This window comes from Bos taurus, chromosome 1 (genome assembly GCF_002263795.3).
Source record: "Bos taurus isolate L1 Dominette 01449 registration number 42190680 breed Hereford chromosome 1, ARS-UCD2.0, whole genome shotgun sequence".
NCBI classification, from domain to species: Eukaryota; Metazoa; Chordata; class Mammalia; order Artiodactyla; family Bovidae; genus Bos; species Bos taurus.
The window spans coordinates 119,266,948-119,411,126 of NC_037328.1; the positions used below are offsets into that span (position 1 = coordinate 119,266,948).

General features: G+C 38.9%; 2 protein-coding genes across 3 annotated transcripts; both read right to left on the reverse strand.

Moving 5' to 3' along the window:
• Positions 1-30,447: 30,447 nt before the first annotated feature.
• Positions 30,448-62,594, reverse strand: CPA3 (carboxypeptidase A3). 2 transcript variants are annotated; one of them, NM_001192660.1, is made up of 11 exons: positions 62,510-62,577; positions 62,337-62,412; positions 59,175-59,299; positions 51,096-51,198; positions 50,885-50,986; positions 49,367-49,468; positions 47,045-47,155; positions 45,884-45,974; positions 44,322-44,524; positions 42,568-42,652; positions 30,448-31,009 (listed from the first exon to the last, which is right to left on the reverse strand). In NM_001192660.1, the coding sequence occupies exons 1-11, from the start codon at positions 62,575-62,577 to the stop codon at positions 30,822-30,824; spliced, it is 1,254 nt and encodes a 417-aa protein (NP_001179589.1). In that variant the 3' UTR covers positions 30,448-30,821. The 2 variants fall into 2 exon arrangements, with proteins under 2 accessions (NP_001179589.1, XP_015328490.1); XM_015473004.3 differs by lacking the exon at positions 42,568-42,652 and having other exon boundaries at positions 30,887-31,009; positions 62,510-62,594.
• A 9,965-nt stretch (positions 62,595-72,559) lies between these two features.
• On the reverse strand, positions 72,560-109,562 carry CPB1 (carboxypeptidase B1). Its single transcript, NM_001105350.2, is given in 11 exon segments — positions 72,560-72,932; positions 74,658-74,742; positions 87,778-87,980; positions 89,156-89,246; positions 89,333-89,443; positions 92,087-92,188; positions 93,033-93,134; positions 93,223-93,322; positions 99,830-99,954; positions 109,296-109,371; positions 109,481-109,562. Coding segments are annotated over 11 exon segments (1,254 nt in total). The 5' UTR covers positions 109,552-109,562; the 3' UTR covers positions 72,560-72,744.
• Between the last annotated feature and the right edge of the window lie 34,617 nt (positions 109,563-144,179).

A 144,179-nucleotide genomic window follows, 5' to 3' on the forward strand; every position in this document is an offset into this window, starting at 1 on the left:
TTCCCCACTGAGCCACCAGGGAGGCCTTACTGGCTTCATCAGTGAATTGGGAAGTATCTGCTCCTCTTCTAGTCTATGCCTTTTGTTGGAAGAGACTTTTAGAATTGGTATTAAATTTGGTTAATTTTTTCAGTCAGCTTTTCCCATTGTTTAGATTGGGTAATTTTTACTTGCTCTATTCTATTGTTTACTTGTCTATCTATTCTGCTATTGATCCTATCCACTGAGGTTTTTATTTAGTCAAACATTTTTTTTTTTTTTTGAATTCTAAAATTTCCACTGGTTCTTCTTTTTATTTTTTTTTAATTTAATTTTATTTTTAAACTTTACAATATTGTATTGGTTTTGCCAAATATCAAAATGAATCTGCCACAGGTATACATGTGTTCCCCATCCTGAACCCTCCTCCCTCCCCCCTCCCCATACCATCCCTCTGGGTTGTCCCAGTCACCAGCCCCAAGCATCCAGTATCGTGCATCGAACCTAGACTGGTGACTCGTTTCATACATGATAGTATACATGGTTCTTCTTTTTGATCTTCTGCTTCTTTGATGATATTTTCTGTTTTTTTTTTTTTTTGCTGAGATTTTCTATTTTTCATCTGTTTCAAGTGTGCTCCTAATCACTCACTGAAACATTAAAAAAAATATCATGGTTGCTTTACTCTTTTTATCAGATAATACATTTCTTTTGTCTCTGTCTTTTCAACTATTGTCTTCTTTCATTTAGTTCTACATCTCAGTTTTTGATATGCTGAGTAACTTTCAAATGAAACCTGGACATTTGGGGTATTATGAGATTCTGGCTCTTGTTTAAATCTTCTGTTTTATTTGGCTTCCCCTGACATCTCTTTGACAGGGTAAAGGAGGGCACTGTCTCATTACTGCCAGGTAGATGCAGAAGTCCAGGTTCCTCACCTCACCTTTGTTGATACCCAGGGCTGGGGTTCTGCAGAAACTGGGAATTCTGGCTCTTTCCTAGCCCCTCACTGATACTTCCCAGGCAGAGAGGAGCATGAATGCCTCACTACTGCTCCTCATGTGGCCTCCACTGACTCCATGGTGGCAGGAGTGGCCTCCTCACTGCTGGGTGGCGGATAAAGTCCTAAATCTCTCTAAGGCTTGACCCACCACTGTGGGGAGAGGAAGGAACCTTCTGTGAGCACCTGGCTCCAGGGGGAATCCTGGTTCCCATGTTGTCTCCCACTGAACCCACTGGGAGACCTCATTAACTCATGTGGAGATGAAAGTTCTGGATCCCTACTGCACTGTCTTTGACACCATATTTGTGGGTATTTTAGAGTTCTTTGTTATAGCCTGATGGGGGTGGGTGGGGTTGGGTGTGGGGTGTGGGAGCATGGGGGATAGAAGCCTAGACTCCCCTCTCAGTCTTTGCTGGCATGGGTCGGGCCTCAGTTTTTATGTAGTGTTTTGCTGAAATAGAGTGTTAATTGCCTAAAAGTTTTCTGTCTCCCTGATGGCTCAGATGGTAAAGAATCAGCCTGCAATGCAGGAGACCTGGGTTTGATCCCTGCATTGGGAACATCCACTGGAGAAGAGAAAGGTGACCCACTCCAGCATTCTTGCCTGGAGAATTCCATGGACAGAGGAGACTGCAGGGCAAAGAGTAGGACATGACTGAGTGATTAAAAATTTTCTGTCTTGTTAAGCTGCCTCTTTCCTGGTTCCTTCATTAGGGAGAGTAGGCTTTTGTTGGGGCTTTTTTACTCTGTGTCTATTGGTATTTCTATGTTGTTGGTTTCCACAGCTTGAAGTCTGGTACACATAAAGCAAAAATGAAAACCTAGGGAACTCATCAGCATATCCTTCCTTGTGTCTCAACATCTGCATATGATCCGCCTTCTTCTCTCCGCACTTTGGGTCTTCTGATGTTTGCATGTATGTCTATGTGCATATGTATTTAAAACCAAGGAATAGTTGACATTTGCTTCAGGTGTACAACATAACGATTCCATATTTGGATATATTGTGAAAGGATGACCATAATAAGTCTAATTAACACATCAACACACATAGTCATACAATTTTTTTTCTTCTGATGATTTTTAAGATCTACTCTTAAGCAACTTTCAAATATGCAATAAAGCATTATTAGCTATATTCAGTATGCTATACATCACGCTGTACAAGTAGACCTCATTGATCTGTACTTGAACCGTTAAAGTGAGACGATCTCTGAGAACGGTCTCAGCTGCTCTGGGACCCAAATATCTTCCCCAAGAGGGAAGTTACTGCACCTGGCGGCGAACAGGTGATGAAATGAGAAGGCTGTGTCTCAGTTCCCAGAGGAAGAAAAAGTGAAAGAGAGCAAACAGGCGCGGGATGTGCTGGTGAATTGCAGTTTCAATGCTTGAGGTCCCTTGTAGGCTTAACTTGAACATGGCTTCTGTGAATCCCCAGTGCTTCCATACAATCAAGGGCAACAAGGTATATAAGTGGTCCATGGCGTGAGTGGGGAGTACTACTCTCTGTGGAAGAAGTTGGAGCGCTCAGACTCTTCTGAGCAGACGCGGGAGGAGGCAGAGGAAGTACTGCCCTCCAGGAATCGCAGACACAAACCAGGACCATGCCACGTGGTCCTCACCGCCCTGCCCTGTGACAAGCAACCAGGGAGAGGAGCAGGATCCCTGGGCATGCATGTGCACAGTGCGCGGAGCAAGGAAGGCACGGCTGTGTGTGGTCTTGGTGAGCCTGGGAAAGCTCCGAGGGCCTCGTTTCTGTCCGCGTCAGTTCCAGCTGCCAGGCGTGCCTGGTTGTGTCTCTGCCCCAGGGAACCCCAGCCCTGATCGACCTGGCTGTCTACCTATTCCAGCTGCAGCCACACCTGAGCCCAGCACCAGCAGAGACCAGCCATGGACTGGCCCTGCCTGGGGCCATCTGGTAGAGCTGCCCCTAATCTCCAAACACATAGAGGTGAACTGAGAGCTGGAGGGGAGCAGTGCCCCGCACAGGTGGCCTTGGCCATCACTGAATTTGGAGTCAGCACTGAAGACGTGAATCCCTTCCTGGCTGCCTACCCAGTGTGCCTGGCCCCTGAGCTGCATTCAGGCTCTGTTAGGCTGAAACTGGTAACTTTTTGATCTCTGGCCACTGGTGGGCATGTGTGGCCAAACTACTTGAGACCACCACCGGGCCTGCCTTTTCCTGATGCTATGCCTTCTTGTGGACTTCTCTGCTTTAGCATACTTTGTGGACTGGGGTGACAGGTGGCTGGGCCATAGGCCCCCTCCATTCCTGTTCCCCTCCCCTTTTGCCCCCTGCAGGCTCCACCACCCTGTTCCAGGCTTCTGCCTCCACTGTGGCCCCATCTGCATTTGGATACTCACCCTGTACCTGAAAGCCAGCAGAGGTGAAGGGACGGCCAACTTGCCCACCATCCAATAAAATGTGGATGCACTAGCAAACCAGTCTTCATTATTGACTGCCAGACAGCTTGTGTAAGTAGAAATGATTGAGCAGTGAAAATTCTATATGTCTTTGGGGGTGAGCAGATGGATACCATTGGGTGCCGCTTTATTGGCAGGGGTCACCAATAGACCAGACATATTCTGGATGGGGGAGGAGGTGGCTGAAATGGGTGAGGGGTCAAAAGGTAAAAAGCCTCCAGTCATAAATTAAAGGTTGAGGGCATGTAACTTACAGCATGATATTAGTCTTATGTATTATATACAAGGTTTATAGTTGTACTTAATAGGAAGATTTGGTAAAAATACATCTAGTCTATCTTCCTGGAAGTGGAAGCTGCTTTTCTTTTTATATAGATTATTTGTATCTCTATTTACTTAGAATTTATTTTACTTATTTTTAACTTTACAGAAAGAGTCTCATGCTGAACTTATTCTTCAGGGACTTTTTTTCATGTTAATATCACACTGTTGGGAGTCATCCAGAAGGCAGCATATCCCAGTGTAGTTTATTAGATCTGCCTGCTGTGTATATATACTGTTTTATTCATCCAGTAGCCTGTGGATGGGTATTTGTGATGTTTCCAGTGTGAGTACTGATGGTGTGAGCAAGCTTTTACATGCATCCTGTCTTATATGTGCTAAAGTTTCTCTTGAAATAGATCTAGGAGTGGAATTGTTAGGCTACAGATTATGTAAATCTTAAACGATAGAAAATAATGCTAAATTCTTTTTTATAGTGGTCTCACTAATTTAATGTTACTACTAGTAATGTGTTAGTGATACTACAGATCCTTACTGAGCAGTACCTTGAAAACTTTCTCCAGGCAGTAAGCTGGGGTAATTATGGGGCTCCTTCAAATTTTCCCCTCTCAGGCATCACTCACTGTCAATTGTTGCCTAATAACCAATATATAAAAGTTACTGTTCTTTATTTTTGGCTTTTTTTTTTTTTTTTGGTTGTTTTTGGCAAATCAGTCAGTCTGGTTCCTGACTCTCCATCTTGTTTGAAAGTATTATGTACAGTTTAAAAATAAAAAAAATAAAAAAAAAATAAAATCATTCTAGCCCCTCTTTTTCTGTAGTAATTGTCTTAGCTTTTATTATAAAATCATTTGTGTGTGTTGTCTCTCTACCTAATTTTGCTAAAGCTTAATTTTGTTAGTTTTTCTAAATAGCCATCTTTTTTTTTTTTTGCCTTGTTAGTCTTCTCTATTTTATCTTTGTTTTCTTTTATCCCTTATCTTGTGTTTTCTCTAGTTTTTATCCTGTTATTTTTCCAACCTCTTAATTTGGGCAATTAATTTGTTACTTAGGGGGCTTTCATCTTTTCCTTTAATGTTCATATTTGAGGCTATAAATTTCCCTCAGTTTACTTCTCTTACTGTAACACATGAATTTTGCTATATAGTTTAAAAGCTTTTAAATCAATTCCAGATATTTAAAAATTCTCATTATGACCTCTTATAACCTTGAGTTATTGATCAGGGTTTAAAATAAAGTTTCAAATAAGTGGGGATCAAAAATTTGTATTATTAATGTCTAACCTAGTTGCATACTTATCTTTATAAAATCATTGAGGCTTTCTTTATTGACTATGCCAAAGCTTTTGACTGTGCGGATCACAATAAACTGTGGAAAATTCTGAAAGAGAGGGAATACCAGACCACCTGACCTGCCTCTTCAGAAACCTGTATGCAGGTCAGGAAGCAACAGTTAGAACTGGACATAGAACAACAGACTGGTTCCAAATAGGAAAAGGAGTACGTCAAGGCTGTATATTGTCACCCTGCTTATTTAACTTCTATGCAGAGTACATCATGAGAAACCCTAGGCTGGAAGAAGCACAAGCTGGAATCAAGACTGCCGGGAGAAATCTCAATAACCTCAGATATGCAGATGACACCACCCTTATGGCAGAAAGTGAAGAGGAATTAAAAAGCCTCTTGATGAAAGTGAAAGTGGAGAGTGAAAAAGTTGGCTTAAAGCTCAACATTCAGAAAATGAAGATCATGGCATCCGGTCCCATCACTTCATGGCAAATAAATGGGGAAACAGTGGAAACAGTGGCTGACTTTATTTTTCTGGGCTCCAAAATCACTGTAGATGGTGATTGCAGCCATGAAATTCAAAGACGCTTACTCCTGGGAAGGAAAGTTACGACCAACCTAGATAGCATATTGAAAAGCAGAGACATCACTTTGTTAACAAAGGTCCATCTAGTTAAGGCTATGGTTTTTCCAGTGGTCATGTATGGATGTGAGAGTTGGACTGTGAAGAAGGCTGAGCGCCGAAGAATTGATGCTTTTGAACTGTGGTGTTGGAGAAGACTCTTGAGAGTCCCTTGGACTGCAAGGAGACACAACCAGTCCATTCTAAAGGAGATCAGTCCTGGGTGTTCATTGGAAGGAATGATGCTAAAGTTGAAACTCCAGTACTTTGGCCACCTGATTCGAAGAGTTGACTCATTGAAAAAGACTCTGATGCTGGGAGGGATTGGGGACAGAAGGAGAAGGGGACAACAGAGGATGAGATGGTTGGATGGCATCACCGATTCAGTGAACATGGGTTTGGGTGAACTCTGGGAGTTGGTGATGGACAGGGAGGCCTGGAGCACTGCGGTTCATGGGGTCACAAAGAGTCAGACACAACTGAGCGACTGAACTGAACTGAATTCATAATAAATTTTATTAATAGTCATGTGTACTTGAAAACAACATTATGATTCTATTTTGTGGATGCAGAATTCACTGTATGTTCATTAAGGTTTTTAGTTCTGTCCTTCAGATCTTGTATATCCTTGCTGATTTTTTTTTTGTCTATTTGACTTCTCAAAAGTTGAGAGAAGTATGCTGAAATCTCTTACTATGATAGTAGATTTATTACTCTATCCCTGCAGTTCCAATAAAATTAACTTTATATGCTTTAAGGCAATTTTATTAGTAACTATGTATTTAGAATTACTTCATCTTTTTGGAGAATTGAATTAAGTAGTGAATTGAATTATCTGTCCCTAGTAATATACTTTATTTATCTCATCTGTTATTAATATAGTTCCAGCAACTTTGTTTAGTTGTATTTGCTTCATATTTCATTTTCTATCGTTTTACTTTTACCCTTTGTGTTTTCCTATGGTTTAGGTATATCTTTTATAAATAGACTATTTTAAATTTTATAAAATCCAAATTGTGATTTTTATCTATTAAAGTTTTAGTTGGTATTTATTTATGCTAATTACCAATATACTTGCACCAATTTAAAATATCTCGGCTTATTATTTCTGTTTTCTCTTTCATTTCTATTTCTTTTCACCCATTTCATTTCTCTCCCATCTTTAAACTGATAGCTCTATCTACTCAAAATGCTGATCCGGGAATTGTTTGTTACTAATCCAGCAAGGTAAGGACCTCATATCTGAATGTAAATTAAAGCACTGTTCCCTTCATTGAGAAAGTATGTGAAAATCACGTCAGCTGAACAGAGCAGTGTGGTTGGTGACGTGGTTCGTGTATAGTCTGATGCAAAATCTTTCTCTTGTTGCTGCTGCTTCAGTCGTGTCCGACTCTGTGCGACCCCATGGACTGCAGCCCACCAGGCTCCTTCGTCCGTGGGATTTTCCATGCATGAGTACTGGAGTGGGTTGCCATTGCCTTCTTCGTATCTCTTGTTAAGAACTGCTGAACAGTTCACAGACCAGCTTGGTGGACTACATTTTGAGAAAGAACATTTAGTGTGTATTCACATCCTTTGTGAGAGCCCAACCTTCAACATCCTGATAGTATCTAAGCTTTTAAATATGGGTTGTTATGAATATGTTTCTTTTTTACTTTGAAAATAAAATTCTTTCTTGCCCTCTCTTTAAAATAGCAACCAACTTTAAGGTAATAGCCGATATTGGGTCTCTTTTATTCACACATTGCAGCATCTCTTGTATTTGTTTGCTCTTTTTTGAGAGAACAAATGTAGCATGTTTATCAAGCCTTTATATTTGACTTATATTGGGCTGGATACGAAATGCAAATTTCTAAGTTATTTTCCTTCAATATTTTGGAAATTTTACTCCTATAGTCTTCTTGCAGTCAATGTTGCTTTTCTTGAAGAATACCTGCTGGCTCAGATGGTAAAGAATCTGCCTGCAGTATAGGAGACCTGAATCGATTCTTGGGTCGGGAAGATACCCTGGAGAAAGAAATGGCAACCCACTCCAGTATTCTTGCCTGTAGACGCCCCATGGACAGAGGACCGTGGCAGGCTACAGTCCATGGGGTCACAAAGAATTGGACACGGACTGAGCGACTAACACATACATTTTTTGTTGTTGTTGTTGTTATTAGCTTTTAGAATTTTCTCTTTCTTATTCTTAAATTTTAGTATAATGTGTAAATTTTTCTTTCTCCTCTTTGGCACTCTGTAGGGGTTTTCAATCTTAGTCTTGTTATCTTTTAAAAAATCTGGGATATTTATCTACATTATTTCCTCAAATATTTACCCCTCTTTAAAAATTTTCTTTTCTTTCTGTGATTTATATTATTTGGATTTTAGCACTTCTATGTCTATTCTTTATACCTATTGACTTCTTTTTATTTCTAATTTCTCTACATTTTCTTTCTTTTCTCAGCATAGTCCTTTTTAAAATGTATCTTATCTTTCTGTTCTTTGTTTCTACAGTAATCTTTTCTTTAAAGTATTTGCTTGACTATTTTTATAATGTATTTTTCTTTTAGCATATTGATACATTCTTCTCTTTTAAAAATATATTTCATTATGTGATTTAAAATTATTAAGTTTAAATCCTTTTGCTTTTAATGGAATCTAGAATACAGATAACTGTACTCCTTAAATATCTTATCTTCTTGGTTAGTGGGCTTGTATTTCCTGGAGGTATTTTTCACTTTATCAAGCCATGCATGTATGGGAAGGCCAGACCCCTGTCTTTATCACTACAGCCAGCTCAGGGTGATAAAGTAGCGTATATGCATGAGTCCTAGTGTGTAGAGGTCCAGGCAGTGAAAAACGGAGTCAGTCACTCCTCACTCTAAAAAAAGAAAGCAGGGTTTTGCTCTTTGCCTCTCAGTTTTAGGTGGGGATCTTTCTTAAATGTAACAACTTCCAAAAGTCATTACCTTATTCTTTTTTTTTTTTTTTAACACCATGTCAAAGTGGCTTCTGCCTTTGATTTTGCCTTGGTGGGGAGGAACACTTGGACCAAGTTTGAGTTGCTGTAGAAGTAGGGTAGGCATTCCTTGTCCCAGGAGTACATTTTTCTACATTATACTGGGCTGCTCCTTGTGCTGGCTGAAGCCACTCCTTCTATCTTGCAGTAATTCAGAACAGCCTTCTGTCTTTTATTTCAAGGATTTCTTATATCTGTTTTGGTGTCTTTGGTTGATCTTGGGTGTGAGATCCAATAACTGCCTGTTCACTTTCCTAGTAGGACCTGGAAATGGATCCACCACCCTTTGCTTTTGTTTTTAGGGGCCAACATTTTTTTTTTTTCCCCCCAGCACAAAGTAACATATAATTTTGTCTCATGATTTTATTTTTACAAAGTGTTTAGAATATAAACATAGAATATCAAATACTATATCAAAGCTCTTTATCTGTGTTCCATCCCCCATCTTTAACCATATACAACAACATTTTTTTATCCTGCAAGCTTTTCATATTATTAAATTGAGTGTACTTCTTTTGCTTTGTTCTTTTTATTTTAATGCTTCTAGTGTTTATTCTTAATATGGTGCATAATATTCTAAAAATTATATACTAAAATTTATTAAAGCTGTGTTATGATTAGATTATTTTTTGAGTGTATTTATGTTATTTTTACTTCTTACTACTAGAGATAAGTATAACATCTTTAAAAATATATCTTTTTCTTTTGATTTATTGGTTTAGATTTATTTTTAGAATGAGATTACAAGGTCCATGGATGTAAAAGCTTTATGGCTCTTGATAAGTATTGCCAAATTGCCCTTCAAAGAATGATGCTATTCTTTGAATGGTTTTCTATATACTTATTCTGATGTATACTTAATTGCATATGCACAGACTTGTTGTATATCACTTAAGACAAATCCTCTTCTGTCTTTTTTACACTATTCTGATTACATTTTTAAGGATACATTAAATTAAAATGGTGATAGACCATCTTCTCTCTTTTTTTTAAACCACTATTACTTCCAAATAGCCCTGTAAAATCCTCTTAATTCTAATTCTAATTTAAGTAATTAGGAATATAAATATAAATTAAGACAATGGGTGATGTTTACTCCCTCAGATTCTACCAATATGGACAGCACGTATTACTCATATAGTTTGAAGTCTTAGATCTCCCAGAAATGTAGAAAATATTTTTTGCAGTCAGTGTTACTTCCAGAAGTTGTCTGAAATTATGACTCTCCCCCTCTGTTTAGAACCATATAAGTCCTGGGGTTTTGTGTCATGTAAGAAAGGGTTGGGAATTGAAAAGAACAGCTGTTAGGCTTCTTTCCAACTCTGAAGCCTGGTACTCAAACTAGATTTAATTTGATCTAGAAAAATGCAAAAAGGTACCATTTTTACACGATGAAGGCCTGCTACTCACACCTGCTATTTTCTTTAAACAGAGACTTTGAATATCTTGCTTACATTTTTATTGTTCAGTATAATTTATAGGATTCCTGAAATAATTATTGTTAATATGTGGAAAGCACTATTTTAGATACTCTGTGTTAACCCCTGCATTACTTTTTGCTGCATAAAATGTCAAAGATTTGGGGATTTACAATAATAAACATTCCTTTTCTCCCTAGGTTTTCTGTTGCTTAGGTTGACTCAAGTCTGTGGATTGGGGTCTCGTCTGCTTCACCAGTACCAGTGGCTGTCTGGGGCATGCTATTCTCATTGGAGACCACAGAAATGTAAGTCAGCAGGCCAAACCACACAGACTTATTTAAAACTTCTGCTTGCATCACATTTGCTCACATTCTGTTGTCCTATACAAATCACTTGGCCAAGCCCAACTGTAGTGGGCTGGGATACATACTCTGCCTACAGTGGGAGGCAGTGAAAAGTCACATGGCAAAGAGTGAGGATGTGCAACTTTATTAGGAAGTGAGTGAAGAATTGAGAGTAATAATCTTGTATATCATAAACCTCAAAGCAGCTGTGTGGATTGTCTATTGTTAACTCACCTTTATCCCTGGCCCTTATATTAAATGTACCGATTGCACTGCATTTCAGGGGTGAAGCTTCGCATATTAATTGGCTTTGGCTGCCATAACAAAACACTATAGACTGGCCAGCTTAAACAACAGACATTTATTTCTCACAGTTCTGGAGGCTGGGAACCTGAGATCAGGGTGCCAGCATGGTTGGGTTCTGGTAAGAGCTCTCTGCTTGGCTTGCTGCCTTTTCACAGTGACCTTATGTGGTGGGTAGAGAGAGGGAGCAAGCTTTCTGGTATCTTTTTATAGGAGCACCAATTCCATTATGGGGGGCCCACCCTAATGACCTTGTTTATTAAATCTAATTATTTCCTAAAGGGACTGTCTCTAAATATCATCACATTTGGGGGTTAGGCTGTCAACATGTGAATTGTGGGGGACACATTTCAGACCATAGTACCCAAGAGCAATATTTTCTGAAACCCCTAGCCTACTGGGTCAGATTCTGTTAATGAGAAACACTTAATTGGGATATGCAATGTTGAAAATTAGAGGACATTGTCTGTCAGCAGGTGGGCAGGTAAAAGGCAAAGAGCATGAATTTACTTTGAATTCTGGCTACTTTTCCCAATCACTTGCTTTGGTGTGGGGGGCAGCTGAGATGGGCCATCAGCAGAGGTTTTTCCATGATGCTTGTCTTCTCACTTCTGAAAGCAGCGGTTTCCCCGATTTTGTAAGCACTTATTATGTTTTACTGACGTTAAGATGCCATCCATGGTGTCACTAAGAAAGAAAAAAGCTACCATTAAAAAGCTAAAATTTTTTAATTCTGAGGATTTTTATTCCACACTTTGGAAAAAAGATTATTAGACTTTAAAATAAGATTATAAATAAGACTATAAAAAAGATTATTATTAAAAGATTATTGGACAGCTCTCAAAAACATGTGTGCTAAAAAACATATATTGCAGTTGTACATACATAAAGATGCAAATATGAGCACTGTCAATTTGCTGTTTTTCCTGAAATAACCTTATATTCAGAATTTTGCTCTTGTGAATCATTTTTCTCCATTTAGAGGCCCCAGTATCTGTGTTTTTCCACCCATCAGCATTGGTGACAGATCATTTCTTAAAAGAGTGCTCCGTCATTATCTCGTGTCTTTTTCCTTCCAAGCTGCTAACAACTGCTCTGCCATTCTGGTTGGAGTTAATCTGGATTTTATGTCAACTCATCTTCTATTATATCCTCAAAGAGTACTTGAATGGGCTGGGAGGATTCGCAGTGGTTCAGGTAGGCCACTGGGAATAACTGAGATTCTGTCCTCAATGACCTTATTCTTTACCCATCTTAATACACATTTCTGCAATGTCTCAAGAACTAACCTAATTGATGGGTTGGGTAGATTTTCTGGATAAATCTGTTTGGAGGACTTTGAGCTAGCTCAGTGGCAAACCATTCATGTTTCTTGAGCACATACCATAACATTTTGGGGGAAGAGCTTATTTTTGTCTTTATAATTTTGCAGTTTGCAATTAAATATGAAACCCATGGAATGTACAACAAGAGTGAACCTTAATGTAAACGAGGACTTTGAGTGGCAGAGAGTATCAGTGTTGGTTCGCTGGTGGTCATAACGTAACCTTGGTGCAAGGTATTGATGAGGGAGGCTCTGCATGTGTGGGGGCAGGAGTTATATAGGAATGTTCTGTGTTTTCTGCACAATTTTGGTGTGAATCTAAATTTGCTCTAAAGAATAAAGTCTATTAAAAGTTAAGTATAACAACAGCTTTGCCTTCCCATAACAAATACAGTTATTGGCAACTATGCATAGCTTTATAGGTTTAGGTTCCTTTTTTTGTTTTAAACTTTTTATTTTGTTTTGGGGTACAGCTGATTAATAATGTTGTGATAGTTTCAGGTGAACAGCAAAGGGACTCAGCCATATATATACATGTATCCATTCTCCCCCAACCTTATCGATAGGGAGTTTGGGATGGACATGTACACTGTTATATTTAAAATGGATAACCAACAAGGACCTACTGTAAAGCACTTGGAACTCTGCTCAGTGTTACGTGGCAGCCTGGATGGTAGGCTGCTTAACCTCTTCAGCACCTTTATCAGTGATAGTGTCATCACTGGAGTTTCTTTAGCATTTTCTGTCTGACTAATAAACAACTAGTTTTATTAATTTCCTCAATTGAATCACATGTTGCTAGAAATTAAGCAACTTCTGTTCCCAATCAGCAAAGTTTCTGACAAATTGATCCTTAGGGCCTTAAGGGTAATCCTGGGTGGTGCATGGATTATTTGCATAAGCTCTTTCATCTCTTCTGGATGATTTGGCCATTTCTCCTGCCTTTATTTCCCTTTTAGTTTGGGTTCCCCTAAAAGCAGAGCCTGAGACAAGGACATGGGTGCATAGAGAACATATTTAGAAAGTGGTCTCTGAAGGCAGGTGGTCTAGGGGCATTAATGTCGCCCCTGGGGACATTTACTGTCCCTTGCACCCCAATTTCCAGGCTTTTCTAGGGAGAAAAGCAGAAGCACACTTATTGTTTTAAAGAAAGGGAAAGAATGATGACGAAGACAGAGCGCTAGCTGCTGGGAGGTGCTCTGCTGCTTTTGTTTTTTTCGTGATACTTGCTAGGCCAAAATGCATAAGGTTGAGACTTAGCATAATCTTGTGACATGTATTCCCCCAGCTTTTGTTCGCATTTCTTCCTCTTCATCACCTGGTTGGGATGGATACTGCCTGTCTCTCCGAAGTGTGTCTACTCTGCATTCTCTAGTTCACTCCAGACCCCTATCGGCCCACCGTCAATTAATAATTTGGCAATCTCACTGTAGAAGTCAGACCCTAGTGAGCCTGGTTGACATGCGTTCATTTAGCAGAGCCTCTTCACTCCTCATCACACTTCTGCACATCTGATTCTAAACTCTGGTCCCTCCACATAGGCATTGCCATCCCTGGAGACCCTGCTGAAGCAGCCTGCCAGCATTGGTCTTCTCCTTTACTATGGCGTAGATGTGTTAGGTCCCACAGGGAAGAAAAAAGAAGTCTGCAATAGCAGCTGATTTCCAGGAGTATAGCTGTATGCTCAGGAGTAACCCCACACAAGGGGTAGTCAAACTCTGGGAGCAGTTGAGAAGGAGGATGCTCATATAGACTGGAACCTTTAAGAAAATTTCCATAAGGGGCCCAGGTCTGAGCAGTGGTTTTGAATTGGGGCAGTGATGTTGATAAAGACTCCTAGGACACATTCTTTTGGAACTTGGGCCTTCCAAGCAAATGCCATTTAAAAATTCGATCTTATTCCCCTCTGGTCCCCACATTGTCTGGTAAGTTAGTTGAAGTCTATAGACCTTACGAGCAGGCAACTTGGTTGTGGGATTGAGGTTTGAATGTAGGTCTGAATGTATGTTTGCCAAAAAGGTTGGTGACTGACCTATTTAGCAGTGTCCTTGGAGAGGCTTGGTGGCTTACTTGTGTATGGAAAGTCTGAATAAGGGTCGTAGATTCAGTGGGACCCATCTGAGCGAGAACCTGGCAGCCTGCTCTTTGAGACAGCCAGATTCCTGGGGAAATTGCTGTCCCTGGCCCAGTGATGACACTGACCAGCTCCTGGGTGGACCTGTACCTTCTGGAGCCAAACTTCCCGCTCTTCATCTCCAGGAAAAAACTGTAACCATTTGCTTTTCCATGGCTATCATGGGATGCAGCAGAGGATCTAAGGGGGCTGGGAGGAGCATTAAACCTTCCCTTTGCTCATTCCTTGTGAGCCTGTGGTGTCTGTAAACTCTCACTTGTTAGGAAACAGTTCATTTGCAAGCTCCAAAGGCCTTGAATGATGTACCACAAGAACTTAGGGTCACTTTTGGAAGGCATTGTGTTTGAGGCTCAGGCTTGGGTTCAAATATTAATGCTGCCCCTCCAGTGAAAACCATGAACCATGGGTAATTCTCTTAGATTCTCTGAGTCTTGATTTCCTCTTTATATGGTGGTTAATTATACCTGTCTCATAACACTGTTGGTAGATTAAATCAAATGATATAAAGTGCCTGGCATGGAGCTCCAGAAATGTCAATTCCTTTCTCATACAGACTAATATGTGATACCTGAAGCTAAAGCCTTAAAAGTCCAGTTTAAAATTAATGAAAAACTAAGATATTTAATGAATTATTTTAAAAAGAAACACTGTGAGAAAAATATTTAGATTTAAGCCAAGGAATTTTGAAGGTGGAATATAGCCTTATTTCCTAAATGCAGTTATTTTCAGTGACTATTTTATTCATTTTTATATGGAAGAAATATGTCATACAGAAGAGATGGCCTTGGTATAAAGGCATCTGATGAAGTGCAGCTAATTAAACACATAATTTGGTACGGACTGTGTACCCAACATATTCTGGCACATAAAATATTTACTCTGATAGACTGAAGCTGTTGCTCTGAACTGGGTCTGAGTTGTTATTGAGACTGAATGTTTTTAATCTAGCAAATGATAATGACTTCATCACTTCTGACTTTGTGTGTCTGGTTTCAGCCTGGAATGAGATTTTATTGCTGTGCTTTCAGCTTTCTGTAAGAGTGCTTGATAGACTATCTCTGCTGAGTTCCTGTTTTTGAAAAGAACATTAAATACTGGTTAATTTATATTTATATTCAAAAGTCTAAATCTGTGCTAAACATAAGCTAGACTCCTAATTATGAATTTTCTTTCTATTTTCAGTTTTACGTGAAAGCCAAGAACTTGCATAGCACAAAGAGTAGATCAGCTCAAAGTTCCTTTGCAAAGTGCTTTGATATTTTGGTCTTTGCTCTCTTCAATTCCTGATGCACTTATACCAGAAGAAAGGTCTAGTTTTGGTCCTATTCTAAATAGATGTGTTTTTTGGGGGAATCTCCCTAAACCCATGCTTTAACAAAGCACTATTTGGCTTTATTTCAGTTTCAAGAGGGCCTAGTGTATTTGTCTACTTCCGGAGATGCAAGTTCTACTTTAGTTCAACTTTACTTTCCTTGGCTAAGTCTCTGTGTGGCTTTTAGAGATTCTAGACTTCAGATTTGTGACCTCACAAATTAGGGGCACGGAATGAAGAAATTTGCTCATGTTATCTAAAGCTCATGATTTAAGCTGTAAATGTCTCAGGCATTAGTGTTTCAGTAAGGATTGTGGATCAGTTAGTCCAGGATGGGTGTGGTGCTGAGAGTCTGCATTTTTAACAAGCTCCTAGGTGATGCTAAGGCTCCTGGTCTGAGGACTACACTGAGTAGGAAGTATGTAGCCTGCACATTTTAAAATGTGCCTCCTAGGACTTGAATGCCTGTTGTTCCATTTCTTAGTTCTGTGACTTTGAGCAGGGCATTCAGTTGCTCTGTCTCTCAATTTTGGCATGTGTCAAAATGGTTATTAAAATGATATTTAGCTCTAAGGGTTCACTTAAAGAACAACTGTTGCAGTTCATGTAAAGTAGTTAACACCTAATAGCAAAATGATAACTACTGATAAATATTGATAGAGATTTTATCTGGTGAAATGTTTCTCAAGAATTGGAGAGGCAGAGGAAGGCATCCTAATATTTATTTACTTTTGCCTGAGAAGTGTTTCAGTGGCCAACTGTCGCAGTTTTCCCAGAAGAGTCCTGGTTTTAGCAATGCAAGGCTCACATCCCAGGAGATGTCTTTCTTCTGAGCAAATAAGAGCAATTGGTCACCCATGGCTCAGACGGTAAAGAATCTGCCTGTAGTATGGGAAACCTGGGTTTGATCCCTGGGTCGGGAAGACCCCCTGGAGAAGAGAATGGCTACCCACCCCAGTATTATTGCCTGGAGAATGCCATGGACAGAGGAGTCTGGCAGGCTATAGTCCATGGTGCCACAAAGAGCTGGACGAGACTGAGCAACTAACACTTTCACATCCTTTATATACTTCTTTTGAAATCTTCACAGTAACTTTATAACAGGTAGCATTACCTGAATTTCACAGATGAGCCATGCTAGTAAATGGTGAAACCTCTCTTCAGACCTGCCTTTGAGTCCTTCTTCAGAGTCCTTCTAAGTTCCATTACATCTGTTGTATGCCCAAATGTTCCTGTATTATTAGTCTTTCAAAATATATATAAGAAGCCTATTTGGTTTAGAATAAGATAAAGGAATAAAAGATCGTTAACTTCCGTGAGGTTATTTTAATAAAAAACCAGTAAGTAGTGAATAGAAATACACTGGACACACCAGAATCATGAGGCTACCCTGATCCCCAGTCTGCGGAAAGGTGACTCATCTCAGAGCCTTGCTTTTTGTAGACCAAATGAAATGGACAGTTGGGTTAAGATGAAACTTAGAGGCGGAATATTTAAATAATCCCGTGAGAGGGTGGGTGTTTGAGGAAGTAGCTAGGGAAAATCTGATTTTATTCCTTTTCTTCTTCCTGACCCTTTTTTCCTAGTCTTCTGTAAAAATGACCAGACATGTTCCTTATCTTTCTTCATTTCTCTGTCTTTGTAAAAGATTAATTGGAGCAGATTCAATTGAGCTTTGTCCAGTGGCAACATCAAGAGATGCCCGGGCATAAGAAAGTCCTCAGATTATCCCATCGTCCTGTCTGAGCTTTTTATGTGACAGCCAAAGAACCATGTCAGCTGGAGTCCTCCCCTTAGTCTTCCCTGAAACAAATGCTGTTAACTCCAAAAAGACTTTTGCAGATACTGAGCATAGAATTTGCTCAGTTTTACTGTTAAGAAAGCTACTGTTATTGCTGAAGGAATTTTTAACTCCAAACCAAACCAGTTTTCCTCAGTTGGATGTAGCCACAGTGAATCTGGGCCTTGGCAGAAGTCTTATTTTTATGTTCTAAAAATGGATTTGGACATGACTTTAACATAAAAGCATTTAAACATTTAAAAATTGAATACATTAATAAATAAAAATATGATATAAATAATAAAAATATATTGATGCCAGTTATCTTAAAATCTGTAGAATCAATGAAATTTCAAAGGAAGGACTCTATTATACATTTTATTTATGTATATTTTAAACTGTTTTAATGTATAATGGATTTGAAACGTGTAAATCTTTGTTCAAACACTTATTTACAAACATTTTTTGGAAAGATAGAAAATGAAATGAGACTATTTCCCCCATTTCAACTATTTGATTTCTTTACAATTTTAATTGGTGATAAGACATGTGAGTAAATTACTTTTTGTAAATAAACTGCCCATGTCAATAAAGATCACTATAATTATTGAGAAAAACAGTAATTGAAAGATGAGTTATTTTATTGTAGAACGTTTATAATTACCCTATATGAAGGCAATGGCACCCCACTCCAGTACTCTTGCCTGGAAAATCCCATGGACAGAGAAGCCTGGTAGGCTGCAGTCCATGGGGTCGCTAAGAGTCGGACATGACTGAGCATCTTCACTTTCACTTTTCACTTTCATGCATTGGAGAAGGAAATGGCAACCTACTCCAGTGTTCTTGCCTGGAGAATCCCAGGGACGGGGGAGCCTGGTGGGCTGCCGTCTATGGGGTCACACAGAGTCAGACACGACTGAAGTGACTTAGCAGCGGCAGAGTGTTTTTCAAAGTGTGATTCCTGGGCCAGCACCATCAGCATTATCTAGAAATTTCTTAAAAGTGAGCATTATTGTGTTCTATCCAGATCTAGTTTCAGAAACTGTGGAGAAGGGGCCCAGCAGTCTGTCCTTTAAACTTCTTAGGTGATTTCAGTAAAGGTTCAAGTCTAAACCATTTAGAAGAGTGTCTGATGGGTCATTAAGATGATACACCTTTGGCAAGGTTCAAGAATTAGAACCTAAATTGATGACTCACAAATTTGACAACCTCTTTCTCTCTCTGCCTTCTAAGAACGTGATAACCATAGGACAGTGTGGTCTAAGAAAAAGAATTTTAATTTTAAGTATGAAGGTCTAGTTTTAAGTGACAACTTTTTGTATGCAAGTCACTTAAATACTTGAGCCATTGTTTCTAATACATAAAATGGGATAATCCTAGCTTGTCCCCAACTCAGTCTCATAGAGGAGTTGTGATCAAATGCAGACATGCAAGTGAGGGCAATTTTTAAATTATCCAATGCTATGCAAATGTTACTTCTCATATGATCATTACTGCCAGTATGATTACAATACCCCAGATTTTTCCTTCTCACCTTCCCCCTCTTTGCCCCATTAAATTTGATTGCTCTTGAAATTTGTTTTGCAAAGCAGAGATTAAAAAAAAGAAATGGGAGACTTTTCAAATTAGAAAAGAAACCAGCGTTCTTGCAGTTTCTTTTATATATGAAATGATACATAAGGATTTTTTTCTTTGTTTCATGAACAGTCTTTTAAGCCTTTAATCCACAATGTAAAATGAATCAGTAGCACACTTAGGTGATACCATGGCAATAATAATGCATTTGGAACGTTAAGTGTCAAATTCCCCTCACATATTTCAAAAATTGTTTTACATTTTTCTGGTTTAACCTCTCTTGACACCAGTGAACTTAAGGCTTGTAATTGAAGGATAAGTGAGCAGAAAAGCAGTTCAAGTGATAATATATCCATTTCAATTCCTATTTTCTGGACGGAGACCTTTTATGCTAAGTTCATGTGAGAGTACATTTTTATGACAAAATTATAACCCTCAAATAGATGTTACTCAGGCAGGGTGAGATCTGTCCTGGTATAATGGATTTTGTGACAATGAAATGCAAGAAAGTCTCCCAAAAGCTTTGCCTAAGGAATTTCTGTCAGTAGCCTATATGCTGCCGAAATTTTCAAGATGCTATTATGACTCATTTTTACTCATTATAGAAAAGTGACTTGGTATTTTAATCATGAGATACAATTGTGTTGAAAAAAGGAGAAAGAAGCATAAAGGATAGTCTGAAAAATTGCCATGTATTTATTAGCTGTACTATTTGGTAAATTTTATTGCTTTTGAAATGGTTTTACATAATAAAACCTTCTAATTTAGAAGGTTGAATATATTTGTTTCTCCTAATTTGAGTTTCACTAATAATTTTCTATTTGTCACTAGTGGAATGAAAAGAAGGCATCCTTTGCAACAAGAGGTAATCTGAACTTAAATTATCTAAGTTCTTTCTTCCTGGAGTGGTAGAATACTGCTTCTTCTCTCTTTTCAGTGTTTTTTTTTTTTTTTCCTTTAGGGAAAGTATGTAAAGTTGTCTCATAATATGGTAACATGTGCAATTAAAAATATCACAGCATCTATAAGGACCAAATACTTTTTCTTTTTCTCTCTCTGGTTTTACTGAGATATAATTGACCTAACACTGTGTTAGTTTAAGGAGTGCAGCCTGTTGATTTGATATATACATATATTGTGAAATGATTACCACAATAGGTTAGTTAACACCTTCATCACTCACATAATTGCTTTTTTTGTGATGAGAATGTTTAAGGTTTACTCTCTTAGCTTGGAAGTATAGAATATAATTTCGTTAACTGTTGTCACCATACTATATGTTAGATTTCTAGAAATTATTCATATTAAAGCTGAAAGCTTGTACTCTTTGACCAGTATTTCCTCATTCTCCAACCTCCCATGGCTAGCAACCACTCATTATTCTACTCTGTTTCTATGAGTTTGGCTTTTTATATTTCACATATAAGTGATATATATTATTTGCCTTTCTCTATCTGACTTATTTCACTTACCATAGTGCTTTCAAGACCATACATGTTGTTACAAATGGCAGAATTTCCTTCTTTTTTATGGCTGAATAATACTATTCTTTATCCATTCATCTATAGCTCGACTCTTAGGTTGTTTCAGTTTCTTGGCTATTGTGAATAATGCTGCTGTGAACATGGGGGTGCAAATATCTCTTTGAGATCCTGATTTCTTTTTCTTTGTGTCATGGTCTGGGTGCAGGTTGGAAAAGTTTCCTGACATGAGACAGAATGAGAGGGAAATAAACTTTCATGGAGAGTGGGAGATGCTGTTAAAGTAGCGAGCCAACTCAAGAGAGAACTGACGTTAAGAAGGGGTCCTTAGTCCACTTTTATACCCAGGGTACAAGGAGTGGGATAGGGGTCTTACAGGTCATTTGCTGATTGGATGAGGCACATATACTGGGTCGGGGGAAGAGTAAGGCAAATACGTTCTCTCTATGGGATAGGAGGGGAGATAGGTTATACTGTTCAGTTCAGTTCAGTTCATTTCAGTTGCTCAGTCGTGTCCAGCTCTTTGTGAGTCCGTGGACTGCAGCATGCCAGGCTTCCATGTCCATCACCAACTCTTGGAGCTTGTTCAAACTCATTTCCATCAAGTCAGTGATGCCATCCAACCATCTCATCCTCTGTTGTCCTCTTCTCTTGCCTTCAATCTTTCCCAGCATCAGGGTCTCTTTCAATGAGTCAGTTCTTCCCATCAGGTGACCAAAGTATTGGAGTTTCAGCTTCAGCATCAGTCCTTCCAATGAATATTCAGGACTGATTTCCTTTAGGATGGACTGGTTAGATCTCCTTGCAGTCCAAGGGACTCTCAGGAGTCTTCTCCAACACCACAGTTCAAAAGCTTCAATTCGTTGGCGCTCAGCTTTCTTTATAGTCCAACTCTCACATCCATACATGACTACTGGAAAAACCATAGCTTTGACTAGACAGAACTTTGTTGGCAAAATGATGTCTCTGCTTTTTAATATGCTGTCTAGGTTGGTCATAGCTTTTCTTCCAAGGAGCAAGAGTATTTTAATTTCATGACTTCAGTCACCATCTGCAGTGATTTTGGAGCCCCCTTCCCAATTAAAGTTTCTCACTGTTTCCATTGTTTCCCCATCTATTTGCCATGAAGTGATGGGACCAGATGCCATGATCTTAATTTTCTGAATGTTGAGCTTTAAGTCAACTTTTTCACTCTCCTCTTTCACTTTCATCAAGAGGCTCTTTAGTTCTTCCTCGCTTTCTGCCCTAAGGGTGGTGTCATCTGTGTATCTGAGGTTATTGATATTTCTCCAGGAGGATCTGAAATCCATTAATAGTTACAACATGGGGGAGGGAAAGATGATAAGTGTTTTTTTCTGTTCCTGCATTCCAAGACTCTCCTTGGTTTTATCTGCTCTTTGGTCCTTGGTTCACCACATGTTGGATATGTACAGAGAAGGGGAATCATATGGTCGTTCTCTTTTTAGTATTTTGAGGAACCTCCATATGCTTTCCATAGTTGCTGCACCAATTTACATTCCTACAATAGTGTCCAAGAGTTCCCTTTTATTTGCATCCTTGCCAACACTTTGTTTTCTCTTGTCTTTTTCATAATGGCCATCCTAACAGGTGTGAAGTGATATCTCACTGTGATTTTGATTTGCATTTCCCTCATGGTTAGTGTTGCTAATCACTAATGGAAATGTTGTCTTATTTGGAAAGGTCTATTCAGGTCCTCTGCCCATTTTTTTATTCAATTGATTTTTTTTTTTTTTTTTGCTCTTGAGTTATATAATTCTTTGTATATTTTGGATATTAACTTATTATCAGATAGATGGTTTGCAAATATCTTCTCTATTTCCACAGGTTGCCTTTTCATTTTGTTGATTGTTTCTTTTGCTGCACAGAATCCTTTTAGTTTGATGTAGCCCCACTTATTTATTTTTGCTTTTTTTGTTTATGTTTTAAATATCACATTCCCAAATTGTCACCAAGAACAATCTCATGAAGACTTTTACTTAAATTTTCTTCTAGTTTTATGGTTTTATGTTTTATGTTTCAGTCTTTAATCCATTTTGAGTAAAATGGTTTCCATCTGAATGGAATATCTTTTTCTATTCCTTCCCTTTGAACCTGTGGGCAAACTTAAAGCTGAAGTGAGTTTCTTGTAGGCATCATATAGTTGAAAGTGAAAGTGAAAGTTTTAGTTGCTCATTTGTGTCCAACTATTTGCAACCCCATGAACCTTAGCCCACCAGGTTCCTCTGTCCATGGGATTCTCTAAGCAAGAATACTGGAGTGGGTAGCCATTCCCTTCTCCAAGGAATCTTTCCAATACAAGGACTGAACCCAGGTTTCCTGTACTGCAGGCAGATTCTTTGCTGTCCGAGCCATTAACGAAGCCCATCATATAGTTGGGTCTTGGTTTATTATTCATTCCATGTCTATTGATTATATAATTTAATATAAAATTTAATTTATTTACATTAAAGTAATTATTAATAGATAAGTACTTACGGTGCCAAATTATTGCTTTCTGGCTCTGTTGTTCTTCCCTTGCTCTTTTTTTCCTCTCTTAATGTCTTCATTTAGAATTGAAGACTTTCAATAGTGTTATGCTATTGAAAAGTCTTTTCCTTTTCTCTTTATCCTTTGTATATCTACTATAGATTTTTGCTTTGTGATTACCATGAGGCTTACATAAATTACCTTGCAGTCTGTTTTACATTGATGACAACTTAACTTTAATTGCATACAAAAACTCTACCCTTTTATTTCCCGTATTTTGTTTTTGATGTCACAGTTGACCTCTTTTATATTATGTATTTATTAACAATTTATTGAAGCTGTTATGTTTTAATACTTTTGCCTTTTAATCTTTATTACTAGTGTTAAATAGGTTAATATGCCACCATATTAAAGATAGTATTGTGAATTTGAGTGTATACTTGTCTTTGCCACTGTATTGTATATTTTCATATGTTTTCATGTTACTAATAGTGCCCTTTTATTTCAACTTGAAGAATTCCTTTCACCATTTCTTGTAAGTCAAGTCTAGTGGTGATGGACTCTAAATTTTTGTTTATCTCAGGAAGTCTTTATTTCTCCTTCATCTGAAGGAAAACTTTTTTGGATAAAGTATTTGTGGTTGGCAGTATTTTTCTTTCAGCACATTGAATATATCATTCTAATTGCTTCTGAACTGTTCGTTTTCTTTGAAGAAATTCACTAATAGACTTATGGGGATTCCCTTGTAAATAACAAGCTTTTCTCCTTTTGCTGCTTTTAAGCTTCTGTGTTTGTCTTTAATATTTGACAGTTTTACTATAATGTGTCTTGGAGAAGATTTTTTTCATTGAATTTGTTTGGGGACAAAGCATCATGAGCTTCATGAACTAGAATGGGCAAATCTCTCCCCAGATTTTGAAGTTTTCAGCCATTATTTCTTTGAAAAATCTTTCTTTCTCTTTCTCCATTTCTTCTCCTTCTGTGACTCTCTAATCTGCAGATTTCTTTTCTTAATGGTATTTCATAATTCACATAAACATTCACTTTTCTTCTTAATTCTTCTCTGGTTGGATAATTTCAAAGTTCTTTTCTTCTGTTCACAGATTCTTCTGCTTGATCCATTCTGATGTTGATGCTATCTATTGTATTTTTTCATTTTATTCATTACATTCTTTAACTCCAGAATTTCTGCTGGACTCTTTTTGTGTGTGTGTGATTTCTATCTCTGTTAAATGTCTCATTTTGTTTGTGTATTATTTTCTCAGTTTCACTGGATTATTTTGTATGTATTTTCTTGTAGCTCATTGAGCTTCCATTAAACAGATATTTTGAATTCTTTCTCAGATAAATGGTAGATCTCCATGTTTTTGGGGTGAGTTAACAGACTGGTTCCAAATAGGAAAAGGAGTACGTCAAGGCTGTATATTGTCACCCTGCTTATTTAACTTATATGCAGAGTACATCATGAGAAACACTGGGCTGGAAGAAGCACAAGCTGGAATCAAGATTGCCGGGAGAAATATCAATAACCTCAGATATGCAGATGACACCACCCTTATGGAAGAACGTGAAGAGGAACTAAAAAGCTTCTTGATGAAAGTTAAAGAGGAGACTGAAAAACTTGGCTTAAAGCTCAACATTCAGAAAATGAAGATCATGGCATCCGGTCCCATCAGTTCATGGCAAATAGATGGGGAAACAGTGGAAACAGTGTCAGACTTTATATTTTTTGGGCTCCAAAATCACTGCAGATGGAGATTGCAGCTATGAAATTCAAAGACGCTTACTCCTTGGAAGGAAAGTTATGAACAACCTAAGTGAAGTTGCTCAGTCGTGTCTGACTCTTTGGGATTCTCCAGGCAAGAATACTGGAGTGGGTTGCCATTTCCTTCTCCAGAGGATCTTCCCAACCCAGGGATTGAACCTGGGTCTCCCGCCTTGCAGGCAGATGCTTTAACCTCTGAGCCACCAGGGAAGCCCTGAACAACCTAGATAGCATATTAAAAAGCAGAGACATTACTTTGCCAACAAAGGTCCATCTAGTCAAGGCTATGGTTTCTCCAGTGGTCATGTATGGATGTGAGAGTTGGACTGTGAAGAAAGCTGAGTACCAAAGAATTGATACTTTTGAACTGTGTTGTTGGAGAAGACTCTTGAGAGTCCCTAGGACTGCAAGGAAATCCAACCAGTCCACCCTAAAGGAGATCAGTCCTGGGTGTTCATTGGAAGGACTGATGTTGAAGTTGAAACTCCAATACTTTGGCCACCTCATGCGAAGAGTTAACTCATTGGGAAAGACCCTGATACTGGGAGGCATTGGGGACAAGAGGAGAAGGGGACGACAGAGGATGAGATAGCTGGATGGTTTCACCAACTCGAAGGACATGAGTTTGGGCGAACTCTGGAAGTTGGTGATGGACAAGGAGGCATGCTGCGATTCATGGGGTCGCAAAGAGTCAGACACAACTGAGCGACTGAACTGAACTGAACTGAACTGGAATATTATTGTTTTCCTTTGGTGGTATCCTGTTTCCTTGACTTTCAATGTTCCTTGAAGTTTTATGTTTCTATCTTCATATTTGAAGTAGCAGTCACTTCCTCCAGTCTTTACTGACTGATTTCAGGAGAGAAATAACTCTCCTTCAGTCCTGTTAGGAATTCTGAGACTTTCTCAGACTTTCTATAGCCTGCTCCATACTTTTTACTACCTCTTATGGCAGAATTTTTAAGCTTGTATACCTTCTCTTGATCCTGTAGTATACCAGGCTGGGTGTCAACAGCCTCCCTTTTACTTTCCCAAGAGAAGTGCTCAAAGTTTAAGCCTGTGGTTTCTTTTTGGCCCACAGAGTCAGACCTGCTTTGTTTTGGGTATGTGCTCATTATCTGCTAAAGTGTGTTTTCACTACGATTGGAAGCATACACAGGGAGCTGGCCATGAAGTGTGTATATTTATGTTTCTGTGTGTGTGTTTGTGAAGTGCTTGGAGTAGCTGTGCTGGTTGGGGAAATCTGTGGGCAAGATATCCCAGTGACTCGTAGGTAAGCCTCCAGAATGGAATCTGTGATGCGGTTGGAATCATTCATGTCTCTTTGATGCATTCTACTCCCAGATGCTGTTCTCCCAGCTGCTCACTGCTCCCAGCCATGCAGCTCATGACTCAGTATGCTGGATGAGACCAGAGAGAAATGGGCCTCCAGGATAGTGTCCCACATAGGTGAGGGAGCCAGGTGCTCACTCACATACCCTCCCTTTCCTCTGTGGGATAAATCACAGGCCAAGAAGAGTTCTCTTAGACTGAGTTGTGGCACCTTCGGGGAAATGTGATGAGGGTGAAGTCAAACTATTCCTCTTCTCCTCTCCAATGTGTCCAATCTTGGATTTTTTTTTTTTTTTTTGCTCTGGTGGTATATTGGGGCTTCTCCACTGAACTCCTGGGCTTCCATAAAGTAAGTAGCTCATTGTTCAAGTGAGTATTCTATAGGGACTCCTGGTTTGTGGCCAAGAGGGGCTAGAGCCAGTTCATGGGCCATTCAGGGTCCATAGCTGGTACTGGGGTCTGTATGTCCATTCCCCTTGGCATATGGAGCTGGATTCTGCTGCTCCTACAGAGGCACCTTTGTCCCTGGATGGATGCCAAATTATTGTTGTTGAGGGGGACATGTTAGTGAGGGACATCTTATTTGGCCATCTTGGTAATGTCAGTCTCCATATATTACATTTGAACAAGCACCAGCTTAGGGTCAGAACAACTAGGGAAGCTGTAGGTGGCACTTCAGAGCAGGGAGACATTCAGGCCACCTAATTATAACAAATGCATTGGCATGCTATAATTATTTTGTAAAATTTCAGGACATCTAATTTACTTGTTTTTGATAATTGGAAATGTTTTCTATTTTCCAGCTATCTAATATACATTTATGTATTTTTTCTGAATATTGTTTAAAAAAGCAAAGGAGAAAATCAATAGTAACAAACAACTACAAAAGAGATGAAGTTGCTATGCAAACTCTGAGATCCCTGGATTGGAGTTAAGTTTTACTTTTATGTGTGCATGTATTTTTCAAATTATGTTGGATTTTGTTTTCAGTTGTGCTTATAAACTTTTGAGGATCAATAACCCTTAAATTGGGCTTCGTTGGTGGCACAGCGGTAAAGAATCCTCCTGCAATGCAGGAGACACGAGTTCTGTCCTTGGGTTCGGAAGACCCCCTGGAGGAGGAAATGGCAACCTGCTCTAGTATTCTTGTTTGGGAAATCCCATGGACAGAGGGACCTGGCATGCTACAGTTCATGGAGTTGAAAAGAGTTGGACATGACTGAGCAACTGGGCACACAAACTCACACGTAGCAGTTTATAAACTTGGGCACAGTTTCTAGGTGTTATTACTTCTTATAGACATTTGTATAAATGAGTATTCAACTGAGATTATTTACTGCTACTGCTTTTTATTATTTGTGTCCTGGGAAATTAGCATCAATTTAATACTACCATATTTCATTATAGGTTTTTGGCATGTTCTCTTTTAGAAAAACTTTCATTTATATTTTCTATGTTAAAGGCAAAAAGTTAGTTTATAGTACTGAGAACCAGGTGGTGAAATCAACAAGTTCTCTGTCTTTGATCTTTTCCCATGTCTGCAGAAACCCAACATTCATCCATTTGAATGACCAGCATAATTTAAACACTTAGTAAGAACAAGTCAGCAGAACCTGAGAATAAAGAGAACTTGTACATTTTCAGTGATCTCCTGCAAGTTTCTTTGGGAATTTCATCTAAAGAAAATCAAGCATAAATGTTTGTTTTAAGTGAGAAACAAACTCTTGTCAGTAAGTCTCATATTTATTTAGCCAGTGAGTACTTATGTAGCTGTAGAATGTATCCAGTGTGTTGGGGGTGGGGAAGATACTTCTGTTATGGCTCTTTTTTTTAAAAAAAAGTTTATTTATTTATTTTTGATTACACACAGGCTTTCGCTAGTTGCAGTGAGTCGGGGCTACTCTCTTGGTGAAGGCTTCTCATCGCAGAGGCTTCTCTTGTTGCAGAGCATGGGCTCCGGGGCACAGGAGCTCAGTAGTTGCAGTTCTTGGGCTTAGTTGCCCAGAAGCTTGTGGGATCTTCCTGGACCAGGGATCGAACTTGAGTCCCCTGCATAGGCAGGTGGATTCTTAACCATTGAACTACCAGGGAAGTCCCTGATGTGGCATTTTAAAATCAGTTTGAAGTCATAATGCCCATTGGAAACAAAAATTTACTTGCACTGCTAAAAATAATCAGTAAGATATTTCATTTTCTCTTGTAATGAAGACATATGTCTCAGCTACTAGATCATTGCCATAAAAATGTTCAAAATAGGAAACAATGTTTCTTGAGTGAATTTGGTGGTATGAACACTAGAATAGGAATGATAATTTAGAAGATTTTTTTTGTGAGACATTGTCAAGAATACTTTAAGAGACAGCTCTACTTGTAACTTGGATACACAGTCATTTTACTGATAAATGAGAAATGACAAGGGAAGAATCAACTACTGACTACTCAAATTTTCCATAAATACAATGAAATTTTAGTTTTTAAAATTTAATGTATTTTCTTCACATATTTATTTTCACAATTCACATAAAGTCAAGCAAATATCTAAGATATCATGCAAAAGGTATTTAATTAAGAAATGAATGATCTTGTAAGGATTTTTTATTTTTTGTCACTCAAATGCTTTCTGTCTAATTGAGAAAAGAAATATTAAGCTATATTAAGGTTCAAATAAAATGGTGACTAAAACTTTTGTGCCTTTTATAAACTGGGTGAACACTGGATGATATTCAACAATTGGGATTATCTCTCTTATCTCTTACCTGCTGCTAAGTCGCTTCAGTTGTGTCTGACTCTGTGCGACCCCATAGACGGCCTCCTACCAGGCTCCTCTGTCCCTGGAACTCTCCAGGCAAGAACACTGGAGTGGGTTGCCATTTCCTTCTCCAATGCATAAAAGTGAAAAGTGAAAGTGAAGTCACTCAGTCGTGTCTGACTCTTTGCGACCCCATGGACTGCAGCCTACCAGGCTCCTCCGTCCATGGGATTTTCCAGGCAAGAGTACTTGGAGTGGGGTGCCATTGCCTTCTCCATCTCTACTACCTTAAGGCCTAATAGAATTAGAAATATTTTATGTACATTTTAAGATTATGATTTCTTTCAGTCCTTTATCAGCTGAGTAAGTGTGAATGAGTGTGTAATTCTCATATGGCAAATTTAATGGAACACATTTACATTCCTGTGTTCTGAGCCAGTTTTGAATGCTAAATATTTAGGTATAGATATTATATTTTTTATAAAGGACAGTTTAGTCTTATAATCAAGGCTTTATATTTTATCTTTTTTTGTCTCTGTCGCATTTTCCTCCTCTATCTGTAGAGCAATTTTATTAGTTTTATATAGGTTTCCCTATATAGGTTTTAGCGGAGAAAGCAATGGCACCCTACTCCAGTACTCTTGCCTGGAAAATCCCATGGACGGAGGACCCTGGTGGGCCGCAGTCCATGGGGTCGCTAAGAGTCAGACACGACTGAGCGACTTCACTTTGACTTTTCACTTTCATGCATTGGAGAAGGAAATGGCAAGTGTTCTTGCCTGGAGAGTCCCAGGGACTCCAGTGTTCTTGCCTGGAGAGTCCCAGGGACGGGGGAGCCTGGTGGGCTACCGTCTCTGGGGTCGCACAGAGTCGGACACAACTGAAGTGACTTAGCAGCAGCAGCAGCATATAGATTTTAGACAGTTTTCCATGGGAAACTTTTACCTACCTTCTAACTATCAGATATACCATCACCTTATAGATTTAATGACACTCTTTCTTTTGTGGGGCCTTAAAGGAGCCATAAGGAATGTCCCAGTTTATTTGTTAACCTGGTTTCTCGGAATCTTTTAAGATCCTCTAAATTTTTATACAGATTGTTTTGAGAAGTTTGTAGAAAGTCAAGGAACTCTCTACTTACATCTCCCTTAAATTCTCGTTGACCATCTATTTCTGAATTTCTAGTATGTGGATACCAGTGTTATCATATGATGAGATATAGAAGAATAAATTTAGAGAAAAGGTATTTTGTAGCACTATCTTAAGCAATATGGTTATAGACGTATAAAGGTAATAAATTATTCCGATTGACCTTAGTCCACATGACTTTCTCTTTCCAATTTGTAGTATATTTCCAGGCTTCTTTTCTGTCCATTGTTAGACAGGGATTACAGCTGATCAGACGTTCTGACTGTGTCTGTAACTGCCAAGAGGTGTTTTGGTAGGTAATTCCTCTGATTATGACACTTTAAACTGTTTTGAATTTAATGTACATTATGTTGATGAGCAGGGAGGCCTGGCATGCTGCGATTCATGGGGTTGCAAAGAGTCGGACACGACTGAGCGACTGATCTGATCTGATCTGATGTTGATGAGAACTGGATTGGTTGTTTAAGGCATTGAGATTCATTTCTAAATAAACTACTTTATTTCCTTCTAGAACATCCTTTTGCTATTGTGCAGATATAAACATGGTCTACTTGTATTAAATATATGTAGGCAAAATGTTTTTTAAAAATTGAAGATATACTTCTGTGTTTACAGAATGCATAGAAAGAATTAATGCATGATTATTAGTACTAATAGAGGAATGTAGAGAACATAATTTATAAAAAACAGAAGGTAAGTTTTAGAATATGTTTTATTTTTATTATATTGGCACATGAAATGATGAAGCCACATGGTGAAAGTGGTTCTGAAGAACGTGAAGGTTCTCATTTTCGTCTCATGACCCAGAGTCTACTACCTTTCAAAATACTCAAAATAATACTTTATGCTGTGTTACAACTTCACTTGGTTAAACTTTCACCTAAAGCTATTTGTTAGGTTGTTATGGAGAGTAAATAAAAGCAAAAAGAAATAACATAGGACTTAAGTGAGCAAGAAAGGATCTGTTCAGGTGGTATGGAAACCAATCTAGGTACAAGCAAAGACGTGACTTTCTAGTGAAAGGCATGGGAAGAATTAACTGGCTTATTCCAAACAGAGGGCAATTCTTTATGAAGTATGCTTGAGGATATACTTGACAATAAATTTGAGAGCTAGCATGGTCTCTTTACATGTTGGCTTTATCTGAGATTCTGGAAGGAGAAAACCAAATCTTCCTTTATCTCGGAGCTCAAAGGCAAATGTGTGTTTGATGCCCAGGTTGTAAGCCCAGTCTAAAGAAGAACCTGATGTTGGGTCTGTAAAACATAAGCAGTAAATATTTAATTAGAAACAAATGTTAACATTTTTTTGAAAAAGAAATTCACCGGTGTAAAATTAGCAATGAAAAATAATTATATGTACAATTAATTGCAGTAATGAATGAGAGCAGTAGTCTGCAGTGTAGTGCATGCCTGTGTGTTCAGTCATGTCCAACTCTTTGCGACCCTGTGGACTATAGCCTGCCAGGTTGCTCTGTGCAGGAGGTTGCAGTGCTGAGTAAAAAATAATCACAGCTTTAGAATCCACCACATGCTTTAAATATGTGCTGTATATTCAGGATTACATTTTGCTTGGATCATTTTGAGTCTAAATTGAGTTCGTCTTCTGGGTGCATGTTGTCATAGATGGAGGTGGTCTGAGCAAATGCAAGCAGTTGAGGAGACTAACTCAGGAGTGGATGGGTCACTGAAAATCCACCAGGGAGGACAATACATACAAGATTCGAGAAATTAGATTCCTTCTAATAGTTCAGGTCTGTTTCCATTTATGTTGCTAGGATAAAATATTTCATAGTTAGGAGAAAGTTTAAATCAGTTATTTTAAGGATGTGTTTAATCCCCCTAATCCAACATTTCCATATCAGTTTTTGTGAAATTTTACTAAGAATATTATTTGTTAAAAAGACCAAAAATATAAACATTTAGAGGTTATATATAAGCTTTATATAAGTTTATGCTAAGCTGCTAAGTCACTTCAGTCGTGTCCGACTCTGTGTGATCCCATAGACGGCAGCCCACCAGGCTCCACCGTCCCTGGGATTCTCCAGGCAAGAACACTGGAGTGGGTTGCCATTTCCTTTTCCAATGCATGAGAGAGAAAAGTGAAAGTGAAGTCGCTCAGTTGTGTCCAACTCTTCGTGACCCCATAGACTGCAGCCCACCAGGATCCTCTGTCCATGGGATTTGCCAGGCAAGAGTACTGGAGTGGGGTGCCATCGCCTTCTCTGATATAAGTGTATATAAATGCTATAAATACATTTTTGTACGTTTTGACTTACATAATAGAAAAATATATATTTTTTGTATATAAAATTACTTATGTTTTAGAAAAAGTAATGAGTTTAACTGACACTAACATTTTAGATTTGAAAGATAAGAATTCAAAGTTGTGATGAAGTAGAGAAAGAATATTTTGTTAGAGAGATAGGGTTTGCTTTAAAGTTATTCAATATGTATTTATCAAACCTTTAATATGTGCAATGCACTTTACTGGGAACTGTAGAGGGTGGGTGGTATAGGGTACGGAGATGAAGAAGATACTATTGGTGTGTTTGGAACTTCGAGTTGGTGGGGAAAGAAGTCAAATATGCAAATCAGTAGGAAAATCCCATAAACAGAGGAGCCTGGTGGGCTGCAGTCCATGGGGTTGCTAAGAGTTAGACACAACTGAACGACTTCACTTTCACTTTTCACTTTCATACATTGGAGAAGGAAATGGCAACCCACTCCAGTGTTCTTGCCTGGAGAATCCCAGGGATGGGGGAGCCTGGTGGGCTTCCATCTATGGGGTCACACAGAGCTGGACACGACTGAGGCAACTTAGCAGTATCAGCAGCAGCAGCAGCAGAGATGTGGCAGACTATTAAAGAATCATAGGAAAGGTATAGTATCTTGTGAAGATTCAGAGGAAGAAAGCTATTAGGCCTGGTGAAGGGGATGACATTTCATGCTCAATACCTGCTGAAATACCACTTTCATGATGGAGATTGTATTTGGAGAGAGCCTTGAAGAAAGTCTAGTATTTTTCCAGATGGGGCTTGAAGAAAGGCATTCTAGCCAGTGAACCACAAGGATGGAAAGCATGGAAGGGTTTAGGGACCAGTGAGATCCAGCTGGACTAGAAAACGGAACAGCAAGAATTTGTGGGCAAAGTTCAGAAAGCTTGTTAAGTCAGTAAAAATGTTTTGTTTGGAAACCAATTATAGCCATTTCAGTGCTGTACTTCCAACGGCACTGGAAAGAGACCAGTTAGGAGGTATTGTGGAGTGAAAGCCTGAACTAGCATAGTGTCACCACACAGGGAACAGAATTGATCGGGCTTGTAAGAAAAGCCGGAATGGAAGAGTCATAGAATTTGAAGAAAATGATAGATATTTCAATCTGGGTAGCTGGAAAAAATCCACATGCTATTAACAGGAACAGAAATTCAGAGAGAGCAGTGATGGGGAAAAGAAAGGGTAAAGCAAGGAAGACAAAAGGATATGTTTAGCATCAGTTAGGGGATAGGTTCCTCCTACTAGGGATCTGGGAACCGGTGGCAGAACACTGGGGAGCTGTGTGGCCTGTAACAGCCAGAGAAATACCATCGGGATGTCCAGCCTTGACAAAATGCAAGAACCCTGTCTAGCCCTGGGGTAGAAGGTAGGGGGAACTCCTGGGCGGGGCTTGTGCAGGATCTCTGAGGCCATAGTTGGCTTTGTGTGCTTTTCCCCCTCAGTTCTGTGCACAGCACCTGCCAAATACACAGTGTTTGACGCAGAAGGATATGTGAAGCCTTGTTTATGCATTGACATGTGAATTGGAAAGTTTGGGAGGTTGATGAGAGCCAGGGGTTGCTGCCACCTTTCTCTTACTTACTGTGTCTTAAAGGAAGGTGTCTGGGAAAATGGATTTGGAAATTAACTAGCAGAAGCATCCTAAGTGAAATTGGCTTACACACACTTGTTCAGGGTCATTATGTCTTCTTGGTGGATTGATCATTTTATCACTAATGTTCTTCTTTGTTTCTATCAAATTTCTTTGTTCTGAAATTTACTTTATCTGATATATAGTATAGCACTCCTTTGGGTAATGTTTGCATGATACATCTTTTTTCAGCCTTTTGGTTTCAACCTATGTCATATATGATGTGGGTTTCTTGTAGCCAATGTATTGTCATATTTTTATGAACCCACCCTGCCAATTTCAGCCTTTTAATTAATATATGTAGGTAAATTATTCCTATCCCTTAAATCTACCATCTTACTATTTGATTTTTATTTGATCCCTCCATTTTTCATTCCTCTATTTCTTTTATTGCCTTATTCTTGGTTGCATGAATATTTTTAGGGTTCCATTTTGATGTATTTATAATATTGTTTTTGAGTGTATCAGTTTGCATAATTTTCTCAGTGGTTGTTCTATGTATTACAATATATACACATAATTTATCACAATCTACTGGTATCAGTGTTTTAGCATGTCAGGTAATATATAGAAATCCTATTTGCCTTTAGATTCTTTCCCCCTTCCCACTTTTAAAATATAATTGTCTCAATTACTTCTCTACATATATTAAACTTCACATCAGATGGAGTTATATTGATTCAACTATCATAAGGAGAAAGATAGTCTATTTATCCTTCATTCATTCCCTAATCTGTTGTTTTTCTTTCCTTTCCACAGTTTCAGGCCTTTTGTTATTATTTATTTCTTATTTGAAGAGCTTTCCCTACCCATCTTTAAAGCGTAGGTCTGCAGGTAACACATTCTCTTAGTTTTCCTTTGAGAATGTCTTTTTTTCCTCTTCATTTCTGAAGGATGTCTTTGCTGAATATAGAATTTATGATCGATAGTTCTTTTAGCACTTGAAAAATGTTATCCGTTCCTTTTGACCTTCTAGGTTTCAAATGAGAAATCTGCTGTCATTTGAATTGTTTCTCCCCCTTAGATTATTTCTGTTTCACTGCTTTCAAGAGTTTTTACTTTGTCTTTAGTTTTCAGTACTTTCTTTATGGTGTGGCTTGATGTGAGTTTCTTTGAACTTATACTGTTTGTGGTTCAGTTGTTTCTTAAGTGTGTTGGTATATGTGTTTAGGAAATTTGGGAAATTTCAGTCTTTATTTCTTCAAATAATTTTTTCCAACCTTTTCTTTTTCTTCTCCTGATAATTGATGACATGAATGCTTGATCATTTGTTATTATGCCACAGGTCCCTTAGGCTTTGTTTATTTTTTTTTCAACTTATTTTCTCTCTTCAGATTTGTTAAGTTCTATTGTTCTGTCTTCAAGTTAACTGATTCTTCTCTACATCATATTCATTCTGCTATTGATCCTCTCCAGTGAGTTGTTAAAATTTAAGTTGTTGTGTTTTTCAGTTCCGTAATTTCTATTTGCTTCTTTTTTATACCTTGCATTTCTTTGGTGAGATTTTCTAAGTTATCATTTGTTTCATGGCTATCTATAACTGCTCATTGGAGCATTTTTATGATAATGATTTTGAAATTCTTGTCAGATAATTCTAACACTGAAATCATCTCAGTGTTGACATCTGTTGATTGTCTTTTTTCATTCGAGCTGTGATTTTTTTTCATTTTTGTCAGGGTAAGTGATTTTTGACTGTATCTTAGACACTTTGGCTACTATGTCAAATCTTAATGGAAATCTATTTTAGCAGGCAGTCACCCTGTTTAGGTTTAGCATACAGGCTCTATTCTTCTTTGGTGACTTCTGGTTCCAGTGTTAACATAGTTTTCAGAGCCTTTGACTTGCTGTTTTCATCTCGTTGGTTCCTCTGATGCTGCTGGGCTCCCACTGATCCCCATAGGTAACTGCTGCATGAGTGAAAGGTGATCTCCTGGCTGGGCATCTGAAGCCTCTAGATGGCAAATGAAGGCTTCAGCCTGTGAGGGTAGACAGCACTTCCCTCTCTAGAAAAGAATAAGGAAGAGGGGGTGCCTGAAGACAGAACCTGGTGAAATACCTGAATAATATCTATTTTGGGGAAAATAGCTGCTTTGGAGGCAGTCAGCAGAGACAGAGTAGAAAAGAAGAAGGAAGAGGCAAACCAGGTAAGTTTGGTGTCAAGGAAGCCAAGGGAGTGTCAAGAATGGTATATCAACAAGGTCCAGTGTTGCAGGGAATTTTTGGGGCATGTTAGCTGAGATAAATACACTAGCTTTAGTGATCAAGAAGGCTGCCATTTTCAGCTAGAGTTGAGTTTAAGTTTATTAGAAAAAAAAGAACATAAAGGTAAGAGTTCTATAGCAATGGAGGTAGGGAAAATAGGGGTTGTGTCTTGCATGATGATTTAGAGTGTGCTACTACTGCTACTGCTAAGTCGCTTTAGTCGTGTCTGACTCTGTGCGACCCCACAGATGGTAGCCCACCAGGCTCCCCCATCTCTGGGATTCTCCAGGCAAGAACACTGGAGTGGGTTGCCATTTCCTTCTCCAATGTGTGCTAGACATTTCAATAAACGCGGCCAATTTCTAGCTGTACCAGCCTTCCATTTGCAGTTAAGTAAACTGCTGTGATTTCAAAGAGTTAAAGAATATGGATATTCCATTTTTACAAATTTACTTTATGTGACATCTCTCATTAAGATTAATGGTGGTGATTGAGAGTTTATGTAATTTGTGATTTTTTATAATTGTGTGATGTTATTGAGTGTAATACATTTTCTTTTATGATACCACTTTTTGTATCTTTGAAACCTTAAATTTGCAAACAAAAACTATATTAAGACATAAAATAAATACAACATTGAAAGCTTTTTACTTGTTAAGAATATATTATTATACAACTTAGTTGAACATGTTGCTTAGCCTTTTATTTATCTCCATCTGTACCCACTAGAATATGTGGATATATTTATAAAATATAATAACAAACACTTGCTAAATACCAGGAACCCTTCTAAGTGCTTTATGTGTGGTAACTCATTTTATTAACTCCTAGCAAAACCTTGTGATTTGGCACCAATTGCTCTTTTATAGAAGAGGAAATTTTGGCACAAAGAAATTAAGCAGTTTACTCAAAGACAACATAGATGTAGAAAATAGATAGGTGATGAGGATATACTGTATAACAGGGAATTATAGCTATTATCTTATAATAACCTATAATAACCATTAATCTGCAAAAATACTGAATTAATATACTTGAAGCCTGATGCTAATAGTGTAAGTAAAAAAAATACTTCAATTACAAAAAAGGACCCATAGCTAGTAAGTGGTTGAATGAGGAATCAGACCCAAGCTGCGTGTCTTCAGGGTTTGTGTGACTAACCATTGTACTGTCCTACCCACCACATGTCAATCTGTAGTCCTCTTAACAAAAAGTCTTAATCAAGTTCTGCAAGGTAATCTTTTGTTCTGCTCACAACATTGTCTTAAAATATTGACAATAAGAAGAAAATTTCCTACTCTTTTCAAGGCATGTTAAGCACAAGGAACTCACTGTAATGCACTCAAAAAAGTCAAAATAAAATTGAACTGAACTAACAATCTGGTTTCATTCCAAAGAAATCCACATAAAGTGACACCGGTGGCTTAACTTGTATGTTTTAAAAAACATATCAATATGCTTTAAACTAATAACATGCACTTTTATGTCAACAAGAGTCAAAATTCTTTTTTCAGCAAGAGCTGAAGCTCTAGATACATGGGCATGGACTGAAATTCTTTTTTCCCCACATCTGTTCCCCGTTGTATTTCAGTTCAAATGTCTTAGTGGATAGATATTGGATGTTGAACTACAAATTCGGGGGTCTTGATTTTCTTCTTTTCAAAATGTAGAGTGGTAAAGACATCCTGGATGTGAAGTCAAGTGGGCCTTAGAAAGCATCACTACAAACAAAGCTAGTGGAGGTGATGGAATTCCAGCTGAGCTATTTCAAATCCTGGAAGATGATGTGAAAGTGCTACACTCAATATGCCAGCAAATTTGGAAAACTCAGCAGTGGCCACAGGACTGGAAAAGGTCAGTTTTCATTCCAATCCCAAAGAAAGGCAATGCCAAAGAATGCTCAGACTAATGCACAATTGCATTAGTAATTGTGTAATGTAAAGTAATGTAAAGTAAAGTAATGCTCAAAATTCTCCAAGCAAGGCTTCAGCAATATGTGAACCATGAACTTCCATATGTTCAAGCTGGTTTTAGAAAAGGCAGAGGAACAAGAGATCAAATTGCCAACCTCTGCTGGATCATGGAAAAAGGAAGAGAGTTCCAGAAAAACATCTATTTCTGCTTTAATTGACTATGCCAAAGCCTTTGACTGTGTGGATCACAATAAACTGTGGAAAATTCTTCAAGAGATGGCCATACCAGACCACCTGACCTGCCTCTTGAGAAACCTGTATGCAGGTCAGGAAGCAACAGTTAGAACTGGACATGGAACAACAGACTGGTTCCAAATAGGAAAAGGAATACATCAAGGCTGTATATTGTCACTGTACTTATTTAACTTATATGCAGAATACATCATGAGAAACGCTGGGCTGGAAGAAGCACAAGCTGGAATCAAGATTGCCGGGAGAAATCTCAATAACCTCAGATATGCAGATGACACCACCCTTATGGCAGAAAGTGAAGAGGAACTAAAAAGCCTCTTGATGAAAGTGAAAGTGGAGAGTGAAAAAGTTGGTGTAAAGCTCAACATTCAGACAACTAAGATCATGGCATCTGGTCCCATCACTTCATGGCAAATAGATGGGGAAACAGTGAAACAGGGGCTGAGTTTATTTTTCTGGGCTGTAAAATCACAGATGATGATTGCAGCTATGAAATTAAAAGACGCTTACTCCTTGGAAGGAAAGTTATGCCAACCTAGACAGCATATTAAAAAGCAGAGACATTACTTTGTCAAGTAAAGTTCTGTCTAGTCAAGGCTATGGTTTTTCCAGTGGTCGTATATGGATGTGAGATTTGGACTATAAAGAAAGCTGAGCACCAAAGAATTGTTGCTTTTGAACTGTGGTGTTGGAGAAGACTCTTGAGAGTCTCTTGGACTGCAAGGAGATCCAACCAGTCCATCCTAGAGGAGATCAGTCTTGGGTGTTCATTGGTAGGACTGATGTTGAAGCTGAAACTCCAATACTTTGGCTACCTGATGCAAAGAGCTGACTCATTTGAAAAGACCCTGATGTTGGGAAAGATTGAGGGCAGGAGGAGAAGGGGACAACAGAGGATGAGATGGTTGGATGGCATCACCGACTCAGTGGACATGGGTTTTTGTAGACTGTGGGGTTGGTGATGGACAGGGAGGCCTGGCGTGCTGCTGTTCCTGGGGTCGCAAAGAGTCGGACATGACTGAACTGAACTGAAAGAGTATAGAGAACAGTACTCTAGAGTTGAGAAACAAGAGCAGAGCTAGCGATTTTGATGTGTAGGAAGGCAACAAGAACGGCACTTTGAAATTAACTTTTTAATCATGATGTGACCCATAGACAGATGATATTATTGATGCCAACTTCTTGGTTTCTATCAATTCAGTGAGGTATTCTTGCTAACCACGCACTATGTTCAGTTATTTCTAAGATGGTAAAGGATTGGCTATGCTGTCAGTATGCAAATATAAGCATTTCATGATGTTTTAATATCAGTTTTTGTGTGCTTCATGGTTTACAGTTTGTGATCTGGAATGCTTATTTTTTATCCTATTTTGCCCCTAAGGGATCAAATCTTTCTATATCTCAATTTCATAGTTTATGAATGAGGGGTTTAGCTTATATCAGTGGTTCTCCACCCTAGTTTCATCTTAGAATTGCTTCAACTACTTTAAGAAAATTCAGACTCCTGGACCTCATCATGGACTAATGAAATCTGAATCTCTGGGGACAGGACCTGATCATCTGCATGTTGTAAAAGCTCCTCAGATAATGTTAATTAGAAGTCAGGCTTGAGAACCATAAATTAGATTATCTAGGTATCCTCCTGGTTTTAGATTTTACAGTTTGAACTTATTTGCTTATTAGGTTACAATTGCAGATATATTTATGTTCTTCTGGAGGCCAGGGATCTTTCCACAGTTTGGGTTTTAAAAATGCTCTCTCAGTCTTCTTTTTCTGTCTCCATCAAATCAAAGAGAAAAATACTGGTAAATGCTAGTTGCTTCCCCCAAATCCTGGAACATGTTAAATGACAATTAGAATACTGGAATGACTAAACTTTAATCGTGGGGTGCATCTCTTCTCTATTCTTACCAAGTCAACTGCTTGGCTACCCCTGCTTCTCATGAATATTTGATTAACGTTTAATCAAATGCTTTATTAAAGGAGTGACTCCTTAGAGTTTTATACATCTATCAAGTTGCTGATGCCCATATATGGAAGAGGCAATTCTTTCTAAATCTGAATTGCTTAAAAAATCTTTATAATATATAATAAAAAGTTTAAAATACAACACAGTTGTATAGAATAATAATTCCTCTTTATCCTCCCACTTTTAAAGTGACATATGATAGCATGGAGCTGTGTTATCTTTAGGCATCTCCTCCTCCCAGTTAGAAGGTAACTCTTTGAATGCAGTTGTTGTGTCTTTCATCTATCTCTCAAAGGTCCAAGTGCTGGGCTATTAGGCAGGTGCTCCGTAAATTCTTGCTTATTATGATTGTGATGCAATGCAAATGCATAGCTCTAGTATGCTCATAATTTTCATAGATGCAAATACATATCACATACATGTATGTTTGCATATACATATATGTATATACATGTTTGTATGTATGTGTGTGTGTATATCTATATGTATATTGAAAGTGTGAGAGTAATAATCCTTTGATGCCCTAGCTGCCATTTGCAAAGTTTGTTCCTGCTCGCAACCCTTTGTTCTTTGCTGCCAAGAATATTTGTGTGTTTTCCCTCATTATGATGTAGAAATTACTCTTACATCATACCTGGCTGGTTTATCTGGCCCTGCTATCTCCCAGTATCCACTAAGTAGGCTGACATTCTGTCCTTTGGTTCTTTGTTTATTTTTGTCCACTCATATAGCTGGGTATATCACCTGGTTTGAAATCTGGTTATCCACTTGTATGTGTAATGAATCTCTGGCCTGGTTATGTTGCAGCAAGATCTATTTGGATGCTGGCAATTGGCTATGTCACTGTATTTTCTCTTCAGCCCTTTTAAGCTCACAGCTGGTTGATATGTGATTGCTGATGCATGTTCTCTAAGAATGGATCTTGTCTGGCTTTTTAAGTCATTTTTCCAATCCACCAAGGGAACCTCCAGTAAATGGGCTCTAGAAATGCTGCGATGACTGCAGCATTTTCAAATTCCACAGCAATTGTTGAGGATATAGACTTTTAGTTACAGTTTATTCTTTCAGCTTGGGCTAGGGAAGTGGTTTATAATGTATGGCCAAGTAGAGTTATTACATGGAACCCACAGAATGCACATGTTTATTTTTTCAATCCACACATTCCAAACGTATATTGGGAATAATCATTTGTATTTAGTGCTGGTGAGTTGATCCATGAAATGTTTAAAAGTTAAGCAATAGTCTTTGTGCTAAAAATGTTGGCTATCATGGCTCTAGAGAGTAATATAGGTCACTCTATATCAAGTCTAGTTTTGCTGTGGTTTCAATCCATGTTCACTTCTTTTGGACAAGTTATGACATCATTTCATTGAGTAAGTTTATGAGAATCAATTCTACTTTTGTTCCATGTCCTGTACTAGAGACTATATGATCTGAGAGGACCTCTGAAGTATAATCCTTGCTTTTGAGGAATTAAATTTTGTTAGGAAGTTAAGACTGTATAAGAAGTTTCATTGAAATTTCTTGTAAAGTTTGGGCATAAGGACTGAAGCTTGGAAATAGTTTGGAGAAAAGATGGTTTTTACTAAAGAATTTCCAAACTAAGTTCGGTGGGATCGGAGAAGAAATGGTCTCACTTCCCAAGGTCTGAATTAAGGGTCTTTGGTGAAAACCAAATGAATTTCTTTTTATTGCTTGGAAATGGAAAAGCCTAGTTATTTTAGCTGTAAAACCAAATGGGAAATGATTATATGCACAGTGGTTAAGATCATGGACTTTGTTTTTTTTTTTTTTAAAACCTGGGCTTGTATCCCCATTAAGCTGGCTACAAGTACTACATACCTCATAGAATATTGTGAGGAGTAACTGAGATTGTGAAAATCAAGGGCTAAGCACAGTGCCTGACTTGTAAGAAATTTAAATCAATAATTAACAAAATGGAAAGACAATGAAAGTTTAAAAATAGTGAAGAATAAGAAGTGGTTCTGAGACATTAAAAAAAAAAAAAAAAGCAGCAGAACTAGGACCTTGGGACCTCCTTTCTTAATTCACCATGTAGATTTCAGTTGAACACAGTAGGAAACTGCTGAGAGCCACAGGAGACTGTTTTTACATGATCAAAGTGGCCGAAACTGTTGGCTTACCTATTTACTCACCAGGAGCTAGGGGAAAGACTGTGCTTGCATAGGGACAAGGCCAAGGAAGAAAGAGTCCAGTCAAAGCTAAATGATTAAAAAAAAAAAATAAAGTGGACTCTGCCACAGCTTTGGTGGTGGTGGTGGTGGTGGTAGAGAATAGAAGATGGAAGAATTAAACTGTAAATTTGTCTTGATGTAATTATTCCTGTTGACCTTGTCACCTTGTAAAGGTTCAGTATAATTTGGTTCTAGAAAAATCTTATCCTCCCAAAAGGTAGAATCTATCTTCTGAGTTCACATATAATTCAGAATCTCCTGTTAAAACTGAAGTTTAAATTAGCAATTCCATATGTTCTAATTCTATATTATGAATTCTTTAGCTTTCCTTAATATCTGTAAAAGAGAATTAGGGGAAATGACACAGGAAAAACTTACAAATTGTTGATGCTATTGGGCCATAGGTGTAGTGGGTTTCATATGGAGTTGAGAGAACATCAGTGGCGATCTTTGCAACTTTGGCCTGGAGAGAAAGCGAAGTTAGAGTGGAGGAACTGGATACTAAGTAAAAGCAGTTAATTTACTGCGGATTACAAAAGGTCAGTTTTACTGGCTATTTGCCATTTGAAGATCAAAATAAAACAAATGATTAAGAAATTTGTTTAAAGTAAGGTACAAATATTGTTAATGTGAGTGAGTTAAAGTTGCTCAATTGTGTCCAACTGTTTGTGACCCCATGAACTGTAGCCCACCAGGCTTCTCTGTCCATGGAGTTCTTCAGGCAAGAATATGGGAGTAGGTTGCCATTTCCTTCTCCAGTTGTTAATGTGAGGCCTTCTAAATGTGAAATTAGTTATATACAGTAAAGTCATTTCTCATTTTGTGTTTCTGTCTTTCTTTTATACTCACTTCTCTTTCCTCTCTCCCTTCCTCTTTCCTTTCTGCCTTCTGGCCTTCCTTCTAAAAAAATATATTGTTTCTTTTTCCTCTGAGGTGTTTTTGGCATCAGATATTTATCTTTCCCAAAGTCAGATCACATATGGACCACATATTACCTGTAGATTTATTGTATATACACAGAAAGTTTTAATTACTGGTTCAAATCTCTGCTCCTACTCAAAATGAAATGTTGAAAACAGTTGACTGAAGTCAGAAGGACAACTGTAACCTCTAAAAAAAATTTTTTTTTGAGGCAGGATAGAATTACAGCTTTTACTGGATATTATATTTGCTAGCCCCATGGGATCTGGGACATTGAATGTTTTCTGCTTTATTTCTTCTGTAGCAGTTAGACATATTTAATATCACTCATATGCAGAAGTTTTTTTTTTTTTTTTAAGCTAACATGGTCAAACTAGTTTTCATAGAAAGGAAAAGAATGCTTCAGTTCAGTTCAGTTCAGTCGCTCAGTCGTGTCTGACTCTTTGCGATCCCATGGACTGCAGCATGCCAGGCCTCCCTGTCCATCACTAACTCTTGGAGTCCACCCAAACTCATGTCCATTGAGTCGGTGATGCCATCCAACCATCTCATCCTCCGTCATCCCCTTCTCCTCCTGCCTTTAATCTTTTCCATCATCAGGGTCTTTTCAAATGAGTCAGCTCTTCGTATCAGGTGGCCAAAGTATTGGAGTTTCAGCTTCAACATTAGTCCTTCCAATGAATACTCAGGACTGATCTCCTTTAGGATGGACTGGTTGGATCTCCTTGCAGTCCAAGTGGATCAAAATTTTGGATAGAGTATATTTTTTGGTTCAGAAGCTTAAAATTAATATAATTTCCAAGTTGATCAAGAAGATAAAAATACAATGACTCTCCTTAAATCTGATGTCTTGGGATAGGAATAGCAAGATGTATTTGCTGTTGTCTTAGGCTCTTGCTCTTTATGTTTTATGTTATGACATTTAACTACATAGTCATCTGGATAGTAATGGAATTCTACTTTGGTAGGTTAGACCTTTCTTCATAGTGGCTTTATCTTAAAATCACATCAAAAGGTTTTATTATCTATATATGTTTATCATATGAAAAACTAACGTAAGACTGATTTTAACTCTAAGGTAGACTTCACTAGTTTTCTTCTTTGGTATTAAAATGTGAATTTTTTTCAAAATAACCCAAGTTGTTAATGATGAACAGACTGGAAGGCAGTGGTGGTACCAATGCATAAACCGCAGGCTTTTTCCTACATACCAGGTTCTTGTGGTTCGGTGGCAGTTCTGATGTATACCCATAGGGAAACAACAGCATCTGGGAGTAGGAATGGAAGGTAATGTAGGCCTTGATTGATTTTAGGTGGCTTCGAATGAAGTCACTGACTGCTTTGGTCTCTTTCTCGGACTCTGGTGCAGGACCCCGATAGATCTCCTGACACGGATCATTGGTGTTAGGGAAAGCTGCAGAGAACATGGAGGATTGAGATCAAAATCTGTCTCTTTCTTCCCCTACCCCCCAGTACAGCCTCTACCTCTTCTGATATAGATTCACATTTTTTTTTTTAACATTTTAGTCTTCCAGGTTTATGGGCTTCCCCAGTGTCCCTGGTGCTACAGACACTATACAGTACTTTGCACACATGACACAGAGTATGACAGACTTAGCCCACTTGTTATTCTTATTCTTAGCCTTGTTTATTTCTCTTCCATTTCTAAGGGTCATGGGAATAATGCATCAGAAGTAGCTATGGGCCTGGAGTCAGTTCCAGTTCAGCCTCAGATTTGACTTGTTGGAGGCTGGTGTACATTACCTTCTTTGAGTCTGAGTTTCTTTAATCTGTTTCATCAGGCAGCTTTCACTTAGGGATATATGTTTTTATCATATTCCCTAAGTGAAATATAATTAGATGAAGATGAAAATAGGTAGAATATAATTAGATGCTGAGGTGGTATTTTCAACAGTATTAGATAAAGAAGAAATTTATGAATTGGGGTATTGGTAGTTTCTCCTTGAATGAGTGTAAAATCATAAAATCATATTTGTGTAGCAGCTGTATATCATCTGGTGTAGCAGGCCTCTGCTTTTCTATGAAACCTTTCCACTTTCTTTGCCCCAGATGTTTTTTTTCACTAAACATTCGAGGAACTGCCTATTTGTCGGTTCTGACCACTGGTATTTGTCAAATTTTATCAGACCAGGGCAGGAAGGGAGTTGAGACCTCTGTTCAGATGAATTTCTGGGTTGCACCTGATTTTTAGCAAGATATATTAAGTAAGAGATAGTTTTATAAACAATCCTACCCCCTACTTCCTCCCATTCAACAAAACATTCATAATACTTCTAAAGTAGTGGTGATTATCTTTCATTTATTTTTAGTTATAGCTTTCTTTTACAATTATTATTATTATTTTTAAACTTTTTACTTTGTATTGGGATAGTGATTAACAATGTTGTGATAATTTCAGGTGGACAGCAAAGGTACTCAACCATATATATATACATGTATTCATTCTCTTCCAAACTCCCCTCCCATCCAGGCTGGCACATAACATTGAACAGAGTTCCCTGTGTTGTACAGTAGGTCCTTGTTGGTTATCCATTTTGAATATAGCAGTGTGAACTTATGGTTGCTGGGGGCAAAGTTGGGGAGATGGGATTGTTATGAAGTTTGGGATGGACATGTATCTTTCATTTTTTAGATTAGAAAATTAATGCTTAGTGAATACCTATCTTTCCTAAAATAAGTAGATAGTTTAACTAAATTTGGTGTCTAAACACTCTTTATAGCTATTTCCCTTGAGATCTTGTCTGCTACTTACAGTTCCATGAGACATTAAAGTTCCTGTTGAGGTCAGTTCCAATGCATTTGGAATTTTGGTTCCTAGAACGATTTTTTCTCCACATGCGGTTCTACAGGATTGAATGATGGAAGTGTTTACACAAGTTTACGTTTTTCAGTTTGATTATTTCAGATTCTCTCTGCAGGTGTCTATAGCTTTATTTGAAATTTATCTAGTTAACCTGAGACTCATTAAAGAAAATATACATTTTTCTTATAATATTTTCAGAAACATTGTTTTTATATTACTATTTTAAACTGTTGTTTATTTCTGAGTATTAAAAAGTAATCCCTGATGTTCTGAAATTATCTGTAGTTTGAATTTTAACTTCATTACACCTTTTACCATTTACAGATTCAGATATAATACAGGTCAAATTGTGATTGTTGGAGCATAATTTTCAGAAAAGAACTTTTTGTGATAGTATCAGTCCGAAATCTCAAAATTAATCTTAGCAACAGCAGGGCATAAAGAATTCTCATAAAAGACAGATACCTGTGTCACTCTTTTATTGATTTTTTGATATAATTATTTCACCTCAGATTCTGTCCCAAATTGATTGAATACAGTGACTTTGGTTCTGAAGTCAGTATGTTCATAATGTCTCTAAGTGACTTTTATTCTTAGCTATAAATACTTTCACCATATTGTGTAACATACATTTCCTTTATAATTACTGCTTTATTTCATTTTTCTCCATTATTAGCTTCAGGAGCAGAAATTTCATATTATTTCAAGGACTCCTGTGTAACCAGGAAATCATGCTGTCCTTAGTCTAAATTGAGTTTTTGAATTGGGAATTAATGGGTTAGCTAAACCTTAAACTTAATGCCTAACAATCAACGTACATGCGTACTAAGTCACTTTAGCCATGTCCTTCTCTTTGTGACCCTATGAACTGTAGCCTGTCTCTGTAGGCTCCTCTGTCCATGGGATTCTCCAGGCAAGAATACTGGAGTGGGTTGCCATGCCCTTCTCTAGGGAATCTTCCCGACCCAGGGATCAAACCTGCATCGGCTCTGTCTTCTGCATTAACAGATGTATTCTTTACGACTAGTGCTACCTAGGAAGCCCCAATGTGCATGAAAGTCAGTAAATAATATATTATCTAAATTCAAACAGGAGATTACAGATCAGTACCTGTGTCCATGACCAAATATATCCATCAACATTGAATACAGGAAGAACATAAAAATTCATCCGGTCCAGGAGTTTGGTCATAATCTTGTTTTTACCATAAGTTTTGGTTGCCTGTAGGAGTAGGAAAAAATTAAGCTATTGGTATAAAGTTTAGTTACCATATGGAGAGCTGTGGTTATAATTGTAATGACGACAACTCCTTAAGTCATTTGCCCAAGGTCACATTATTTCAAACATATTTCACCTAAACTGCATAAAGATAAATGACCCATATAGATGACAGAAAAAATTACACTTATTCAGACTAGTGAAATGAATTTGACCGAATATTCTTTAAAGTGAAAGTCACTCAGTCATGTCCTAGTCTTTGCGACCCCATGGACTATACAGTCCATCGAATTCTCCAGGCCAGAATACTGAAGTGTGTAGCCTTTCCCTTCTCCAGGGGATCTTCCCAACCCAAGGATAGAACTCAGGTCTCCCACTGTGCAGGCAGATTCTTTACCAGCTGAGCCACAAAGGGAAGCCCGGATATTCTTTAAAGGATCATTTAATTACCAAGACTAGTATCATTCCACACGTAGAATGCAAGATAACATTTCATAGAAAGAATGAACGCCAATTGAAAAATTAGCAGTACAATTTAAGTAGATTCTTACCCTCACATCTTTAGGTAAATAGAGATTGAGTGTGTAAGCATGCTGCTAAGTTGCTTCAGTCGTGTCCGACTCTGTGCGACCCAATTGACGGCAGCCCACCAGGCTCCGCCATCCCTGGGATTCTCTAGTCAAGAATACTGGAGTGGGTTGCCATTTCCTTCTCCAGTGTATGAAAGGGAAAAGTGAAAGTGAAGTCGCTTAGTCGTGTCCGACTCTTTGCGACCCCATGGACTGCAGCTTTCCAGGCTCCTCTGTCCATGGGATTTTCCAGGCAAGCGTACTGGAGTAGGGTGCCATTGCTTTCTCTGGAGTGTGTAAGCATAGGAACATGTAAATATTGGAGAGGATTCATGAATTAATTATAAGTAAGATTAAAGAGAAAAACACTCTATTAATAAAAAATTAGAATATTTAGATTGACCAGTCAACTTTTCTCACATCAGATGGAAATTTCTCTGATTATTTGGCCTTTTTTGGCTAACTAAATTCTCTCATTATTCTTGGACAATCTCTTCCACGTTTATCTGCACTAGAGCCAAGATGTTTCTTTTCATTAAAAAATAAGTTTATTTATTTGTGTCAGGTTTAAATTGCAGCAAGTGGGATCTTAAGTTGTGGTATGTGGGACCTAGTTCCCTGAGCAGGGTTTGCACCTGGGCCCCCCGCACTGGGAGCTGAGACTCTTAGCCACTAGGCCGCAGGGAAGTCCCAAGTAAAGATGTTTCTTATAGGCCTATCTTGTGTGTTCCTTTATGGCTTAAGTAAGCAGAGCCCTCAGCTGAAGAACTAAAACAACTGCAGGGATAAATCAGTTCGATTGGCAGATTCATTCCTAGTGGAAATAAACTTGCCCTGAAAGTGGTTGTGATGTCGTATTCCAGCAGCATGTTATATGCAAAAGTTGGCAGAAAAGAGAGAGTTAAAAGATCGTGGGAATCAGAATACAATAGAAACAGAGTGAGAGGAACAACAAACTTATAAACAGGATTTGTTGTTGTTTAGTCACTAGATTGTATCTGACTCTTTTGCTATCCATGGACTGTAACCTGCCAGGCTCCTCTTGTCCATGGAATTCTTCAGGCAAGAATACTGGAGTGGGTTGCCATTTTCTTCTCCAGGGGATCTTCCCAACCCAGGGATCGAACCTGCATTGCTTGGCAGGTGGATTCTTAATTGTTATGCCACCTGGGAAGCCCATAAACTGGATTTACTTTTTTAAAAAGTGAGTTATTTTTCACTTGGAAAGGAAATTTAAGTGTGAAACTTCCAAAAGTGTGTGTAGCCAACTAAATATCTAAGTGGGAACTAGTGTTCTGTGCTTTGAATTTACCGAAGTAAGGCCAATTTTGTAGATTTTAAGTATAAAGATAGTTTCAGATTTTCCGTACTTAACTATAGGATAAACCATATTAAAATAGCCAAGTTTTAAAAAAAATTTATAAGTCATCATCTGGATTTCAATAAGTTTGAAGGAAGGTGTCAATTTTATAAAAAACCTCAACGATGAGTAAAATCCAGAGTGTTTTATTCCCTGACAGCACCAAATGTGGGCTCTTCTAGTTAAGTGGAACTGCACTCATTTGTAAAGGGGTGTTGCCACCCAGTGAAGTTCTGGAGACTTGACAGTCAAAGGAGAATTGTGTGAATGTTCCACTTGATTTACCTGATAGACAAACCACTGGCAGAAGGCTGGGGAGATCCATTCTCGTGCATGAATGCCACAGTCCATAAAAATAGCCTTTCTTCTTTTATCCTTTCCCGCAATCTTTTAAAAAATAAATTTGAGATGTTATTTTACATGAACTCACACCCTGATCTCTTGTTCAAGAACTCAATCATAGTCTCAAAGCAATTATTTCACCTGTCTCCTGTTGCGTGAGTCACTGCATGCGCACTTATTTCTCTCAGGGAGGACCATGGTACGTATCTTTAAAATATATAATGCATCATCTATTTCACAGTATATTTTTCAAAAATTTTTCTTCATGTCAGAGTGGCTTTTAGAGTTTTAAAAAATCATGTTGATGGATGGCAAAAACCACCACAATATTGTAAAGTAGCCTCCAATTAAATAAATTAATTTTAAAATCACAATCTATTGTTTTTCTTGTTTTATTGCTAACATCCTTTGGTCTGCGATATAGATTATGAAGTTGCTTCTGTTTCTGCCATTTTCTTTTGTTTTTCTTACTTCATAAACAAGACGTGGGAAAGACTCTGTGGTTGTGTTGCGGTGGGGAGGAGGAATAGGGCTGGATATTTGAAGGGCTGTCATTTGGAGAATTTATATTTGTTTTGAGTGGTTGGAGAGCATGAATGGATGGGAATTCAGAGTAGGGAAGGGCTTCTCAGTTATTGAGAGAATGCTTTAGGGAGCAATGTCTTCAGATGTACAGAAATCCAGCAGCAGCTGAATGGCAGTTGTCAACTCAGTCATAGACAGAAATCCCTATCAACACAGTTAAAATACCTCACTTACTGTACTGGACTCCTACAATTATATGATTCTTAAATTTCTTTTCTGCTTGACATTTAGTTGTCCATTTCCCTGAATTTTAATGGATGAAAAACTGTTTTATACACCAGGACATCATATGCTCTTGTAATAAAGATACAGGATAAGAAACTTGTCTGGTTTTGTCCTCTGTGTCTGTCAAGTGGTTTATTCATAGACTTTCTTGGTCCCACCTAAAACCATTTGTCACTTCTATTCTTGAATGGTTGTCTAAAGCTTACATGTTCTTCAAAGAAATAAGACTTTTTATTGTCTAAAAATTAGCTAGGGCCATCCCTGGTGGCATAGTAGATAAGAATCTGCCAGCCAGTGTAGGAGACATGGGTTTGATCCCCGGTCTGGGAAGATCCCACGTGCCAAGGAGCAACGAAGCCCCTGTGCCACAACTATTGAGCCTATGCTCTAGAGCCCAGGAGCCCCAGCTACTGAAGCCTGTGTGCCCTACAGCCTGTGCTCCACAATAAGGGAAGTCATTGCAATGAAAAACCCGCAAAAGTGGCCCCTGCTCACCCCAACTGGAGAAAAAGCCAGAGCAGCAATGAAGACCCAGCACAGCCAAAAATAAACAACAAATAAATAAAAACTAGCTAGTTGTGCCACAAAGTAACTCTTAGATTCCTATTTTTGGACAATAGTAAGAATCAGTAGTTCTTGAATTACTTTTACCTTGAGAACATACAGTGGATTATCTTCAACAGTAGTTCCAATTTTGATACGAGAGACCATTTTAGGATGCTTATGCACCATTTTTTCAGTCCAAGCAACAATCTTAGGAACAAAATCAATTTTGAGAGGTTAGAATAAAAGACAACTAAGTGACAACAAATGTTGAGGGTGACATTTTTCTCTGTGGAAGTACAGGCATTTTATACGATACCTTGTTCCAGTTATTATATTTTGCATAGCTGTGCCTGCCTGGGTTATCTTCTTTAACATCAAACTGTTTTTCAACCTCTTCTTGTACATCGTGAATCAAGATTCTGTTTGACAGGGGGAAATGATAAAATACACGCTTACAGGGGAAAGAAAAACAGTTATCTTTCATTTGCAGAAATCTTCTCTTCCTTCATCTCTGTCTTTGATCAAGTTTATACTGTTTCTTCATGATTCTCTAACCGTGTCTTTTAGATATGTCATGATGTCATGTGTCTGGCTTCCTGTCTTCCCATTTATCTAGAGCTGTGCTGTTCTTGCTGATTGACTGATCTGAGTTTAGAGGAAGAACAGAAGTGAGGTATACTCCTAATTAGAGTTTATTTAGGACATGAGACCATGTACTGCTCATGAATATTGATTCCCATTAACATCACTGACAAGCACTTTATTATGCCTATTATAGTTAACTCACTGTATGCTTGGCTTTTGACTTAGGATGAATCTGGGATTTTTGAGAAAGAAAAATTTGACAACACATTTGGAATCAAGGGGCGCCTGTTGTGCGCTAAAACTCACATGAAGTCTGAGAAGTTTGGAGATTATATTTTGGGTTGTCCCTGCAGCCATATTTAATTGTCTTAAACTCTAAAGAGGGCTTGTGGCTTTTGCTCCACCTGCATTAAAAGCAGAGGAACCAGGCAAAAGAGAGATTTTTTATGGTCTCAGAGGTTGATTGGTAACATATGGCAGTATTAATTAGTCACAGGAAGCTCGTATCTAAGAATATTTTTAGACTTACACATATCAATTTAGCTCTTGTGATAACAGCGGCAAAAGAAAACCGTGTGAGCTGAAATACGACCTTCCCACATATGCAGCTGCATGAGGACATCAGAATGGTGCCAGATTGCTGCTGATGGGAACTAGAAATTAAGCCTAAGGCTGGAAATTAAGATCCATGTCCAGATGTTATTTTCCTGAGGCCTTCCACTAACCAGCAGCCAGGTTTAAGTAGATGAAACCAAAATACTTTCTCTTAAATATTATTTTAGCACTCCAAGATTTACTTAATTTGTTAAAAAATATTCCTAAATATAGGTGAAAGGATAATCACCCCTGAGGATTTAATGATGTAAATGGCCAGTGTTTATTGAGTCTTTCTTATGCGCCAGACATTCTGTTCAGCATGATATTTACATTTTATCACTTAATCTTTACATCAACACTATTAATCTGGTACCATTATAACTCCCATTTTCATAGATGTTAGGTAGATTTCCAACATTGATATAACTAAAATACAGAAGTTGAAATTGAGCCTAGAAATATCTGACTTCAATATTCTAGCTGTGAACCATTATACAACAGTTATCCATCACAAGGAGGGAAAGCCCAGGGTATTGCTGTCAGATCTAAACTCTTCTTAGTCTACTGAGGCTTCTACGAAGTTTGCTCAGTTGATCAGCTCTCCACAAAGCCTGAGTCTCAAGATCAGGGAGCAGGTTAGTTCAGAGCAGAGGCAAAACGAATCTTATTTTAACAATTTCATGGCTCCTTCCATCTGCTGCTTTTAGTAGGAATGGAGATTGCTTTGGCAATTTGTGTGTGTGTATTTTTTTTTTTTTTGTGGGTGCATAAAAATTTTAGGATTATTTGTTTCAGTTCTGTGAAAAACATCCTGGGTATTCTAATAGGGATTGCATTAAATCTGTAGATTGCTCTGAGTAGTATGGGCGTCTTAATAATATTAGTTTTTCCAATCCAAGGGTATGGGATCTGTAGTTTCCTTCATCAGTATTTTATGGTTTTCAGAGTATAGGTCTTTCACAACCTTGGTTAAGTTTATTCTCAGGTATTTTATTCTTTTTGATACAATTTAAAGCAGAATTTTTTTTTTTTTTACTCTCTTTCTGATAGTTCATGTTAGCATATAGAAAAGCAACAGATAATGCTTATTAATCTTGTATCCTGCAACTGCTGCGTTCATTTATTCTAATAGTTTTTGGATAGAGACTTTAGGATTATCTATGTAAAGTATCTTATCTTCTGCAAATAGTGATAATTTTACCTGTCTCCTTCCAATTTAATTAAAAAACTTTTTTTATTGGAGTATAGTTGATTTGCAATGTTGTGTTAATTTCAGGAATACAGCAGAGTGAATCAGTTATACATATATTAATACATATGCCCACTGTTTTTTAAAGATTCTTTTCCCAATTAGGCCATTATGAGTACTTAGTAGAGTTCCCTGCATTATGCAGCAGGTTCTTGTTAGTTACCTACTTTATATACAGTAGTGTGCATATGGCAATCCCAGTCTCCCAGTTTATCCCTCCTGCCCCTTATCCCCTGGTAACCATAAGTTTGTTTTGTATATCTGTGACTCATGTTTTGTAAATATATTCATTTGTACCCTGTCTCTTAGATTCTGCATGCATGTGATATCATATGATACTCGTCTTTCTGTGTCTGACTTCACTCAGTATAATGATCTGTAGATCCATGTTGCTACAAAATGGCATTATTTTGTTCTTTTTTAAGGTTGAATAGTATTCCATTGTATAGATGTATCACTTTTTCTTAATCTGTTCCTCTGTTGATGGACATTTAGGTTACTTCCCCAAGTCCTCGTTTTTGTAAACAGTGCTGCAATGAGTCTTGAGGTGCATATATCTTTTCGAATTATGGTTTTCTCTGGGTATATGCCCATGAGTGGGATTACTGGGTCATATGGTAGCTCTATTTTTAGTTTTTTAGGGAACCTCCATGAATATTTTCCATAGTGTCTGTACCAGTTTACTTTCCCACCAATAGTGTCAGAGGGTACCTTTTCTCCACACCCTCTCCAGCATTTATTGTTTATAGATTTTTTGATGCTGGCCATTCTGACCAGTGTGAGGTGATACCTTATTGTAGTTTTGACTGCATTTCTCTAATAATTAGTGATGTTGAGCATCTTTTCATGTGCTTTTTGGCCATTTGTATGTCTTCTTCGGGGAAATGTCTGTTTAGATCTTCTGCCCATTTTCTGGACTGGGTTATTTGTTTTTTTGATATTGAGCTGGATGAGCTATGTGTATATTTTGAAGATTAATTCCTTGCTGGTTGCTTTGTTTGCAAATATTTTCTCCCATTCTGAGGGTTGTTTTTTTGTTTTGTTTATGGTTTCCTTTGCTGTGCAAAAGCTTTTAAGTTGTATTAGATCTCATTTATTTACTTTTGTTTTTATTTTCATTATTTTAGGAAGTGAGTCAAAAAAGATTTTGCTGCAATTTATGTCAAAGAATGTTCTATGTTTTCCTCTAAAAGTTTTAGAGTGTCTGGCCTTACATTTAGGTTTTTGATCCATTTTGAGTTACTTTTTGTGTATGGTACTAGGCAATGTTTTAATTTCATTCTTTCACATGTAGCAGTTCAGTTTTTGTAGCCCCACGTACTGAGGAAACTGTCTTTTCTCCACTGTATATTCTTGTCTCCTTTGTCATAGATTAGGTGACCGCAGGTACCTAGTCATCTCTATTAAGATGATCAAGTGATTTTTTATCTTTCCTTTAGTCAATGTGGTATATCACATTGAGTAATTTGTAAATATTGAACCATCTTTGCAACCCTGAATAAATCCCATTTAATCATGATGTACGACCCTTTTTATATATTGTTGGATTTGGTTAGCTGGAGATATCACTCTTTCTGACTTCAGACTATACTACTAAGCTAGGTCATCAAAACAGTAGAGTACTAGTACCAAAAAAGACACATAGATCAATGGAACATAATAGAGAGTCCAGAGAGTCCATTCCCACTGTTGGTAGCAGTGCAAATTGGTACAGACACTATGGAAAACAGTATGGAGCTTCCCCCAAAAGCTGAAACTAGAACTACCATGTGATTCAGCAATTCTGCTCCTGGGTGTATATCCAGGAAAAAAAAAAAAAAACAACACTAATTTGAAAAGATACACCCAGGATATAGAAGCAAACCAAGTGTTCATCAATAGACAAATGGATAAAGAACATGTGGTATACATATAATTAGAGTATTACTCAGCCATAAAAAGAATGAGATTATCTTTTTGCAGCAAAGTGGATGGATCTAGATAATAATATGCTTCGTGAAATAAGTCAAACAGAAAAAGACAAATACTGTATGATATCACTTATTTATGGAATCTAAAAAAATAAAACTAATGAACATGTACATCACAAAATAGAAAGAGATTCACAGATTTAGAAAGCAAAGTAGTGGGGAGAGGGAAAAGATAGGGGTATGGAATTAAGAGATACAAACTGCTTTTATAAGAACAGGTAAGAATATACTGTATAAAATGGAATTATAACCATTATTTTGTAATAAGTTTTTAAAATTTTATTTTTTAATTGAAGGATAATTGCTTTTTGTTTTCTGTGAAACCGCAACATGAATCAACCATTGGTATAAATTTTAAAGGAGTATAGTCTATGAAAATATGGAAACACTGTGCTATACACCTGAAACTAATATGTACTCAAAGTACTTAAATTAAAAAAAAAAAAGGAATAGAGAACTGTGGGCCAGTGTATGTGTTACCATGAGTTTTGGAGTGTGCATATGTGTGTTTGTGTATGTGTGTGTAAGTGCAGTGGGGAAGGATGTTTTAGGGAGGCAGAGTCATGTTATGCTGCCTGATAAATTGGTTTGGACTACCTCTCCCTGATACCCACATTCCTGCAAGGTGCTGCTGCTGCTGCTAAGTCTCTTCAGTCATGTCCGACTCTGTGGGACCCCATAGACAGCGGGTCTACTCAAAAAGCATGATTCCAGGTTTCTGCATGATCTCAGTTCTCTCCAGGAACTCCCTAGTTGAATTACCTTGTATCCTACTCGGCACTTATGGACATGGATTTCCCCCAACATTGGAGGCATATTTCTATGTTAGATAATAAACTTTAAGGCACTAATTTTTATTTAGCAGGAGGGAAAGGGTGCCACCGCTGATGTGTCTGCTGCTGCTGACAGTCTCTAGTTATCCTGTTGCTCTTTTTCTGTGGGAAAGGGAGCAAACGTGCTACTCTAAGGTAAAATCTGTCTTGGTAATTTAATTTTCTGGAAATTAAAAAAAATATATCACACAGATGCTTTAAACTAAATAGTGGTTTCTATGCACTGTCTAATGAGGGGTGTCTAAGTAAATCATTGTGTCAAACCAGCCTCTTAATGTGGTTTTATTCAAACTGGTGTCTGGCCCAACCAGATGTTTCTGTGCTTAGAACCCACTTCTGTTACTGACTGACACCAAGTAACACATGTAATTAATATGCAAATAAAATTATCTATATAATTAGTACTTGGAGACAAGATTTTAAATAGTTCTTGTCTGCACAGATCACTTTACATATTTATATTTCCGAGGAAGGTAACTATCTGATTATGTGGCTTTCCCACAACTGTGGCTAATTTGGACCAATTTCTAGAAATCATATCCTAATTAGATAAAACTAATTTTTATAGGTAGTTTAACACTTTGCTTCTTGATGTAAATAGAAAGAAAGTACTTGGCATATGACAAAACGAAAAGCACACTGTTTATGAGGATCTGGATTTAGACTTCTGTTTGAGTCAGACTTGTTCCAAGCTTGGAGAAGGCCAAAGAGGAATAAGGGCTGATAAAATGGATGGCTGGCAGCCTCCTGCCTTGGCGTCTCCTGTCACAGTGATCTATTCTACTAACCACACTCAGTGTCAAGCAGTCAGCTTCTTGTCTACAGTATCAGGATATTGAGGAAAATGTAGTTAGCTAAAATTTATTTTAGCTTGGGCTAGATACTTTGTAAGAATTAGTTGATCATAAGGAATCTGGGTCAGGTTTGTATTAATGAAGTAAAGTGAAAGTTGTATAAATCGAGGCACATATTTTAGAAGTCTGGCTTTCAAGTGATTCACGAGATGGTCACCAGGAAGTATATAGTGTAGAGGGGTGATTTCTTTTAGAAATATTCAAGACAGCATATCAGCCTCAGCATAAGCCCAGAGTCCGTAATGTCCTACTAATTTCTGTGATCTTATGTTTATAAAGTGTCTGCTTCTAATTTTAATGGTACAGTTTATAAAATTATAGAAAAACTTATCAATGTATTAATTAAAAATGTTTAGATTAATAATTTTGAATATGTTCTCCCAATATATTAACTTCCCTGGTGGTTCAGTGGGAAAGAATCCTCCTGCCAATGAAGGAGACATGGGTTCAATCCCTGGGTCCGAAAGATCCCCTGGAAAAGGAAATGGCAGCCCACTCCAGTATTCTTGCCTGAAAAATCCCATGGACAGCGGAGCCTGGCAAGCTATAGTCCATGGAGTTGCAAAAGAGTCAGATATGACAGTGATTAAACCCCAAGGAATAACTTACTTTTGAATATATTCTCAGCATACATGCACTTACACGTTTGTTTCACAGCCTTCTTGAAACAATGGCAAAAACAAAGATAGTGACCAACAATAATCACACATAATAACCTGTGACTCTAAGCCATAGGCAAGAAAGTTTTTTGTTTACTTGTCTATGTATGTATTTCCTTTAATAGTATTTAAATTTGTTAGGGATATTGTAGCAGTTTAATAAATACAATCAAGTCATGATAAGCAGCAATAAATCCCTCTCTCTAATATGACACTGTAGGATCTTTGAACCAGAAGTAGAAGGTTTTTTGAGCTAACAGCACTGTTAGGTAGCAGAGGCATGAAATATTAAATCAAAAAGAAAGAACTAAGGTGTAGCAATTTTGAGTGATGGGGTTCCTGTAAAGGGTGCTGCTGGAATGACAAGGGCTGGGGGAGTTCAAACAGGACCGCTCAGTACACCAAACTGCTAAATATTTTAAAGTATAAAAACACACTTTATTTTCTCTAGTATATGTTGATTTGTGATATTCATCTCTGAGCTCCCTTCTTATTTGTTGCCCTAGGGCCCAGACTGTGTGTGCATGACCCATGGCTAGTGCTAGATAATTTCTAATTTCCTCTTATTTCTCTATGGGACCCACAGTGACTCATTTCTGCATCTTAGGCCATTTGAGAATTCTCTCCTCTTAGATTTAAGTCTTATTTTACTGTGTTGTTTTGCTTTCTCTGAGGAAGAATTTCTTTCATAAAGAATTATTTATTATAAATTTTATATTCCAACATCTCTGACTCAAAGATAAACAATGTACTTTGGGTCTCTTTTTATGTATCAGGAGAATTTGAATATAAGAATCTGGTGCGGGCACAAGGAACTCTGTTCAATGTCATGTGGCAGCCTGGATAGGAGGGGAGTTTGGGGGAGAATGGATACATATATATATATATGGCTGGGTTGCTTTGCTGTGTACCTGAAACTATCACAACATTGTTACTTGGCTATACTCCAGTATAAAATAAAAAGTTTAAATAATGAAAAAAAAAATGCAATGCTGGTAGTCATCAGTAGTGCTGAGTTCCGGGCTGATTACCTGTCAGGAGTAATGAGTGTGACCAGACCATCCATGCCTGCTCACATGCTCTTTGTCCTCACCAGGGGTTGAGTTTTAGGGATGGCAGATACCATAACTGTCATTCTTGCAGATCATAATAAACATAAGATAGAACTTGAGTACCTGGTTTGAGCTCATCATTTTTATAAGCAGGCCTCCATACTCTGTTTGGAGGCAACAGTAAGTGTTATTTCTTAGATAGAGCATTCATTTTGAGGGGCCCCAATATAAAATTATACTCTCCTTTCAATTTCAAGACTCCTCAGACTTCGAGTTGGAGAAGGCAATGTCACCCCACTCCAGTACTCTTGCCTGGAAAATCCCATGGACAGAGGAGCCTGGTAGGCTGCAGTCCATGGGGTCGCTAGGAGTCGGACATGACTGAGCGACTTCACTTTCACTTTTCACTTTCATGCATTGGAGAAGGAAATGGCAACCCACTCCAGTGTTCTTGCCTGGAGAATCCCAGGGACGGGGAAGCCTGGTGGGCTGCCGTCTATGGGGTCTCACAGAGTCAGACATGACTGAAGCGACTTAGCAGCAGCAGCAGCAGACTTTGAGTATCTAACACATTTGAATATTTTCATAGGACTTACTCATAGTGCATTTGATTTTGATCCAATGCAGACTGAACAAACTGGGATTCCTTTGCACTGATTTGGAAATCCACCGTCATGTTAGCAGCTACATGGTGGGTGGCGTCTGGGTACCAGAAGTCAAGCTGTGCAGATGAGTTCAGTGTTAGTCACAGTTGTTTATTTGCTCAAGCAACACATATTTATTAATAAATGACCACGTGTCATATGCAATGAAAGGAATTTAGGGTTCAACGTGTCTGAAGTATGAGCTCTTCTCTTAATAAACCTATGAGATTTTTGCAAATATATTTAAAAACTGTTGACTATTAGGCAGTGGGAAAAAAGCTATTGTAATGATCATATTTTTTTGGACATAATATATTCAAATGCAAAAAGAATGATCAGCTTTTGGTTAATCTGTTTTCTTCTACCACCAGTTGGAGTTGTTTCATAACTGATTTAGCCACAGCATCTGCCTCTGGTTGGGAATATGGATTCATATGTGGCTTCTCCCTCCCCTGCCCCTGCTCTTGAGTCAGGCCTCCCTCAGAACCAGATGTCCCTGTAAACTCTGGAATTCCTGGAAAGATTGTGTCCAGTGAAGACATATTCTCTAGCCCTGTCATTTTCCCAGCAGTATGTCCTTGGGCAGGTTACTAAAACTCTTGGAGTTTCAGTCCTCCTCCTAAGAAATGGAGCTAACAGCCCTCCATTGGGAGTCTTGTGGAGGTTATGAGACAGCTATGACTACTGGGCCACACAATATTTAGCAACTGCTGGTTCCCTGCTCTTTATTTTCTGCTAGCTGAGAATTTCAGAAATTTGGTGAACAGAATTCAGAGTAAAATCATTTTAGAAGTTCCCAGTTCTTATTCTTAAAAATCATACTCAATTGTGAAACCAAATGACGTTATCAGTTCCCAGCCTTGGAAATGTGGAGAAAATGCTCACTTTCCACCCATCGTGCCAAGCTTGTGGGCATAGCTGAGTCTGCCTGGCTGTTCTGTAGATGAATCCCACTCTACTTCTAGGTCAGTCCTGTTCCAGTAAAAGGCTGCTGGGAACCAACCAATATTTGTTGGTTTGTTTTGATCAAAAGGCTACAGTATAAAGTAGACATCTGTGAGGTATAAGAATGATTTAAAGGCGAGTTAGGCCATCACAGTAGCAATTTCTCTATCCTAACAGGGTTATGTGGTGCATGAATTTGTTGTTGTTGTTTAGTTGCGAAGTCACGTCTGACTCTTTTGCAACCCCGTGGACTCTAGGCTGCCAGGCTCCTCTGTCCAAGGGATTCTCCAGGCAAGAATACGGAAGTGGGTTGCCATGCCCTTCTCCAGGGGATCTTCCTGACCCAGGAATCAAAAATGAGTCTCCTGCATTGGCAGGTGGATTCTTTACAACTGAGCCACCAGGGAAGCACAGGGCAAGAGTTTAGGGCTCAGTGGACTTGCATGAACTAAATAAGCATCAGGTGCAGAGCTGGATGCCAGGGCTGTGGCGGTTAATAAAAGAGAAGCAAGGAGCTTAATGTGGAAGACAGAGCCATCTATGCATTTCCAACATGCTTACCCATGCCAGGGGCAAGCACAAGGTTGTTTCTAGGAGCACAAGAAGCAACCCATCTGGGTCATGAGAGTTGATGAACAGAGAGGGACTTTCTCCAGGAGATACTGCCTGAGCTGGATCTTGAAGAATAAGTGGCATTTAGCCAAGTAAAGAGGAAAATACATTCCTCCCGAGAAAAGGTGTACAGGGCCAATGTGGGTGAGTGTTTGGTATTAATAGTGCTTGAAGGGTAAGAAAGAGGGTGGAGTACAGAGGTTGGAGATTATGAAGTTCTTGGAATACCACATCGATATCAATAGAAGATGCTTCTACAGTACTTATTATGACCAGGCGCTGAGCATTACCCCAATATTAGCTCATTTAGTCTTTATAATAACTTTAGGAAGTAGGTATGATTATTATGTCCCCACTTCACAGAGGAGGAAATTGAAGCCCAGAGAGGTTAAGTAACTTGCCTAAGGACACAGAGCTAGTGTAAAACTAGGATTTGAACCTCCGAAGACCATGCTCTTTCCATACTAGGCCACCTCTCACTGCAAACCTTCAAACAGAGGAATGTAGGTGTCCAATTTTAGAGCAATCAGGTTGCAGTATGGACTTGACTTCATGGGAGGCAAGACTAGAACCCTGAACATAAGAGAAATTGTAATTGTCTATTGAAGTTGTCCCTGAAAAAGATAGAGCAGACATGAATTTGGCAGTGACAGGGGAATGAAGAGGAAAGTATGGATTTGAGAAAGATCTGGGAATTAGTATAGGCAGATTGGTTTGATGTGGAAATAAGGGAGTATCTGACTAGACAGGTCTTGGATTCCATTCTGGGTTTAAATTTGACATGTCATCTTGGTCGTTTAATTTACTGTCTTTGAACTTCAATTCTTCTGTTTTAAACACGTTAAATTGGGACACAGACATTGAAAATCTAATGAATTTGAAATGATGTATTTGAGCAAACTCTGGGAGACAGTGAAGGACAGGGAAAACCTAGCGTGCTGCAGTTCATGGAGTTGCAAAGAGTTGGACACAACTTAGTGACTGAATAACAACAAGGTGGCTAGAACAGTGTGTCTTGTACAGAGGAGCAGTTGAACAAATGATAAAATGATTACTTTAGTCCATTGGATTTTAAAAGATAGAGCTAACTTTAAGAGTTTTCTTTCAAAATGGATCTGCTCTTAGAAAGGGACACTTCTTGGTATTATCAAACAGTACATTGATGTTATCAGTTAAGCAGTACCTTGATGTAATCATAATTATGATTATGCCACAGAAAGTAGACCACTGGTATAGATCCAGATGGTAGTAAGGAGAATGGAGTAGGCAGGAACTGTCAAGGTTGAAGAAGAGGCCATGATAAAGGTCAGGAATGTCTCGCTATTTCACAGTTCCACCTAGAAAATGCTGTTGTTTGCAAAGTTTTTGGATGGGAAAAAGAAGTGGTAATTTGGAGAAAAATAAACAGAAACAACGAAAGGATTAGCAGTGAGTTGAGTTATCCAATTATCACCATTTCCCCCAATCTTTGTCTTTGGTAGCTCTGTGGGTGTTAAAAATAAAAGACAAAAGGAGAAGGTTTTAGGAAATAGAAAAGATAAGATAGCCTTGCTTTACCTGGCTGGTTTTGGCTAAGTCCTTGATGATGTTTGCTTGTTTTTCATCCTGGAGCTTCACACGGAGCACCTTGTCCCTGTAAGAACACAAAAGATGAAACACGTGAACTGGAAAGAAGCATTTCCTCTCTGGCTTCCCAAACACAGTCTGGAGCACAGGGCCGTGAGATTTACCCGTCAAAGCGGACAGGAGCAATTGCAAGGGTGGTGGCGATCAAACCCACAGGCAGGAGGAACCTCATGGTTCTTCTTTGCCTGCCCAAAGACACTCTGCTGGTTTTATGTCTCAACTCTTATCTGGATGAACAGCTCATTTCCTCTTTGGGTTCTGGTGGGTAGAATGTGCCCCCCACCCCTTTGCCCCACCATTTTATAGTTGGGGAGGGGAGTAGGGTGGCAATGTTAACACTAACTGCCCTCTTTGTGACAGGTGAATTCCGTGCTCCTCGTACACCTTTTACAATTAAGGATTCCCATTGTACAGATGGAATGGGAGGCAAATTTCCTTGTTTAGCAAATAACTTGTCTGGTGTCTCAGATGGTAAAGAGCCCGCATACAGTGCAGGAGATCTGGTGTTGATCCCTGGGTTGGAAAGATCCCCTGGAGAAGAGAATGGCTACCCACTCCAGGATGATTGCCTAGAGAATTCCTTGGACAAAGGAGCCAGGCGGGCTATAGTCCACGAGGTCACAAAGAGTCTGGCACGACTGAGTGACTCACACTTTCACTTCTGCCCAAGGGAGCAGAGTTAGTAAGTTCACAGAGTTGACCTTTGAATCCAATTCTTTGTTCTAAAATACTGCTCTATCCTGTGCTTGATGTAAATGATGGAAGAAATCGGTTTAAATTTGCACTTGGAAACTTGGAGGAATTAGGGTATCTGGCTACAGAACCTTGATGGCAAAAACTATGCTTTTGAGGCCCCATTGTATGTTGTTAAATTAAAAATGTTTATATTACAAATTATTTTGAATATACTAAAATATTAGAAGTAATCTGGAAAACGTTGTTATGTTCACTGTCTAAATTTTATTTTTATTTATTTATTTATTTTTTTTTAGGTTTTTGACTTAACTTTAATGTTTCAAAGCAATTGATAGTCTTCTTTTTATATTTACATTTTTTTTTAATAATCTAGGGAATCAAACAATTGTATCATTTTGCTTAGGGGATAATATAACACTATAGAGACATATTAAATATTAAATGTGTGAACTATTTAATGTACAGATATGAGAGCTGGACTGTAAAGAAGGCTGAGCGCTGAAGAATTGATGCTTTCGAATTGCTGTGTTGGAGAAGACTCTTGAGGGTCCCTTGGACTGCAAGGGGATCAAACCAGCCTGTCCTAAAGAAATCAGCCTTGAATATTCACTGGAAGGACGGATGCTGAAGCTGAAACTCCAATAATTTGGCCACCTGATGCGAAGGACTGACTCATTGGAAAAGACCTTGAGCTGGGAAAGAGTGAAGGTAAATAGAAGAGGGCAGCAGAGGATGAGAGAGTTAGATAGCATCAGTGACTTCATGGACATGAATCTGAGCAAACTCCAGGAGACAATGAAGGACAGTGAATTCTGGAACACTACAGTCCACGAGATCACAAAGAGTAGGACACAACTTAGCGACTGAACAGCAACTATCATTGCAGGTGATGGAGTCAGACAATTGAATCTGGATCTTAAAGATTCAAAGAAAATATTCCGATTATATTCACTTGTAACTTGCAGTGTACTAAATGGCCCATTAATAATTATATTTACATTTTGCTGCTGCTGCTAAGTCGCTTCAGTCGTGTCCGACTCTGTGTGACCCCATAGACGGCAGCCCACCAGGCTCCCCTGTCCCTGGGATTCTCCAGGCAAGAACATTGGAGTGGGTTGCCATTTCCTTCTCCAATGCATGAAAGTGAAAAGTGAAAATGAAGTCGCTCAGTCGTATCCGACTCTTAGCGACCCCATGGATTGAAGCCCACGAGGCTCCTCCATCCATGGGATTTTCCAGGCAAGAGTACTGGAGTGGGGTGCCATTGCCTTCTCCCACTGTCTAAATTTTATACTTTTGCCATCATTATATAAATGATGATTATATAAATGATGGCAAAAGTATAATGAAGTGAACCTGACCAAAATTGCTAGATTACTCTTGGTAAAGAAGTAAACATTACAGAAATTGCTGAATTACTTCCCTGCTCCTTTCCCCTTTTTTATGCCTTCATCCTCAGAGAGAACCCCTATTCATAAAGCAACTTGAAGACATGTAAAGGGCAAGATAACATGGGTGCTCAAATGTTTGTTCATTGGCTATTCTGGTTAGGGTCTAAATGCTATACATGCCAAATAAGTGCTTTTTGAAAGTTGAGTTTATGAAAGTCATTTATAAGTCATTTTTAAAGTGTCTGGCAGGGGATCTTTAATCTTGAACACAACTCAATTAATTATGGATTGGAGAAGGCAGCAGCTTTACCCACAATTATAGGTAAGGTAATATAGTGAATGAATTTGTTTGATCAGATAGCTTATTAGAATTTCCTTTTAAAACTCCCTCTTCACATTGACAGATGTATAGACAATCATAAATGAAACTTCTCATAGTTTTATATTTTTATTATAAAAATAATTCTGTTGGGGAGGTACTCCTGTTACACGTACAGCAGCAACAGCTTCATTCCTCTCCATCTGAGAGATGTACAGTATGACTTGTCACTCAGGAGGGTCCCCTTGCCATGATCCTGCAGGTAAAGAAGAAGAGGGGGTTACAAATGCCTTCATGTTGTTGATATTGGAGAAGTGTATCAGCACTAGAAAATTCCAGAGCAGATTCTTGCTCCATTGATTCTAAGGATGTGTTTAGCAAGAAAACAGGGGAAAAGGAAGAACTTGACTTTGAAGTTAGACAAATGTAACCTCAGAGTGGTTCCCAAACACTAGCTACTTTACCTTGAGCATGCTGCCTTCCAGACCTTAGTTTCCTGGGCATGCAAAGGGACCCTAACAAGTGGTTATGAGGGTCAAATGAGATGAATATATATGTAAGGGATTTGGTAGATGGTAGGGACAAAAACATGCCTGTGTCCTCCAAGTGCATGCCTGCTAAGTCACTTCAGTCATGTCTGACTCTTTGTGATCACATGGACTGTAGCCCGCCAGGCTCCTCTGTCCATGGGATTCTCCAGGCAAGAATGCTGGGGTGGGTTGCCATGCCCTCCGCCAGGGGATTTTCTTGACCCAGAGATCAAACTCACATCTCTCACATTTCCTGCATCAGCAGGTGGATTCTTTACAACTATTACCACTTGGGAAGCCCATCCTCTAAGTATTAACACAATTGTCAAGTTCTATAAACAGACATACTGGCCATTATCAGGCTGCAGAACTGATGAGTATCAGCATATATCAGGTGGAAGGTTAAAGTGGTGGCCATGTCCAATAAGGCAAAAATATCTCTGTATTTGTTTTAGTGTGTATTGCTTCAAGTAAAAAATATTTTATGTTTTAGCTTTGCTTTTTGTTATTTTGGAATTATTTGGAATGCTTTTGCTTTTTGGAATTTTATTTGGATTCTAAAATTAATAAATACACATGGAAAAATAATTTATCAAAATACAGAGAAGTTGAAAGAAGAAAATAGAAGTCACTCTTAATTCTAGCATTCTGATGTATTTTCTATGTTAAAAACTTTTTCTGTTTGATTCATTTCAAAACTATAGAAAAAAGGCTTCTATGTCTGTTTTTCAGGTCAACCAGGAAGGATACTTTTATTTGGGGATCTAAGTAAAGGTTGGAAGAATCCTGGTTTTTCTTAAGACTTTGGTGATAAACAATCTTTGACTTCTTAACGTCTGCTGCGTATTGACAATTCCTTGTTTCTGGAGTAGGACATAGGTATGTGATGCTTTAATACCTCCCATTCCTCCCCAATCTATGGATTTTAAGAATATTTTGGAGCTCTTTATCAGAACCAGTTTCATTTCTTGGCAGGCATAGTTCAGTACAATCTTATATTGCTACATCGAGATTTATGAGAGGTCTTGGCATATTTAGATGGGGAAACAGTGGAAACAGTGTCAGACTTTATTTTTTGGGGCTCCAAAATCACTGCAGGTGGTGATTGCAGCCGTGAAATTAAAAGACGCTTATTCCTTGGAAGGAAAGTTATGACCAACCTAGATAGCATATTGAAAAGCAGAGACATTACTTTGCCAACAAAGGTCCATCTAGTCAAGGCTATGGTTTTTCCAGTGGTCATGTATGGATGTGAGAGTTGGACTGTGAAGAAATCTGAGCGCTGAAGAATTGATGCTTTTGAACTGCGGTGTTGGAGAAGACTCTTGAGAGTCCCTTGGACTGCAAGGAGATCCAACCAGTCCATTCCGAAGAAGATCAGCCCTGGGATTTCTTTGGAAGGAATGATGCTAAAGCTGAAACTCCAGTACTTTGACCACCTCATGCGAAGAGTTGACTCATTGGAAAAGACTCTGATGCTGGGAGGGATTGGCGGTGGGAGAAGGGGACGCCAGAGGATGAGATGGCTGGATGGCATCACTGACTCGATGGATGTGAGTCTGAGTGAACTCTGGGAGTTGGTAATGGACAGGGAGGCCTGGCGTGCTGTGATTCATGGGGTCGCAGAGAGTCGGACATGACTGAGCGACTGAACTGAACTGGCATATTTATGGAGTAGGATGAGTAGTTGTTGGACACTGTATCATTTTAGGATTAACTGTATAAGGTGATGTGGTGTTTCACAGGTTAAATTAACCTCTTTAAAAAGATATCTAAAGTTGAATCCTTCACACAACAGTAATTTTCCATCTTTCTTGGTCTTTGTACTCCTAGGATTTTTGTGTGTCTAGACACAGTTAAAAATATCACTTTATTTCTTAAAGTATGCTTTTCTTCATATTTTTCAAACATTATCACCATAAAGGAAATGTCCTAGAAAATGGAAGTGAACATTCTCATGTGATTTACTAGAATTCTTCAAATAATTTTCTGTCTGTAAATCAAATATAGTAAACTGATGGAATACCTTTAAATATCTCATAAAGGAAATGTCAGAAAGGACAAATTGCTACCTTTAGTTATGGATATTGTATATTTAACATGGAACTGAAACTGCCCTGTAGAGTGCTGCAGAGAAACATGTCTTTACCAGTTGCACAAAAGGCGGTGTTTCTGGACAGATACATGGATGTGTGATTCAGGCAGTGGCAGATCGGGCTAGACGGGGGTAACTACCTGCTCAAATGAGATGACCTAAGTAACCTTATTAATTGTCATGGTTCCTCCTGTCTTCCTTCTACACCTGAAATTCTCTCTTTGATCAATCCATATAGGTTATCTGGCAAAGCAGATGAATACATGAGATGTGATTCTAGCAGAACTCCCATTCTACAGGCTGGAAAACCAGTCTTGCTAGTCTTGTGGCAACACCATCGGAGATAGGAAAGAGCCAGGGAGCTGTTCCTATGCTGTTGATTAATTGCTGCTTTGGAGAGTTAAGAGCTGGGGACTGAAGGAAGAGCTTGGAGCCTGTCCTAGGTCCTGAGGTGGGAGTAAGTCACAGATGGGAGTAAGTCACAGTCAGGGGCTCCTGTGTAGGCAAGGCTGGGCAGCATCCGGTCTGCCAAAGCAGTAGCCTGTGGTCAGCCAGGCAGGAGGGTATACAGCACCATTGCACTGGGAAGGCTTAATGCAGAAACTTCTCTTTCTCTTTTTCTCTCAGTCTTTACTATTCTTTACAAGGCTCAGGCAAATGAAACTGCTAACCTGCCAGCTGTTAACTTTCAGTTGCAAGAGACAGAGCCAAAATGTCTCAAGTGCAGGAAATCTCAGATACATGGATTTTATTTGCTTTCCTATGCTTTATTCTTCTTAAAAATTCCTTGGAATTTTAGAAAAGCCCATATAGATTCCTAATTTCTGCTTTAAAGCACTGAACTTTGGGCCACAGCATCCCTTAGAGGTAGATGCTATCTGCTACAGGTAGGGTGAGGGAGTGTTCTGTGGAGCTGTCTATGAATTGAATGATACACCTCCATCAAGGTAACTTCACTCCAGTAACTGTGGTTGAGTTATCCTTGCAGTTCACATGGATGGAACTTAAATAGAATGGGGGAAAGATAATTTAGCTAAATTACATCTATTTTTAAAGTTAGCATCAATACTGCTTAAAACTTTGTGGGAACTTCTATTTTTGCACTTAAGAGTCTCTCCTTTGCTATGCCTACTTAAATGATTTATTTTTAAAAAAATGAATGATATATTGATAGTACTAAATTATTTTGAAGAGGATTGCCTCACAAATTATAGCAGCTGACTGCTACCATCTAGTGGACAATTAATGCAATTAATCATTCTTTGGCTTGACAACTTTCGAACAAGTGACTAGTGGATTTTGTTAGATATGGAATCCTGTTTTCCTTGACTCCACATGGAAAACAATGAGGTCATGTTTTGCTTTATGATTTTAAAGTAACCAATGCCACCCTCCCCCATTAAAATCTAAATACATATTATTATATTTTAAAATTTGAACTTTGCACAGTATGCTTGCTCCTTGGACGAAAACCTATGAAAAACCTAGACAGAGTATTAAAAAGTAGAGACATCACTTTGCTGACAAAAGTCCATATAGTCCAAGTTATGGTTTTTCCAGTAGTCATGTATGGATGTGAGAATTAGACTATAAAGAAGGCTGAGTGATGAAGGATTGATACTTTTGAACTGTGGTGTTGGAGAAAACTCTTGAGAGTCTGTTGGGCAGCAAGGAGGTCAAACCAGTTAATCTTAAAAGAAATAAACTCTGAATATTCATTGGAAGGACTGATGCTGAAGCTCCAATATTTTGGTCACCTGATGAGAAGAGCTGATTCACTGGAAAAGATTTTGCTGCTAGGAAAGATTGAGGGCAAGAGAAGCGGGCAGCAGAGTATGAGATGGTTGAATAGCATCACCGACTCAATGGACATGAGTTTGGGCAAACTCTGAGATATAGTGAAGGACAGGGAAGCCTGGTGTGCTGCAGTCCATGGGGTTGCAAATAGTCAGACACGACTGAGTGACTGAAGAACGACAACAATACTCTCCATTATTAGCATGTTCAGTTTTAATTCTGGAAAATTTCAAGTCATATTTGATGTACAAGTCAAAGAATTATTTTTGCCTCTTTTATTTTAGGCCCAAATGGTTCAGTCAGGTTCCCTGGCACCTTCTTATTTCACTTCCAATTTACTTTCCACACTGTAGCCTGACTGGTGTTGTTTTTTTTTTTAAACCCAAAACTCTGATCACGTCATTTACAATTTAACATCTTCAGTGGCTGCTCATTGTTCTCTTAAAATTTTTATTTATATTTTAATTTTTGGCCATGCTCTGTGACACGTGGGTTCTTAGTGCTCCAACCAGGGATTGAACCCATGTACCTGCATTGGAAGCATGGATTCAACCACTGGACCACCAGGATAGTCACTTATTGCTCTTTATTAATTGAATGAAAAATTCTTTAAATTCTATACTGTTTTACAGGTTTCAGAAGTTTCACACACATGATTTCATATCATCCCGTAATAACCGCCTTTTCCTCCTACATTTATATTACCCCTCCCTGCTCCCCTCTCCCCACTAGTAACCACTGGTTTGTTCTCTATTGTGAGTCTGTTGTGAGTTTTTTGTTTTATTCACTAGCTTGTTGTATTTTTTCATTTATTTTTTGTTTTATTCACTAGTTTGTTGTATTTTTTATTGTTTTATTCATGAGTTTTTTGTTTTATTCACTAGTTTGTTGTATTTTTTCATTTATTTTTTATATAAGTGATATTGGACAGTATTTGTCTTTCTCTGTCTGACTTATTTCACTTAGCATAATGCCCTCAATATCTACCATGTTGGTGCAAATGGCAAAATTTCATTAATGTTTATGAATGAGCTCTATTCCATTGTATATATGTACCCCATCTTCTTTATTTTTCCATCTGTTGGTGGACACTTAGGTCGCTACAGTATATTGGCAAGTGTAAATTGTATTGCTGTGAACACGGAGGTAGCATGTATCATTTCACATTTATATTTGTTTGGATATACACCCAGGGATGGAATTGCTGGGTCATATGGTAGTTCAATTTTCAGTTTTTTGAGAAACCTCCCTACTGTTTTCCACAGTGTCTGCACCAGTGTACTTTCCCACCAGCAGTGTAGGAGTGTTCCCTAGTCTCCACATTCTGGCCAGCATTTGTTATTTGTGTTCTTTCTGATGTTAGCCACTCTGATATGTGTGAGGTGCATCTCATTGTTTTCATTTGCATTTCCCTGATGATTAGCGATGTTGAGCATCTTTTCATGTTTCTCTTGGCTGTCTGCATTTCCGCTTTGGAGAAATGTCTGTTTCATTCTTCTGCCCCTTTTTAACCCACTTGTTTATTTTTTTGTTGTTGAGTTTTACATATGTTCAGTATTAGCCCCTCATCAGTCAAATGATGTGCAAATATCTTCCCCCATTCATTGGATGTCTTTTTGTTTTTTGATGGTTTTCTTTGCTGTGCAAAAGCTTTTAAGCTTAGCTAGGTCCCAATTATTCCTTTTCCCTTTACTTATTTATCTATGGCAAAGGAGGCAAGAATATACAATGACGAAAAGACAGTCTTATCAATAAATGGTGTTGGGAGAACTGGACAGCTACTTGTAAAAGAATGAAATTCGAGCGTTCTCTAATAACACATACAAAAATAAACTCAAGATGGATTAAAGACCTAAATGTAAGACTGGATACTATAAAACTCCTAGAGGAAATCATAGACGCACTCTTTGACACAAATTGCAGCAGTATTTTTTGGATCCATCTTCTAAGGATCCAAAATGCTTCTCTTTGTTCTTAGACCAGTGTTCCAGATCCTTAACCTGACCTCTAAACCTGCCTGATATGATCCCCAACTCTCTCCTCAGCCCTTAAACCTGCCCCATCTTCCCTCAATTCTCTGAGTTCCACCCTTTCTGGCTTTCTTCTTATAGCTTCTGCATAGTTAATAGCGCCTGGAAACCGTACTCCATTCATCCAGATAATCGTTCTTCAGTTTTCAGCGCTTCCTGAGATTTCTCCTCTACTTCAGATCAATGATATAAATTAAATCACTAGCTATTACATAATAGTTCAGTTCAGTCGCTCAGTCATGTCCGACTTTTTGCGACTCCATGAACCGCAGCACGCCAGGCCTCCCTGTCCATCATCAATTCCTGGAGTCCACCCAAACCCATGTCCATTGAGTCCGTGATGTCGTCCAACCATCTCATCCTCTGTCGTCCCCTTCTCCTCCTGCCCTCAATCTTTCCCAGCATCAGGGTCTTTTCAAAAGAGTCAGCTCTTTGTATCAGGTGGCCAAAGTATTGGAGCTTCAGCTTCAACATCTGTCCTTTCAATGAAAACCCAAGACTGATCTCCTTCAGGATGGACTCGTTGGATCTCCATGCAGTCCAAGGGACTCTCAAGAGTCTTCTCCAACACCACAGTTCAAAAGCACCAATTCTTCAGTGCTCAGCTTTCCTATAAAGAACTCCAACTCTCACATCCATACATGACCACTGGAAAACCATAGCCTTGACTAGACGGACCTTTGTTGACAAAGTAATGTCTCTGCTTTTTAATATGCTGTCTAGATTGGTCATAACTTTCCTTCCAAGGAGTAGGCATCTTTTCATGGCTGCAATCACCATCTGCAGTGATTTTGGAGCCCAGAAAAATAAAGTCAGCCACTGTTTCCACTGTTTCCCCATCTATTTGCCATGAAGTGATGGGACCAGATGCCATGATCTTAGTTTACATAATAAGTTAAATCATTATTTGTTTCATGTCTGTCATCTCAAATGGCCTATACAACCATTGAGGGCAGGTATGTTTTCTTTATTTTTTGTTGCTCGGTCCTCAGTTGCTTAGCAAAGTACTTGGCATGTAGTAACTACAGCTCAGAAAATAACTTGAATGAGCTGACGTGAAAGCTAAACTGTGATGGGATCGTCTCACCTATACCATATCTTACAGTCCTAAATTTCTCCTACTTCTTCCTCATCAGCCCCCCACTATAACCTGGACATCTCTGCAATCTGCTGTGATTGTCAATACCCCCAATGACTTCAACTCCTTGCAGGCTGACCTACATCATTGGTTGTGCACAGCTTGCTTCGTCATTTGTTCATATCTTTTCCCCCAAAGAAGCAGACAGTCTGTCAGGCTTTTCAGTTATTCTGATTCAGTTTTATTATGATCAATATTAAAGATCCAAGTAGCGTAATAGACCCAGAAGCTTAAAAGAAAGGTGAGGATCTGGAAAAAAAACCTCCAGGCCCACAAAAGTAGGAATTCAGGATAGAAGAGAAACAGAGTGAATATTCAGAAATCAAGCTCTTAGCACTCTGGCTCAGTACAGATGTTCCAGGACATAGCTGGTAACGTATTTGATGGCCAGCATTGTCTCCTCACAGGTTGGCTGGATCTGGGATTCAGGGAGGACAAAGCCATATCTGCCTTTATCCCGGAGTTCAAATGTGAAGGAATATTTGATTCCTTGGTCATAAGCCCAGTCATCAGAGCCCCCAGAAGCAGGATCTGAAATGAGCAAATCAAAGGGGAGAAAACAATTTAAATCTAGGAAGGAGATTTAAAATCATGCCAGCTTTCTTTTATAATTACAAATGTTTCATTGAACAAAATAGTACAGGTAGGGAAATTTTCTAGTCATCAAGATCACAAAAGCTATGGGGGCTGTTTTAAAGATTAGTCCAATCTTATCTCTTGGTAAGATTACCTCTTAGCTCTACATGGTAATAGTGATGTGTTTAATACTTCAGGATGTAATCAGTTATACATATTTATATACTCAGTGTGCTTCTATGCTGTGGTAAACTGTCACATAGTGTGTGATTTGTTTACAACATATATATAGTTCCTGGGAAAATAATGTGTATCTTCTAGAAAAATAAGGGAAACTGCATGATGATTGGTGAGAGGAGAGGACTCTGAGCCTCGCTGAAACTATACTGAATGATGAAAATGGAGCAGCTCAAGGGCAGAGCTGGGTCTTCATTTTTGTTTCTTTGGGATTCAGCATATGGCCTGGCGTAGATTGGACATCATTCAGTTATTCATTCAGTGACAGTTATGGTGTCATTCATTTATTCAGTCACTTGCTCATTCATTCATTCATTCAGTCCGAAGTTGTAGAGTTTTCATTGAGCAGCAGGCCATGTGCTCAACTTTGGAAATACTAGGACAAAGGAAAGACATGGCCCCTGCCCTCCAGGGCTTGTGGTATAATGGAAAAAGAAACCTCACTGAACTGGCCTGAATAAAGCTTCTATGAAGTTCACAGTATGTGAATAGATGAGTTATTTCTAATAGAACCCCCTTAAGAAAATAGTATACCCCATTTGACACAGAGAAGTTTAATAAAGGACAAGAATACAGAAAACTGTATTCTACATGAAGCTTAAAAAAAAAAAAAACCCTCATGATTGGAGCCTCTCCAACTGCATTGAAGGCCATTGATGGTGAGGCTGGTCATTTTCTCCCTTATATTTCTGGTCCTTTAAGGCCTGGGGGAGAAAAAAATCATGCAAAGGCAAATATATGTAGAAATTGGAAATGGAACCTGCAGTATGTTCCTTCTCAGTGAAATCACACTGTAGCACCCAAGGCCCTGGGGTCCAGCCTATAACTAACTCTTTTGCCATTTGCTTGCGCCCCATGAAAACAGTTTAAGCCTGAGGTAGCCCTTTGAAACTTCAGTCTGTTTAGCCAAGAAAACCTTCCTTCTATTGCTTTTCCCCACCAATTGTCCTTCCAGATAAAGCTTCTGTGTCACCGTCCTGGGAAACCATTCCTGATACTGCGGGGTGGGTTGGCTAGTCTTTGGGTATGCTCTGTTCTCGTACATCCTTCTGTCTCAGCACTTTGCACCTGTGTGGCCATGAACTCTTCCTGCTTCCTTGCTGTGGGCTCTTGGAAGATTGCTCTGGTCTCCCTCCTTCCCTTTTCCTTCCCTCTTCCTTCCCTCTTGCTCTCTCTCTGTCCCGGCTTCCTTTATCCATGGGCACCCCTTGAGGACTTGGCATGGAGGTAGATGCTCAGTAGATGTTTACAGAGAGCAGATGTTTACAGAGAGCAGAGTTGAAAGGGATATTCCCTGCCCTCTTTTGTCTTCTAAACAGAAAACTGATTACATGTGTTATAAAACATTCACTCTCAGGCAAAAGTCACATGCTTTAAATGATAGAAAGGAAAGACTCTGGGGACCATCTGTTGCCTTTGCATGGTTCTGAAGCCGAGACTTACAGATTGTTGAAGCTCCTGGGCCATAGGTGTACGTGGTACCATGCAGTGAGGCCAGTTTTTTCACGGCACCTTTAGCTAGGGTGTTCTGCAAAAGAGTGGTGTATGAGTGAAGAAATAAAGTGCACACTGACAAACAGATACCCGTCCATTATTTCTAAGACGTCGAAGACATATAAGTCATAATTCGGGTTAGTGTCTTAATCTTATTCAGTGCCCAGCCCCATTTTGCAGTGAGTTTAGTCACAACAGTGCAAGTGATTCTGGTAGAAGGATGTCTTCCCTAACAGCCTCCCCAAGCACCCAGGCTGAGCTTCCCTTTGTCTCATACACAGAGTGAGTCATATTGTGTCAGTACCATTAGCTGCCCTCTAAGTTCTCAGTGACTTTTCCTGTCCTTTATCTCAGTGTTCCCAGGGCCTAACGCAGGGGGTGTTGCTCAGTGTTTGTGCGTACATGCTAAGTCACCTTCCTTCTATTGATTTTCCCCACCAATTGTCCTTCCAGATAAAGCTTCTGTGTCACCGTCCTGGGAAACCATTCCTGATACTGCGGGGTGGGTTGGCTAGTCTTTGGGTGTGCTCTGTTCTCGTACATCCTTCTGTCTCAGCACTCTGCACCTGTGTGGCCATGAACTCTTCCTGCTTCCTTGCTGTGGGCTCTTGGAAGACCCTATGGACTGTAGCCCGATAGGCTCTTCTGTTCATTGGATTCTCCAGGCAAGAACACTAAAGTCGGTTGCTGTGCCCTCCTCCAAGGGATCTTCCTGACCCAGAGACTGAACCCTCGTCTCTTGTGTCTCCTGCATTGGCAGGCAGGTTCTTTACCACTAGTGCCACCTGGGAAGCCCACTTAGTGGTTACTCAGTAACTATATTTTTGAAACTCTGAGGATGATAAGCACTCTTTCTACCACATTATTTGAGAATTAGGTACTTACATTTATTTTAAATCATTGTTGGAGTAAAATTTGCATGTTAGTTGCTCGGTCGTGTCCGACTCTTTGCGGCCCCATGGAGTATAGCCTGCCAGGCTCCCCTGTCCGTGGGATTCTCCAGGCAAGAATACTGGAGTGGGTTGCCATTTCCTTCTCCAGGGGATCTTCCCGACCCAGGGATTGAAACTGGATCTCCTGCGTTGTAGGCAGACACTTTACCATCTGAGCCACCAGAGCGGACAATTTCAAGGAGGAGTGTAGTTCCAGGGTGGGAGATTTTTTTTTAGAGTGAAAAATTAGAGAACACTTATTTTATTTCAAAATGCAGAATATTTCAATCCCAGAATTAAGAAAAGTAGTAAGTACTAATTTATTTATTTTTTCTTAAAAGCAGCATCACCTTAAGTTGCCCTCCTGGCCCCTACACTCAGTTCCTTGGGAGAAGGGCTCTGCCTGCAGCTCCTTCCTGTTCTGTAAAGTCTCCAGTGTGCACTGAATCACTTGAAAAGCAAGGCTTGACTTAGCTGTCTGGAGAATACAGATTGGTGAATCTGATTGTTTACTGCAGGAGAATTAGACATAATTCATTCTGGCTATGAAACTAGCTGTATTTCATACTTTGGCAACATAATTGTCTTGTACATATGCCTGAAAAACTGTGAGGTTGGTGATGACATCAGAATAATTCCATTTTTTAAAAGTAGGAACTTTCCTTACTCCTTGCTCTAATATTAAAACCAGTTTAGTAAAGTCTTAACTTAAATTGATGAGGGCATGACTGTAAGACTTTAAGAGTTTCAGCTCCCCAAGCATGAATGCTTCACCAACCAAGTGGTAAATTTGAAAATTTAAAAGGAATTATAAATCATGATCTCAAGCCTGATTTTCTGGTCTGGTCCACTGAAATGATGCAATCAGTTTCTTGGAACTAACTTATTATTCTTAGAGTTTTGAGACAGAAACTTGAACTCAAATTTCAGGGTTTTACTTCCCCTTTTTCCAAACTGGTAAAATAATATGTGCTTTCTCATACTGTGTGCAGTCTTTCCTGTTGTTATCTAAGGGTACTGTTTCTGTAGTTTAATCTTATTCTAACCAGCACACTAGAGTTGGGTCTTCTCTCCATCCCTTAGTATAGGGTCTATTGCCAATCGAAATCAGAATACTCTGTAAACATTGCACAATACTCAGAATACATTTAAAACCATCTTTTAAAGATGTGAAACATGGTGAGGTACTAGGTTTTTTGCTAGATAAACAGCATGTGGTGGTTTAGTCACTAAGTCATGTCAGACTCTTGCAACCCCATGGACTGTAGCCTGCCAGGCTCCTCTGTCTGTGGGATTCTCCAGGCAAGAATACTGAAGTGGGCTGCCATTTTCTTCTCTAGGGGATCTTCCAAACTCAGGAATTGAACCTGGATCTCCTGCATTGTAAGCACATTCTTTACCGAATGAGCTACAAGGGAAGCCCTAGATCAACAGCATATTTCCTACAATTCTACAGTTTCCTTAACTTTTGATTCAACCAAGGAAATTTTTATTATTTATTTTTCTGTAAGGCAGAACCTCTGATCCTAAAGAACTCTTATTCCTTCTCTAGCTGCCTTCCTCAAGCTTTTCTTCTTTTCTGCTTTCCAACCCCACCTTAAGCCATGAATTCTGACTTTTAGTTAGTAGAAATAAGATTCTAATAAGTTCCAGGCATGTAATGTACAGCATTGTGACTATAGATAGCAAGACTTCATTGAATACATGAAAATGGCTATGAGAGTAGAGCTTTAGTGTTCTCACCGTAACAAAATGACAATTATGTGAGATAGTATGTAAATTAATTAAACATTTTGCAGTATTTATATTATCAAATAATCACATTGTACACCTTATATTTATTTTATCTCCATAAATCTGGAATAAAGGAAATTCTTTACAATTAGTTCCAAATGTGAAAAGTTGTGATGACTTTAGGCGATTTAAGACAAGATCATTGTCATTATTTCTTGATCTCCTGCATGTCAGATGATCTTCAAAGTCTCTCTGTATTTTTATTGGTATAATGTAACATTTGAGTTATCTGGCAAAATCTAAGAGGCTTACTTGTGATCTGTTATCTCTTTTGATTGATCAACTTATCCATTTAGTCATAACTACCATTGAAGTAAAGTGAAGTGAAGTCGCTCAGTCGTGTCCAACTCTTTGCGACTCCATGGACTGTAGCCTACCAGGCTTCTCTGTCCATGGGATTCTCCAGGCAAGAGTACTGGAGTGGGTTGCCATTTCCTTCTCCAGGGGATCTTCCCGACCCAGGGATCAAACCCAGGTCTCCCGCATTTGTAGGCAGAAGCTTTACTGTCTGAGCCACCAGGGATTGTCATTAGGGCCACATAAAAATGTTTGGTTTCCTTTCCTCAAAGCAATAACCAAGTGCAATCTAAGCCATCAGAGACAACTTTTGCAAACCGTTGCTCTGCCTCCGATGCTGAAACAATACCTAAGATTGATGTTAACTTAAAACAGCTGTTATTTTGCTCTTGTCACTGGTGCCCATTAAAGGAACATTTATTTTGTGTCTCAGACTTGGCTTTCCTTGTCCTCAGTTGCTCTCTCATCTTGATATCAACCTCCTCACTCACCTTCTGACCATCCCCTCATCACCGCATCCTTGAATGGCTCTCTCACCTTCTCTCATGAAGTCTGGCCATGTATCACTTGCCATGCATCCCCACCTTCTTTCCAAGCCAAGTGGCCCTGAACTGCTTTCATTCTGTTCCCTGCCTCTCCTTACCTCCATGACTTTGGGTGTCCTTCTCCTCTTGTAGGAATCCTCTTGTCTTTTTTGTTTACAAGGGGAATTGCTGTTGTTCTTCCAAATTTAGTCTAAATGTCACCTTCTTTGCAAAGCTGCCCCTCTTCTTCGTGAGGGCTCACGTCTCCATCGGAGTTCCTATCACTCTGTGCTCCCATCATGTGTTTTTGCATCTGTCTGTCCTCTAGTGGAGCTTTTGGTGGGGTGGTGGTGGGGGAGAAGGATTCTTGGCTGTTTGTTTTGTATCCTTAGCAGATTGCATAACACCTAGCACATGGTTACTCGATTGATTCTCTTCCCAGGGCTTCAGGTGGGCATGGTCTGATTGGGGGTGCAGAGTGCAGAGCTCTACAGAGGCTGGACTGTGACCCCCCCTCCCCCCCAACCTGGGTGGAGATTAAGGATGCTTGTGGGGAGAGTGGTGGTACCATGTAGTGGTGGTTGATGGGTTAGCATATTTAGACATTGACCTCTACTATGCACTTAGCTTATTTCCTTTCATAAAAAAAGTAGAGTCTGTGGACCCTTTCTTTCAGCCCCTCTAAGGCCAAGAGACAAAAAAGTCAGAACAAACATTAATCAACCAAAATGTCATATTTTAAATTCCAGTTATGGTAACAAAAATCTCTGGAATCAGTGTGAGTCTTTTCTTTTGAAGAGTTCAAATACTTTCAGAAATGTTACTCATTTATCTTCCCAACATTATCTGTCCACATTCCATCAACACAGAATTTTCTAGCAGAATGGAATGCCATGTGGGGCAGCATGCTAGGTGAGAATGTTCCAACCAAGCTGGATGACTGACCCCTGCCTGTCAGGTATGGTAGAGAGAGAGGTGATTCCTGGATTTGCTAATATATTAGAAAAGGTAACTTCTTTTCCTTGTATGTTTTTGTAAAAAGGGACTAAGACAGCTGACAGAAGTGCAGCAGAAACAATGGTATATCAGAGACCATGATTCATATCTTGAAACTCTAATTAATAACACTTTCTATATAACCTGTTATTTAACGGAGACCTTACATCCTCAACGGGTTCAAAATAAGAACTAACATTTACATAAAACCTTAGACTTTACAAAGAGCTCTTGCTAAGAGCTAGATATTTTTATCCCCATTTTACAGATAAAAGAACTGAAACTCAGAGAGGATAAAAGAACTTGCCCAAGGGCACGCAGCCCTGTAAGTGGCTGACTTGAGCTGGGTTCTTCTTGCTTTAAATCCTGTGCTCTTTTTCACTTCTCCTTGTGGCCTTGGAATACTTCAAAAGAAGTGTTGCTCGAGCTGGTTTTACCAATTGTAAAGAACAGAAGGAAGCTAAATATAAACCAGTCTGAGAGAAAACTTTGCTTTCAGTCAAGGCCAAACATGGCCAGCCTTTATTAGTCCTTAGTTAGGCGTTTCCTAGCACATCTTATGCATGCTTTCTTTTGTCACTTGTCTTCTTAAAAGGAGGCCTTGGTCATAGAGCAAAAGACAGAGAGAGTCTAAAATGTCACATCTAACTCAAAGCCCAAGAGACAAAGGGCCGACTCCTGTAACATCTCCCGAGGCTCTGAGCTCCAGGAGGCTGGTGAGATGAACAAGGCGAGGGTGATCTTTTTCAGTGACCTGCACTCCCATGTAACACGTGATCAGGAAGCCCCTGTCTCACGACTGTGCTCATGTCCTTACTGCAACCTCAAGTGCACAGCCAGTGTCATGGCAGCGGGGGCTGCCTCTTCTCATCTTCCCCTGGCCCATTCTTACAGTACAAGAAAGCAGAAGCCCCACCCTGGCGGTGGGGTATACACCAGTGCAGAGGAGATTTGCTTCAGAACTTTGTTTCTAACTTCAAGTCCTGAGTTTAACCATCCCTCTGGGTGAATACATGTGATAATGGAAACATCAAAATGATCTGTCACTGCAGTTTCCTTCCTTCTGTGCTGTGATCCTGGGTAACTTACACCAAGGGACCAGTGAGGAATTGAACTTTTGTAATTTTGGTGCAAAAGGAGAAACCCCCAGGGCCTACTAAGGCAGGGACTGAGGAGAAAGCCTACGGGACTTGAAAAAACAAATATGTTTCTGAGAAAAAGGAGGAGAGTAAACAAGTGCAGGCTCTGACTGCAAAGCCTTGAGGTGGGGGAAAAAAGAAGATAAGGAGTAGCAAAGGGTCTGCTTTAGGAGAACGGAGCCTGTCTATCTTGGCAGACCCCATGGGGAGTGTGGCAATGCTTTCACTGATGTAAACTAAATTCTTTCTGTGGCTGATCTAAATATGTGTTTTTTAGCTCTTTAGAATTCAAGTAAAATGTGAAGCATGAGTCAGCTGAAGCTGCAAAGCCCAGAATTTTTCTTTTTTTTTTTTTGATGGCAGTGGTGCTTCTTCCAAATAAATGCTGTGTAATGGGGATGTGCTGTCTTGCACTTGAGGTTTGTAGAAAACTGTAAACTGTGTGTGTGGAGGTGTAAGATCCTGTGAAAGCCAAGGACTTTGGCCAGGAATGAGATTTTTCTTATCTTTGCTTAAAGTGGAGTTCTCAAGCTTGGTGCTTTTGACAGGTGGGCTGGGTCATCCTGTGTGTGGGGGTTGAACTGTGCATTGTAGGGGGTTGATCAGCCTCCCCTGGCCTCTATCCACTGCATGCCAGGAGCACTCACTCCCACAGCTAAAACAATCAACCCCCCCCCCCCCCCTTAACATTGCCAAATGTCTTCTGGGGAAAGGGGAGGAGGCAAAAATCAGCTTAAAAGATGTAATTATGTTAAAGAAGAAAGTATTGTAGAGAAAAAGAATGAAAAAGAAGACAACTGGTTTTCAAGATGCTCTGAATGCCTTGTTTTGTTTTCCTCTCCTGACCATAGTAGAAGTGCCTCCTCAGTGCGGCTGCTAGGTCACTCCTGCTAGAAGAACACTTTGCTTCCAGGCTGGCTATAACCAAAGGCAGGTTACCCAGTTACATTTAAATTTCAGATAAACAATGAATGTTTTTCCAGTAAAGTCTGTCCCATGCGCTATTTGGAATATACTTAAACACTAAAAAATTATTTGATGTTTATCTGAAATCAGACATAACTGGGAGTCCTGTATTTGACCTGGCAGTTCTGTTTATCAGGTCACCGGCTCCAGGGCCTGCTGTGTGACACAGGGTTCAGTCTGACATCTAGGTCCTTCCATAGTCTGGTTACCTCCCTCCCACTCTTCCTTCCAGAAAACCCTCATAACAGGCTGACCCCTGTCTACTCCCTTCTTAAGGCAGGAACCATGGTTTCTGCTGAGCACTTAATAGGTGCTCAGTAGAATTTCTGGCAATTACCTTATGAGTCACCAGACCCTGCAGGAGAATTTTTAACAGACCAAGAAGCCACTTTAAGAATGGTAAATCAGCAATTGTCTCTCCAGTCAAAGAAATTCCGCAGTTGTCATTTAAAATTCTTTTGTCTTATAAGTGAGATTAGAAATTTTGAGAAAGCTCCTGAAGCAAATGTGTGGTTCCAGTCCTATCTGCCTTGACTGCTGGCAGCCGGCCTGACAGACGGGCTCTGACCCTGTTACTCTTGCTATTAGGCAGGGACACAGTGACAGCTGTGATAGAGCGTTCTCATGACCCTGTAATTGCCCATCTCCTAATCACAATATTTCTTCCCTCTGATATTTATGTTTATCTCTAATCATAGTTTTGGTTTATGCTCACATGCTTGAGTGGAACAGTGGGTTTCTATCTTGGTGGCTCATTAACTAAAACTTTAATGAAGAGGTAGTGAGGTGTCACTGGGCTAGATGGTATTAGAGTTTAGAAATGGATTTCTATCTTTTGGTCAAGGTCAATAATTTTCCAGAAATTATTAGCCTGTCATGTCTCTCCTGGTTTATGTATATATACCCATGAAGGGATGGGCCAGAATCATAAAGACTGGGCCCTGAGAAGTCAGGGTTCTTAGTTGGCCAGTGTAAATACTTAGAAATGTCCAGGGTTAGAAGTGATAATAGTATATTTGTGGGATAAAAGACTGTATTTAATGAACAGTCTTTTACAAACTGGCTATATGGAACACCAGCATAGTACAAATCTGTGTGTGTGTGTGTATGTATGTGTGTGTGTGTTTGGGAATTGGGACAGCCTAAAGTTATGACCAACCTAGATAGCATATTCAAAAGCAGAGGCATTACTTTGCCAACAAAGGTTCATCTAGTCAAGGCTATGGTTTTTCCTGTGGTCATGTATGGATGTGAGAGTTGGACTGTGAAGAAGGCTGAGCGCTGAAGAATTGATGCTTTTGAACTGTGGTACTGGAGAAGACTCTTGAGAGTCCCTTGGACTGCAAGGAGATCCAACCAGTCCATTCTGAAGGAGATCAGCCCTGGGATTTCTTTGGAAGGAATGATGCTAAAGCTGAAACTCCAATACTTTGGCCGCCTCATGGGAAGAGTTGACTCATTGGAAAAGACTCTGATGCTGGGAGGGATTGTGGGCAGGAGGAGAAGGGGACAACAGAGGATGAGATGGCTGGATGGCATCACTGACTCAATGGACGTGAGTCTGAGTGAATTCCGGGAGTTGGTGATAGACAGGGAGGCCTGGTGTGCTGTGATTCATGGGGTTGCAAAGAGTCGGACACGACTGAGCGACTGATCTGATCTGATCTGAGAGAGTTCTACTGTATCTGCTAGCACCATGCCCGAGGCTGCCTCTATCACTGGTCTCGGCTCAGCTAAGCCTTCATTGTCTAAGCTGGAAAATGAGAAAGCAGAAACAGAGAAATTTCAAGATTCGCGCTTGTGAAGTTCTGTTCCTGCTTTTGAATTTAGAAGTAGTATTATAGTAATAATTGTTGTTAACAGTGCCATGTAGCCCTCTTTGGGAGGAAAGTAGACCAAAGATTGTGAGATTTTCTATGCTTAATAAATATGGATATGGATTGGTTTGGGAGCCTTTTAAATTATGTCTCCTAGTTTTTATTTCCTCTGATGATAAAGAGGTACTATAACTCAATATTTCATTACCCTTTAGAATTTTGGAGCTGTAAGTATATTCTTTTCTGAGTCTTAAAACTTCATTTGAAGATAATGATAGATATATATTGAAGTCAATACTGAGATTGGACAGTTTATGAAGCCACTTGAAAACTCACAGTACATCTTGTATTTTTTCTTTAAATAATTATAGTGTGTGTAAAAGCAGTTTGCTGTCAGGAGAGCATATGCATGTAAAATGCACTTATGTTTCCTCAAACTTTTTACTCATCTGCTGGAGATATATTTTTTGGTAGCCTTTGTAATCCATACTATTACTTCTGTACTTTTATTTCATTGGTCTTTTGCTTTCTCATCTCTGCCTTTTTTCCCCCTGAAAGCTGTCCTCTGATATGAGTAACTGTCATGTAATCTCCATGTAAGATCTTTCAGAAACGCAGCCATATACATTTTTTTCACAACTCTGATATAAAAGGATTGCTGCTTATGGTATGTTCTAACTTTGGACTGAAACTGCTAATGTTTCTGTCTAGAATAATTTCCTTCTGATTATTTCATTGAAGCATATTTTTTTGCTACAAATATGATCTTATAAGTTTTAGATGTATAAAGAAAAAGAACCATATATATGCTAAAATCTGTATGATGGAATCTGCTTTGCATTGCTTTAAGAAAATCTGAGTTATCTAAAATGTAGTGTGGTGCCAATAATTCATCTTATTAATCTTTTACCATCTTTTGTTTTCTAATAGTGGGGTCATATTTTTCTAATTGAGAATTAATACAGAGGCACATTCATCTTTCTAGGTCAAGACTTTTACTTTTTTTTTAAAATTGATATCTTTATTACAAATAAAAACAATGCAAAAGCCAGTATCTTTCTTATTTAGAGACTCGAATTCTCATTTGGCTATATATATGTTTGTAATAATACTGTAGGTATAAGTTGTTCTAGCAAAATGTTCTTAGAAAGTAAGTGAATTGGATTGATACAAAATAAGAAAAAGACTGAAAGGATTTCTGGTTAACTATTCAAATGATTTACATTATTTTGGGGTGCCAGATCCCAAATGAATCAAATAATATGAATCTCAGATTTTACTGATGGTAAAGGAGTATATTGTTAATATACTGTATGTTGTATATTGACAATATACAAGGCTGTATATTCTCACCCTGCTTACTTAACTTATGTGCAGAATGCATCATGAGAAATGCTGGGCTTGATGAAGCACAAGCTGAAATCAATATTGCTGGGAGAAATATCAATAACCTCAGATATGCAGATGATACCACCCTATGGCAGAAAATGAAGAAGAACTAAAGAGCCTCTTGATGAAAGTGAAAGAGGAGAGTGAAAAAGTTGGCTTAAAACTCAACATTCAGAAAGCTAAGATCATGGCATCTGGTCCCATCACTTCATGGGAAATAGATGGGGAAACAATGGAAACAGTGAGAGACGTTATTTTTGGGGGCTCCAAAATCACTGCAAATGGTGACAGCAGCCATGAAATTAAAAGATGCTTGTTCCTTGGAAGAAAAGTTATGACCAAGCCAGACAGGATATTAAAAAGCAGAGACATTACTTTACCAACAAAGGTCCCTCTAGTCAAAGCTATGGTTTTTCCAGTGGTCATGTATGGATGTGAGAGTTGGACCATAAAGAAATCTGAGCACTGAAGAATTGATGCTTTTGAACTGTGGTGTTGGAGAAGACTCTTGAGAGTCCCTTGGACTGCAAGGAGATCCAACCAGTCCATCCTAAAGGAAATCAGTCCTGAATATTCATTAGAAGGACTGATACTGAAGCTGAAACTCCAATACTTTGGCCACCTTATGTGAAGAACTGACTCATTGGAAAACACCCTGATGCTGGGAAAGATTGAAGGCAGGAGGAGAAGGGGACGAAAGAGGATGAAATGGTTGGATGGCATCACTGACACTATGGACATAAGTTTAAGTAAGCTCCTGGAGTTGGTGATGGACAGGGAGGCCTGGCATGCTGCAGTCCATGGGGTTGCAAAGAGTCGGACATGACTGAGTGACTGAACTGAACTGATTTAAGATGCTAGGCAAAAGTTTAGTCATAGAAAAAAAATTGTTGGAAATTTACTTTCAAATCAATCTGTGTGATATAAGTGCGAATAAGTTTTGTATCTTATCATGCTAAGTATGCATGCATGCATGCATCTTATCACATATCTTATCATGCTCTAAAAAATGTAGGAAACAGCATGTCCTTTTCCTTGAATTTATTAGATTTGTGACTCTACAGATAAACATCCAAGGTAAGATTATTTTGTAGTTTGGGTTTTCTTTTTGAGAATTCATTATGAATATTTTACTTTTGTATAGTTCTGTTTCACTTCTGTAGAATTTAAAAACAATCTTGAAGGATATAATTTCTAGTATGTTTTCTTTCTATTGCCTCTCTTTCCTTGATTTTAAACGAGAAGTGATTCTTAGAGAAAAGTATCAGTGGATCACAATCTCTGGAGGGACATAGCCAGAGTTTTTCTTGAGATTCTAACGGTGAAAATAACTTGATTCTTTTTCCTAAGGACAATTTATAGACTTTTAGAGCAGTCCAGATACTAGGTTTTTATTGTATCGAGCCAGTGGGGCAAGAAAGTTTTCATCACTAAAAGTGTTTAAACTTACTCCTCAAATAAGAAGTATTGCAACATTGTGAAGCAGTTCCATTCCAAAGAACACTTTAAGCTTCTCTGTTAGCATTAGTCTTTTAGTGTTTATATATTTAAAACTAGTTATTAAGCAAACTGGATATATTAGCTACTGTTACATTTAGTGTGGTTTATAATTTTAATTTTAATATTTTATTTAGTAACTCAGCGCTTAGTTTTTATGGCTTTGTCTTTTTCTCTTTTGATGTGGTACAGTGTAAACATATTCACATGAATTAAGCAAGCAATGTACCGCCACTTCCTCTCCTCTGATGGTCAGATATCTAGGACTGAAATGAGGAGCTAACCACACTCATCTCTGGGATAGCAGGCTTGTGAGCACCCACTGTTGAGGATACTCACAGACTGAGCATTATTGGAAAACTGAAATATTTAATGGTTCCAAATAATGATGTTCTCCTTTGTTTTTTGGCTATAGGTAGGGAAAATGGGAAGCTTTTTGAAAAATAGCATTTCCCTTTTTTTTTTAAAGAAAAGGACCTGGCCAACTATTAGCTATCAGTTTTCTAAGAGGTTGAGTTATTTTTCTGGTTTCCTCTTCACAAAATATTTATAGCATTACATATTTTATTTGGCCTCTGAAAGACCGAATCTGAAAGTACAAAACAACAATTTCCAGTTGATTAAGTTTTGGGTCTTTGAATTTATGCATTTAGGTAAGCCAAATATCTATGTCATTTTCTAAGTGAAATAGTTTATTTTTTGGCATAAGTCAAATGCTTTAAATCTTATACTTGTTCTTTAAGATCACTGGTTCCAACTTCTGATAGTCAGATGTTCATAATTTAAAAAAAGGTGTTGAAGGACTCACATATGCTTATTTTTGAACAATTATGCTCAAATATAGATACACTATATTTAACATGAATATTATAAAACTCATTATTTAACTTTTCCCGTGATTGTATCTTGACTCTCCAACAAGATTGCTAATTCTTAAGGCAGGGATACTTAATTTTTTCTCATATCTGCTGCTGCTGCTGCTGCTAAGTCGCTTCAGTCGTGTCCGACTCTGTGCGACCCCATAGACAGCAGCCCACCAGGCTTCCCCGTCCCTGGGATTCTCCAGGCAAGAACACTGGAGTGGGTTGCCATTTCCTTCTCCAGTGCATGAAAGTGAAAAGGGAAAGTGAAGTCGCTCAGTCGTGTATGACTCTTAGCAACCCCATGGACTGCAGCATAGTAAAGACCTATTCACATCGTTTGTTCACTGATTGATTTATATCTGTTTCTCACCTAATCCAACCGTGAAATAGGCATTTTAGGATCTTATCATTTAGCTCAACATCAACCAAATGTGCCTAATTCCTATTAACATCTGCCATACTCTATGTATGTCAAATCCAGTTCAAGCTTGATAACATTAACTTTCTGATGAAGATTATGTATGAAGTGAAGGAACTTTGTTGATTACCCCAGATGCATCTGAAATCATCATATATGTCAGCGTTGTGGTGAAGCAGGAGGAAGTGGAACTCTTGTTTTTTGGAAGATTAGTGAATGAACCATATGTTGGGGATCATTCTCTGCATGAAAATCATATTTCTTCTAGCCAGTATATCTAGCCAATTTCAGATTCCTTGTAAATCTGTTTTGCTTCTGTTACCAAAGATCAACCATGGACCTTCCAGAAATGATATAATTTTTTTCCGCCCGGAATACAATTAAAAAAAAAAAAAACTCAATAGCAAAATATTGTATCTACCACCATGATGACTTACCAACTCAACGTTGTTCTTGGGGAGTTTGTAATCATAGGAGTAAGGATAGAGCATCATCTGAGAGTAAGAGTGGATTGTCAGATATGCTTTGATGGAAGAGAGGTGGTTGCGGATGAAATCAGCCACAGCCTTGCTCTCTTTTTCAGACTCTGCAGCAGATCCACAGTAAGTTTCAGAACAGGGGTTGTTAGAGGCTCCAATACCTGGAAAAACATGATGCTGTTAATGGCAAGTGGTCATCCACTGATGTTCCTACAGGGTGTGTTTCAAAATTTCAAACTACAGTGTTAGAGAGTTAAAAAAATAAGTTGTTTTCACAAGTGTTTTTATAATCATCCCATATATGTGTACATTATAAAGTATATATACTTTTAGTCACAAGATTATGGTGCTTTTAAGCTAACAGGGTAAAAAGTTGCATGCGGAATCACCAATATGTCCCTGTGTGCATGTGTGTGTATGCTCAGTCTTGTCTGGTTGGAACCCCATGGACTGTAGCCCGCCAGGCTCCTCTGTCCATGGAATTTCCCAGGGAAGAATACTGGAGTGTGTTGCTAGCTTTCCTCCTTGGGACCTTCCACTCAGGGATCAAACCCACATCTCTTGCATCTCCTGCATTGATAGGCAGACTGTTTGCCACGGGTGCCACCTGGGAAACCCTAATATCCCTCAGTTCAGTTCAGTTCAGTTCAGTCGCTCAGTCGTGTCTGACTCTTTGCGACCCCATGAATTGCAGCACGCCAGGCCTCCCTGTCCATCACCAACTCCCAGAGTTCACTCAAACTCATGTCCATCAAGTCGGTGATACCATCAAGCCATCTCATCCTCTGTTGTCCCTTTCTCCTCCTGCCCCCAATCCCTCCCAGCATCAGAGTCTTTTCCAATGAGTCAGCTCCTCGCATGGGGTGGCCAAAGTACTGGAGTTTCCGCTAATGTCCCTGTGTAGTACTAAACAATGAGATCAGTATAGTATAAGAAAACTAATAAGTAGGGGACAAATACCTATGAGAAGTTTCTGTGTTACTGTAATCATTACTGAGAGTTGAATCACAAAATCATAATTCTATCATATTTTTGTTTAAATAATTATTTAATGATGATTTCCTCTAGGTTGTACATCCCACAAATAGTAGGGTTATGTCTGGTTTGTTCAGTCTTATGTTTCCAGCATCTAACAGAGCTGGGAACACAATAGAATAGGAAATGCATCTCTATTGACTGAATATATAAACTGGTTATTGTCTGTGCTTTTAGAAACCTGCAAATTGAAAGTATAAAATTTTATAGTTTTTCTTGTTTTTGACACTGTTGTGTTTTCCTGTTATTTTACTTCCTATGCTTTTCACGATGCAAGTGAAATGGTCAGCCTGATACTTACTACACCAACCAGCATCAAAATTTCTGTTGAGGTCTGTGCCAGTGCAACTAGATCCAGCTCTGGTGGAGCGGGTCTTCCTCCACATTCGGTTCTGAAAGTGCAGTGTGTGGTTAGGACAAGTGTAACAGAATGGCTAATTTTAATTTTATCAGCCCCTCTTAGTATTGGTTCTTATACCGTGGTCCAGGTGTAGATGTAGCCGTCAATATTGACCACAGGCAAGACATAAAAGTCTAGCTTGTCGAGAAATTCTGTCATGTGGATCTCACGTCCATAGGTCCGAACAGCCTGTGTACAAATTACAAAGCAGAATTTCATGGAAAATGGTATGCATTATGCACTGAAATTTACATAGACTGGACAAATGTTGACTCTGATAACAAAAGTGGTTACCCTTTTTGAGGTAGAGATTATTAATATTGATAAAAAGCAAATAGCAAAGTATTACTAATAGTTTTGATAAAAATCATTTCTGATTCTCTAAGTACTCTATTATATCCACACATAACTCATTTAGATATTATTTTAACTTTTTAAAGATGGACAAAATTGTAATAAAATTAAAGACTTTTAAAGAACATAAATCCTTATTTCCTTTGAAATAGTAATTGCAGTAACTTTTTTCCAAAGTTAGTAGGATATGAGAGTAAGGCCTATTCCTAGTAAGTAAGGAATGTCTGTGATGGCTTTGCATGTTCCTTATACTATCATCTAAAAATTTGTTTAATTTTGATGAGACTTCTTGAAGATGGTTTCACTAGAGGAGCGTCTGACATGGAAGAAGAATGAAAAGGCCTCCTCCCACTGTGAAGAGAGATCACTCTGATGGGTTTTGGAGAGGCTCTCACTAAGTCTCCAAATTGCATGATGATGGAAGTCTTCTTCTTACTCCCCTTTCTTGAGAAAGGAGCTCTGTTACGGGTCTAGCTCTTCCTGCTAAGTGATGTGGACATTTACGTATGAATGAAGGAGCTTATATTGATTTATTATATTCTCTTAGTCACAGTTCCTCAGCCCCAGGATCATACCAAATTTACCTTCAGCTCTTCCCTAGGCTTGCTTGAACAGATTTTAAAACATTTAAGGCTTCTATGTAGTAATGGTTTTTAAATACTCTTTGTGGCTCTACACATGTATGTTTATTAAAATAATGATAAAGCATGTGCTTTTTAGGTTGGAGGAGGTATAAAGTATGTTTTGTTGGTGGTCCATGATTGGAGGTAACCAAAGTAATGATGAAAGTTCTTTCTCCTAGAGAGCAGATGGTGAGTGTGCGTGCTAAATTGCTTCAGTTGTGTCTGACTCTTTGCAACCCTATGGACAGTAGTCTGCCAGGCTCCTCTGTCCATGAGATTCTTCAGGCAAGAATACTGGGGTGGGTTGCCATGCCCTCCTCTGGGGGATCTTCCCGACCCAGGGGTTGAACCCATGTCTCTTGCATCTCCAGATTCTTTGCCACTAGTGCCACCTGGGAAGTCTTGTAGATGGTGCAATAACTCACTGAAATGAAATGGTGCCAGTCGGACACATAACATGTCTAGAAACCAAGAACCTAACGAATAGACACAGAAAATGCTTTACACAAAAGAAAGTATATTGTATATAATATTCTTATATTTTTAAAGTACTTCAATATTTTAAATGTAATTTTACTTTTGAGATAATTTTAGAAACTTATAGAAGAGTTGCAAGTACAGGGAGTTCTCATATACCCTTCACCCAGGTTCCCCAAATGTTACCATCTTACATAACCAGGGTACAATGATCAAAGTGAAGGAGTTAATAATGGGTACAGTACTATACACTATAGACTTTAATTCAGATTTCACTATTTTTTTTTTCACTAACGTCCTTTTTCTATTGTAGGATCCAATCTAGGCTCCCACATTGTATTTGGTTGTCATATCTCCTTAGTCTCTTCTTATCTGTGACAATTCCTTTGACTTTTCATTATGACTTTGACATTGTTAATGAGTACTACTCTGGGTATTTTACAGAAGGTCCCTCAATTTGAGTTTATTTATTTATTTTTTTAATGATTAGAAGGAGGTTGTGCATTTTGGGAAAGAGTACAAAAAAGATGGTTTATCTTCTTAGTACATAATATCAGGGGTTACATGATATTGATTATATCTTGCACTGGTGATGTTACTAGTGTTGTTAACCTGATCACTTGGTTAAGGTAGTCACTGCTAGGTTTCTCTACTGTAAATTTTGCTTGTGTAATATAGTATAATACATTTTTTGGGGAGATGCTTTGATGCTGCAAATAACCTATTTCTCTTTAAACTTTTACCCCATAATTTTTGTATCCATCTGTAGGTTTTCATGACGTATTTATTATTATGGTGTTCTAATGATGGCTTTCTGTTTTGCTTATTTGTACATCCATTAGTTGTAATTCTTCTATAAGAAAGAATTGTTCCTTCCTTTTCTTTCTTGACTGCATTATCTTTTTATATCATTTATGGGCTTATGGATATTTAAAAGGATTTTCACATATATCTTACCTTGACCTTTATAAAGGAGTGAAAAACAGTATCATTTACAGTAGGGGCTTCTATGTGTTATTTTCTTTTATTCTGAAGTATACATTGATTGTTATCTAGGAGATAATGGTCAAGTTAGTGGATTACCCATGATCACACTTTTCAATGACCTGTTCACTGTACTTATTACCTGTTAGCCTTTTTCCCAAAGGTGGGTGAGAAAATTAAGATGAGTGAAATTCAAATAAATAGAATTTGCTAACTGTTTTTAAATTTTGCCTTATCAAGTTTTCTAGGTGACCTTTATGGCTTGGAACTTGGACCTATGATTTTTTTCCTGTGCTGCTATTCTCTTTTATTATAGCTAATTTATAAGGGATTGATTGAAATAAAAAAAAATACTTTCTACTTTGCTCTGTCAGTAACCATCCTACATACTGACCTCTCTGACAAACCACTGGCAAAATGCAGGGGAAATCCACTCTCTGGCATGGAAACCGCAGTCCATGAAAACGGCAGGCTTATTTGATCCAGGTTTGCCAACCTATTGCAAACAAAAGGAAAAGGAAGGCCCTGATTCATCACATTCAGAGGTTGACATTCACTGCCTGTCTGGGCTTTGGACTCCACTGGTGACACTTGACAACAGCAAGATATATATTCCATGATTCAATTAAAACATAATACTTGCACAGTGTGTTCTTGCCTATAGACACAGTGTTTGAGCTGGAGGCTTACATGGCTGTTTGTTATTTTTATTAAGCTTGACAAGCTCATATTTTAAGAAGATGCTTGATTACTCTGTTTAATTGTACTCACATGGAGGTTATTTTCTATTGCTATTATTAGGTGACATGACCAAGACAACGGATAAGTAATTAGAAGTAATCATGATTGTTGCTAATATTGTAAGTTTTTTTTCTTTTCTCCCACTTATTCCTTGTCTTTTTATTTTCTTCATTAGAATTGCATGATAAAAATGGCATTAGAGGACAACAGTAACAAATTGTTGATATGCTGTGTAAAGTTGTCTGATAGACATGAAGTTTATGAACCTCTTTAGCAAATGGATTTGCAAACAACATCTGGGAGAGGAGAATTTCATCAAGGTAGATGATCATTTACATTGCTTACAGGAATGTGGCTAAATTTATAGGACTTCTTCTATTTTATTGCATTTTTTCCTTTTGGATAAATCAAAATAATGATTTAAAAATTCACACATGATAAAAGAATCTGGGTACTCTGTTTGATTCCCTGAGGGATTTAGGCAGAGAAAGAATTATAACAATGTTTGAGATGAACATGTCTGTGAAACAGATGTTACTGTTAGAATTCATTGATTTAAAGTGCTCAGACATGGCAAGGTTATGGTTAAAAAGGATTACCTTGAGGAGGTATATAGTGTTTCCTAAAAATGTAGTTCCGATGGCACTGCGAGAGATGAGGTCTGGATTTTCACTGGCGACTTGTTCAGTCCATGCCTCTATCTACCAAATGGAACCATTGATGGATTAACGTGACATTCTCAGTTCAGTTCTCAAGGCAATGTCTGTCTAAATCACATACACTTCATACCGTTTCCCAATTGTTGTACTTCTCGTAACTGTGTCCAGTAGTGCGGACTCTACTATCAAACTGAGCCTCCAGCATGGATCTCAGGTTGCTTATCAATACCCTGTAATAAACCAGAGGAAGCGCTCCTGTGAACATAAGCATGTTTCCCAGTGAACATGTGCAACAACCCAGAGTCTCTACTCGTCAGATGTGTCCTCTGATTATGCTCTTCAGCTTGAGCTCCTTGTCTCAGAAAGTGAGTAAATCATTGAGAAGGGTACCAGAGAGTATGAGTAAGGCAGGCTCTTCTTTGGCCCAAACTTGTTTGGCTGTCCTTGAACCTTAAATTTGAAAAATGATTTCCTTGGTATCTGGGGCACTCTGGGTCAGGGCCTTGGGCTGCCACACAAAAGCATGCCCTCAAGCCTACCTATGGTCTTTCTTGCTCAAGACTTCCCTTGTTTTAGCACTGAAAGTCCCATGTCCCAGTAACCTATTCATTCCCAGGAAAATTGGGACATCCAGTCACCTGAGGCCTTTTTTTAGATTTTGAGAAAAATACCTCAATGGGTGAAAATTCAGAAATATTAATAAGCTTATAAAGATTTATTAGACAAAAGAACACTGAGTTTAAAGTACTAGCTTCCGTTTGTCTTTCTTTTGGCGTGTTTAAAGTAATCTAAGAGTGGTCCTGTAGCAAGGTAATATGAAAATTGCTGACAGAAGTTTTGAGGCCTGCTATTTCCTAAAAATGATTATTCAGGTAGAAGTGTGTATTATGAGGCGGGGTGAAGGTGTGGGTATGTATGACTTTGACTTTGTAGCTTCTGAGTGGAAAGTGTATTTCGAAGGGACACAATTTTATGAGCATTAATGTCCTTGGTCATAGCAATGTAAACATTATGGGCAGTAGCTAGCTTGCAGAAACTTCTATTATCCACAGTCAAGCCTTGAAGTGTTTTTATCTGACACACGGAGAATTGTAGCCGCACATCAAAAGTCTTCTCCTCTGACTGCCCCAAGGGCATTCTGATGAAGTATGTCAGGGACATTCTCTGAACCTCCCTCCTGGCCTCTCCTTCATTTGGTTAACTTGGGCATGAACTTGCATCTGTTTATGGAAAAATGCAGTAAATCAATACTCAATGGTATTCATTTCCTAGCAAGAAGGAAACGGTCATAAGGTCTTAACTCTCTTAAGTAGTATTAAAAAAAATAAAATGGAAAAGGAGAAGAGTTTAAAATTTATTCTGTGGAAAGAAAATTTCGCAGTAAGCACAGCCGTCAGTACTTTGTTAGTGTATTCATTTCTACGGCTGCTGTTAGTTAGCACAAACTAAGTGGCTTAAAACAATATGAATGTATTATTTTATGGTTTAAGTCCAGCACAGGTCTCGCTGGGGTAAAAATCAATGTGTCCACAGGGATATGCTCCATTCTGGACGCTGCAGGGGAGAATCTGATTCCTTGCCCTTTATAGCTTCTAGAAGCTGCCCACATTCCTTGGTTGTTTGCCCTGCTCTATCTTCAAAGCCAGAAACAGCAGCTCAAGTCCTTCTCATGTTTCATCACTCTGACCTCCTCTTCTGCCTCTCTCTTCCCTTTGTAAGGACCCTGTGATTACTTTGGGCTCATCTAGAATGCTGCATTGTATGCTGTGCTCAGTGGCTCAGTCTTGCCTGACTCTTGCGACTCCTAGCCTACCAGGAGTCTGTAGGACTGCAGCCTACCAGGCTCCTCTGTCTATGGGATTTTCCAGGCAAGAATACTGACTGGAGTAGGTTGCCACTTCCTGTTCTAAGGGATCCTCCCCACCCAGGGATCGAATCTGTGTCTCCTGCATTGGCAGGTGAATTCTTTACTACAATGCCAGCTGGGAATCCTATTTATTTAGAATAATCTACCTATTTTAAGTTCAGCTGCTTAGCAGCCTTAATTCCATAGCAACCTTAATTCCATCTACATTCTTAACTTTTCTTTGCCATTAACGTAACACATTCAGATGTTCTAGAGATTGGAATGTAGTCTTTTTCATGGGGTGGGGGGGAGTCATTCTGCCTGTTATGGTTAGGAACAATGATTATAATAAGTGTTATAATTAGTTAAGTTAATTATAACACCCAGTTGGATTGTTAGGAAATAGGGTAGAATTAGAAAGAATCTAGAGTTAGAAATCAAAAGATCAGGGTCATGGTTTTGCCTCATATGTAGATTGGTTTTGGCAAAGTCATATAATCTCTGGGCCTTTCTTTCATAATTTTTATAGTGGGGTATTTGGTTAGCTGGTATTCAGTGTCCTTTTCAGTTCTAAAATGCAATAACCTGACTCAAATTCATAGGTCTTGGTCATTTATATAGATTTTTTCAAGGTTTATGAAAAAAAGTTAAACTATAGTAAAGTTGCCAGTTATGGGCTTCCCTGGTGACTCATACCGTAAAGAATCTGCCTGCAATACAGGAGACCCAGGTTTGATCCCTGGGTTGGGAGGATCCCCTGGAGAAGGGAATGGCTACCTATTCCAGTATTCTTGCCAGGAGAATTCCATGGACAGAGGAGCCTGGCAAGTTACAGTCCATGGGGTCACAAAGAGTCAGACATGACTGAGTGACTAACATTTTCACTTTTTCACTTCACCATCTTTATAAACTCCAGGGAAGCAAGCGTCTAGAATAGAGATGGTTTAGGAAAATAATTTTCAAATGTAACTAAAAACTAAAAACAAGCAAAGCCAAAGCAAGCAAAACAAAAACCTTGAAAACTAAAAATCAGTAGGCAGAAACCTTTACGAAAACAGCTATATTCCAAGATCATCAGTTTGAAAGAACAAATCCTGCCTGGTAAGTATAAGCTTCTCTAACAGAATGGCAAAACTAAAAATACAAGAGGAAATGGTCAATGACATCCACTTTCCCTTTATCAAGATTTTCCATTTTCAGTGAACAAGTAAAATAATCGCCTAGGTCACATGGCTTCTTAATGGGTGCCCAGAGAAAAGAAATCATAAATTAATTGCTCCCAGCCTCAGGACATTCAATAGATGTTTGTATCTAAGACCATAACCGTGGTGATTTCTGACCTACCATGAACCAGCTCTAAATGGAGTAGGAAGTAGGGTTTCCACAGCATGTTGCAATATCTTTACTTTTTCATCCAATCTTCAGATTCAAATTATTTGGGAGAATAAGTGACTACTAGGAGGTTGGTGTTTTGTTTGGTACTAAAAGGAGACATTCTGTTAGAGTTATTATTATGTTAAATATTAAACATTTTCATCAATAATCAAAACAAAGAAGCATAATAAAACCAATTAGATTTAAGGTGACACCCAAGAGTAAAAGTGTCCTCTAGTAACTTACAAAAGACTTTCAGAATGAGGTTGAAATGTGGTGCTGAATTTTGCCTGAAGGTAGGGGATTGACCTTAAATGAGCCCTTCCAGCCCTATGATTATTTGATTTTATTAGATCTAGGATAAAGCACTACTTTAGCTATATTACAAAATATTATTACTAAATAATGAGCTTCTATTCCAGGAGATTAAAACAATGCCTCTTAATGTAACAGGGACTGCATTACAGCTCCAAAGTACAGAGGCATGTACACTATTTTATACTTTTGTATGTTTCTTTTGTAGCACTATCCAACTTCTTTTTTTTTTTTTTTAAGTAGGCATGCAAATTAGATAACAGACTCCCAACAAAGCAAGAAACACAATGTCTGAGAAGGAGAGAAATGGCAGTTTTCTCCCCCTTTTAGATTCCTGAAAATGGAGTATTTGGTCACTTCCCAGAATACACACCCATTGCCACTGAAGAACATTACTGTGTACACATTGTTATCCAAGGACACTTTACTATTCAGATCTGCAATATGCAGAAAAATGTTACAGACAGAGAGCAACAATCAGTCTCTTCCTGGATTGGGTAGGACACAAACCCACCACAAGTTTCTGTCAATGTTCAGAAATGAGATTTACACCATCCAATTCTTAGTCTTTGTGTACCTAGGGTACAACATAAGCATTTAAAAATATAGTTATTTTTCTTGGTGCACACATTTTGAATTTTTCCCCATGGTAATTCAGAATCTGATTAAAACTACCAACTGACGCAAGTCTTGGTGAAGAGAGCTAGAATCACTGAAAAATCTGAAAAGCTGTTTTGGTGAAACGTGTGCAGTAAATGGTTCCTGTTACATAGAAAGTGAAAGTGTTAGTCGCTCAGTTGTGCCTGACTCTTTGTGACCCCATGGACTGTAGCCAGCCAGGCTCCTCTGTCCATGGGATTCTCCAGGCTAGAGTGCTGGAGTGGGTTGCCATTCCCTTTTACAGAGGATCTTCTCGACCCAGGGATTGAACCTGGGTCTCCTACACTGCAGGCAGATTCTTTACTGTTTGAGCCACCGGGGAAGCCCGTTATATGGAAAAACTGCAAATTCTTGCTGGCAGGAAACCATCTAAATACACATTAGCTACCATATAAGGTAATAATGGGATGCCCAGGGACTGCTTGCAGCCCTGGCAAAGATAATGCTGGTGTGCTTCTACAGGATTTCTAGGGACTTATTATTACTTAATATTTAGAAAATTATAAGCCACTAATGTGCTAAGCAAAAGTTAACAAGATCTTAGTCCTCAGGGAACATCCTGTGTTCTACATGAGACAGCATTCATACACAGTTCCCCAAAAGTTTACCTGGTCTAAAAGTGCATGAATTTTCTACCTGCAAAAAAGAGACTGATACGTGATTAGAAGCTGTTCTACCACTTTGTGATCTGAGTAGAATAAGGACATCAATTCAAGCCACTAGGGTTAGCTTTGGAGAAGGCAATGGCGCCTGACTCCAGTACTTTTGCCTGGAAAATCCCATGGACGGAGGAGCCTGGTAGGCTGCAGTTCATGGGGTCGCTAGAGTCTGACACGACTGAGCAACTTCACTTTCACTTTTCACTTTCATGCATTGGAGAAGGAAATGGCAACCCACTCCAGTGTTCTTGCCTGGAGAATCCCAGGGACGGGAAGCCTGGTTGGCTGCCATCTATGGGGTCGCAGAGTCGGACACGACTGAAGCGACGCAGCAGCAGCAGGGTTAGCTTATGGTCGCTGATCTTCCTTTTGTTTTTCTTGAAGGCTTTTAAAGAAACTGTCATCTTTTTGAATATTATTGAAGGCTCCTAAAGGCTAGAATTTTAGAAGTCCTTCCTAGTGTAATGAAAAGAGCAAAATATCACAGACATGAATCTCAATCACATTTCAAAACTTACTGTGTTATATCTTCCTTTTAAAAAGATAGTCAATTTTTACGGTCACATTTTGACACTTCCCTCAGGCCAAAGCAGATAGCTCAGCTGTGTGAAGTATGATAATAGGGTTAAACAAAACAGTTTCTATTGACCTTTAAAAAATGTATAAGTCCCTTTTTATATAGTAGTACAAATAGTAAAATAACAGCATTCACAGCGATAACAATGTCAGTTAAAATTTATTTATATATTGTTTAGTTTCATCTTCACAACAGCCCTTTGAAAGTGGTATTATATTTATCTTCACTTTATGAAAATACGATTCTAAGGATCCTTTCTTTATAAAGACAAAGAAACTGAAGCTTAGAAAGGTTAAGCAAATTATCTAATGTCACACAGCCAGGAAGTTGCAGACTCAGGATTTCAGTCTTGTGTATTTTTTTCCCGAAGCATTTACTTGTTACATTATGCTTCACCACTTCTCCTGATGGAGGTGAAAATTTTACAGGTGATAATTTTGATATCTTTACTGGCATAAATACTAGTATATATTTTTAAGATGTAAATAATAATAGAAAATTTTTGTTAAAATTATGTAGGTCTGTTTCTCAAAATGTAATGGAGACTTGTGCTTGTGGTTGGGGATTGTTGGGTAAATATTTGGTGGTTCAGAACTGGAGCTGGAGACTGTCTCTTTGCTTCTTGCTGACCCACTCTTTGGAGGAAAAACTCTGCTTTAGACTAAAGACTAAAGTTGAATTTTTCTACTTTAGTCATTTAGTTTAGTTATTTCCACCTTCCCTCAAATGAAGAGGGAGGGAAGTTCTAAGTCTAAGCATCAAGTCTGTTCTCTGCCTAGAGTGTCATTTTTTTCCTTGTCTTGTCTGGCTAACTCATCAGTCTTTTAATTATCAGCTGAAGGCTCCTTTCCTAGTGTGGCCCTCTGTGATCCTTCAGCTTTATCTATTCCCCTGCATCTCTAGCTCTTCACTCTTCTTGACATGTATTAAAGGTATTTTCCTCTGAAGGGGGTGAGTCCTATCTTTTTCCCCAGCCTTTATTATATGATAGATTGGCGCTCACTATCTATTTGTTGGCTCAACAGATGGACAACTGCCTTCACTTAGGAGAACATTGAAAACTAGGATCAGGTCAAATATCTGGCTAAAAATTTGGGATTCTAGAGCCAAGCCTGTTTTTATTAGAGCAATAACTCAACACGAAGTCTCTCAGGCCTAGTGTCATAAGACTTGAAATTCAGATCCAGCTCTGCTGTGACCTTTGTGTGGGGCCCTGAGGAGGCCATTGTCTTGGTCTTATTGTTGTCTCCCTGGGGTGAAAGCATACATGACAGAGAGTTTTCATAACCATAAAACATAAGCTTACTCATATCGTAGTCCGTTCTGCCCCAGAAAGTCTTCCACAGCGACAGTATCTTCTGCTTTAACACGGAAGTCCACTGTACTGTGAGGTTTGACTTGTGTGACCGAATCTGGTTTCCAGAAATCCATCTGAACAAGGAATAAGACATATTGTATTGGACACCAATAATTCAATGGGTGAATCACCACTAGTGAGCACACTACCCCAGTGGATTATTATGAATCAAATTATCCATGAAATCTCTTATAAATATCACCTTTATTTGAGTGGACAAAAGTTGGGACCAAGTAGTTGGATGTCAATAAAAGTGTTTACACACACATACATACATAGCATTAATTGTCAACAAGCATGAAGAGGGTATGATTATCTCCCATAATGGTAGTTACTTGCAGTATTCTATAACTGCTCTTTTCTCTTTATTGATTTTCTAGAACAGTTGCTTATTGGTGATAGCAGTGTTTGTGGTAATGGATATATGTGATAAATGAATGATGCTGAATTACCTGGAGCCCAAAATTTAATAGAAATGAAGCTTTCCCTTTTACTTTTTAATGAATTCATTTTATGAGTTTCTCTTGGAACTCAGTGCCATACAGATCACATTAATGTGGGAACTAGAGCATCCCTGACCTATGGAGGATCCATCAGGGAGGAAAATTGTAACTTTCCACAGTGGTCATCTTGGCACCACAGACAGAAACAAGATAGTCTCAAGAATCCAATAGTGTGCTGACATTTTCATTTGTTCAATTATTTGTCAACAATCACTGAGGACCTACTATGTGACAGATTTTATTTTCTTGGGCTCCAAAAGCACTGTGGATGGTGACTGCAGCCATGAAATTAAAAGATGCTTGCTCCTTGGAAGAAAAGCTATGACCAACCTAGACAGCATAATAAAAAGCAGAGATATTATACAAAGGTCCGTATAGTCAAAGCTATGGTTTTTCCAGTAGTCATACATGGATATGAGAGTTGGACTATAAAGTTCAGTTCAGTTCAGTGGCTCAGTCATGTCTGACTCAATAGAAGACCCCATGGACTGCAGCACGCCAGGCCTCCCTGTCCATCACCAACTCCCGGAATTTACTCAAACGCATGTCCATTGAGTCGGTGATGCCATCCAGCCTTCTCATCCTCTGTTGTCCCCTTCTTCTCCCGCCTTCAATCTTTCCCAGCATCAGGGTGTTTTCCAAGGAGTCAGTTCTTCACATCAGGTGGCCAAAGTATTGGAGTTTCAGCTTCAACATCAGTCCTTCCAATGAATATTCAGGACTAATTTCCTTTAGGATGGACAGTTTGGATCTCCTTGCAGTCCAAGGGACTCTCAAGAGTCTTCTCCAACACCACAGTTCAAAAGAATCAATTCTTTGGCTCTCAGCTTTCTTTACAGTCCAATTCTCACATCCTTACATGACTACTGGAAAAACCATAGCTTTTCCTTGACTAGACGAAATTTTGTTGGCAAATAATGTCTCTTCTTTTTAATATGCTTTCTAGGTTGGTCATAACTTTCCTTCCAAGGAGTAAGCGTCTTTTAATTTCATGGCTGCAATCACCATCTGTAGTGATTTTAGAGCCCCCCAAAATAAAGTCAGCCACTGTTTCCATATCTATTTGCCATGAAGTGATGGGACTAGATGCCATGATCTTAGGTTTCTGAATGTTGAGCTTTAAGCCAACTTTTTCACTCTCCTCTTTCACTTTCATCAAGAGACTCTTTAGTTCTTCACTTTCTGCCATAAGTGTGGTGTCGTCTGCATATCTGAGGTTATTGATATTTCTCCTGGAAATCTGACTGGAGAAGGGAATGGCAAACCACTTTAGAATTCTTGCCTTGAGAACCCCATGAACAGTATAAAGAAGGCTGAGCACCAAAGAACTGAATCTTTTGAACTATGGTGTTAGAGAAGACTCTTGAGAGTCCCTTGGACTGCGAGGAGATCCAGCCTATCTATCCTAAAGGAAATCAGTCCTGAATATTCGTTGGAAGGAGTGATGGTGAAGCTGAAGCTCCAATATTTTGGCCACCTGATGCAAAGAACTGACTCATTGGAAAAGACTCTGATGCTGGGAAAGATTGAAGGCAGGAGGAGAAGGGGATGAGAGAGAATGAGATGGTTGGATGGTATCACTGACCCAGTGGACATAAGTTTGGGCAAACTCTAGGAAGTAGTGAAGGACAGGAAAGTCTGATGTGCTGCTGTCCATGGGGTCGCAAAGAGTCAGACATGACTGAGTGACTGGAAAACATCAATAAAAACAACTATGTGCCAGGCTCTGCACCTGAGACTAGGAACACACACATGAGCAATTCAAACATGGGGAGATTTTAGAGGCAATTATGCACAAAGGTAGGATGACATATTTGATAATTCTGATGTTTTTCTTTGTGGATGTGTGGTTTCCAATCTCCTTTTTACCTTGGGAAAATATTAACCACGGACATCCTGCCTCTAACAGGTCTCTGATTTTCTGTTCTTTCCTTGAGCTGAATAAAGGCCTAGAAGCCTAAGGTGACCCTGACATTGGATCATTCTCTGCTCTTTGTCTCCCCAGTACCTGTTCAGATATTTATGAGCTAATCTCAGGCTAGAAATGTGGCAGGTGGTGATATTTAGGATTGTTGCTTTGGAACTTGGGAGTTTGGGCAGACTTAGAGGTTGTTAAATAGAAACTGATGATGTAAGATATTAAGATGACTCAATTTTAGATATGCCTGTGGAGAACCCAGTTGCCTATCTCCTGTCCTGGTAGTTTTCCAGCTACTGCAGATGTCTAGAGGATGCTGAATCATGAGTCAGGGTCATAGGGAATGTCAGCACAGTGGGAGGTGGGACATTAGGATTACACAGGAGGGATTTCGGAAGAAAGAGAGTGAGTGTGGTTGTCATTAAGTTGCTGAAAGGAAAGAGTATTGATAATTTGATAAGGATTGGCTACAGAATGTTATGAGAAGATAAAGATGAGAGGTTAAAAGATAGTGAAGGAAGGATAAAAGCTTATCATGATAAAGATAGAGAAAGCAAGAGCTGGTGATGAATTCTAGTTAGCCAGGACTATAGAAAGAAGGGCCATGAAGACAAGCACATTATAGGAGAAGTTTTTAGAAGTTCACTCTGGGGCTTCTCTGGAGAATGAGAATCCTCCTGCCAATTCAGGAAATAGGGGGTTCGATCCCTGATCCTCAAAGGTCCCCCATGCCCCAGGGCAACTAAGCTCATGCACCACAACTACTGGGCCTGTGCTCTAGAACCCAGGAACCTCAACTACTGAGCTCATGAGCCACAATTACTGAAGCGCATGTGCCCTAGAGCCTGTGCTTGTCAGCAAGAGAAGCCACTGCAATAAGAAACTCGTGCACTGCAACTAGAGAGTAGCCCCGACTAAACGCAACTAGAGAAAGCCCATGCAGCAATGAAGACCCAATACAGCCAAAATAAAAAAATAAACAATACCAAAAAGTTAACTGTGAATGTGTATTCTTCATAAATATCTGTCATTCCATGGTGGGATGGAAGAGGGAGGTGTTTCTTGGTTACAGACACAGAGGTTTAGAATTGGTAAAGAACATAAAGTTGTCCAAGCACATGTAGGCAATTAGACAGTGCCCTACTCGTACAACCCTGGGATCTTTTAGTGTTGCTCAGGAGACTCTTCACTGCCAAGATCTACATATCTGTGCTTGAAAGCTCTCCCAGAACTGGAAAAGGCCTAACAGCTCGCAGCAGGCAGGAGCTGCCAAAGAAGCACTTTCCAGAGAATTGCTTAATCAATGACCCTAGAAAGTAAGTGTCTAAATATTCCAATTCTCTCATTTCTCAGGTGGGATAATTTTGAAGTGTGTGGTTTGCACCCTTTCCTATAGTTTCTCTGTAGGATGAAGCTCTACTCATCCTCTATGCTAGCCGACTTTGTAGTGTCCCTTCTGTTGGCTGCTCTCCCTTCTCTGCATCACTCCTCACTTCTCTACCCAGGCTCCCTATACTTTCCAAGTGAAATCTGCCATTGAATCTTTGTCTAAGGATCTGGTCTGGAAGAACCTATATTAAGATGTTAGCTTTCAACCTAGCGTAGCACAACATCCTTGGTGATGGTTCTAATACAATCTTGAATATGTCTAGTACTGCTTCAGAACAGCCTAATTGCCTTATAGATAGTTTTCTTTTTGGTATTAAATTGAAAGTTGCCTTTCCTAATCTTTTAACCTCTTGTCCATCTGTCTTGGCTCTGCCAAATATTGGTGTGTGTATATATATAGCATGGATGTGACAGTTGGACTGTGAAGAAAGGCTGAGCATCGAAGAATTGATGCTTTAGAACTGTGGTGTTGGAGAAGACTCTTGAGAGTCCCTTGGACTGCAAGGAGATCCAACCAGTCCATCCTAAAGGAGATCGGTCCTGGGTGTTCTTTGGAAGGAATGATGCTAAAGCTGAAACTCCAGTACTTTGGCCACCTCATGCGAAGAGCTGACTGATTGGAAAAGACTCTGATGCTGGGAGGGATTGGGGGCAGGAGGAGAAGGGGATGACAGAGGACGAGATGGCTGGATGGCATCACTGACTTGATGGACGTGAGTTTGAGTGAACTCCGGGAGTTCGTGATGGACAGGGAGGCCTGGCGTGCTGCAATTCATGGGGTCACAAAGAGTTGGACACAACTGAGTGACAGAATTGAACTGAACTGAACTGATACATACACACATATATAAAAAAATATATATGTATTACAAATGGGATACAGAAATCTCATAAACATGTTTGACAAAGTACTTGCTGACCTAACCTGAGGTCCCTTAAAACCTTCAGTTTGGTAAGGAGAAAATTGGTCAGCAAACATACTGACATCCAACACTAAGGAGTCCTATAAATATGATGGAGACTTACTAACCTGGGCTTAGTAACCAGTGCTTCTTAAGAGACATGGAGTCAAAAATCAGGAAGATCATAGCCCCAAAGATGTTTTTAATGCATTAAGTATGGTTACAAAATGGAGAAGGTAATGGCACCCCACTCCAGTACTCTTGCCTGGAAAATCCCATGGGTGGAGGAGCCTGGTAGGCTGCAGTCCATAGGGTCGCGAAGAAAGAGTCAGACACGACTGAGCGACTTCACTTTCACGCATTGGAGAAGGAAATGGCAACCCACTCCAGTGTTCTTGCCTGGAGAATCCCAGGGATGGGGGAGCCTGGTGGGCTGCTGTCTATGGGGTCACACAGAGTCGGACACAACTGAAGCGACTTAGCTTAGCAACATGGTTACAAATAATAAACTTAAAACATTAGCATGAAGAGACCTGGGCTTAGTAACCAGTGCTTCTTAAGAGACACTGAGCCAAAAATCAGGAAGATTATAGCCCCAAAGATGTTTATAATGCATTAAGTATGGTTACAAATAATAAACTTAAAACATTAGCACAAACAATAATTACCAACACTTTGTGAGTGAGATCTATGTTTATAATATGGAGGCAGAGCAAAATATATGATCTGAACTGTGGGGAATTGAATTATAAGTTAAGGAGTTGCCACTAGTGGCAAAGAATCCACCTGCCAATGCAGGAGACACAAAAGACACAGGTTTGATCCCTGGGTTGGGAAGATCCCCTGGAGTGGGAAATGGTAACCCATTCCAGTATTCTTGCCTGAAAAATTCCGTGGGCAGAGTAGTCTGATGGGCTGCAGTCTGTGGGGCCACAAACAGTCAGACATGGCTGAGCAACTGAACACATACACACACACAGATACACAGATTGAGGTTATAAATTTATAAATCTGCATATCTGAGTAACAAAGAACCATAAAGAATATTTGTTGGAAGATAAAGGAATAACTTTAAGTGATAGCACTGTGAGAATGTCAACTAAACCATCCATCTGGCTAATAACCAAAGAGTCCGTCCTAAAATGTGATACAAAACCAGTGCAAAAGCAAGATAAAGTAGTGTATTCACCCTAAATTCTTTTGGGAATAAGAAGGACATGCAAACAAATTAATAATTATGTTGGAGAATTTCTATTCTTCACATATTTACACATAGTTGTTTCTTCACATTGTGTTTGACTGTAAATTCAGCATAGGATTAATTCTTCATTTATCTTGATGGAATTTTCCTTTCTTGTTGGAAGAGGCGATAACTTCTACTCTAGGTCTAGTTCCAGACAGTGGGGAGGAACTTACAAGTATAATAGGAGTGATGGAACATTAGAAGACCGTAACAATGTTACTTTGGTTGGGTACCTGAAGCTAGAAAAACAGAATTCAGGAAAAAGTATAGAGAGAAGGGGATAGGTTTTGTGGTGAATGCCTCTCATAAAGAAACAAGGAAGTAAAATAAAACCTTTATTATACAATTAAATATGAAAAGAGGGAGGGCTACTAAAGTCCAGTGTGGTCACAGGTCTCTTCAATACATTCAACTTTTAAAAGGACATGTTCAAAAGCTGGGAGGAAGGACACATGGCCAAGGATGAATACAAAGACTAGATGCCCTTGTAATGATTTTATCAGGAAGGCTACAGTCCAGAATATGCTATACTTGTAAGATTACTAAGAAGAGTAAAACCTTTTTTTCAATCATATTGAAAATAGAATGAATAAAGAAGAAACATGCTGTCTCTTGGAGCTAAAGCATAATGTTTGCAGCTGAAGAGACGAAGTAACCTTTTTTAACTCTTGTGTGGCTTTTGTCTTTTCTAAGGAGTTACACTATCTCTTATTTTTTCCTACTTCTAAAGATGAAATTTCTAAAGATGAAATTACCCTAAGTAAATAATTTTTCACATGTTAGGATTTTAGCAGAAATACTTTCTGTGGAAAGAGAACTTTGAGGCTCAGGGTAGATAAGGAGAGAAGGGATTATACTGGTCATGTAAATTACATTCAGAATCCTGGATCTCATGGTGCTCATAATAACATACACATAGTTTTTACTATGTAAATTCTTTCCAAGTGTTTTACTTATATTAGTTCTTTTAAATCTCACAAAATTCTGTAAGGTAGATGCTCTTATTCTCCTTATTTGACACATGACGTGGTTGAGACCCAGAGAGGCATCCAAGGTCCAGCTAGCAAGTGGTAGAGTCAGGAATTGAACCCAGGAAATCTGAGTCCAGATTCTCTGCTCTTGACTACTAGAAAATACTGTATTTTAGGTAACTAAAAAGGCAGAGGATGTGACCGCAAACTTTTTCTCAGCAATCTTAGAGGAATCGGAGCTTGACAGGATTGCTGAAAAGTGGAGGGGGCATGTCTTGGATTTCATCAAAGAAGACAGGTGAATCTCAGAAGCAGGATCTCCCAGGGCCCGGCATGGATAGTAGCAAAGTTAAGTGGAAGCAGATGGGTTGTGAATGCTCAGAAAAGGGAGCCGTGATCCTTGGGAGCCAGCACGGTGTACAGCAAGAGTAAGTCAAGCCCAATTAACTTCATGTGATGATTGAAAGAAAACACTAGCCTGCCACAGTGCTCAATCCGGATCTTAGCAAAATGTTTGACCAAGTCTCTATATTTACATTCTTCTTTGTAAGCTGGAAAGCACAGTGTTAGCTGTAGGTAACACCACAGTAACATGGATAGGAGAGAAAACTCATCTGAGATGTGTTGATTTATCAGTCACTTTCAGTCCTTACTTACCACTGCATCTGGCATACTGGAGACTCCTGATAAATAGATATTAAAAGAATGAATCATGGAAGATGCCTCTAATTCTGTACTGATCCTTTACTTAATATTTTTACTCTATCCATGACAAAGGTAAAAGTTAAGAAGACAGGTTTATCAAGCTTGCTGGTGATGTGAAGTTAGGGCAAATTATTTCCCTGAGTGAATTCATTTTTAAAACTGTCTCAGTATGCAATAAAGATAATTTTTAGCAGACTAAATATATAATAAAATCCTGCATTTAGGTTAAAACATCAATTAGGCAAGTATAGAAGGAAGAATACCTTGCTTCATGTGAGAGGGTGATGCATGTGAGAAAAAAATACCCTGATAGCTTTGATCGGAATTAGGTTTACTATAAGCTAAGAGCTTTCTAACTGTTCAAGCTGTAAAAAGAATTTTATACCCCATTAGTAAGTGTCTGCTTTACAAATGAAAGCAGACAGTGGCCCCACACTATGTATTAATCAGAGTACACCTGGAGGTCCATTGTCCATTCTGAGAGCTACATTAAAAAAAAATGAAATATAGACAGAAAGATTAAGCTATGTCCAGAAGTGACCAGAATGACCAAGAGTCTGTAAACCCATGCTAAGAGTATTGATAAATCTCAGAAGTGAGACAGTGTTTGACTCAGCTAGGTCCAGTGGGTCACGGTTAAGGTAGTTTTCAGCTCAGTGTAATGGTTTGAATGGTTTGTAAGGCAAATGCTACTTTGAAAAAGAAGTATTCCTACTATCCTTGGAAGTACTCAAACAGGTTTTATTAGGGCTAGCAACCAGAGATGCTATTTCTACCAAAAAAGTTCAAATTTAAGTGAAATCCTGCAATAGATGACTTTAAATTCTCTTTCAGATCTAACTTTCTGAATCTGTTTCAGTTTGTGACACTCTCTACCTTTTTTCCCCCTCCACATCTTAAAAGCTAAAAAGATAACTATAGAAAGATAATGGATGGATAGATAGATAGATACTTAGGAGCTGATAGAATGTTTTGGTTTTTATATTAATGAAAAGACAGCATTGGATCAAGTAAACTATTAATGGTCTACAATAGCTCCCTGCCACTTATATATATATATACATACACACACACACACACATATATACACTAATATATATATACATAGACTAATATATATATATATACACACACATACACTTATATATATATATAAAATTTAAAATATCAGTTTTAATCCCATAATACAGTAAATAAAAAAAAAAGTAGCCTAGAGATTTTGGTTTCTTAATAGTAAAATAAAAATCACTCATGACTTTTCATCATTTTTACCCCCTTCAAGTCCTATCATTAAGAGGGCCTGAATCAAGGTCATGAAAACTCAAGCTGTTTGATTTGGAATGAAAGAAAATCAAAGAGAACAGATGATACATGGGATGTGGAAATGACTTTCAAGTTGGACCAAAGCCCAGTTTTTCTGTAATATCCAAGTTGATCATTTTTCTCTTTTGACTTAGAAGGGAAGTTGCTATACATAAGATGTTCTTTGACCTTTGCAACAATTTTGACTCATCCAGTTGTCATGCTCAGGCAGCTCTTTAAAAAGTTACCCTAGATTTATAATACTGTAGGGCTTATGGCAATCGAATTTAGGCAGACAAAGATGGCATGGTGGCACTAAATGTTTTTCAAGTTTTTATTTCTTGCTACAAAAGTGCGGTAGTTAATATTTCATGTCATTTTTCCCTTAATGGAATCACAGTGCAATCTTAAGATTTTAAAAAATAATCTAAGATTTTTAAAATATTGTTATAGGAAACCTATAAGCATAGATTGGCATTTACCTGCCTGGTGCTGGCCAACTCATGGAGTAAGCTGATGTGATTTTCATCTTCAACATGGACACGGAACACCTTGTCACTGAACAATGAGATACAGAAGAAGAAGAGAACATTTAAAATTGGGTAATGTGTTCAAATTTTTTGGTTAACAAGGAAGGACTTGCTAATTTAAGCCATAGGCTACTTACCCTTCAAAGTGCTCACCAGAATGATGAGCAGATGCTAGGGTCACGGTCACGAGAATCAGGAACGCCAACATTGTGCCTGACTAGGTCTTTTAGGTAGGTTTCACCTGCTTTTATAATCCGGGGTGTTCTCTGTGTTCTGATTGCAAATAGGCACTGTCAGATCTTGATTAATGGTTTTCCTAGTATGGTTGCCTTGGTAGCTGTGTAAAGTCTAGAATTCTATCTCTCCCAACACCTGTGGAAACAGAGCAAATAATATGAACTCAGCCTATCTAATTTGGATGTCAGACCTTGAATATCTGGAGGAAAGGAGCTTTTTACATTTTTTTTTTATAAAATGCTATTTTAATTTTATTATTTCTGAATACATGGGGTCTTTGTTGCTGTGTGCAGGCTTTCTCTAGTTGCAGCGAGTTGGGGCTACTCTCTTGCTGTGGAGCATGGGATGTAGGCACTCCAGCTTCAGTTGTGGCACACAGGCTTAGTTGCCCTGAAGCATGTGGGATCTTCCTGGACCAGGGATCCAACCCATGTCCCTTCATTGGCAGAATGAATTCCATTCATTGGATTTTTTGTTTACTGCTGAACCACTAGGGAAGTCCCAAGAAGTTTTAAATAAAATTTATTTTGTAGCCTTTAATTTTTTTTTTTTTTTTGATTTGAGAAGTACATACAACAAATTCTATAGATTTAAGTATAAAGTTTGGTGAGTTTTGAAAAATGTATATACCTATGTAATAAACATCCCAGGATCCCAGTCAAGGTATGGAATATTTTCATCACCCTAAGAAGTTCCTTGGAGAAGGCAATGGCAACCCACTCCAGTACTCTTGCCTGGAAAATCCCATGGACAGAGGAGCCTGGTAGGCTGCAGTCCATGGGGTCGCTAGGAGTCAGACACAACTGAGCGACTTCACTTTCACTTTTCACTTTCATGCATTGGAGAAGGAAATGGCAACCCACTCCAGTGTTCTTGCCTGGAGAATCCCAGGGACAGGGCATCCTGGTGGGCTGCTGTCTGTGGGTCGCACAGAGTCGGATACGACTGAAGTGACTCAGCAGCAAGAAGTTCCTTTGAGCATCTTTTCAATCTATGTCTGTACTCCCCTCAGGTTACACTATTCCTATTTCTAGCTTGGTGTATTAATTTTGTCTGTACTAAAACTTGATATAAATGAGATCATATGGTATACATTTCTTTGTGTCTGGTTTCTTTCATTCGTGATAAAGTTTTTGAAATTGATTAGTGTTTTGTTTTTATTATTGTTTTCTTCCTTTTTATTAGCAAGTTATATTTTATTGTACATTGCAGTTTTTTTTCCTGTTGGTGGATATTTGTATTGTTTCCAATTTTGCGGGGGATAGGTTACATAGCTATTGAAGAAGGTACTGTGTGCAAAGTCACTTCCCTCATGTCTGACTCTTTTGCGACCCTCTGGACAAGCTCCTCAGTCCATGAGGTTCTCCAGGCAAAAATACTGGAGTAGATTCTCATGCCCTCCTCTAGGGGATCTTCCTAACTCAGGGATTGAACCCATGTCTCTTATATCTCCTGGATTGGCAGGCGGATACTTTGCCACTGTTTAAAGCCCCTAATTTAATAATGGAATTGCTAAATAATAATGTAGGTGAGGATTTCAAACTCTAAGATTCTGACAAACATTTTTCCTCAGTGGTTGTATCATTTTAAGCTTCCACTAGCATCCAGTTATTCTGTATTCTCTCCAATGTTTTGGTAGTATTAGTCTTTAATTTTGGTAATTTTAGTGAGTGTGCAGTGGTATCTAACTGTGGTTTTAATTTGTATTTCCTTGATGCTGATGAAGTTAAACATCTTGTCATGCATTGTTTTGGCCATTTGTAAATCCTATTTGTGAAGCATCTATTGAAATCTTTTGCCTTTTAAAAGAAATGGGATGTTTGCCTTTTTATTATTATTATTATTTTTTATAATTTGTGTTTTTTACATTTTCCAAAGAAATCTTTGGCTATCCCAAGACCTCAAACATATTTGCCTGTGTTTTCTTATAAGAGTTTTGTGGTTTAGGTCATTATGCATGATGTAAAGTGTGGATCAATACATTTTAAAAAAATATGATAACCAGTAGATATAGTACTGTTTGTTGAGAAGGCTTTTCTTTCCCCATTGAATCACAGTTGGTGTATGTCAAATTCATTTGGCCATATATGTGCAGGGTAATTTCTGGACTTCATATTGTGTTCCACTGATGTATTTCTCTAATTTCATACAACCATCACAATGTCTTTATTTTTTTTAATTTTTATTTATTTATTTTAATATAAATTCATCTATTTTAATTCAAAGCTAATTACTTTATAATATTGTATTGGTTTTGCCATACATTGACATGAATCCACCACGGGATTCCGCCATCCTGAATTCCCCTCCCGCCTCTCTCCCCATCCCATCCCTCAGGGTCATCCCAGTGCACCAGCCCTGGCACCCTGTCTCATGCATTGAACCTGGACTGGTGATTCTTTTCACATATGATAATATACATGTTTCAATGCCATTCTCCCAAATCATCCCACCCTCGCCCTCTCCCACAGAGTCCAAAAGACTGTTCTATATATCTGTGTCTCTTTTGCTGTCTCACATACAGGGTTATTGTTACCATCTTTCTAAATTCCATATATATGCGTTAGTATACTGTATTGGTTTTCTTTCTGGCTTACTTCACTCTGTACAATAGGCTCCAGTTTCATCCACCTCATTAGAACTGACTCAAATGCATTCTTTTTAATAGCTGAGTAATATTCCATTGTGTATATGTACCACAGCTTTCTTATCCAGTCATCTGCTGATGGACATCTAGGTCGCTTCCATGCCCTGGCTATTACAGACAGTGCTGCGATGAACATTAGGGTACACATGTCTCTTTCAATTCTGGTTTCCTTGGTGTGTATGCCCAGCAGTGAGATTGCTGGGTTATAAGGTAGTTCTATTTCTAGTTTTTTAAGGAATCTTCACACTGTTCTCCATACTGGGTGTACTAGTTTGTATTCCCACCAACAGTGTAAGAGGGTTCCCTTTTCTCCACACCCTCTCCAGCATTTATTGCTTGTAGACTTTTGGATAGCAGCCATTCTGACTGGTGTGAAATGGTACCTCATAGTGGTTTTGATTTGCATTTTTTCTGATAATGAGTGATGTTGAGCATCTTTTCATGTGTTTGTTAACCATCTGTATGTCTTCTTTGGAGAAATGTCTGTTTAGTTCTTTGACCCATTTTTTGATTGGGCCGTTTATTTTTCTGGAATTGAGCTGTAGGAGTTGCTTGTATATTTTTGAGATTAATTCTTTGTCAGTTGCTTCATTTGCAATTATTTTCTCCCATTCTGAAGGCTGTCTTTTCACCTTGCTTATAATTTCCTTTGTTGTGCAGAAGCTTTTAATTTTAATTAGATCCCATTTGTTTATTTTTGCTTTTATTTACATTACTCTGGGAGGTGGGTCATAGAGGATCCTGCTATGATTTATGTCGGAGAGTGTTTTGTCTATGTTCTCCTCTAGGAGTTTTATAGTTTCTGGTCTTATGTTTAGATCTCTAATCCATTTTGAGTTTCTTTTTGTGTATGGTGTTAGAAAGTGTTCTAGTTTCATTCTTTTACAAGTGGTTGACCAGTTTTCCCAGCACCACTTGTTAAAGAGATTGTCTTTTCTCCATTGTATATTCTTGCCTCCTTTGTCAAAGATAATGTGTCCATAGGTGCATGGATTTATCTCTGGGCTCTCTATTTTGTTCCATTGATCTATATTTCTGTCTTTGTGCCAGTACCATACTGTCTTGATGACTGTGGCTTGTTAGGCAGGTTGATTCCTCCAGTTCCATTCTTCTTTCTCAAGATTGCTTTTCTGGCCACAATGCAGTAATATTAGATCTGAATTACAGGAGAAAAACTATTAAAAATTCCAACATATGGAGGCTGAACAACACACTACTGAATAACCAACAAATCACAGAAGAAATCAAAAAAGAAATCAAAATATTCATAGAAATGAATGAAAATGAAAACACAACAACCCAAAACCTATGGGACACTGTAAAAGCAGTGCTAAGAGGAAGGTTCATAGCAATACAGGCATACCTCAAGAAACAAGAAAAAAGTCAAATAAATAACCTAACTCTACACCTAAAGCAACTAGAAAAGGAAGAAATGAAGAACCTCAGGGTTAGTAGAAAGAAAGAAATCTTAAAAATTAGGGCAGAAATAAATGCAAAAGAAACAAAAGAGACCATAGCAAAAATCAACAAAGTCAAAAGCTGGTTCTTTGAGAAGATAAATAAAATTGACAAACCATTAGCCAGACTTATCAAGAAACAAAGGGAGAAAAAATCAAATCAATAAAATTAGAAATGAAAATGGAGAGATCACAACAGACAACACAGAAATACAAAGGATCTTAAGAGACTACTATCAGCAATTATATGCCAATAAAATGGACAACTTGGAAGAAATGGACAAATTCTTAGAAAAGTACAACTTTCCAAAACTGAACCAGGAAGAAATAGAAAATCTTAACAGACCCATCACAAGCACGGAAATGGAAACTGTAATCAGAAATCTTCCAGCAAACAAAGGCCCAGGACCAGATGGCTTCACAGCTGAATTCTACCAAAAATTTAGAGAAGAGCTAACACCTATCCTACTCAAACTCTTCCAGAAAATTGCAGAGGAAGGTAAACTTCCAAACGCATTCTATGAGGCCACCACCACCCTAACACCAAAACCTGAAAAAGATGGCACAAAAAAAGAAAACTACAGGCCAATATCACTGATGACTATAGATGCAAAAATCCTTAACAAAATTCTAGCAAACAGAATCCAACAACCCATTAAAAAGATCATACATCATGACCAAGTGGGCTTTATCCCAGGGATGCAAGGATTCTTCAATATCTGCAAACCAGTCAATGTAATACCATTAACAAATTGAAAAATAAAAACCATATGATTATCTCAATAGATGCAGAGAAAGCCTTTGCCAAAATTCAACATCCATTTATGATAAAAACTCTCCAGAAAGCAGAAATAGAAGGAACATACCTCAACATAATAAAAGCTATATATGACAAACCCACAGCAAGCATTATCCTCAGTGGTGAAAAATTGAAAGTATTTCCCCTAAAATGAGGAACAAGACAAGGGTGCCCATGCTCGCCACTACTATTCAACATAGTTTTCAAAATTTTGGCCACAGCAATCAGAGGATAAAAAGAAATAAAAGGAATCCAAATTGGAAAAGAAGAAGTAAAACTCTCACTGTTTGTAGATGACATGATCCTCTACATAGAAAACCCTAAAGACTACACCAGAAAATTACTAGAGCTAATCAATAAATATAGTAAAGTTGCAGGATATAGAATCAACACACAGAAATCCCTTGCACTCCTATAAACTAATAATTAGAAAGAGAAATGAAGGAAACAATTCTATTCACCATTGCAACAAAAAGAATAAAATACTTAGGAATATATCTACCTATGGCATCTGGTCCCATCACTTCATGGGAAATAGGGAAACAGTGGAAACAGTGTCAGACTTTATTTTTTTGGGCTCCAAAATCACTGCAGATGGTGACCGCAGCCATGAAATTAAAAGACACTTATTCCTTGGAAGAAAAGTTATGACCAACCTAGATAACCTATTGAAAAGCAGAGACATTACTTTGCCAACAAAGGTCCATCTAGTCAAGGCTATGGTTTTTCCAGTGGTCATGTATGGATGTGAGAGTGGGACTGTGAAGAAAGCTGAGTGCTGAAGAATTGATGCTTTTGAACTGTGGTGTTGGAAAAGACTCTTGAGAGTTCCTTGGACTGCAAGGAGATCCAACCAGTCCATTCTGAAGGAGATCAGCCCTGGGATTTCTTTGGAAGGAATGATGCTAAAGCTGAAACTCTAGTACTTTGGCCACCTCATGAGAAGAGTTGACTCATTGGAAAAGACTCTGATGCTGGGAGGGATTGTGGGCAGGAGGAGAAGGGGACGACAGAGGATGAGATGGTTGGATGGCATCACCGACTTGATGGATGTGAGTTTGAGTGAACTCCAGGAGATGGTGATGGACAGGGAGGCCTGGCCTGCTGCAATTCATGGGGCCACAGAGAGTCGGACATGACTGAGCAACTGAACTGAACTGAAAGATATAAAAGACCTATATATAGAAAACTATAAAACACTGGTGAAAGAAATCAAAGAGGACACTAATAGATGGAGAAATATACCGTGTTCAAGGATCAGAAGAATAAATATAGTGAAAATGAATACACTACCCAAAGCAATCTATAGATTCAATGCAATCCCTATCAAGCTACCAATGGTATTTTTCACAGAGCTGGAATGAATAATTGCACAATTTGTATAGAAATACAATGTCTTTAATTACTATACATTATAGTAAGTCTTAAGATCAGAGAGTGTACAAATCCTCCAAGTTAGTTCTTTTTCAAGATTGCTTTGGCTATCAGTGTCAACTTGTCAATTTCTATGAAAATCTTGTGGAATTTTGCTTCGTATTGTATTGATCTATAGATCAATTTTGGAAGAGCTGATGTAATTTTGAGTCCTCCAATTTACAAGCATGTTACCTCTGTTTATTAATCTTGGTCTTTGTCAGAAAGTGTGAAGGGTCTGAGATGTTATCCTACCTACAAGATAAAAGATTATCCAGTACAGTTTCATAGATACTGGTGGAAGATAAACTCCTTGATTAGAATCAAACGAGCTTATTATGCAAGCACAGCAGGCAGCATAAGCTTTATGTTTGTTTCATTTCTTTTACTCTGCAGTTCTTACTCTTGCCTGGAAAATCCCATGGATGGAGGAGCCTGGTGGGCTGCAGTCCGTGGGGTCGCTAAGAGTCAGACATGACTGAGAGACTTCACTTTCACTTTTCACTTTCATGCATTGGAGAAGGAAATGGCAACCCACTCCAGTGTTCTTGCCTGGAGAATCCCAGGGATGGGGGAGCCTGGTGGGCTGCCGTCTCTGGGGTCACACAGAGTTGGACACGACTGAAGCGACTTAGCAGCAGCAGCAGCAGCAGTTCTATGAGCCCCGGTGGCTGTTGGGTACACAGGTCTGTGTCACAATTGAGGTATACCAAATTCAGGAAACTCTCAATCTTATGAGGGAACCCACTGGCAAATCTGCCTAGCTTTTGCCCCAGAGGACACATTAGCATTAATATCCTGAATTGCAAGCAGAACTCTCATTTTGCCCTAGAGGGAGATGTCATTCTGTCTCTTAAGCTGTTTGCTATACAAACATCCTTGAAAAGATAGTCCAAAGTAAAAGCTGTTCCAGGACATGCAGAAATAGAGGGATCCATGAAGACTTGTCCCTCAACAATTCCTATATACATTCTTGACTTCTGCTGAATTTTTCCATGAGTATGCTACTCTGTTGGTCACTTTTACTAATTTGATTGACAGGGGCTGGGATCCAATCCATTCAGTTTGCCTAATGTGACATTTAACTAAGGTTAATTTCAATGGGACTCCCAGTAGTATGCTGAAACCAGTCTGTAGTATTGACCTCAGCCATGCCTCCCTAGGGTACCAGGCCTAACAAGCCGAAGAAATTCCATAAACTATCAGTGTCTGTTTTAGAAAGCCAGGTAGCTTTCTTAAATTTCAGTATTGACTGTTCCACTGAGACAATACTACAGTTACAACAGGAAATATTAGCTATTGTGTAAATTCCACCATTGGCTCCAAGAAGGGAGTCTGCATGTGTGTGTTGCTTCAGTTACGTCCAACTCTTGTGACCCCATGGACTATAGCCTGCCAGGCTCCTCTGTCCATGAAATTCTCCAGGCAAGAATACTGGAGTTGGTTGCCATTTCCTTCCCCAGGGGATCTTCCTGACCCAGGGATTGAACCTGGGTCTCCCGCATTGCAGACAGACTCTTTACTGACTGAGCCACCAGGGAAGACCATGCCTCAAATAGATCCAGGTTAGCATCTTAATGGATTGACAGTGCTGATGGCAAGATAATTTCTTCTTCCCCTCAAATCTAACAGATCTTCAGAATGAATCTCAGTGGCCTGACTTGGTACATCTCTGTCCTTGAAGCAATTCTGTGGTCAGGATGATGGAATGTGCTAAGTCATTTGATCACCTCCAGAACCTTGGAATAAAGCCCAATTAAAATGTTTATAAAACTATCACTGCTGCTGCTGCTGCCTTTCCCAGGATGGATCTTGAGCAGTTGTCACTTGTGTTTGTCACCAGATCCCATATCAAGTCAAAGTCATAGGTCAGTGTCTAGCTACGAAAGAGGACTGGGTGAGTGGAAGTCTGCCTTTTAACTTTGATAGTGGGAAGGATCTCTGCCTCCCTTGGCTTCTTAGCTAGAGCTGCCTCCAAACTTAGAGGTTTGGATCTGGATGGCTAAAAAAGAATGACATAATCATTTGTGGATGACTTGTACTTGGGATGATAAACATACTAGAGAATTTATTTCAATTGATGCTTTGTGAATCCAAGTGGAGGGCAGTTAAGATTTTCAGTTAGTAATTAAATTTTGTTTTTGTTAGTTGTAATAACTTTCAAAGATACTAAAATTCCTGCTTCCTGTCTCATGTTTATATATTTAAATTCTTTTTTATACACAGTTTTGGTGATGAATAAGCCAAGAGACACCTTGGTGTCTGTTTGTGTTTCATGTAACAGTATGAGATTTTGGAGATTCTGTTAACTGCCTTGTGGAGTTATGATTCATCCTATGTGAGGTCTTGCTTTCTGGAAAATGACTTCCCCAAGCATACCCCTTGGTGTTAAATAGGGAAGGGTTCTAAGGTTAAATGTGTTTGCTTGAAACTAAAATAAACAAACTCTTTTAGTGTAGGGCTTTTTAGAGTTGTTAACATGTATTGTAAATCATCAAAAAGGGACTCGCATGCAGCATTTCCCAAACTTATCTCACAGTAGAGTGCCAGGTTGGCTCAGTCCAGCTAAGTTAGAAGATTTAGGACTATTGCTACATTCCATTGTGTTTGGATGTGGAACATTTTCCTCAAAAGCATCACTTAGGACCAGTGGTTTAGGGAACACAGTTTGGAAAACTCCAGACTAAGTTCACAAATAAAACCACATTAACTTGTGGATTCATGGTCTGTTCATGTTCAAGGCCAAAAAGTTTATTGTGACTTCAGTGTTAAGGTCACCGGCTAAGTGTTATCAGTGTAATTATAAAATTCCCTGGTTGCTCAGTGGTAAAGAATTTGCCTACAATATAGGAGATGTGGGTTCGATTTGTGGCTCAGGAAGATCCCCTGGAGAAGGAAATGGCAATCCACTTCAGTATTCTCGCTTGGGAAATCCCATGGACCAAGAAGCCTGGCAGGTTATAGTTCAATGGGTTGCAAAGAGTTGGACATGAATTAGCAACTAAACAATGACAAGTATGTATTTAGAAGATTGTTTACAGCTATGTTTTGAACACCCACCTTTGATCATAAGTTATACTTTTTACATGGAAGTTTTAAGTGTCAGTGAATATATACAAACAAATATATTTATCAGATCAGATCAGTCGCTCAGTCGTGACCGACTCTTTGTGACCCCATGAATCACAGCACGCCAGGCCTCCCTGTCCATCACCAACTCCTGGAGTTCACTGAGACTCACGTCCATCGAGTCAGTGATGCCATCCAGCCAACTCATCCTCTGTCGTCCCCTTCTCCTCTTGCCCCCAATCCCTCCCAGCATGAGAGTCTTTTCCAATGAGTCAACTCTTCGCATGAGGTGGCCAAAATACTGGAGTTTCACAGGGCTGATCTCCTTCAGAATGGACTGGTTGGATCTCCTTGCAGTCCAAGGGACTCTCAAGAGTCTTCTCCAACACCACAGTTCAAAACCATCAATTCTTTGGTGCTCAGCCTTCTTCACAGTCCAACTCTCACATCCATACATGACCACAGGAAAAACCAAAACCATAGCCTTGACTAGACGAACCTTTGTTGGCAAAGTAATGTCTCTGCTTTTGAATATGCTATCTAGGTTGGTCATAGCTTTCCTTCCAAGGAGTAAGCGTCTTTTAATTTCATGGCTGCAGTCACCATCTGTAGTGATTTTGGAGCCCAGAAAAATAAAGTCTGACACTGTTTCTACTGTTTCCCCATCTATTTCCCATGAAGTGGTGGGACCAGATGCCATGATCTTCGTTTTCTGAATGTTGAGCTTTAAGCCAACTTTTTCACTCTCCTCTTTCACTTTCATCAAGAGGCTTTTTAGTTCCTCTTCACTTTCTGCCATAAGGGTGGTGTCATCTGCATATCTGAGGTTATTGATATTTCTCCCAGCAGTCTTGATTCCAGCTTGTGTTTCTTCCAGTCCAGCGTTTCTCATGATGTACTCTGCATAGAAGTTAAATAAGCAGGGTGACAATATACAGCCTTGATGTACTCCTTTTCCTATTTGGAACCAGTCTGTTGTTCCATGTCCAGTTTTAACTGTTGCTTCCTGACCTGCATACAAATTTCTCAAGAGGCAGAGCAGGTGTTCTGGTATTCCCATCTCTTTCAGAATTTTCCACATATATAAATAAATATATAAAAATATATTTATATATATAAATACAAATATATACAAATATATATATAAATATAGATAGATACATTTGATTATATAATTTCATATTGAAATAAACTGATTTTAGAGCTATATAAAACTTCAGTTAAGGACAGATAGGTCCAAGAAGAAGGGAGATGGACCTGTACTCTCTAGGTTTCTAAACAGTACCTTGCCTCCAGGATGACATTGTCATGGATGTTAGGCTCACCCAGGTTTCACAAGGCAGGCTTCCCAGGTGGCTCAGTTGTAAAGAATCCACCTACCAGTGTAGGAGGCACAGGTTTGATCCTTGGGTTGGGAAGATGCCCTGAAGAAGGGAATGGCAACCCACTCCAGTATTCTTGCCTAGGAAATCCCATGGACAGAGGAGCCTGGCGGGCCCACAGTCCATGGGGTCTCTAAGAGTTGGATACAACTGAGTGACTAAACAACAACAACAACAAGGTTTAACAATTGGGTCAGTTGCTTATTCTGGGCAAACCATTGTCTCAACTTGAGTGCTACCTCAAAAACGATGGATGAGGATTAAATAGAGGACTCTTCACTGTTAAAGGACCAGATGATATAAGGGAAGAGAGAGAAATCAGGAAATATGCAATTTATGTTAAATCAGAGAAAACAATTCTAATGACTTGGAGGAGTACAAGTACTTTTGTACATTTATTTGTGGGTATTGGATACTGAATATGAGAATTTTTATATAAAAATTATTCACTCAGAAACCCTGTATCATCATCATCATTGCCATCATCATCACCATATTCTGCTATCAGTTGCTAGACCATTTACTATGAAAGAGGAACATTATTGCTTCAATTCTGATATTTTAAACGTGGTGGAATTTTAGGTGATGGAAGAGGGAAGCTCCTAAATGGGAAGCTAGTTTTGAAAAGAGTTAGCTTTTGTTTCTGCTTGCACCCAGTCAAAATAGTCAATTCAGTGAGAATTCTCTCTTAACTGATCTGTCCAGTTGTTTGTGAGTCAGCCAGAATTTCCCTGTACTTTGAGGAGTATAACTGATTGATGACAGTCTGCAGTATTGCTCCAAGGGGGGTAAAACCTGAAAATGTTATTCAGGTGTACCAATGGCCTGTTAGCTTTGTGTAATTATATTTAATATTCAAATAGACTGCCTTTTTATAGATATGAAAAGGGAGGCTAGTAAACATTTGCTTGGAGGCTTTTCTTTCTGGCATCTACTGCTGTTGGTATATTTATCTATGTATTTAAACATGTTCATCATTGTGAATGAGCATAGCCTGCATATCTCTGATGTGAATGTTGTTTGTTGCTGAATTGCAGATCAGTATTTTTGAAAGCTGGGAGATAAACAGGACAACTTCATCCCATAAATCTTACCACCTGACTCATCAAATTGAAGTTCCTATTGAAACAAGGAAAACATCTTTAATCATGAAAATATTTGGAAACTGCAAGCATATCTCTATTTGGAATTTGGGAGATAATTAAAATGGACAAGTTATGATTGATTAGCTCATAAAGAATGGGTTCATTAAAAGGCAGTTGGTTCTCTTTTTATCCTATGTCAACACCCCATCAATAGGAATTAAGAAAACAGCATAACTGGGTTCTAGCTCCTTGCTGAGGGCAATTAATCAGAAGAGTGGGGACATAAATTGAAATGATGCCAAAGAAATCAACCTGTTTTTCTATCTACCTTTATCTTTGTTACTTCTTATAGACCATTTTAATATTTTGATCGTTGATTTGTGTATTAGTTGATAGATTTTAGGGGAAATTCTCAGGTATTTTGAATTTTTACATTAATAAATAATAATTTTTACATTTTCATATTAATAGGTTTACTTTACTAGAAACAAACTTGTAAGGTATATGATTATTCCTTTAATTCAAATATGAGAAATATTTGTTTTATTCTAGTTTTTAAAGTAGTGAAGAGCTATTTTTATCTTGAAATGCTGTAACAGAACATTAAGACTCCTTAAAACCTTTGGAGGAAAGGCCAGGGTTTTAATAAATAAATGTTAATAATATGAAATGCCATATGGGTAGAAAAATAAAAGCATAAAATCAATTCTAAAAAGAAAACTGTCAATATTCTCTGACAACCTGTTACTCGTTACCTGATATGAATCTTCAAAAAGGTTTGTGTGTTCTACTTTGTATGGCTCCAGTTCAATTTCAATTTATTTTTAAAATTAGTTTGGAAGGGCAGCCACCAGGCACACAGATAATACAGCCGATGCTGTCATTTGGCAATCTGGTTCTGACTACCAGGTTGGTTTTTCCTGCTCCCAGATTCTCAGTCATTGAGACTCTTGTGTTTCTTGTATATTACTTTGAGGTAATTTTATAAGCAAATCCTATGCCAACCACTCAGGCTGACACTTGAGAGAAAAGGTTAACAACAGATTCTCCTGTAGTCATTTGAGAAAGTTAACATTTGAGTTCTCAAAAAGATGATCAGTCCAATGAGTGTTAGCACTTGGATTTTCACCCTTTAGGAGTGTGTATATTTTAATATTGGCTTATTTTCTAGCCCCTTTGGAGGACTAGGTACTATATTGCCATACTTTTTAAAAATCTTTTTTTTTCCCCCACTTTTTAAAATTTCTAATGGAGGATAATTGTTTTACAATGTTTTACATTATTTTACAACGTTGTACTGGTTTCTTCCATACAACAACGTGAATCAGCCATAAGAATACACGTCTCCTCCCTCATGAACCTCCCTTCTTGAACCTCCTTTCCACCCCTCTATGTTGTCACAGAGCACTGGGTTGAACTCCCTGTGTTATACAGTAACTTCCCGTTCAGTTCAGTTCAGTTCAGTCGCTCAGTCGTGTCCGACTCTCTGCGACCCCATGAATTGCGGCACGCCAGGCGTCCCTCTCATTAGGTGTTTTATATATGATGATGTATGTCTTTCAGTGCTGCTCTTTCAATTCATACCCCTCTCCTTTCACTACTGTGTCTGCAAGTCTGTTCTCTATGTCTGCATCTCTAGTCCTACCCTGCAAATAGGTGCATTAGTACCATTTTTCTAGATTCCATATGTACACATTAATATGTGATATTTGTTTTTCTCTTTCTGACTTACTTCACTCTGTAATAGGCTCTAGGTTCATCCACCTCACTAGAGCCAACTCAAACTCATTCCTTTCTATATTACCATACTTTTAAATAATAAAATTATTCCAAAGAACTCTGAGAATAATTATAAATAGCTAAATTGACACCTTTGTTGAGATTTAAAAGAAGATTCCAGAATCTTTGATTGTTTAGCTTTTTTTTTTTTTTAACCTCAGAGTGTTTTGGTCTCCAAATGCAATCAGGGGTGAACTGGCTTCACAATTAATGACCTAATTTTGCAGCACTGCATGCTGCTCCCCAACATTGATCTGACTGGGAGGCAAGTCTGTTAAATGTGATGTCAGCAGGAATTATTTTGACAGCTGCCAGAAGCAGTAACATAAGACTCAGGAGGTTTTCATTTTAGAGGTGGTGGTCTAGAATATTGGTCTGGTATATACATACTAATGGACAATCCAGGGTAGTAGCACAGTATTTAAGAGAAGAATCCATAAGGAAAAGTGATCACATTAATGGAGCATTGGGAGCTAAGGCTGAAACACACAAAAATATCCTCTTTAATGTCAAATTACAACAACAGAATCCAAGCACATTCTTCCTTTTGATGGTCTCTGGTATTGCTTTACTGGCATGAAAAGTGATTCCGAACCATATGAAATGCCATCTCTGATACATGGAGTATTGGCTGTTGACAGGTCCCTCTTAATCTGAAGAGAGTGCTTCTGCGGATGGGCTGCAGTTTTCATTCTCAGGATTGATGATCCAACATCAGATTACATGATAAACTTGCTCAAAGCATGGTCTTGTGTTTTCTGACACTGTTAGATAAACATTCAGTGCCTGCATTTCAGAGTGGTAACACAAGGATGAATCAAATAGCAAATTAAATTTAGGTATGCCATCTGCTGCCTTTATTTTATGAATTCCAGCCCATAGGATATTGACTGGGCATGAATGTATAAGCCGTTGTCTTTTATTGTTGGACTTACCACAAACATTGGACAAATGTTCATCCATGCTGTCGGTCTTCTTAGAAAGAGTAAGATTCAGCAAAAATGAATTGTTTTCAGTTGTTGTAAGTTTTTCGTTTTAATAAAAATAACCCTCAACAGAAGAAAAAACAGCATGTACTCATTTCTCCAAGTGCAACATCTCAGCAGGCTTTAGGAACTCATCCACAAGGGGTAAATTGTTTAATGCGTAATTGTAAGCAGAACTGTAAAAAGCCATATTAGGCTTTCATGATTTTATTCTCTTCTTCTGGTGAAAGATCATTACTTCTCCCTGGGCTCCCAATGGTTAAGCCTCTTACAATGTTTCCATTTCCAAGAAAGTTCTTGATTTCTTCTGCTGGTGATTCTTACGCCGTGTCTTTCCTTCACCACGGTTTCTTTAAGAAATGATGTTTTTCCAAATGTTTTTGAGGAAATTTTCTTATCTCTTTCCAAAACCTAAATTTTAAAACGTCTCCATTTTGGAAGGACAACAGGTATATTATCTTTGAGCAGTTTAATATAAAGTATGAATTTATAGACCTGAAATTACAGTTTGGGGCTATCGTTCTTTTAATACCTGTTTCCAGTTCTTTAGCAGCATTTGCTCAGATGCAGTGGTTACCAGGATTAGTAAGAACTGCTTTTCAAGGACTTTTATAGATTTTTAGCCCACACATAAAACGAGTTCTCTGTTTCTGAGGCTAATAAAAGTCTTAATGATATGTGCATCCAACAGATGGGACAGAGGACAATTTTGGCAGTGGACAGTTGAAATCTGCCCTCGGTTTTTTATATAAGGCTCTTGCTAAAGTCAATAAAAGGTAATTTTCACACACGATTTAGTCCAGAGTATAAAATATGGGAAAGAGGGGCTGGTTTAAGTCCAATGGGCATAAGGGTAGCAGTTGGTAAAAGTTTTGTTTGATGGCAAATTGTAACCAACAGACTGACAAGTTGATTAAGAGTGACACGTGGTGGGCAGTGGCAGGGCTTCAGGGGCTGAGAGAATGGCAGAGCTGAAGTAATTATTCCCCAACATATTTTGGCATAAGCCTTGATGGTTTTTTTTTTTTTTTTTTGTGATGATTTTTTAAAAAGCTCTCTCTTTTTCTCTTTTCTGTTTCCAGTCTTTCTTTTTTTTTAAAAAAAAAACACTAATTTTTATTGTAATATAGTTTCTTTACAATGTTGCATTAGTTTCTACTGTACAGCAAAATGAATCAGCTCTGTCACTGGTACCCACATTTTTTTCTTGGCCGTCCCATGCAACATGCAGGATCTTAGTTCCCTGGCCAGGGATGAGATCTGTGTGCCCTTCATTGAGAGTACAGAGTCTTAACTACTGGACTTCCAAGGAAGCCCTCATACCCATTCTAAAACTCATTCATTTCCTCATTTCAGATTAGCCTTTTGTCCATCAAATGAAAATTTTACAAAAATTAATCCCTCATGAGATTACCTTAAAGGTATCAAGCAGATTCAGAATATAGTGTCCATTCCTGCCATGCAGGGTCTGGTGTGTGGCTCAAATCTGCTGATGTGAAAGAGTGACTCCATATATTCATCCTGGTTATGGGAGGGGATGTTATGTTTAATGCAGATAAGACTTTAAAGGGGGTGAGAAAGAGTCTAGAGACAGGTTCATAGGTGAAAATAATGGAAGCTGTCAGGACTTTATTCTTTCATGCACTTATTAAATGAATTGTTAATGATTTATGCATAGCTTAATAGCTTCATGTATTTTGGGAATTAAAAAAGAGTCAGCAATATTTTTGGCATGCATTATTTTATTTGATGTCAGTGATCTCTGAATATGGTTTAAATACCTGTGGTGGATTCATGTTGATATATGGCAAAACCAATACAATATTGTAAAGTAAAAAAAAAATGTATGCATGGTAGGTATACTGAACAGTTTTATATTTTAGCTCATATTATTGTTCAATCTTAAAAGGCAGGTACTGGAACTCTGGCTTTCCCAATGGCTCAGCGGGTAAAGAATCTGCCTGCAATGCAGGAAACACATGAGGTGCGGGTTTGATCCCTGGCTTGGGAAGAACCCCTGGAGGAGGAAATGTCAACCCACTCTAGTATTCTTGCCTGAAGAGTCCCATGGACAGAGGAGCGTGGTGGGCTACATACAGTCCATTAGTTGCAAAGGGCTAGACACGACTAACACACACTGTAATCTACACACCAAAAATACATGACAAATGAGAACTGGGCTTAGAGTCACGGAATTAATGATATTTTGTTGGACTACTGCAAGATTTCTTAATCTTAGCATTATTGACATTTTGATTCAGTTCAGTTCAGTTGCTCAGTCATGTCTGACTCTTTGTGACCCCATGAACTGCAGCATGCCAGGCCTCCCTGTCCATCACCAACTCCCAGAGTTCACTCAAACTCACATCCATCGAGTTGGTGATGCCATCCAACCATCTCATCCTCTGTCGTCCCCTTCTCCTCCTGCCCACAATCCCTCCCAGCATCAGAGTCTTTGCCAATGAGTCAACTCTTCTCATGAGGTGGCCAAAGTACTGGAGTTTCAGCTTTAGCATCATTCCTTCCAAAGAACACCCAGGACTGATCTCCTTTAGGATGGACTGGTTGGATCTCCTTGCAGTCCAAGGGACTCTCAAGAATCTTCTCCAACACCACAGTTCAAAAGCATCAATTCTTCGGCGCTCAGCTTTCTTCACAGTCCAACTCTCACATCCATACATGACCACTGGAAAAACCATAGCCTTGACTAGATGGACCTTTGTTGGCAAAGTAGTGTCTCTGCTTTTCAATATGATATCTAGGTTAGTCATAACTTTTCTTCCAAGGAGTAAGCGTCTTTTAATTTCATGGCTGCAATCACCATCTGCAGTGATTTTGGGGCCCCCCCAAATAAAGTCTGACACTGTTTCCATGTTTCCCCATCTATTTCCCATGAAGTGATGGGACGAGATGCCATGATCTTCGTTTCTGAATGTTGAGCTTTTTTTTTTTTTTTTTTTAAATTTTATTTTATTTTTAAACTCCACATAATCGTATCAGTTCTGCCAAACATCAAAACGAATCCACCACAGGTATACATGTGTTCCCCATCCTGAACCCTCCTCCCTCCTCCCTCCCCATAACATCCCTCTGGGTCGTCCCAGTGCACTAGCCCCAAGCATCCAGTATCGTGCATCGAACCTGGACTGGCAACTCGTTTCTTACATGATATTTTACATGTTACAATGTCATTCTCCCAAATCTTCCCACCCTCTCCCTCTCCCACAGAGTCCATAAGACTGTTCTATACATCAGTGTCTCTTTTGCTGTCTCGTACACAGGGTTATTGTTACCATCTTTCTAAATTCCATATATATGCGTTAGAATACTGTATTTATGTTTTTCCTTCTGGCTTACTTCACTCTGTATAATAGGCTCCAGTTTCATCCACCTCATTAGAACTGATTCAAATGTATTCTTTTTAATGGCTGAGTAATACTCCATTGTGTATATGTACCACAGCTTTCTTATCCATTCATCTGCTGATGGACATCTAGGTTGCTTCCATGTCCTGGTTATTATAAACAGTGCTGCGATGAACATTGGGGTACACGTGTCTCTTTCCCTTCTGGTTTCCTCAGTGTGTATGCCCAGCAGTGGGGTTGCTGGATCATAAGGCAGTTCTATTTCCAGTTTTTTAAGGAATCTCCACACTGTTCTCCATAGTGGCTGTACTAGTTTGCATTCCCACCAACAGTGTAAGAGGGTTCCCTTTTCTCCACACCCTCTCCAGCATTTATTATTGTAGACTTTTGGATCGCAGCCATTCTGACTGGTGTGAAATGGTACCTCATAGTGGTTTTGATTTGCATTTCTCTGATAATGAGTGATGTTGAGCATCTTTTCATGTGTTTGTTAGCCATCTGTATGTCTTTTTTGGAGAAATGTCTATTTAGTTCTTTGGCCCATTTTTTGATTGGGTCGTTTATTTTTCTGGAGTTGAGCTGTAGGAGTTGCTTGTATATTTTTGAGATTAGTTGTTTGTCGGTTGCTTCATTTGCTATTATTTTCTCCCATTCTGAAGGCTGTCTTTTCACCTTGCTAATAGTTTCCTTTGATGTGCAGAAGCTTTTAAGGTTAATTAGGTCCCATTTGTTTATTTTTGTTTTTATTTCCAATATTCTGGGAGGTGGGTCATAGAGGATCCTGCTGTGATGTATGTCGGAGAGTGTTTTGCCTATGTTCTCCTCTAGGAGTTTTATAGTTTCTGGTCTTACGTTTAGATCTTTAATCCATTTTGAGTTTATTTTTGTGTATGGTGTTAGAAAGTGGTCCAGTTTCATTCTTTTACAAGTGGTTGACCAGATTTCCCAGCACCACTTGTTAAAGAGATTGTCTTTAATCCATTGTATATTCTTGCCTCCTTTGTCGAAGATAAGGTGTCCATATGTGCGTGGATTTATCTCTGGGCTTTCTATTTTATTCCATTGATCAATATTTCTGTCTTTGTGCCAGTACCATACTGTCTTGATAACTGTGGCTTTGTAGTAGAGCCTGAAGTCAGGTAGGTTGATTCCTCCAGTTCCATTCTTCTTTCTCAAGATCGCTTTGGCTATTCGAGGTTTTTTGTATTTCCATACAAATTGTGAAATTATTTGTTCTAGCTCTGTGAAGAATACTGTTGGTAGCTTGATAGGGATTGCGTTGAATCTATAAATTGCTTTGGGTAGTATACTCATTTTCACTATATTGATTCTTCCAATCCATGAACATGGTATATTTCTCCATCTATTAGTGTCCTCTTTGATTTCTTTCACCAGTGTTTTATAGTTTTCTATATATAGGTCTTTAGTTTCTTTAGGTAGATATATTCCTAAGTATTTTATTCTTTCTGTTGCAATGGTGAATGGAATTGTTTCCTTAATTTCTCTTTCTGTTTTCTCATTATTAGTGTATAGGAATGCAAGGGATTTCTGTGTGTTGATTTTATATCCTGCAACTTTACTGTAGTCATTGATTATTTCTAGTAATTTTCTGGTGGACTCTTTAGGGTTTTCTATGTAGAGGATCATGTCATCTGCAAATAGTGAGAGTTTTACTTCTTCTTTTCCAATTTGGATTCCTTTTATTTCTTTTTCTGCTCTGATTGCTGTGGCCAAAACTTCCAAAACTATGTTGAATAGTAATGGTGAAAGTGGGCACCCTTGTCTTGTTCCTGACTTTAGAGGAAATGCTTTCAATTTTTCACCATTGAGGATAATGTTTGCAGTGGGTTTGTCATATATAGCTTTTATTATGTTGAGGTATGTTCCTTCTATTCCTGCTTTCTGGAGAGTTTTTATCATAAATGGATGTTGAATTTTGTCAAAGGCTTTCTCTGCATCTATTGAGATAATCATATGGTTTTTATTTTTCAATTTGTTAATGTGGTGTATTACATTGATTGATTTGCGGATATTGAAGAATCCTTGCATCCCTGGGATAAAGCCCACTTGATCATGGTGTATGATCTTTTTAATGTGTTGTTGGATTCTGATTGCTAGAATTTTGTTAAGGATTTTTGCATCTATGTTCATCAGTGATATTGGCCTGTAGTTTTCTTTTTTTGTGGGATCTTTGTCAGGTTTTGGTATTAGGGTGATGGTGGCCTCATAGAATGAGTTTGGAAGTTTACCTTCCTCTGCAATTTTCTGGAAGAGTTTGAGCAGGATAGGTGTTAGCTCTTCTCTAAATTTTTGGTAGAATTCAGCTGTGAAGCCGTCTGGACCGGGGCTTTTGTTTGCTGGAAGATTTTTGATTACAGTTTCAATTTCCATGCTTGTGATGGGTCTGTTAAGATTTTCTATTTCTTCCTGGTCCAGTTTTGGAAAGTTGTACTTTTCTAAGAATTTGTCCATTTCTTCCACGTTGTCCATTTTATTGGCATATAATTGTTGATAGTACTCTCTTATGATCCTTTGTATTTCTGTGTTGTCTGTTGTGATCTCTCCATTTTCGTTTCTAATTTTGTTGATTTGATTTTTCTCCCTTTGTTTCTTGATGAGTCTGGCTAATGGTTTGTCAATTTTATTTATCCTTTCAAAGAACCAGCTTTTGGTTTTGTTGATTTTTGCTATGGTCTCTTTTGTTTCTTTTGCATTTATTTCTGCTCTAATTTTTAAGATTTCTTTCCTTCTACTAACCCTGGGGTTCTTCATTTCTTCCTTTTCTAGTTGCTTTAGGTGTAGAGTTAGGTTATTTATTTGACTTTTTTCTTGTTTCTTGAGGTGTGCCTGTATTGCTATGAACTTTCCCCTTAGGACTGCTTTTACCGTGTCCCACAGGTTTTGGGTTGTTGTGTTTTCATTTTCATTCGTTTCTATGCAAATTTTGATTTCTTTTTTGATTTCTTCTGTGATTTGTTGGTTATTCAGCAGCGTGTTGTTCAGCCTCCATATGTTGGAATTTTTAATAGTTTTTCTCCTGTAATTGAGATCTAATCTTACTGCATTGTGGTCAGAAAAAATGCTTGGAATGATTTCTATTTTTTTGAATTTACCAAGGCTAGCTTTATGGCCCAGGATGTGATCTATCCTGGAGAAGGTTCCATGTGCGCTTGAGAAAAAGGTGAAATTCATTGTTTTGGGATGAAATGACCTATAGATATCAATTAGGTCTAACTGGTCTATTGTATCGTTTAAAGTTTGTGTTTCCTTGTTAATTTTCTGTTTAGTTGATCTATCCATAGGTGTAAGTGGGGTATTAAAGTCTCCCACTATTATTGTGTTATTGTTAATTTCTCCTTTCATACTTGTTAGCATTTGTCTTACGTACTGTGGTGCTCCCGTGTTGGGTGCATATATATTTATAATTGTTATATCTTCTTCTTGGATTGATCCTTTGATCATTATGTAGTGACCTTCTTTGTCTCTTTTCACAGCCTTTGTTTTAAAGTCTATTTTATCTGATATGAGTATTGCTACTCCTGCTTTCTTTTGGTCCCTATTTGCATGGAAAATCTTTTTCCAGCCCTTCACTTTCAGTCTGTATGTGTCCCCTGTTTTGAGGTGGGTCTCTTGTAGACAACATATGTAGGGGTCTTGTTTTTGTATCCATTCAGCCAGTCTTTGTCTTTTGGTTGGGGCATTCAACCCATTTACGTTTAAGGTAATTACTGATAAGTATGTTCCCGTTGCCATTTACTTTATTGTTTTGGGTTCGAGTTTATACACCGTTTTTGTGTTTCCTGTCTAGAGAATATCCTTTAGTATTTGTTGGAGAGCTGGTTTGGTGGTGCAGAATTCTCTCAGCTTTTGCTTGTCTGAAAAGCTTTTGATTTCTCCTTCATACTTGAATGAGATCCTTGCTGGGTACAATAATCTGGGCTGTAGGTTATTTTCTTTCATCATTTTAAGTATGTCTTGCCATTCCCTCCTGGCTTGAAGAGTTTCTATTGAAAGATCAGCTGTTATCCTTATGGGAATTCCCTTGTGTGTTATTTGTTGTTTTTCCCTTGCTGCTTTTAATATTTGTTCTTTGTGTTTGATCTTTGTTAATTTGATTAATATGTGTCTTGGGGTGTTTCTCCTTGGGTTTATCCTGTTTGGTACTCTCTGGGTTTCTTGGACTTGGGTGATTATTTCCTTCCCCATTTTAGGGAAGTTTTCCACTATTATCTCCTCAAGTATTTTCTCATGGTCTTTCTTTTTGTCTTCTTCTTCTGGAACCCCTATGATTCGAATGTTGTAGCGTTTAATATTGTCCTGGAGGTCTCTGAGATTGTCCTCATTTCTTTTAATTCGTTTTTCTTTTATCCTTTCTGATTCATTTATTTCTACCATTCTATCTTCTAATTCACTAATCCTGTCTTCTGCCTCTGTTATTCTACTATTTGTTGCCTCCAGAGTGTTTTTAATTTCACTTATTGCATTATTCATTATATATTGACTCTTTTTTATTTCTTCTAGGTCCTTGTTAAACCTTTCTTGCATCTTCTCAATCCTTGTCTCCAGGCTATTTATCTGTGATTCCATTTTAGTTTCAAGATTTTGGATCAATTTCACTATCATTATTCGGAATTCTTTATCGGGTAGATTCCCTATCTCTTCCTCTTTTGTTTGGTTTGGTGGGCATTTATCCTGTTCCTTTATCTGCTGAGTATTCTTCTGTCTCTTCATCTTGTTTAAATTGCTGAGTTTGGGGTGTCCTTTCTGTATTCTGGCAGTTTGTGGAGTTCTCTTTATTGTGGTGTTTCCTTGCTGTGTGTGGGTTTGTACAGGTGGCTTGTCAAGGTTTCCTGGTTAGGGAAGCTTGTGTCGGTGTTCTGGTGGGTGGAGCTGTATTTCTTCTCTCTGGAGTGCAATGAAATGTCCAGTAATGAGTTATGAGATGTCTATAGTTTTGGGGTGACTTTGGGCAGCCTGTATCTTGAAGCTCAGGGCTGTGTTCCTTTGTTGCTGGAGAATTTGCTTGGTATGTCTTGCCCTGGAACTTATTGGCCCTTGTGTGGTGCTTGGTTTCAGTGTCGGTATGGAGGCATTTGATGAGCTCCTGTGAATGAATGTTCCTTGGAGTCAGGAGTTCCCTGGAGTCAGGGTTTGGACTTAAGTCTCCTGCTTCCGATTATCGGTCTTATTTTTACAGTAGTTTCAAAACTTCTCCTTCTATACAGCACCATTGATAAAACATCTACATTAAAGATGATAAGTTTCTCTACAGTGGGGGTCACTCAGAGAGGTTCACAGGGTTACATGGAGAAGAGAAGAGGGAGGAGGGAGTTAGAGGTGACCCAAATGAGATGAGGTGAATCAATAGTGGAGAGAGTGGGCTAGCCAGTAGTCACTTCCTTATGTGCACTCCACAACTGGACCACTCAGAGATGTTCACGGGGTTATACAGAGAAGAGAAGAAGGAGGAAAGTAACAGAGGTGGCCAGAAGGATAAAAGGGGGGAATGAAAAGGAGGGAGACAGATCCAGCCAGTAATCAGTTCCCTAAGTGTTCTCCACCGTCTGGAACACACAGAAATTCACAGAGTTGGGTAGAGTAGAGAGGGGTTAGGGAGGAGACACAGGCGACCTGGTGGAGAAAAAGGAGGGTCCAAAGGGAGAGAGAGCAGTCAAGCCAGTAATCTCACTCCCTAGTGAAAAATGGGTCCTGAAGATTGGGTCCTTAAAGGTACAAAATTGGTAACAAATACATAAAAGCAAAAATTAAAAATCTAGAGTAGAGTTTGGAATTTCAAAAATACGATGTTAAAGAAAAGAAGAAGGAAAAGAAAGAGAGAAAGAACGAACAAATGAAAACAAACAAGGTCGCGAAAATTATAAAGTACAGGTACAAAATTGATAACTAATACCAGAAAGCGAAAATTAAAAATCTAGAGTAGAGTTTGGAATTTCAAAAATACGATGTTAAAGAAAAGAAGAAGGAAAAGAAAGAGAGAAAAAACGAACAAACACAAACAAACAAGGTCGCGAAAATTGTAAAGAAAGTACAGGTACAAAATTGATAACTAATACCAGAAAGCAAAAATTAAAAATCTAGAGAAGAGTTTGGAATTTCAAAAATATAATGTTAAAAAAAAAAAGAAGAAGAAGAAAAATAAAGAGAGAAAACAAACAAACAAATATGAACAATGTCACAAAAATTATAAAGAAAATACAGGTACAAAATTGATATCAAATACCAAAAAGCATAAATTAAAAATCTAGAGTAAAGTTTGGAATTTCAGATATACAATGTTATATAAAAGAAGAAGAGAAAGAAACAGAGAAGAAGAAAAAAAAAAAAGTCACAGAAATTATATATATAAAAAAAAAAACTATAGGTACAAAATTGATAACATATACCAAAAAGTGAAAATTAAAAATCTAGAGTAGAGTTTGGAATTTCAAAAATACAATGTTAAAGAAAAGAAGAAAAAAACAAAAACAAACAAACAAAAAAAACAAGGTCAAAAAATTATAAAATATATATATATGAAGTTTGCTGAAGAAGAAAAAAAATAGGGTCTTTTTTTTTTTTTTTGCAAAGTAATAGGTTATAAAAGTGAAAATTAAAGGAACAATAGAGGACTTAAAAATTTTTTTTTTTTTAATTAAAAAAAAAAAGAAAGAATGATCGTAAAAATAATAAAAATATATCTAGGACTTTTTTTTTTTTTTTTTTTGGGTGTTGTGGGTTCAGTTCATTTTTGGCTAGTTCCTTGGTCAGATTTATATTTCTCAAGATCTATAGGCCCCTTCCTATGTAGTCCGTAGTAACCACAGGGTTTTGATCTATTGCCTGTAGCTTCCAAGGCGTTTCCCTCTGTTATATCTTCTTCTGTTTGCTAGTCTCTTCAGTATCTGGTTTCCGCCCTGACTCAAAGGGCACGGTGGAGGACGCTTTTTTTTTTTTTTTTTTAGGCTTACTTGTTCAGTTGCGCTGTGGGGAGGGAGGGAGGGATGCTGCAAACAAATAACACTGGCGTGGGCTCGCAATGCCTCAGCCACCCTGGGTCTGCCCCTGCTCACGGCGCGTGTAGCCTCCCTGTCCACACTGCTCGGACTCTAGGTTGTTCCGCCGGGAACAATCCGAGGCTGGCCCTGGGCTGCATGCACCTCCCAGGTCCAAGCCGCTCAGGTTCAGGCACTCGGGTAGTCCTCAGAGGCGCAGACTCAGTTGGGCCTGCGTTTTGTGCTCTTCCCAGGTCCGAGCGCCAATTTGCTCTTCCCAGGCGAGCGCCAATGCTGCGACTTATCGCCTCCCCGCCACTCGGTTATCTGGATGTAAAACCGGCGCACCTTCTCAGGCAGATGTTGACCGTCCAGACCCCCAAGAAGTTTTAGTTAGCAAAGAAGCCTGCTTACAATTTTATAGATAATGTCTCTCTGGGGCTGCGATTGCCCCCTTCCGGCTCTGGCTGCCTGTCACCGGAGGGGGAAGGTCTGCAGCCGGCTATCTCTGTTCAGTCCATTGTTCCGTGCGCGGGCCTGGCGGTCTTAGGTTAGGGCTGGCTTTTCGCGTGGTAGGTATCCCACAGTCTGGTTTGCTAGCCCAAATTATTTCGCTCAGATAGCGCTCAGGGTATTCAGGCCAGATTCTTACTCTCAGTGATGCAGCCCACGCCGCGCCTCCCTGCCCAGCCCCGGTTTGCTAATGGCGGATGCAGGCGTCTGCGCTGCTTCTCTGCTGGGGGAGTTACCGTAGGGCTCACAATCTGCGAGTTTTAAATTGTTTATTTATTTTTCCCCCTGTTATGTTGCCCTCTGTGCTTCCAAAGCTCGGCACAGATTCGGCAGTGAGAAGGTTTCCTGATGTTTGGAAACTTCTCTCTTTTTAAGATTCCCTTCCCGGGACGGAACTCCGTCCCTCCCTCTTTTGTCTCTTTTTTTTTGTTTTTAATATTTTTTCCTACCTCCTTTCGAAGAGTTGGGTTGCTTTTCTGGGTGCCTGATGTCCTCTGCCGGCATTCAGAAGTTGTTTTGTGGAATTTACTCGACGTTTAAATGCTCTTTTGATGAATTTGTGGGGGAGAAAGTGTTCTCCCCGTCCTACTCCTCCGCCATCTTGGCTCCTCCCCCCTGAATGTTGAGCTTTAAGCCAACTTTTTCACTCTTCTCTTTCACCTTCATCAAGAGGCTTTTTAGCTCCTCTTCACTTTCTGCCATAAGGGTGGTGTCATCTGCATATCTGAGGTTATTGATATTTCTCCCAGCAATCTTGATTCCAGCTTGTGCTTCTTCCAGCCCAGCGTTTCTCGTGATACACTCTGCATATAAGTTAAATAAGCAGGGTGACAATATACAGCCTTAGTGTACTCCTTTTCCTATTTGGAACAAGTCTGCTGTTTTTTTTGATTGTGGTTGTCGTTCTCTGTTTGAGGACTATCCTGTGCATTTTAGTCTGTTTAGCAACATTCCTGGACTCTGCCAGTTAGATGTCAGTAGTAACCCCCCCACGCCCTCTGCGTTATGACAGCTAAAAATGTCTTCAGATTTTGCCAAATGTCCTCATCCAGGGCTAAACCTCTCCTGTTGAGAACCACTGATCCACTGATGGATGAGCTTGCTTCCAAGTCAAGCTAAGGCTTCTGAGCTTTAGTAAGACTATAGACCCAGATGAAGAGGCCAATCAGGAAGAAGGCTTACACGTAATATGTTTAGATTAGACATCAGTCATGACTTTTTGATGGTTCCATCAGCACCTGTGAGAACTCATCCGAGCATTCAGTCATAAGACAATATCAGTGATAGTGAGATTATTACATGCCAGCCCTGGAGCACAATGCTTGCTCTGGTAGATTATTTTCTGGAACTGAGCAGTAAAGAGAGGTTGGTGGCTTTGTAGGCAGCTGTGGTTTTGTGAGGTGAAGTGAGTGGAACAACTGTGCATGCGTGTAAGTCACATCAGTCGTATCTGACTCTTTGTGACCCTATGGACTGTAGCTCACCAGCCCCTCAGTCTCTGGGCTTCTCCAAGCAAGAATACTGCAATGGGTTGCCATGCCCTCCTCCAGGGGATTGTTCAGACCCAGGGATTGAACCCGTGTCTCCCAAGGCTCCTGCATTGCAGGTTCTTCACTGCTGAGCCACCAGGGAAGCCCCAGAACAACTGTACCCAGGGCAAAAGAAACCCTGAAACTTGCCCTGAGAAGTGGAAGCTGAGATGCTACAAACTAGAAAGCAGCAGCTGCTGCTGCTAACTCGCTTCAGTCATGTCCGACTCTGTGTGACCCCATAGACAGCAGCCCACCAGGCTCCACCGTCCCTGGGATTCTCCAGGCAAGAACACTAGAGTGGGTTGCCATTTCCTTCTCCAATGCATGAAAGTGAAAAGTGAAAGTGAAGTCGCTCAGTCATGTCCGACTCTTCGCGACCCCATGGAGTGCAGCCTACCAGGCTCCTCGCTGAGTACAAAGAGGGTGGCAATTACTGAGTGAGATGCTTTTCTTCACTAGAAGTACCTTGAGTTCTTTCAAGTTCCTTAGTGTTTATTCCTTCTGAACAAGCACTGAACAATCTACAAGCACTTCCAGTCCCCTAGGGAAACCTGAGTTCCCTGGCACAGTCCAGCTGGGCCGGGAGCCCATGACCACAGTAAATGGAGTGATGCTTTCTCACTGTTCCCCACATTTCTTGGGCTTAATTTCTTCTGCCCTTTCCCAGTGAAGACAGGCTGGGGCAGGGGCAACTAGGAGCTGAGTACTTCTAATTTCTTTCTGTTTTGGTTATGATACTACCTCCACAAAGTGAAGTAAAGAAGAGGGACACATTCTTTGCTAAAGTCTTGCCTCTTTGTGATCCAATTAAATGACATTTGTTATCCTTGACATTGGGCTTCCCTGATGGCTCAGTGGTAAAGAATCTGCTTGCAATGCAGGAGACCAGGGTTTGATCCCTGGGTTGGGAAGATCTCCTGGAGAAGGGAATAGCTACTTACTTGCAAAGAGTCAGACACTGAGTGACTCACACACACACATACACAAACACACACCCTTGAAAGTTCCGTGTAACACGTGCTGGACTTCAGTCCACCTAATACTGTTAGGAAAAATCTGTGCAAGCTGCAGGCATCCTTCTTATTTATATTGCTTAATTTTACATTTCACGCATAGTTTTAAAGGAATGTGTTTTAAAAGCATATTGTGTTTATTTAGCTTCTTCCCTGGTATGTGTTTGGAATTTTAAAGAACCAATATAATTTGCTGATTTCTAAGCTATAGAATTCTTAAAAATATGTAGCTGCTCACTAGGTGATTTAAAAGAGGGTGGTTCAAGACTGAACAGTGTTTCTTAATTTGAAGTGAGATTGTGCTTCAGTGAATGTGAATGCTGAGGATATTTCAGAGGTAGGGGAATGTGGGTAATTATTGAAAACCTGCTTGGTTAGTTGCTCAGACCTTTTAATAACAGACTGTTTCAAGTTGGTTTTGGTCTTTCCAGGCGCTGCTGCTGCTGCGTCGCTTCAGTTGTGTTCGACTCTGTGCGACCCCATAGACGGCAGCCCACCAGGCTCCCCCGTCCCTGGGGTTCTCCAGGCAAGAACACTGGAGTGGGTTGCCATTTCCTTCTCCAATGCATGAAAGTGAAAAGTGAAAGTGAAGTCTCTCAGTCGTGTCCGACTCCTTAGCGAGCCCATGGACTGCAGCCTACCAGGCTCCTCCGTCCATGGGATTTTCTGGGCAAGAGTACTGGAGTGGGGTGCCATTGCCTTCTCCATTCCAGGCGCTATAGTTGCCCAAATGCACTAAGCATTTTCAAACACCTGTGCCCTTACTTGTGCTCTGCCAGATGCTTGAAATAGATCCATTTAAAAAAAGGTTTATTTATTTGGCTGTTTTGGGTCTTAGTTGCATTGTGTGGGATCTTTAGTTGCAGCGTGTGAACTCTTAGTTGTGGTATGTAGGATCTAGTTCCCTGACTGGGAATCGAACTCAGGCCCTCTGTATTGGGAGCATACAGTCTTAGCCACCGGGCTACCAGGGAAGTCTCTGAAATAGCTTCCTTACTGAAGTCCAGCTGAGGAAATTCTTCACCTCCATCCCACAGTTTATCGAATCCAAGACAGACTGTCCCCTTCCCCATTTTAATGTGTATCAATTTGCTCTGATTCTTACAATGAATAGCAAATTGTAATCAAATGTGTGACTTCTTTTTTCTTCAGTTCATTTCAGTTCAGTTCAGTCGCTCAGTCGTGTCTGACTCTTTGCGACCCTGTGGACTGCAGCATGCCATGCTTCCCTGTCCATCACCCAACTCCCGGAGCTTACTCAAACTCATGTCCATCGAGTTGGTGATGCCATCCAACCATCTCATCCTCTGTTATACCCTTTTCCTCCTGCCTTCAATCTTTCCCAGAATCAGGGTCTTTTCAAATGAGTCAGCTCTTCGAATCAGGTGGCCAAAGTATTGGAATTTCAGCTTCAGCATCAGTCCTTCCAATGAACACCCAGGACTGATCTCCTTTAGGAGGGACTGGTTGGATCTCCTTGCAGTCCAAGGGACAAGGGCGTCTTCTCCAACACTACAGCTCAAAAGCATCGATTCTTCGGTGCTCAGCTGTCTTTATAGTCCAACTCTCACATCCATACATGACTACTGGCAAAACCATAGCTTTGACTAGATAGACCTTTGTTGGCAAAGTAATGTCTCTGCTTTTGAATATGCTGTCTAGTTTGGTCGTAACTTTTCTTCCAAGGAGCAAGCGTCTTTTAATTTCATGGCTCCTGTCACCATCTGCAGTGATTATGGCGCCCCCCCAAAATAAAGTCTCTCACTGTTTCCATTGTTTTCCCATCTATTTGCCATGAAGTGATGGGACCAGATGCCATGATCTTCATTTTCTGAATGTTGAGCTTTAAGCCAACTTTTTCACTCTCCTCTTTCACTTTCAGCAAGAGGTTCGTTATTCTTTGCTTTCTGCCATAAGGGTGCTGTCATCTGCATATCTGATGTTACTATATTTCTCCCGGCAGTCTTGATTCCAGCTTTTGCTTCATCTAGTCTGGCATTTCGCATGATGTACTCTGAATATAAATAAGCTGGGTGACAAAATATAGCCTTGACATACTCCTTTTCTGATTTGGAACGAGTCTGTTGTTCCATGTCCAGTTCTAACTGTTACTTCCTGACCTGTATACAGATTTCTCAGGAGGCAGGTCAGATGGTCTGGTATTCCCATCTTCTTGAGAATTTTCCACTGTGTGTTTTGATCCACACAGTCAAAGGCTTTGGCATAGTCAATAAAGCAGAAGTAGATGTTTTTCTGGAACTCTCTCGCTTTTTTGGTGGTCCAATGGATGTCGCCAATTTGATCTCTGGTTCCTCTGCCTTTTCTAAATCTAGCTTGAACATCTGGAAGTTCATGGTTCACGTACTGTTGAAGCCTGGCTTGGAGAATTTTGAGCATTACTTTGCTAGCATGTGAGATGAGTGCAATTGTGTGGTACTTTGAACATTCTTTGGCATTGCCTTTCCTTGGGATTGGAATGAAAACTGACCTTTTCCAGTCCTGTGGCCACTGCTGAGTTTTCCAAATTTGCTGGCATATTGAGTGCAGCATTTTCACAGCAGCATCTTTTAGGATGTGAAATAGCTCAACTGGAACTTCATCACCTCCACTAGCTTTGTTCGTAGTGATGCTTCCTAAGGCCCACTTGACTTCACATTCCAGGATGTCTGGCTCTAGGTAAGTGATCACACCATTGTGACTATATGAAGCAATAGTTTAGTTTGTAACTGATGGCGATTTAGATTTGATGAAATATAGCATACTAATCTGCACTGCCAACATGTTGTCCAAGTAGAGATGTGCAGCAGTTGGGAGTGATTGTCTGGGTCTTTGGAGAGGTGAATGTACAAAGTACATGTACTCGTTCTAACATTGTCCAGAGTCTCAATCCTTTACAGCATCAACCCTAAGGCCTGAAAGCACATTCTTGACAGGTTGTGTAAAATCCACATTCCTGAGGATTGCTGAGGAACCAGTGAGGATGTAAACTTATAGAGTTGTGTAACTATCACTGAAATCCAAATTTTAGGACCTTTTTATTACCCCAGAGCGTTCTCTCAGGTTCATGTGCAGGTAATCACTGCTCCCATTTCCAGCTTGAAGCAGTCACTAATTTGCTATTTCCAGCGATTTTCTTTTTCTGGGCATTTTGTATAAATTGAATGCTATAATAAATGATCTTATTCACCTGGGTTATTTCATTTAGCATAATATTTCTTGATGTTCATCCATGTTGTAGTATTTATCAGTGGTGGTGGTTTAGCCACTGTCATGTCCGACTCTTTGCGACTGGATGGACTATAGCCTGCCATGCTTCTCTTTCCACTGTGGTGTATTGCCATTTCCTTCTCCAGGGGATCTTCCCGACCCAGAGATTAAAGCTGAGTCTCTTATACTGCAGGTGGTCTCTTGCTTTGCAGGTGGATTCTTTACTGACTTCATTCCTTTTAATTGCCAAATAATATTTCATTGTCTGAATGGGCCACATTTTGTTTATCCATTTACAGGTTCATGGGTGTTTGGGTTGTTTGTTCTATTTTGTTATTATGAATAAGAACATTCACATATAAGTTTGTCTTGATATATTTTTTTCATTTCTCTCGGGTAGACACAGAATAATTTCTTGATTGAACTATGGATTCTTGTCTCAAGAGCAGGGATGTTCTATTGACATCTTTGCAATTTTCTTTTTCACATGAGGTTGTATTGAAACCTTGAGTAATATACCTAAAAATTAAAATACTAATGAGTATGTGAATATGAGAAGTGCAGCTAAAAGGCTGTTAAAATTTATTTGGCATCTGGTACAATTTACTGTCATTCACTAGTAACTACCTCCAGTCTTCCTGTCTGGAATAAAAATGACATATACATTATATTTACTACTCTGCTAATACCACCAGAAAGCCTAGCAATTGTCATTTCCAGATTGCTCTGAGGCGACATAGCAATCTAATTCTTTAAAACTGTGTTCTTGAATGTATCATTTCATTGCCTCCTTTTTTGTCCTTTTGTGGTTGAAGGACATTTCACATTTGACAACTGGGATTTAAATTGATTCTTAAAGGGGCCAAGAGAAAAAAGTAATTTATTTTAAAATCTTTTCAGATCCAGAACAACATGAGGGATAGTTTATTAATTTGCCAGAGAAGTTAAGAGGTTGGAAAATTTCCCCAACCTTGATTTTCTCTGTTCCCTGTCTTCTTACAACTGCAGAGCAATCTAGAGTCCAGTTTTCCATTTGCACATCTTTGACGGTATGAATAAGGAAGATGTGATGATGGTAAAGGTTTAAATAATGTTAGCAATAACACTTATCAGGACATTTCTGCTAAAATTATTAGTGATAGAATAAGACTCATGCTACGGTCATTTATTCATTCATTCATCTAGTCACTAAACTAGCCTCTCATTATTTTTACAGGTATTTACGTGACCATCTTCCATATGCTAGACACTGAACCAGGGACCTTAATTACAACTGTGAACAGCATTTTAAACTGTACATACTAAAGAGAGAACCTATTTAGCAGATTATTTTCCCAACTAATTAAAAAAGGAGAGTTAAATTGCTTTGGAAGGAGAAATTTGCAACTTTTAGTTACTTGATTTAAAAGATCTATGGGGTTTCCTTTCAGCTCTTTGGTATAATAGCCTGGTCAACAATTTTCCTGAATCACCTATGAGTTTGGCATTGAGCAACTTCTAAGATCAGGCAAAATATGACCAAGGACAAGAATAATCATTCTCTAAAGTGAAAGTTCCAAGGCCCCTCAGATAAGGCCTTTTGAACCCCATGTCTCTTATTGAAACCTGAGGAGAAAGATATAAATATTGTTCAAAAATAAAAATGCAAAATTAATTACAAGCATTTCATACAGAATAAAAAATGTGGTGCTGTGTTCTATTCATCTAAAATTCTTGCACATTTCTTTACACTATTGATCTTGCACAAGATGCTCAATGTTTGCTTCAGTCAAGTGGGACTCAATAGATACTTAGTTAAAAATGACTTGGGTACCAGGTTCCTGGATTAATACCCAGATAAAAAATGATTTAATTTTTAAATTCATACTTCTCTGCCTCAAAATGAGCGCTCATCAGATGACATCTAGGGAGTGAAACTTCTTATAATCTAGAAAATGCTTACCTAAATTTTGAGAAGAATGCCTAGAAACTAATGAAGGTATCATCTAAGAGAAAATTCATTTTCAACACAGACATATATCAAGTTACACGTCAAATGTATTAAATCCTAGTACACAGGGATATAGAGTAGTCCAGGGACCCTCCAAAAACAGTCTCACCTTAGTCCAACATCTATCCTACATTTCCCAAAGCGTGGACATCCATAATACTGGTTGAGGCATACCAGGGTCACTCTTATTTTTTCCTAGACTTTTCTTGCTGCTGCTGCTGTCAGTCGTGTCCAACTCTGTGCGACCGCATAGATGGCAGCCCACCAGGCTCTTCTGTCCCCGGGATTCTCCAGGCAAGAACACTGGAGTGGGTTGCCATTTCCTTCTCCAATGCATGAAAGTGAAAAGTGAAAGTGAAGTCGTTCAGTCGTGCCAGACTCTTAGCGACCCCATGGACTGGAGCCCACCAGGCTCTTCTGTCTGTGGGATTTTCCAGGCAAGAGTACTGGAGCGGGGTGCCAGACTTTTCTTACATAGCATTAAAAACCATTGAGCTCCAGTATTGTAATTTATAATAAGAAATATTTAGTCTTTGTCCCTATTCCTGGCACAGAGCTCCTAAAAAACCCTTGGAATTTCCTGAGTGATGAGAGCCATAAAGGTGTCTTGATATTCATAACAAATCCTTTTCAACCACATCTGAGTGAATGTTAATGAGGTGACTAACTAACCATGTAATTAGATGGTTGGAACTTTCTGTCCCACTTGCCTGACCTGGGGGTGGGGAGGGGAATGGAGGTTGAATCAATCACACCAATGGCCAGTGATTAATCAATTGTGCTTGTGTGATGAAGTCTTCCTAAAACCCCAAAAGGATGGAGTTTGGGGGGATTCTAGGTTGGTGAACACATGAAGATTCAGGGAGAGATGGCAACCCACTCCAGTACTCTTGCCTGGAAAATCCCATGGACAGAGGAGCCTGGTAGGCTGCAGTCCATGGGGTCGAGAAGAGTCGGACACAACTGAGCGACTTAGTAGTAGTAGTAGTAGTAGTGTACCCAGAGAGCATGGACGCTTCCAGCCCCTTTCCTATGCATGTCTTCCACCTGGCTTTTCCTGAGCTATATTGTTTTATAATAAAGCAGTAATCTAGTACATAAAATGTTTCTCTGAGTTCTTTGAACAACTATAGAAAACTAATTGAACTCAAAAGAGGGGCGATGGGAACCTCTGGTCTATAGCTGGCCGATCAGAAACACAGTAATAACCTGGATTTGTGATTGGCATCTGAAGTGGGTGGGTGGGGGAGTGGGTAAGTCTTGTGGGACTGAACCCTTAACCTGTAGGGTCTGATGTGATCTCCAAATAGACAGAGTTAGAATTGAGTTAAATTGTAGGACACCCAGCTGGTGTCACATAAAATTGCTTG

Bases quoted from the DNA above. Each gene is read 5' to 3' on its own strand.
- CPA3 (NM_001192660.1), bottom strand. From the start codon at position 62,577: ATGAGGTTCCTCCTGCCTGTGGGTTTGATCGCCACCACCCTTGCAATT. The intron at 62,413-62,509 runs GTAAATCTCACG...GTGTTCTTACAG, and splicing joins GCTCCTGTCCGCTTTGACGG to GGACAAGGTGCTCCGTGTGA. The intron at 44,525-45,883 runs GTAAGTAGCAGA...TGTTCTCTGCAG, and splicing joins CTTTAATGTCTCATGGAACT to CTTTCCCTAACACCAATGAT.